Below are 143,788 nucleotides of genomic sequence, written 5' to 3' on the forward strand. Positions count from 1 at the left end.
TGGATGGGAGAACACCAAGGAATACCAGAATTGCTAGATGCAGCCAGCCAATGGCAAATCACCTCTTAGGCCCTTTCCGCACAGGTGGAATAGAGCATCACAGGGACAGCAAAAACGCTGTCCCTGGGGAGGTGCCCCCGATGCCCAGGCTGCATGGAAATGCCCCTTTTGAACCTCACTCCACAAGCAAGGTTTTTCAAAAGGGGCGCCTTCCAGCCACTGCCGTGCGAATGGCAGCGGCTGGAAGGCGGAGTTTACCTCCCGCCTCCCACAACCGGCTTACCTTCTCCTGCTGGCTCCCGTCATACTGTGGAGGCCAGGAGATATGCCCCCTGGCCTTCATCTTCAGATCCATCATTCTGGCCAGGGGTGTGTGTCCCCTGGCCTTCACAATGCGACAGGAGCCAGCAGGAGCAGGTAAGCCGGTTGGGGAAGGCGCAGCCTGTGTGAAGGCTACGCCTTCCCCTGTGCCCCTACCGGGACCGTCTGTGCAAACGCCTCCCATAATTTATGGCGATGCACCCCCACTCAGTGCCCATGCGGACAGGGCCAATGTGTCTCTGGCCTTGGAAACTCTATGTAGTCACCATAATTTGGCTGCCCTTGACAGCAAAAAAAAAAGGGGGGGGGAATTTTTACCCTATTCCCCTTGGAAAATGCTCATAGACTTGTACATGGTCCTGCATTCCCCACAGTACTCTTACACCAACCCCATGAAGTAGGTTAGGTTGTCATTAGATTCATGACTGCATGGGGATCTGGACCTGGCTCTCCCAGGCCCTAGGCCTGCAGGTTAATCCTTAAACCATACTGGCTGTCTCTAATATATGCCAAAGACACTGGTATGTAGGTATGTATTGACCAGTACATGTAGTTATTTCTAGTCAGACTGTCTTGTGAGGAGACATACACTTAGGTGACCTCAAGAAAAGTTCTACAATCATCCCAGCCCTTTTGCATGCCTGGTGCTTCCCTAAAATACAAAGAAATGAAAAGAGGCAAGAAGCAGAACCCCATACTCCCTTCATGTTTGGATTTGTCTGTATAATCCTTTCAAACCAGTATACTCCTACTCTAGGCATTCTTTTTAAGGCATTCATTCTTTGTTGAAAACCATATTGAAAACCATGTCTTTCACATTATTTCATAATTCATGTATGTTTTTTGCTGTGTTTTCCCATTTCATTGTTAAACTGAAATACGCTGGCATACTCAAGGCTTCTCAGGGGCATTCAAGTCCATATTACTTTGGACTTGGGTTTTTCACATTCAAACCCAATTTTGTCCATGGCATCATAAGCACACCGTGAACTGTAAAAACTGAAGGAACGAACTGAAAGAAAGAAACAGGACTCATTTTGAGCATACCAACCATTTTTCACCCAACAATTCCATATCCAACTTTTCTACTACGTTATTTAGAGCAATTCATTGTCTAGTCTTTGAGACCAACCTACTTCTACAATTTCTTTCACATATGACCTTCTGAAAGAACTACACATAATACTAAGAATTACTGACTGTTTTAGAGAATTCAGCTCTCAAGTTATCACCAAGCACTTAGAAGGCCACAGAGCATGACTGTGGGCTGTTATTTGTTAGTGGATCCCAAGTTGCACACATCCATAGTATGCACTCTAAATCCAACAACACCTAATCCATTTGTTCTGTTCCTACACTGGTATCTTCCACATGAGTCATTCTTATAATAATCTGTTCATCTCACCTGTGAAGAGGCTTCTAAAAATTCTGCTTGGATACTATACAAACAGTGCATTCCCACAGTGTTTTATTTGTTCAAAAACCTCATGGGATTAAGTCACTGAAGACTTTCAGAACTTCATTTCTCATCACAGCTCTTCAGAAAAAATTAATAATTATATGCATAAGTGCTTTGATTTATCTATATAATTACCTGGTATATAGCTTCAATATTTGCAGTGCTAACATAATACATTCTGAAGTTGATACAGTTTGTTGATTTTTAAGATGACATTTACTAGACCATTTATTAATAACAGCAGAAGTATCTGACAAAATTTATCAATATGGTAAAGAAAGGTTTTCTTTAGATAAGGATAGATTTATAGAAATATATCCCGGGAAACTGCTGTGATTTAACTAAAAAGCCCATTGATTATTTCAGACATTTGGAAGGTATGTACATCACAGGAGGTTAGCCCCATTTCCCCAAGCCTCTAAAAGCAAGGGAGCACGATATTCTGAGGCTGGAGTTACTGATTTATGGAGGATAGATCTGTCATTGGCTATTAATCATTGTAGCCAAATTGGGCCACAGGCATTCTGCCTCTGTTAGTCAAATGTAGAAGATCAGTCAGCAGGTGAATGTTATTGTCTAAAAACCCTGCTTGTGGTCTACTAAACGGGCTTCCCCGTGATATCCAAATGGTCACTATATAAAATAGCATACAGCCATAGATAGGCCACCAATCTGATTCAGCATGGCTAGTTTTAAGTTCTCCATCAGATAAGCAAATACTTATAATAGTGTTGGAAATACATTGAAGTTCAGCATATTCTCAGTAGATTTGTTGCTGTTAAAAATGAAATGCCCTTGAATGCAAACAGAGTTTGTACCCACAACCTTTGCCTTTGAGTGTCTGAATCTATAGCTGAGCTTCTGCAGAAATCACTGTTGTGTGTGTTAAGTGCTATCAACTCACTTTTGACTCATGCTGGTCCTGTGAAATAATATCCTCCGCAATGTCCTATCATTAACAGCCTTGCTCAGGTATTGCAAACTGAGGCCCATGGCTTCCTTTATAGAGTCATTACATCTCACATTGGGTCTTCCTCTTTTCCTGCTGTCTTCAATTTTTCCTAGCATTATTGTCTTTTCTACTTTTCCTAGCATTATTGTCCTGTCTTCTCATTATGTGACCAAAGTACAATAGCCGCAGTTTAGTCATTTTAAGTTCCTCAGGTAAGATAAGAAGATAAGATAAGAAGCATTTGTTGTCATTGTGCACACACAACGAAATTTACAAGCATTCCCCGATGCACACTATTTCAGACCTCACACCCCATCCTCACATTATTTATTAAACTTGCTATTCCGCCCACCCCCGAAGGGCTCTGGGAGGTTTACATTCAGATGGTTTCAACTTAGTGCATTGGATCTTTTCATGTACTGATGACAAAAGGAATCCCACCTATAGTTTCATTAACATTCTCCTGTTCTTCCCAATACAAGATTTACACTGAAAGAAAGGGAGGGGAAGGAGAGGGTGGATTTGGGAGGCAAGTGATGCTGGACAAAACCCGTAGCTGCCTCAGCCAAAGACTTGATGCGAGAAGCACAGATGGTGAAGCACAGAATGAATATGTGCTGTTACCGGGGTTCTGTAAAGACTCTCCCCACCACGTTTGGAACCAGCTGTAACTTTCAGAGCCGTATCAAGGGCAGGCCAGCATAGTGTGAGTTACAGTAATCCAACCTGGAGTTGACCTTTGCATGGCTCACTGTGGCTAGGTCCAAATGAGACAGAGAAGGGACCAACTGCCTAGCCTGGTGAAGATGGAAAAAAGCTACCTTGGTTGTATGTGTGACCTGGACCTCCAATGACAAGAAGGGCTCCAAGAACACATCCAGTTTTTTTGATGGAAGGAGCACGTGATAATGTCACTTTATCCAAATTCTGCAGTTGGAAACTCCCAACTAGCCTTCCTCAGCCCAGTCACAGAACCTCCATCTTCAATGGATTCAATTTCAGTTTGCTCTTTTTCAACCATTCTACCATGCCCTCCAGACATCCAGCCAGTAAATCAGGGGCAGTGGCTAGTTGGCCCTCCATCAGCAAATAGAGCTGGGGGTCATTGGCTTAATGGTGGCAACCCAGTCCAAAGCTTTGGACCAGCTGAGTCAGGGGTGATATATTTGTATTGGATAATGGTGAGGGGATCGCTCCCTGTGGACCCCCACAAAGCATGGCATGTTGCTGGGATATCCTCTCCCCTCATAATCATAATGGTCATAATCAGTTGTGTCAAATGCTGCTGTAAGCTCCAGTAACAACAGTAATGCTGACCTGCTGAAGTGGGAGTGCATGGTCTCCATCCCACAGCCAGGCCAGGAACTAGACTGAAATGGATCCAAAGCCAAGATATCATCCAAGAACACCTGGAGCTGCTCAGTTACCATTCGGTTACCTTATCCAGGAATGGTAAATTCAATATTGACTAAATCAAGTAGCTCCAATGATTTCTTTAAAGGGCAGTCTTAACACTGCCTCTTGTAGCCTCATTTCCAAAAGGGGATGCCACACTCTGTCACCACTGGCTTTAACCAACTGCAATAAGCATGGATGAAGAAGAGAAGTGGTAGGCTTATTCTGTCCACATTGGCTTGGGATCGAAATGGTCCAATGTAGGACCAGAAGATGGCCAAGGGGCCTCCAGTTCCTTTACTGTATCAACGTTTTCCAGGAGGTCATGGCAGAGTGGCAACACTTTATTCACAACAAAAGCTTGCAAAAGCCTCACAGCTAATGGCTGAATCACCAATCTTTTTAGACCCTTCTGTGAGGGATGTAATTACCCTGAATAATTGTACTATGCATGAGCTAGCAGAAGCAATGGAGGCAACACAGAATTTCTTGTTAGCAACCTTCATTTCTATCTCATAGGATTTCATGAATGACCTATAAAATACTCTTGCAGCTTAGTCATGGATTTGCCACCAAACTTGCTTTAGTTGTCCATTTCATGAGCCACTGTTCCCCAGAAAGCCAGGTTGGCACAAGGACAAAGAGAACATCAGGAAGCAATCTCATCTGTGGCTTCAGAGAGCTGGACATGCCAGTCAAGAAAATTGCTGGGGGCATTGGATCCCACATAGCATTCTGGAAACTAATAGGATGCATAGATCTCCAAGGGCAGGCATAAAAGGGAGGTGTATTGAAACTCAGCTGGGCCTGCAGGGCAAAGTGATCCGCCCATTGCAGTCTATGTATAGTTATCAGATCTACATTCATATTAAAAAAAATGGGCCATTTTTTCATGTGATGCATTTATAAATAGATAAGGAAATGTTAGATTTTTGGAAAGACCCTTCGAAATACTAAGGATTAAATAGTTACCAAATTTATTGGTGTTACGGTACAATTATGTTGCTAGATACTTTTTATAGGAATTAGTAAAGCAAACAATTTTAAGAGTGTCTACTGAGACATTAATAATAACCTGGTTTACTTTTTATATATGAAATGTATTTGAGAAATATATATATATATGAAAAATTGATTTATTTCTTCATAATTATTGGATTTGCAAAAAGACAACAAAATTGTGGATATTAATTTATACTGAGACTCCAAAAACACTAATGATCCATTATAACCAGGTCTTAAAAGCAAAGATGTTAGGGAACAATGATCTTACAAGATACGTTTTCATAACAGTTAACAGTAATAAAAAATACAGGGGTACTTGCTGAGAGAGCTAAGAAAAACTTGACTCATTTTTATATATATGATGGATATATTAAAAGACAACATTTTTATTATTAATTTATGCTAAAACCTTCAGAATTATCAAAGATTAATCTTCAGGTGGGTCTTAAAAACAAAGGCTTTATGATACAAATATTCTGTTAAGTATCTTTCGGTTAAATTTATTGGAACAACAGTAAGAACTAATTTTACATTTACTAGTTGTAGAAAGAGTTTTGTTGCCTTTACTTTGGGAATATGAAAGAAGAATTGTAAAGATAATGTGAGGGAATATATATGACTAAAACAGACTAATTTAATGAATAGAAGATCTGAACATAATCCAAAAGTAGAATGGGAATCTTATATTAATAATTTCTTAATGCATACTAATATTAAGCTTATGTTCTGCTAATATAGTTGTGAAATATATGAACACAAATTATTGTTTCTTTAGTATATGTAGCTTTCTATTATATATAGATGATCATAAATAATTCTAGATGAATTAGTTACATGAATATGACAATATGTAGCAGTTAGTAAACTAATGTATTAAGATACACTTTTCTATTTTGAATGTAATTGATGTTCTTTCAGTTTTACAAGCTATTAACACAGATCCTCCTATTGTTCTTACTGTATCCCCCCTTTCCCCTCTCTTTTTAATATATAGAAAAATAAACAAAATTAAAAATATATCTAGTTTCAACCCATAGTTCTTTTGGTCACATCCACTTGAATTAATGCAAATTTGTTCTTTATGTGGTCTTTAAACTCTTAAGGAAAGTTGCTTTCATTATATTTTGGCAGTATGTATGTGTTAGTACATTTCTTCATCTTTATTCTGTACCACAGTTGACTCCTGATCTTGTTTTAGCAGAGAGAATAGAGCTTCTCCATTTTCTAGTTGTAATTATGCAACCTATAAGAAATTATGCAATCTACTCACAAGAAACTTGCAAGAGCAGCTATTCCATTCTACCACCACCACCACCCTAACCTTGCTTTCTCTCCTTTCCTCTGTGCCTATCATTTCCTGTCTATTTCTGCCCCACCCCATCACACTCTCTTTCTGTCCCCATTACCCTCCTTGGCTTCCACCTGTTTCCTCTCCCTCTCCCACGACAGCAGTGGTTGCAGCAGCACTCCCAGCCACCCACCTGCTTCCTCTCCTCGCACAACAACAGTGATGGTATCAGCTTTCCCAGAATCAAAATGGATCACTCGGCCAAAGAGATCAGTTTCCTAAGGGTTGCCAGCTCTGGACTGGGAAATCCCTGGAGATTTGGGGATGGAGCATTAGGAGGAGAAAGGAGAGAGAATCAACCTCAGCAGAGTATAATGCCATACAGTCTCCAAAGCCATTTTCTTCAGGGGAAATTATATGTGTCATCTGGAAACCAGTTGGAAATCTGGGTGATCTCCAGCCATCATCTGGAGGTTTTGACAAAATAATGGGGAGTTAGAACAACTACAGTAAAAAGAAGTAAAATTGCACACTGAAAAACTTGCAGTCACACGACTGAATACCTTAAAAATGACTAAAAATAATTTAATACTATAAACATAAAGATAAAGTGCTATTTACAACAAGGGTTTTTTCCTCCAGCTTTAAATCAGCCACATCCACAAACATAGCAGTATGTGAATTCAAGTCAATTCACTGAGAGTCCATTAAATCACTCTAAAAGAGCCAAGGTGTCCTCAAACAGCATGCAATTAGTATACTTTTCAAATGCTGTGGATTCTCTAATTTAACATTACAACCATTCAGATAACTCCTAAAAAAGTGGAAGATTTTTATAAACTACCTTCCTGATTCTCTAAGAAAGATTCCGAATGGGCCAAAAACATGCTGTGTGAAAGCGGTGTGGAAATGGTGTAAACCCTTTTACACCATTTTAAACCCTTTTACACCGTTTTCACTCTGCTGTTTTTGGCCCATGTGGAATCCGCCAAAGTTTCCAGTCCATTTATTCAGAATGAGAGCTTTTTCTGATAGCGATTGGATAAAACTGTGAATGATGCATTTCTACTGTTCCTATCTATCTAGGAAACTCTGGGAACTATACATTTCTAAGCTAGAAATGTATGCTACTGAACTTTCAGCACTCACACAATTGTACGATTTCAAGGATTTGTCCAGACATTATGAACTTATCACAAAGCAATATCAGTTTGCAAAACAGATATGTCCATTTGTGCCATGAACTGAAGTCAAACAATCTTTTCATTATTTTCTACACGTAGCTACATTTAGACAGAAAAAATAAAATGCACAGAAATAGGATGGGTGACACCTGGCTTGACAACAGTACATGTAAAAGGGATTTGAGAGTCATAGTAGACCACAAACTGAACAGGAGTCAGCAGTGTGATGCGGAAGCCAAGAAAGCCATGCAATTCTGGGGTGAATCCATAAGAGTATAGTGTCTAGATCAAGAGAAGTAATTGTACCACTCTACTCTGCATTGGTCAGACCTCACTTAGAGTACTGTGTTCAGTTCTGGACACCACAATTTATGAAGGAAATTGACAAATTGGAACAAGTCCTGAGGAGGTCAAATGGCCCTAGGAGGAGTGGCTTAGGGAGTTAGGTATGTTTAGTCTGGAGAAGAGAAGGTTTAGGAGTGTCATGGTAGCCATGTTTAGATATTTGAAGGGATGTCATGTTGAAGGTGCAGGAAAAAAGATTCCACCTAAACATTAGGAAGAACTTCCTGACAGTAAGGGCTGCACAACAGTGGAAAACGCTGCCTCATAGGGTGGTGTAATCTCCTTCTTTGGAGGGTTTCACACTGAGGTTGGATGACCATATGTCAAGAGTCCTTTGTGTATTCCTGTATGGCAGGGGGGTGGCCCTCGTAGTCTTTTCCAACTCTATGATTCTTTGATCTGTGTTACTATGTCAAATCTGTACCTTAATAATTACAAGGTTTTCTTCAGAACTCTCATAAAAGCCTCCTTTACATGCTTATTCCTCAGGCTGTAGATCAAGGGGTTAAGCATGGGGATGACCACCGTGTAGAACAAGGAGGCCACTTTGTCTTGTTCCAATGCATACTTGGAGCTAGGTCGCAAATACATAAAGAAAATTGTCCCATAAAATAAGCTAACAACCATCAGGTGGGAAGTACAAGTTGAAAAGGCCTTATGTCTGCTTTCAGTGGAACGAATTTTCAACACAGTGGCCAAAATACAGACATAGGAAATTACAATAATCACTGTAGTGCCTATACAATTTATACTAACTTGAGTAAATATTACTATTTCATTAATGTGAGTATCAGAGCAAGAAAGTTGTAGGAGTGGGGGAATATCACAGTAATAATGATTGATCACATTTGGCCCACAAAAGGTCAAAGTAAAGGTGAACAGAGTATGTAAAACTGCATAGAAAATCCCCAGGACAAATGAACCAGATATTAGCCTAAAACACATTTTCCTTGACATTAGGACAGCATAATGCAGAGGCTTACAAATAGCCACATATCGGTCATATGCCATCACAGCCAATAGGATGCATTCACTACTACCACATATAACAAACATAAACATTTGAGTTGCGCAGTCAGAAACCCCAATAGTTTTCTTCTCTACAGAGAGATCCATCAATATTCTGGGAGTAATAGTAGAGGAATAATTAACATCCACAAAAGCCAAACTACTAAGAAAGAAATACATGGGAGTGTGTAACTGTGAGTCTGCCTTGATTAAAATGATCAAACCCAGATTTCCCACCAGGGTGGTAACATAGATAAGTAGAAACAAGATGAACAAAGGCAGCCTTAACTCAGGTCGATTTGTGATTCCTAATAGAACAAACTCAGTGATGGCAGTGTGATTGAAAATTGGTGTTTCCATCTATCTGACCTACCTGCTGGGAACAAAAGACATAAACAAAAGAACAAATAAATAAAACATTCGAAAAGATGTGTAACTTTTCTGTTTCATATCCATATACTCCACTTAGGCATGTGAATATGTACAACACACTTAAAAGTCCAAACTGAAACTTGATGATAGTAGTACATAGATTAAGTATGGTTGGCAGTTGGACTTTGGATCCATTTTAAGTGATAAATAGAATTCAACTATGGAATTTCAAGGGGCTCTGAAAAGGATTTTTTAAAAGTAACAGTCCAGCAAACAATTTGCTAATTTTAAAAACTATATCCACTGCTTCATTTGTTTCACTGCCTGCCTATATGCCTGCTGTACTAAGCTTGTATCCTGCTGTGCATAAACCAGTATAAATTATGTCTATTTCATCAGTGATTTGAGACTGTGCCCTCAGACAAACACAAATATTATGGGAAGCAGATCTGACTTTTCATTAACTCTCATCCCTGCATACCAACAGAGATTCCATTTCAGTTCATTACAATGCCACAGACTAAAGGAAACCATTCTCAATGTATAACCCTTGTGTTCCTCCTAAGGGGAGTATCTGCTACATGACTGTGGAATCTCCTATCACAACAAATTCATCCATGCAGTAAAAATGTCACAAGAAGTAGAACTGGCATATTGCAGTGTTCAAACAAGATATTGTTTTTCAGCTTGAAATGTTCTGATGAAAACATATTATTTAAAAAATCATGACATTCTTCTGTCTAGGATGTTCTTGCTATGAATGTTTAAGGAAATGAACTGCAAAGGCTATATTCAGCCCTGTGTCTGTAAGATCTCATAATCATTTTCCTAGTATTATTACCTACTTGTTATATTGATCTTAAGCAATAAATATAGGTAAATGAAATACCATTGGTTTCTACTAGTTGGCTCTGCAGCACCAAAATCAGTGAATGTACCAGTCAAATGAAGCATCAGATACTTCTGAAGAATATAATACCAGTGAAGTATTCATAGTGTATTTATTCATGCTATTCTCTCTTCTGGGATCTTCAAAATGCTTTTCTGCTATTGGAAGGATTAAATCTGGTGAGGATAAACTTCTTTAAATAGTTGCATAACGTTGGCATACATTTAGACACAGTTTATCATTTACAAAAATGTACATCCAGGCAATCTTTAATAATGCCCCAAGAAACTATGAAACATTCAAGCTGTAATTATTCATAAAGCATTGAGAAACCATAACTAAGCTAAAGCCCACTGGAACCTAAGACCATTTGTTTGATTGTTTGTTTCTGGAACTGCTGTAGAAGTTCGTTAAATGACTATGGATCAGTTTCTCTCAGCTTAACCTATCTCACAGGAAATAAAATGCCCTCCAAGCCCTAGTGGAAACAACGGGCTGCTCCAGGTGTCTAGAAACTGCCTTCAGAACCATCTCCACCCTCTTAAGACATTGCTGAAGCCAGGACACAGCATTCCCTCCACTCAGGATGGTTCTCCAACTGCTTCCTCTTGATCACCACACATATAGAAGTGGCAGTGGGAGGATGTGCTGTGTCAGCCATGGGCCCTGTGCCTGGGGTCTGACAGCAGCTCCAAGTTTCCAAAGCCCTGGGGACTCCCACAGTTGCAGCAGTTGGGGTCAGGATATAGGGTTTTACAACCTCATCAGCTTCTTGGTTATCCCACTGCCCCACCCCACATCTACCTGAGGATGTGTAGTCTTTTCACTCTGACACTTTGTCAACATCCACCAGCCCAAAGAAGTCTGAACTGTCCAGTGGCTGGGGCATTACTGTCCTGGCTCCCAGAACCAGTCTTGATGGATCAGGGCATGAAGGTGCTCTACAACTCAGGCAGCAAACATCAAGGCTGATGAGCATGTGGAAGAGGGACAGAGAGTACTGTATCAGCCAATGGGACCTGGCCTTGCCTGTGGGTCCATATGCATACACCATGCCAACATCTACCTCACCTCCATCCATCCTTGTCACTACATACACTATGTTGGGGGGCTCCATCACTGAACTCCATCCCTTCATGGCTCTCTACTGCAGAGATGGTGAAGCCTACTGGGGCTTGAGATAACATTCCCACAGAGCAGTCAGGGGACCAGTGATGGTTCCAGTGGCCACATCCAGATCCATGAACAGTGTCCCAGCAGAGTGACTGAAATGTGAGGGAGCAAGACAGGTGTGAGTGGGCAGCAAGAGGGCTGGATACACCATGGCTATGAAGCCACATAACAAGAACTCAGTACTGTAGCCCACTATAATGAACAGGATCATCACATGAATGACAGCCTTACCAACTGGCACAGCCATAATCCACTCATATGGAATGCCCTGGGACATTCCCCAGATTTCCTACCAGGGTAACTTCATAGACAAGTAGAAACAGGATGAATAAAGGCAGCCTTAACTCAGATCGGTTTGTGATTCCTAGGAGAATGAACTCAGTGACCCTGCTATGATTGCAGAAAGATGTTTCCATCAAATTGATCTTCCTGTCAGGAACAAAGAGTAAAAATAAAAATACTGTCAATAAATAAAACATGCTGAGAAGGGTCTGACTTGACTGTGTCATGTTCAACACCCCATTACTCAGATAATTCATCTGAGACACGAGAGTCCTCAACCAAAAACTTTATTTTCCAGTTTGAAATACCCCCTTGAAAAATTGCATTAAAAAATGCCAGTTCCCTATGAAAGCTTTGCAAATATCCAACATGTGAAGAACTAAATGTATGTTCAGCCATGTATCTATAATGATCAGTTCTCATCATCATTTCTCCAGAATTAATATTTCATTTATTTGGCCTATAATGACAGATATAGCTTAAGGAATTATTCTTAAAAATATAAATTGTAATAACAAAAATGAACATAAAAATGATAAATACATGAAACATACATTGCAAAAGCCGGAACTGGGGGGATTTACCAATAGAATAAACAGAAAATCAGAAGAATCTTTTTCAGATTAGGCATCAACAGTATATTTATTTATGATTCCACCTCTTCTGGGATCTTTTCTCTCAATGTTCTCTTAATGTTCGCATACTCTTGTTGTGTATGCTGCTACAGAGATGTTAAATCCCACAAGAATAGGCACCATTAAGTAGTCCCATGGTCATACAATTGTTTTTATCTTAAGCTCAAAGAGACACATAGGGAACCTCCAGGGGGCTTTTGGGTAGCATGGAGTGGCAGCAAACTCCAGAAACTCCTCAGCTGCCTCAAAGCCCTCAAGTTTAGTACTTTACTAGCCCCATAATTCAGGTACTCACAACACTCCATAATTGAAGGTAGTGGCAATCCTTGTGTTAATTCTCTCTTCTAATTATGCAACCAGTGTTCCTCAAATCTAGTATCCTCTCCAAGTTGCTCTGAAATTTTCTTTCTGGTTCAGCTGGTCTTGATAACTAATGTGACTGCCTTATTGATTGATTGATTGATTGATTGATTGATTGATTGATTGTTTCAATTTCTATACCGCCCGATCCCCGAAGGGCTCTGGGCGGTGAACAACATATTATCAACATAAGACAGGAGCAGGTCCAGTATAACACAATACATAGGCTCCATCAATAAAACATCTTAATATACATAAATACATAAAACAGCGGCTAATAATTAATGTTTAAACAGAAGGCGTCCAGGCCTCAATTTCAACCCACCCCAAGAGGGGGACGGCAGGCTCCTCAATATGAGGGCTCTGATGTATCAGTGCCAAGGCAAGGAACAATAGGAGCAGTAGGGGGCACCATATCAGCGGCTGGGCACTCCAAAGGCCCGGTGGAACAACACAGTCTTACAGGCCCTGCGGGGAGATCCTCACCAAGGTCCGCGCAGGTTCCAGGACGAGTTGGAGGGGAAGGGGGTGTTCCCACCTCAGGCCGGGGCTGAAAGCGCTATAAAAGTCCTGGCAGCAGTGTGGGAGCTGGCCAGCTGCATCATTGAGGGGCAGGGGACCACCAGCAAATTGACCTCTGCTGAGCGCAGAGGCCGAGTAGGGACAGTAGCTTATGGGTACCTTGGCTTCTGAGGACAGAAACACCTTCCTTGTCAAGTCTGCAGTCTGAAAACAATGGAACTGGTGCAGCAAGACACTGGCTGTGAGCAGGCTGGTGGGGCCTTCCCTAGCCTAATCATTATCAACTACTGTACATTAAAAAACTGAGTGTTATATGTTGTTTATCATGTAATAACTGAAATTTGGAAAAGAAAGACTAACACCCACATGGAGATTCATTACATAAGCTTATTTGATTACATAACCATATTTGAATGCAACTTCTCTTGCATTATATATGAGTAATATTTATGCAACCTAGGAGGAGATCGCCCAGTCACACAACACTGGGCTTGTTTTCACTTGAATTCATTATGATGGGCAGTCCCAGTGCTGACACTACAGGGCCACCTTAACTGATATTGCAGGTAATGCATTTCTCTAACAACATTTGCATGTATTCAAACAATTTGGGGATAAGCATTTCCCAACTAGATACTTGTCTTATGCATTATGACAAACTTGCCACCCTGAGCCCTGTAGGGAATTGGGACTAAAATGTGAAAATAAAAAAGTAATAAAAATAAATTAATGACAAGCATCTTCAGCTTGTGACACATAGGCTATCTGGTAAATGTACACCGATATTTAATTCTACTAAATAATTGATAACACCAGTGTTGAACTGTTTTATATCTATTGAAATTATTCATAAATTGTTGCTATTAACTACGAGCCAGACCTGGAACGCCCCAGGCTACCCTGATCTCACCAGATCTTAGAAGCCAAACAGGGTTGACCCTGGTCAGTACGGATGACCTCCAAGTTATACCAGGATCCTGATGTGAAGGCAGGCAATGGCAAACCACCCCTGAATGTCTTTTGCCTTAAAATCCTATGGGGTCACAAGTCAGCTGTGATGTGATGGTACATGCACACACAAAAACCCTAAGAGAGTCAAGACCTAGGTTGCAGGTTTAAAAAGCAGGACAGTGGCAAGAGTAGTAGTACAATTTCATGAATAATATCTACATGGAAGTAAATTAATGAATGTAAATTCCTACTATTTTAACTAAAATAATATGTATTTCGAACTGAAAAGTGAGTAGTATATTGATGGATGCATACTAATGTCCTTTCATATAGTTATTTAATCCAACTAAAAATTGTCAGGCACTAATCAGTTTTTGACGCACAGCTTCCTCTGAGTAGCACTCCAGGCATCCTTCACCTCCTTGTTTCTGAGACTATAAATCAGTGGGTTCAACAATGGGGTTACAGTAGTGTAGAATACAGCAAGAATTTTGTCACTCACATCTTGGATGGAAGATCCATTGCTAGACTTGGGTCGGAAATGCAAGATGAGAATTGACCCATGGAAGATGGTGACAGCAGTCAGGTGAGAGGTGCATGTAGAGAAGGCTTTGAGTCTTCCTGCGGCTGAGCTGATCTTCACAATGTTGGCCAAAATATATGCATATGAAATGAAGACACTCAAAGCAGTGATTGTTTCCACTGAGCCAGCAACACAAAAAATCAGTAGTTCATTGAGATAGGTATCAGAACAGGAGAGTAATAGAAGTGCACTGATATCACAATATAAATGACTGATTTTATTAGATCCACAGAAGGATAGTCTGAAGGTAAAGACTGTTTGAACAAGAGAATGCAAAAGCCCAAGTATATATGATCCAATCACCAAAAGAATACAAATTCGAGGGGACATAATGCTTGGGTACAGCAGTGGTTTACAAATAGCTACATATCGATCATATGCCATAGCCCCAAGTAAAAAGCACTCAGTGCTTGCCAGACCTATTACAAAGTACATTTGAATAGCACATCCAGTCAGAGATATGGATTTCTCTACCAGAATGTTCACTAATGTCCTAGGGGTTACCACAGATGAGAAGCACACATCCAGGAAAGAAAGATTGCTGAGAAAGAAGTACATTGGTGTGTGAAGTTGGGGACTAGATCTTATTAAGGCAATAATTCCCAGATTTCCAAGCAAGGTTGCTGTATAAATAAGCAGGAGCAGAAAGAAGAGAATAATCTGGAATTTAGGGTTGCTTATTAAATCTACAAATACAAATGTGTTGACCACTGTGGTAATGTTGTCTTCAGACATTGTATTCCTGTTTCTCTTCAGAGCTGCAAAACAGAAGAACATGGCATAGGTAGACATACAGTTTCTTCGTACTACATATGTCTAAGCTATGAAATGTATAGCCACTGGCTTGGGAAAGTTCAAAAGACAAATCCATTAATATGTCTATCAAATGCTAGTTTGTGAAAGAGAAACCCTCCCTTCCAGATATAGTATAATATTAGCTACCAAAAGCTGATGGTAAGCATCTGGCAGTGGCCGGGTGCACTATCATGCATTCTTTGTAGAGCTCCTCAGGGACATGAGTTTGATCAATATGAGTGATTAGACAAGGGTATTTGCTAGCTTGCTGAAACCCAGTAAGGAGGATGCACCTCACAAACAAAGTGTGCACACCACAAAATTCTGCAAAAACACATAATTCTGCAAAAACACAAAATTCTGCAAAAACACTGCCCCTAGGGCAGTTACATCAGGGTCCCCTCATATTGAGGGGTCCTGCCATCCCCCCCCCATGGGGGTAGGTTTTAAATTGGGGTCGGACGCCTTTTATTATGTATTATGGTTTTTTGCTGTTTTATGAGTTTTAAGCTATTTTATGGGATGGAGCCTATGTGTTTATATTTGTACGACCGCTCCTGTTGATGTTGTAGTGAATGTTGTTCACCGCCCGGAGCCCTTCGGGGATCGGGCGGTATACAAATTAAATAATAATAATAATAATAATAATAATAATAATAATAATAATAATAATAATCTTTTTTTATGAACTGGTCATAATTTACAAGGGGAATCGGAGAACAATTGAAGTAAGGTTTGAATTGCAAGTCACTTTTAATAGGGAGTGACTCGGAACATAAGAAAAAGCCTGCTGGATTAGATTAGTCATCCATCTAGTCCAACATACAGATTCACACAGTGGCCAACCAGTTATTCCTGAGTGCAACAGCAGGGCATTGAGGCAAAAGAGTTACTGTGATGCTACCTCCTAGTATTGACTGCCTATGATCTTCTCTGCTCCAAACAGTCTTCCTACAGCTATTACACTCCCAGTTAATTCAGAAAGTTGGAAGCACCAAAGGCCTTTTGAGAGCCCAGAGTGATGTTTTGTTTCAGGCACAGAAAGTAAACCCTGATTTATGCAGTGGCCATCATTCTTTAAAAAGAAAAGATCCATATTTGGGGATTTTGGAGAAAAAATGTTGATAATATAAATTAGAATTTTTTCCAAGCAAATTTAAATGAAAATAATTTACCTAAAGTTCTTGTCAGACATCTATTTCTTCTCTAGCACACATAATTTATTACTTAAACTAGTGTCTGACAACTTGATTATCTAGCCCTTTCCACCCAACCAAAATAAAATGTTTTGAGGCAGGAAATAAAACATTTTCTCTGAAGAGTTCGGAATACTTATTAGCTCAAAATGTTTTATTTCCAGCCTCAAAATGTTTTATATGCATCTTCTATTTTAGTGATTCTTTTTATAAAAATGTTTCCAAAAAGTCCATGGACTTCCACCACAATACCATTTTCTGAGCTCACTCTGCTGTCTCATCTGTTTACCTCTGCCATTAAAAAAAAGGGGGGGGTGATATCTTTGAAGCGTTGAAGACAACCCATGAAGAATTGCAGTGTAAGGCTTTGAGGCATCGAAGCTACGAATCCATGGAGACATTAAAATAAAACAGGAGAATCATAGAATTGTGGCCAGGAAGCATTTTTGAGGGGCTGAGTGCAGACAAATGGGGAGGATTGAAAATGTTTTGCAGACATTTTCAGTGACTTGTGCAGAAATGGTCACTTACTGGTGCCATTGCCTTCACCCAGGCTAGGCATCTCTATAACCAGGGAGTCTATAAGGGCATCTCCACGAAACAAACTGGAATAAAGCCAAGATGTTCAGGGCACAGAGAGAGCCATAGTTAAGATCAACCAGAGGCGTATTTACCTAGGGACATGGGGTACCCAATGTCCCTGGGCGCCACCATTCCAGTCACGTGGGGGCACCAAAACATCCCCCCACGGACTGAATCATTAGCCCAGCAAGCCTCAACTAACATGCGGAACTCAGCTGCCTCATGCTGCCAGTGCCTGGTCATCTCATCCCTGCCCACTCTGGATCAACTGTGAATTAACCAACTTTAAACCAATCTCAGATCCTGCTTTGACAGACCGTAACTAGCCATAATTATTAAAGTGGCCCATATTCAGATAACAACAATCATTATAGCATAGTTAAGCCAAGGTTTTACATTATGGCTGAACTTCAGAATTAAAAAACAGAGATTTCAAGAAGCCATTCCCCTGTCGTAATATTTTGTTCTCAGATCTACGTAACCCTTTTGTTCTTTTAACCCATGGATCTGTTTATTATTGCTGATCAGATATTGGGGTTTTTTTTTGTAGTATGTATGTTTTATGTGTCAAACAGATATTGTTTTTTGTTGTACGTATGTTTTTCAGGTCAATTGATCGCAACAATAAATAAATGAAAATTATGGCTGAACTTAGCCTATATGATCAAACCTCATGAATAAAATTAAGATACGTTACTATCTATGTTCATAATATTTAATTAAAAATGCTATAAACTGACAAAAATGCAATCATTTTAGGCTTACCTTGTATAATAATTTTCTGCTTCAGCATAAGCAGCTGCCTTAATTAGATATGAGTGTGTGTTAGTGTGAGTGAGAGTGAGAAAGAGAGAGCATGCTCCAAGTCCACCTAATTATGGCTTCAGATTTAATAGGAAAGAGCCTACTTGGTAGATGTACAATGGAGGAGATTTTGTGTAATGTGTAACAAATGTCAGAAAATCTAACTTGTAACAGCATCCTTAGACAGTAATTTTCCCCTCAATTACTGAAAAACAGTGTTTTGGGTTCCTTTAAGACAGCCATAGGGAACTTCATGGTGCAGAGTGATAAGCTGCAGTACTGCAGTTAAAGCCCTACTCACGACCTGAGTTCAGTCCCAGTGGAAGTCAGTTTCAGGTAGCCAGGTTGACTCAGCCTTCCATCCTTCTGAGGTCAGTAAAATGAGTACCCAGCTTGCTTAATGTTTCAGACCATTTGTACTCATTTTCCCCTTGGCAATAAGTGTAATCATCATTCTGATCTGAAAATGTCATTCTACCTTACTCTTCTCTCTGAAGCTGTGTTGCCTATGATACCTGATGTTGAATAAGCAGTCTATAAGTTCCAAATGCTTTTCTTCATGCTATCCTATCCTGTCTATATTCCTCTAAAAACTAAAATGATTCACAAGCTGCTGGTCTGGTATCTGTCACAGCTATGAACAGTTCCCAGTAGCGAGGGAAAGGGTACTAACCGTTTTGAGGCAGTAATCCATATGTAAATAAATGCCACTGATATAGCTGAATTCCAGATAGGGGACTATGGTGGCTTATTTTGCTTTTAACTACAAAGATAATTTTGCCACCTCAAGAACTAACATTTAGTAGGTTTGCTTGAACTAGATGCTTAAAATGGTATTCTAAATTGGCAGGTATATATAGTCGGAGCAGAGTTTGTACAAACTGCAGCTCTCAAAACTCTGTGTCTCTAGAGGAATCCTCAAAATCCAGCATAAACACTTGTGGAAGAAATGAAGATGTGTCTTAAAGTCCCAAAAGTATTAATGTGCAGCATCTGTTCTTTGTTTTTAATTAGAAAAACATGTATTCCATAGGAGAGAGCAAAGTGAAGAAGGGATAGGAAAAAGGCAATCTGCCCTCTGGAATAATATATTTTATTATTTTATTTATTTCTTTACTTGCATTATTCATACTCCTCCCCACTGTGAACCCAAAGTATCTTACATCACTCTCCTCCATTTTATCCCCACAACAGCCCTGTGAGGTAGGTTAAGCTGTGTGACTGGCCCAAGCAAGCAGCCATGCCACAAGTAGATGCCAAGCCTGCCAATGTAGGGATGGATATGCAGTAACAGCCTGGTCAGTGGCACTTAAATGCTGATGCCAATAGCAGCAAGGAATGAGAAAATGGGAGGAGATTCTCTTCCTGTGCAGTCTAGGGGAAAAGGATCTTCAGAAGTCCTAGTTGGGAGACCATGAGTTATTCAGTCATATTCCTACAGAATAATTCATTGCTCGAGGACACCTATAAGGATCCCTTCCTCACCAACAATTTCCAATGGCATGAGTGGCATGGGTACAAGACCATGGGTATAAGACTTTTAAAGAAGACACCTGTTCTGGATGGGGCTGCATTCCTCTTGGATAAACAGCTTCATAATTTGGATGTGCTCTTGGATCCAGTCCAACTGCTGGATAAGCAAGTGACAATTGTGCCCAGGAGTGCCTTTCCTTCTCAGAAAACATCTGACCACTGTAACGCTTACCCTGGTTACATCAACACTAGATTACATATGGCTCCCTCCAGTAAAGAACTACAGCAGAGTCTTACTCTCTGTTAGAGTGCCTAGATGTTCAGCCTTGAGTCAACCTGAATGGGGCCTCTACGCTGTTGCTTTTTTCCCCTGTCTGCTTAGATAAAAGAGGCATCTCTGGCCTTCTCGGCCAGATGGCTTCCTATCTCCCACCTAGCCTTGTGGAAGACTGTAGCTTTCACACACTTTTCCCGCCTTCATGTTATGTGGGAAGGGGCAGGATGGAGGATGGTATCATTGGTATTATTATGTGAGGAGTTGGGGATTGGGGAAGAACTGGCTTTTGCAAAGCTGGGGTTCAGATGTCCATTACAATAAACACTACTGATTGATGAAATCCAGAGTGGTCATCGTGTGGAACCCTAGACCTGGCATTAAGCCAGTTCTTCACAACGACCCGCATCCAACTCTGTACGTGTGTATATGGATGGAGCACTGGGCGGGTTCAGTGGTTTGGGGGTCCAGATCAACTAAAATTTGCAATCTCAGATCAAGGAGGATCAAGATTGGTAGCCATTGATCGACTTCTCCTCCATAAATCTGTCCAAGCCCCTTTTAAAGCTATCCAGGTTAGTGCCCATCACCACCTCCTGTGGCAGCATATTCCAAACACCAATCACGCATTGCATGAAGAAATGTTTCCTTTTATTAGTTCAAACTCTTACCCCCAGCATTTTCAATGTATGCCCCCTGGTTCTAGTATTGTGAGAAAGAGAGAAACATTTCTTGTTCTCTTCAGCCCAGTCATTTAATGTATCAAGGAGGAAGCATGTGTAAAGTTTATAGGACTTGTTTAATAGATTTATAGGTTTATAGTTTGTTGGGCTAGATTTCTCTTCTTTCTTGAAGATGGGAACGGTTATACTCTGGTTCCAGTTTTCTGGGATCTTACATTGAGCATTTATATTTAAAAAAACTTTTGCAAGAATTGGAGCCAACCAAGATATGTTGGATTTAAAGACCTCTGGAGGAATTACATCCACTCTGGGTACCTTACTATTGGAAAGGGACTGTATTATTTTTACACATTCCTCTGAAGTTACATGCTCCCATAAAAGGAAAGAATCTATTTCCTTGGGGATATTATTTAATGGGCATTTTTTTCTTATTTGGATCTGAACAGTTCATTAATAAACTGTTTATTTGTATCCATTCCCAAATAACTCCTCCTCATTAGGGTTGGTCAATACTAAAAAAATTCGGTAAAATTCGGATTTGGGTATTTTGGGGCATAAAATGATTTGTATGCCCGAATCCGAATCATAGCCAATTCGGATATACCCGAAAATTCGGGTAAATCCGAAAAATTCGGGTCCGTTTTATTATTTTTTTGAATTTTGGGTGTTTTTACACGTTTTGGCCTGCAGGGGGCGCAATTTTAAAGCTAGCGGCACCAAAGTTTCAGGATATCATCTGGAGACTGTCCTGATGATTCTCCCCAAGTTTGGTGCAGTTTGGTTCAGGGGGGGCAAGGTTATTGACACTCAAAAGGGGTGCCCCATCCCCCATTGTTTCCAATGGAAGCTAACAGGAGATGGGGGCTACACTTTTGAAGGTCCATAACGTTGGACCCCTGAACCAAACTTCACCAAACTTGGGGAGTATCATAGGGACAGTACTTGTATGATACCCCGAAATTTTGGTGACAGTAGCTCTAAAACTGCACCCCTCACAGTCACCCAAAGAAATTTCCCCAGATTCTGTGCTCTGTAGTGGCTGGCTGGCTCCATTGCAGCCAATAGGAAATTTCTGTGGGAGGGCTGTGGAGTGCACATTTCTCATGGTAAACCCACAAAACTTTCAGGGTGTCTTCAGGAGAGTCTCTTCATGACACCATCCAGGTTTGGTGACCGTTGCTTCAAGGGGTTCAATGTTATGGGTAGGGTCCATCTCCCACTGCCCCCATAAGCAAAGTTCTTCTATACCTTGATAAATGTGCACCCCACAGCCCTCCACCAGAAATTCCACATTGACAGCAATGCAGAAGTCACTGCAGAAAAAAGAATCTTGGGCAAATTTTTGGGGGTGCCTGCAGGGGCACATTTTGTGACATATCAGCACCAAAATATCAGGGTATCATCAGGAGACTGTCCTGATGACACACCCTGGTGCAGTTTGGTTCAGGGGCCAAAGTTATGGACCCTCAAAATGGTAGCCACCATCTCCTTAGCTGTCATTGGAAACAATGGGGATAGAGGCCCCTTTGAGGGTCCATAATCCAGCCCTGAACCAAACTGCACCAAACTTAGTGTCATCAGGGCCACTTAGCTTTAAAAATTCCGGTTTTCATGTTTCACCGCTCCTGCACATGAAGCCTGCTGGAGTGCAGGAGCGGTGAAACACGCAAACCAGCATTTTTAAAGCTAGTGACACCAAACTTTCAGGGTAACATCAGGAGACTGTCCTGATGATACCCCCAAAGTTTGGTGCAGTTTGGTTCAGGGGAGCCAAAGTTATGGACTCTCAAAGGTGTAGCCCCCATCCCCTATCAGCTCCCATTGGAAACAATGGGGGATAGAGGCCCCCCTTTGAGGGTCCATACCTGAACCAAACTGCACCAAACTTGGTGGGCAACATCAGGACAGTCACCTGATGATACTCTGATAATTTGGTGCCGATACATCTCAGGGCACAGAAATTTGCCCAAGATTCTTTGTCCTTCAGTTACTTAGCTGTATTGCTGTCAATGGGGAATTTCTTGGGAGGGCTGTGAGGTGCACATTTCTGGATGACACCATCCAGGTTTGGGGAATTTTGCTTCAGGGGGTTTAATTCTATGGGACCCAAAAAGGGTAGGGCCCATCTCCCACTTCCACCTGAAGTAAAGTTCCCCAAACCTGGATGGTGTCATCCAGAGACTCTCCTGAAGATACCCTGAAAGTTTTGTGGGTTTACCATGAAAAATGTGCACTCCACAGCCCCTCAGAAATTCCCTATTGACAGCAATGCAGCTAAGTCACTGCAGAACAAAGAATCTTGTGCAAATTTCAGTGCCTGCAGGCATTTGTAGATGTATCGGTACCAATATTTCAGTGAGACTGTCCTGATGATACCCTCCAAGTTTAGTGCAGTTTGGTTCAGGGGCCAAAGTTATGGACCCTGAAAAGGGTAGCCCTCATCTCCTTAGTTCCCATTGGAAAGAATGGGGGATAGGGACACCACTTTGGGGTCCATAACTTTGGCCCCTAAACCAAAATGCACCAAACTTGGAGGGTATCATCAGGACAGTCTCCCACCCTGAAAATTTGGTGCTGATATGTTTAAAAATGTCTCCCCTGCAGGCCAAAATGTGAAAAAAAACACCAAAAATAAAACGCATTCGTTGGTAATCCGAATCCCATGGATTCGGATCTGTTAGGATTCGGACAGCTCAGATTCGGCTCCTGCTCGTCCGAATCCGTCCGAATCCGTGCAGATTCGGTAAAAATTCGGATTTGGACTGTCCGAATCTCCAACCCTACTCCTCATATTTTTAAATAAAAAAGAATTACAATCATATGTTTTTGTAAGATTTATGGAAGTTATAACCAATTATTAATACAATATTATTCACATATTACTAGTTTCAATTCACTGATGTTCTATCTAGGTATGTTGTATATGATAATATATACAATATTTCTTACAGTACTTTATAAAAATCATTTTGGACTCAGATAAGATTTCCATCCTCTAAACATAATAGAAAAAAAACCTGGAAAATAATTCTTCTATGAATGTACATTTTTCCAAGTGCTTTTTTTCTTTTTTCTTCACTTTTTTACAATACATATTACTCTAACCTACTCATAAATTCTTCATTTTTATCTACATATTTTAGAAATGTAAAATCATCTTTTCAAGTAGATGATTTCATTCTTGACCAGCAGTTCTTATGATTTCTTCCAGATGTTATCAATCATGCTAACAAGTACATGTACAGAAAGGTTCTTTTTAAGAAAGTAATTCAAAGCTTCTTTCACATCTTTGTTCCTCAGGCTATATATCAAGGGATTAAGCAAGGGGATTGCCATTGTATAGAATACAGCAAGAATTTTGTCAGAATCCAAAGAGTAGCTAGAGGTTGGTCTCAAATACATGAAGAGAATTGTCCCATGGTAAATTGTGACACCTGTAAAATGAGAGACACAGGTAGAAAATGCCTTCTGTCTCCCTTGGACTGAGTGAATTCTGAGAATGGTGGCAAGAATGTAGGTGTATGAGATCACAACAGCCAGGATGGTGATAATTTCAATGCCTCCTACAAGACTAAATAAAAGAACTTCACTAACATATGTATCAGAACAAGAGATGGATAACAGTGGTGTAATATCACAATAAAAATGGTTTATCTTGTTAGATCCGCAGAAAGACAATTTAAATGTGAAGGTCGTATGAACAAGAGAATGAAAAATCCCAAGAGTGTATGATCCAATTACCAGAGGGATACAGACCTTAGGTGACATGAGGACTGGATACAACAGAGGGCTACAGATGGCCACATACCGGTCATATGCCATCACAGCTAGAAGACAACATTCTGTGGTCCCCAAAGCGATGAAAAAATACAATTGTGTTGCACATCTAGCGAGAGAAATTGATTTTTTATCTGCTATAGAATTGACTAGTGTTTGGGGAGCAACCACTGAGGAATAACAGATATCCAAAAAAGATAAATTGCTGAGGAAGAAGTACATTGGAGTGTGAAGCTGAGAACTGGCACTAATTAATATAATCAGTGAAAGATTCCCCATCAAGCTGATGATGTAGATAATGAGGAATATCATAAAGAGAATCCGTTGCAGTACAGGATCTTGTGTTAATCCCACAAATATGAACTCAGTGATCACTGTTTGATTTTCTTCAGACATTTCATCCAAAGTGTGTTACCTGCATGGAATAGAGTTCTTTGAGAAGGAGAGACTGTTTTATAATGGATGAAGTTATAGATTTCCTTGTCACACTTGCAACCACTTTGAGCCTTCTTGGATGGAGAAAAAGGCAGCATATAAATGTTTTAATAAATGCTTAAATGCAAAGGTTATAGTTCAGACAATGCATATGGACCAATGTGAATGCCTTTCCTTCTGACAGATCCTTACCTTCTCAAGATACTGAGTTTATTTTTGTAACAGCCATGTCTGCTTTGTTTTCTGAATTTGTGTATTAGCTGCAGCCTTATATTATTGTTTGTCATTTGTGAAACCATTTATTTCATTTAAAATACATTCTAATTTAATTTAAAACAATAATACTAACATTTTTGCATTTATGACATTCAGTATTACTGCCTTGTTACCATTCATCTCAGTAGGATAACAGTATTGGACTTAAAGAGATTTTGAAAAAAGAATGCATATCTATTTTTTAAATCCATGGCATGTAATAAATGTTGCTCTGATCTGGCTAGTCCAGGCAAGCTCAATCTCTTGGAAGCTAGGCTGGTTTGGTCCTGATCAGTATTTGGATGGGAGAACACCAAGGGATACCAAGTCTACTATGCAGAGGCAGGAAATGGCTAATCACTTCTGAAGGTCTCTTGTCTTGAATGGTCCTCACAATTTGGGTGTGACTTGACAGCAAAAAAAAAGGGTGGGGGTAAGTTAGCCTGAGAGACAGACCCAAATATCAGCCATTCGATTCATGACAATGTAGGGATCTGAATCTGGCTCTCCCAGATCCTAGGCTGGCAGATTAATCCTTGCACCATACTGGCTGTATCTAATATATGCAAAAAATACAGATATGTAGTTATACATTGTCTTTACAAGTACATGCATTTATTTCTGTTTAGAATGTCTTGTGATAAGACCTACACTTAGGTGACCTCAGGAAAAGATCTACAATCTTCCCAGACCTTTTCAGCTCCTGGTGCTTACAAATAAATGAAATGAGGCAAGAAGGAGGGCCATGTACTCCATGTTTGGACAATTGTTTACTTAACCCTTTCAAACCAGTATGTTCCTAGTGAGAATAATCAAGGACCCAAATATTGTATTTTATCTAGGCATTGTTCTGTTTTTCCTCTCATTGAAAAACCATGTCTTTCACATTGCTTTATAATACCTAGCATGTTTTTTGCTAAGTGCTTTCCCATTTTGTTAAATTAGGCTGAAAGATGCTGACTTGTTACCCAAGGCTTCTCAAGGCATTCATAACTAAACATTTCTTGGAATATGGGCTTTCATATCAAAGCCCAATATTGCCCAAGTCATTATGTGTGCATAGTGAACAGTAAAAACTAAAGAAATGAAATGAAAGAAAGAATCTAAGGCGCATTTTGACCATTCAGTGTGAGATTAACCAGCAAATTTCTGCCCATCAACTCCACACCCAACTCTACTTTTCTCCTAAATTAGAGCCATTCATTGTCTGGTCTTTGCGACCAACTTCACGTAACCTACCTACTTGTACAATTTCTTTCATGGAAGACCTTATTAAATAACTACACATAATACTAAGTATTATTGACTGTGTTGAAGAAACCAGCCCACAAGTTATCATCATGCTGCTAGAAGGCATGGCTGTGGACTGTATTTATTAGTGGGTCCCTAGTTGCACACATCCATAGCATAAATTCTAAATCCAGCAACACCCATCCATTTGTTTGGTTCCTACATAGGTATTTTCCCCATGATTCATTTCTTTTCCTTATGCTCTCATAATAATTGGTTCATCTCACCTGTGAGGAGACTACTGAAAGTTCTGCTTGGATACTATGCAAGCAAATTGTGTTTCCACAGTATTTTATTTGTTCTGAAACCTACTGGGATTAAGCCACTGAAGTATTTCAGAACTTCATTTCTCAACAAAGCTCTTCAGAGAAAATTATTCTGTGCATGAGTGCTATGATTTATGTATATAAAATTATCTATATAATTACCTAGTATATTGCTTCTGAGAGGGGGAAGGTAGCATGATATAGCCCGGTCTTGTCAGACTGGTAGTTGGAAAGGTGACTTTTAAAAGGAGACCTCCAAGGACATTTCTGCAAAAGGCAGTAATGGCAAACCACCTCAGCTTATCACTTGCCTTGGAAGTCTCTTGCTGAGATTTCTGTATGTCGGCTGCGACTTGACAGCACCTTACACATGTACACATACAATTTTTGTATTTGTTCTGAGGTTTATTCAGTTTTTTTATTTTTAAGATAGCCTTTGCTAAAATCTTTATTAATATTAGCAGAAGTGTCTGGCAAATTTATCAATCTGGTCAAGAAGCTTTCTTTTAAATAGGGGAGGGTGTGGCAAAATTAATAGAGTTATGTTCAAAGAGAATGCAGTGATCTAATTAATGGGCTCATTGATTCCTTCAGACATATAGAAGGTGTATACATGAATGGAGGTCAGTCCCACTGTCCCAGACCTCCAAAAAGTAAGGGACAGGAGATACTGAGGTTAGAGTTACTGATTTGCAGAGGATAGATCTGTAGTTGACTATTAACCATTGTTGTCACATTGGACCATGGGTTCAGAGGCAGAATGCCTCAGTCAAATGCAGATCAGTCAACAGTGAATGCTGTTGTCTGATGACCTTGCTTGTGGCCTACTAAATGGGCTTCCCTCGGGCATGTAGTTGGCCACAGTACGAAATAGCATATTTGCCTAGATAGAATATTGATCTGATCCAGTCTACTCTTATGTTCTCCATAATCTCTGATAAATATATACTGATTATTTAATAGTGATAGAAATACATTGAAGCTCTGCATATACTCAGTAGATTTATTCCTAAGATAAAGGAACTTGTGTGTTTGTGGTCCTCTATGTTGTCCACCATGCAACACCTTGAACCAAATCTGCTCCTAACTGCACTGGATGTTACAGAGTGACACATATAAGTAGAGTTGTTTTGCTCCCATTTCAGACATTTAAACTTTCACAAAGCTTTGGCACATTATTCATCCAAACATGGAATTATCCCCCTTCTTTTTTTCACCAGGTTTGTGTGTGGTATGATTATATAATCTTGTGGAAAATATTATTCTTCATAGGAAAACTCTGTAGGCATTAATAGAAAGTTCATAGCAGAACATATATAGTGACAATGTCATTAAAATATAAGGCACAAAATTATCTCAGTCCTAATCTCTTTTGACATGTAGCCTTAATGTGAAGGAATAAAGACATTTTACCTATTAAAACCTAAAACTGCAAGGTAATAATTGCCAGAACCAGACATTTCATCAAGTAGCACTTGTTCTCCAGAATTATGTGGTACAGTTTTTCATGAACTGAACAACCTCAAACAGAAAGTAAGTCACATCTTATCTAAATCCTCCCCCATTAAAAGAGCTCACTTAAAAATGAGTATATAAGAGAGAAAGAGTAGACTAGGCTAGATTTTTCCTCTCAAAGAGGCTAGTTTTCTATGGATAAAACTTTTAAACATCACCACTGCTCTGCAACCAGAGGGTAGTAGATTCTGCTGACTGTGTTGCTCAGGTCAGGGAGAATGTTTTAACATTATTATTATCATTAAAATTGTCACTAAAATATAATGTTTTATAATATACAATATTGTGATTATAATAAAGAATGAAAATGGATCTTTCCATTATTTTGCAGCTTATTATTTCATAATTTGACTTATAATTATAATGAATCGAACCCTTCCATTTCATTCCACTTGTGGTGGCATGTTTCTCACACAACAATCTCTCCATCTACACTGGTTTTGTCATGGGTGGAACAACCCAGAAGCAGATTTATCACACTCCAAGAACACACTGCTACCAATGGAATAGTGTGGTAGAATCCAACTAAATGTCTCCTCAAACATTCTCTAAACATCCCTAGCCTCAAGCTATAGCATAAGGTTAGTGCTGACCTTGGTAAATTAATTTCAACTTCAGTGAAACCTCATACTGCCACTCACAGTCATTGGAAACAATCCCAAACAGATATATTCAGAAGTAAGTCCTATTTTATTGGGGGGGGGGGGCCTGGCTTACTCCCAGAAAAAAAGTCCTTAGTATTGCAGCCATTCTCTGGAAATTATGAAGAAACTCTAGAAATAGCATTTTAAGTGGAAAAAAATGTTGAACTCCCAACAATTCCCAGGATTCTTTGAAGAAATGTTGAAAGTAAAACTAGAAAAAACAGTGTCAAGTTGTAGACAACATCTGAATCAAACATTCTACTCATTATGTGTAACTGCTTTCATCATAACCATATTTTCAAATGAAAATGTCTTCTAAAAGCCTCTTGCACATCTTTGTTCCTCAGGCTGTAGATCAAGGGGTTCAGCATGGGAATGACCACCGTGTAGAACAAGGAGGCCACTTTGTCTTGTTCCAGTGCGTACTTGGAGCTAGGTCGCAAATACATAAAGAAAGCTGTCCCATAAAATAAACTAACAACAGTCAGGTGGGAAGCACAGGTGGAAAAAGCCTTACGTCTACTCTCAGCAGAACGTATCTTCAAGACTGTGGCCAAGATACAAACATAGGAGATTAAGATGACCATTGTAGTACCTACACAATTAATACTAACTTGTACAAATATTACTATCTCATTAGTATGGGTGTCAGAAGAAGAAAGTTGTAGGAGTGGGGGAATATCACAGAAATAATGATTGATCACATTAGGTCCACAAAAGGATAAAGTAAAGATGAACATAGTATGTAAAAATGAATACAAAATTCCAAGGACATATGAACCATCAACTAGGCAAACACATAATTTCCCTGACATTATTGTAGAGTAATGCAGAGGGTTACAGACAGCCACATACCGGTCATAGGCCATCACAGCCAATAGGAGGCATTCAGTACTCCCACATATAATACATATAAATAGTTGGATTGCACAGCCAAAATACCCAATGCTTTTTCTTTCAGCTAAGAGATCCACTAATATTTTGGGGGTTAGAGCTGAGGAATAGTTAATGTCCACAAAAGCCAAACTACTGAGAAAGAAATACATGGGAGTGTGAAGTCGTGAGTCTCTCTTGATTAAAATGATCAACCCCAGATTTCCTACCAGGGTAACTTCATAGACAAGTAGAAACAGGATGAATAAAGGCAGCCTTAACTCAGATCGATTTGTGATTCCTAGGAGAATGAACTCAGTGACCCTGCTATGATTACACAGAAACGTTTCCATCAATATGATCTACCTGTCAGGAGCAAAAGAATAGAAATAAAAATATCATCAGTAAATAAAACATACAGAGAAGGGTCAAATTTGTGAAGTGGCCAATTTGTCCTGCTGCAGGCTTATACAGCTTTCTACTGCAGCCCACAAATATTACAATGTCCTGTTCCTCAGATAATCCGTATCAGAAATGAAAATCCTCAACCCAAAATTTTCTTTCCCAGTTTGAAATGCCCTTCTGAAAAATCTCATTAAGTAAATGCCAGTTCCCTTTGAAAGCTCTGCATGGTTAGAGCAAATATCCAACATCTAAAGAGCTAAAAGTGTTCAGCAAGCAGTGCTTATCGTTATTTGTCCAGAATTATTTTATTTATTTGATCTATATTAACTAAGGACAGATATATCTTAATGAATGATTCTTAAAATAGATAAATCGCAAAAAATGAATTCATAAATGACAAAAGCATGAAACATCCTTTTTAAAAGTCAGAATACCAGAACTGGGGAATTTACCGATAGAATGGAGTAATAGATAAATCAGAAGAAACTTTCTCAGATTAGGCATCCACAGTCTATTTATTCATGATTCCACTTCTTCTGGGATCTTTTCTCTTATTGTTCTTAGGCTCCTGGTGTGTGCTGCTATAGAGATATTAAATCCCACAAGAATAGGCACCATTAAGTAGTCCCACAGTCATTCAATTGTTTATATCTTAAAATCGAGCATTTGGGGAATCTAACAAAAAAAACCCCTCTATCAAACATCCCTTTGTAAACATTTACTATAATCCACAGCATCCAGAAATTAGTAGCTTTCTGTACAGTATAAAAAGGGTCAGTTATTTCTGTGGTAATCAAATGAAATGCCTTTTTGAAAAGTCACATTTTAAAAAAACCCTCCCAAAATATTTCTCACCAAATGGTAGCAAGTAATACCATAAAAGTCTACAGTGACCTTTACTTAGCAGTCCCATGGATCAAAGGCAGGAGTGAGGGCAAAGAGGAAAAGGCACCAGGCAGACAAGACCATGAAAAAAATAGGCCACAGCTTTTATCAAATTTAGCAAAAAAAAATGTATTAGTGCAGCATGAGGATGGGACCAGCACTGGGCAACCCACCTGCTGCCTGATATAACCCCATCCTCCCAGTTCACCTGCTGAGGGGTAAAACCAAAGAGTGGCATGCCCCAGGACACCTCTTAAGCAAAAGACACCATGTGATTCCCTTGCCACATGGTGGTGAGAGTCAGTTTGCAGCTGGCAGTCCTTGAGCTGGGGCATTTTTGTATATCCTGACTCTATTGCCCATCAAAATCACTGGATGCTCTGGTCTCCTTGCTAAATTTTAAAAAAGTGCCAAACTACGTCCACAAAAGATCTTTCCACATAGGAAAGGTGCCTCGACCTCTTAAGCATCCTGGTTGCCCTTTTATGCACTTTTTCCATCACTGCAATGTGTGACCAAAACTTCACACATTATTCCAAATGAGACTGGACTATAGATCTATAAAGAGGCATTAAAATATTGGCTGTTTTATTTTCAGTCCTTTTCCTAATAATCCCTAGAATAGAGTTGGCCTTTTCACTGGTACAGCAACATTCACAGAAATTTTTCATTGAACTATTCACTACTACCCCAATATTCTCTTTCCCTCTCAGGTTGAGCAAGTTCAGACCCTGTTAGCATAAACCTGAAGTTGGGATTTATTGTTCATCCCTTTAATTACATTGTACATAATCTGCCACATAATTTCTTGCCCTCTCGCTCAATTTGCAGAGATCCTTATGGAGTTTTTTTATGGCAGGGCTTGGTTTTCACAACCCTGAATAATTCAGTGTTATCTGTAAACCTGGACATTATAAATAAATAATTAAACAAAAACACAATAAATGAATGAATGAATGAATGAATGAATGAATGAATGAATGAATGAATGAATGAATGAATGAATGAATGAATGAATGTGCTCCCCATTTCCAGATCATTTATGAACAAATAAAATAGCACTGGCCCTGTGACCATTCCTTGTGGGACATCACTGTTGGCCTAGTGCACAGCGGAAGGACTAGGTGCCAACTCACCCTTGCTAGAACAGGAGGTAACTGCTTGCAGTATAAGAAAAAGAAACACTCAGACAGTAGATTTAGTTCCAACAGGAATACTTTATCTCTTGTTTCTCAAAGGAACAAAAATAACAATAACTATCCACTCTCTACTCTGACAACAATCTGAGCCCGAACCTGAAGGTGAAGGAGAGGTACTGAATTGGGTATGCAGTCTTCTTATATAGTTTTGTCCAGCAAATCATTAGCTAGATGATCTAATCATCCTGGCCTGTGACCTTTACAATTCTGCTGACTGTTACATGCCAATCACTGCAGACCCAGACAGAGAGGCTCCGACCTTTACAATTCTGCTGACTGTTACATTCCAGTCATTCTAGACCAGCATATGACCACCTTGCAATTTTCAATATCCTGACACCCCTTCTCATATCTGGTTGGAATGTTGCCTCATTACATAATATTTACAAACAAAATAATTACAAACAAAAGTCATTCACATTATTTACACTCATTACATAGTTAGTACATAGTCAGTACACAGAGTTACTTATTTCACTCACTTTGTACAGAGTCCTTGCCAAATTGTACATCTGCTAAACCCAAACCAAACACCAAGTCATTATGTTTTTGTATTGGTAATGGCTTTGTTAAGATGTCGGCTATGTTTGCAGATGATTCACAGTACTGCAACTTAATCATATTTGACTGTATCAGTTGTTTTACATTTTGGAATTTCACAGCTACATGTTTAGTACGACTTTTAAGGTTTTCGTTCTCTGCCATGGCTATACATGTCTGTGAGTCTTCAAAAACTGTTATAGGTTGTTCACATTTCTCACCCAGGTCTTTTAGCAACTGCATAACCCATTGTAGCTCATTGCATGCCTCATTAAGAGCCGCAGATTCTGTCTGAGCAGTTGAAGTGGTAAGCGTTGGTTGTTCTCGAGATCTCCAACAAATCGGATGGCTGCCATATCGCATATAATAATCACCCACTCACTTACATCCTGAGTCCTCTGCAAATGAGCTGTCCGCATACACCACTAAGTCCTTGTTGTTTTGGTTAGAAAAGTGTAAACCATAGTTAGCAGTTCCCTTCAAGTAACGAATTACTCTTTTAGCCCCTGCCAGTCTTTCTCAGTAGGTTTTGCAACTGTTCTACTTAATAAACCTACAGCAAAAGCTATGTCTGGTCTTGTCCAGTTAGCAATGTGCAGCAGGCTGCCAATTAAGGAACGATATAGGTCTTGCCTTTCAAATGCTTTGCTGTTATCTTGCTTACAAAATCAGCCACCATTGGGGTTTGTGCCACTTTGGCATCTTGCAGACCAGCTTTTTGTATGACACCCTCTATCTTTTGTTTTTGTGTCAGAAACACATCCCCTTCTTCAGATTTACTGACTTGAATACCCAGGTATTGCTTTAGATACCCCAAGTCTTTCAGCTTAAAGTGTTTACTCAACTCAGTGTAAAGTTGTTTGATTTGGTTGTCTGTTTTTGCAACCAAACAGAGAACATCAACATAAATCATCAAAATGATACATTCATCACCAGTACCTCTGGTATATATAAAGGCATCGGCCACACTTTGGTCAAAATTCATTTCACATAATGCTTTGTGTATGCACCTGTTCCAACATCTGGCTGACTGTTTCAGCCCGTACAAAGCTTTGTTGAGCTTATAAACTTTATCAACTTGTTCATGCTCATAACCTGGTGCTTGCTTCATGTATATGGTCTCTTGCAAATCTGCATTTAAATAAGCTGTTTCAAAATCAAAGTGCCTCATTTTAAAGTCTCTTTGCTCAGCCAGAGCAATCACTAATCTCATGGATTCTGCCTTTGCAGTGGGCAGTGGCGTTCCTGCCTAGGGACAGGGGGTACCCTCTGTCCCCGGGCGCCCCCCATTTGGTCACGTGGGGGGGCACCAACATTTCAGGGTCGTTTGTGTGTTTTTAAAGTTTTAAAGTGTTTTTCACGTTTCGGCCTACAGGGGGCGCATTTTTAAGGCTAGCGGCACCAAAATTTCAGGGTACCATCCAGAGACTGTCCTGATTATACTACCCAAATTTGGTGATGTTTGGTTCAGGGGAAGCAAAGTTATGGACCCCCAAAGGGGGTGCCCCATCCCCATTTTTTTTCATGGGAGCCACCCTGAGATGGGGGCTACCCTTTTGAGGGACAATAACTTCGCTCCTCCTGAACATAACTTCCCCAATCTTGGGTAGCACCCTAAGAATAGTTAATAGATGATATCTCTGAAAATCTGGTGCCACTAGCTTTAAAAATACATCCCTTCCAGGCACCCCAAGAAATTTGTCTAAGATTCTTTGTTTTGCAGTGACTTTGTTGCATTGTAGCCAATGGGGAATTTCTGAGTGTAGGGAGGCTGCACATTTTTGAAGATAGAGGCACCAGACTTTCAGGGTGGCTCCAGGAGGGCCTCCTGGTAATAGCATCCAGGTTTGGAGACCTTTGCTTCTGGGGGGTTCCAATTTGCTATGGGCCCCTAAAAGAGCTTATTTTGTTTCCCCGCTCCCTTGCACATGAAAGCTCCTTGTGGGCTAAGTTCTCTCAGGACTCTCTCTCAACTCCCCACCCAATCCAGGAAAGTAAAGCTCACCAAGCTTGGATGCTATTAAGGCCTCTTTGGAGCCATCTTGAGAAAGTCTGGTGCCTCTATCTTCAAAAAATGTGCAGCCAGCTACACACTCAGACATTCCCCCAGAATCTGCCAGGCTCTTCAGCAAGTTCTGTGGTGGGAAAAATTACTTTTCCCACCACTTGCAGACTCTTCAAATGGGAGGCTTTCTGTTATGCCCAGATGGCTCTGTGGTAGAGGTTTCAACAGGAGGCACTGTGCTAAGGACCTTCCCCTGGGTGGAGGCATTTCCCGTAGCTGCTGGGTGTGAGTCTCCTGAAAGGAACCAGCCAAAATTTGCTAAAATGTGTGTGTGGAAGAGGGGAAAATGCTGTGGCCACCGAGGTTGGAAGGTGAACCTGAATTACCCCACAGAATTCGGCCATCATAGGCAAACTTTAGCAAAGTTGGCTGGTTCCCTTTCAGGAGACCCACACTGCTAGGCTTCCTGCAGGGGGCCTTGAGTAATAAAGCATCCAAGCTTGGTGAGCTTTGCTTTTGGGGGTGGGTGGGGGCACTGAGAAGTTCTGAGAGAACTCAGCCAGCAGGCTTCATGTGCAGGAGCAGGGAAACAAAATAAGCCTTTTAGGGGCCCATAAAATTGGACCCTCAGAGCAAAGGTCTCTCCTAAGCCTGGGATTGCTATTACCAGGAGGGCACCTGGAGCCACCTTGCCAAAGTCTGGTGCCTCTATCTTCAAAAAAAAATGTGCAGCCTGCTTCAGAAATTCCTCATTTAGCTACAATGGAGCAAAAGTCACTGCAAAACAAAAGAATCTTGGGGCGTTCTTTGGGGTTCCTGGAAGGGATGTATTTTTTTAAAGCTAGTGACACCAAAATTTCCGGGTATCATCCTGTTAACTATTCTTATGATTACCCACCCAAGTTTTCTGAAGTTAGGTTCAGGAGGGACCAAAGTTATGGTCCTCAAATGGGTAGCCCCTATCTCAGGTTAGCTCCCATTGAAAACAATGGGGATAAGGGCAGGCATTCCATTTGGGCATCCCTAACTTTGCTTCCCCTGAACCAAACATCGCCATGAAACTGGAATTGGTATCATCAGGAGCAGTCTCTGGATGATGTCTCTGAAATCATGGCAGTGCCTCTAGCTTTAAAATGCGCTCCCTGTGAGGCTGAAAAAACACCCAAAATACTTTCCCCCAAAAGCCCAAATACCCTTGCATTCAGCATTTGTTCATATTTGGGCAGGACATAATCAGACAATTTTGTTTTGTCCGAAGGTGCCCAAATTTGCCCAGATTCCAGCCGAATCTGCTATTTGTTTGGCATCTGAATCTCCAACCCTCAAAAGTAATGCTGTTTTAGGGTGGGGAGAATCCACCCTAAAACAGCATCGAACACTTTTGTTTTATTAGGGGAGACCCCAGATTCTCCCTTTAAGGTAGATTTTAAAAGAAGAATCTGAGCTCCCTAGTTTAAAACACCATTGAAAGTGATGCTGTTTGGGGGTGGGGATTCCACTGGGAGAAGTGTTTTTGAGGAGATGATGCTGACATGTTTGTTTTGGTAAATGTTTTTGCTGGGGGGTGATTTGTTGAGGAGATTTACATGCTTAATACCCACTTGCACTGGCTTGGAGCTGTTTCTCAGGGCTAACAACTCTACCTCTATAGGGTTGTTGTGATTAGGAAATTAGGGAAAAGAGTTGGTGGGGAGAGAGCCATGTATGTTTTACTGGGGAGTGGAGAGGCATTTTGTGAGCTGGTACATAAAAATCATTGTTTGGTCATGGTGGGGGAGGGTGGTCACTGATACGCCGGGCCGGAAGGCCAAACTCAGGTTTTGTCCCCGGGCGCCAGTTTGCCTAGGTACGCCCCTGGCAGTGGGTGCATAAGTCTGATCATAACTGTCAAACTTTGTTTGAGAGAAGCCTTGTCAGCGACTAATCTTGCTTTTATATTTACCAAAGTCCCATCGAGACCCTTAGGTTTACGCTACTGTATACTCCATCTTGCACCTATGATCGGCTTTATCAGTAGGTTTATCAACAATGTTAAACACTTTTAAGTTCACCAAGTGATTCAAACCTTCATTGTCCATAGCCTGATTCCATTTTTTTTTCCCTGTTCCTCAGGTGGACATTTCAACATATCATGGGAAACCTTCGTGGTTTCTGTCCCTAATTGGCACACTCTCACTTCCTTTGTACCATAAACCTTTTGGTTGGTGGTATGCCTTTATTTTGCTCCTTTTCTGATCCTGCGTTGGTATAGCCTATTTCTCCAGTTTGCTCAGCCCCTCTCCCTCTCCCTGGCTTCCTTCCTGATCACTATCACTGTTCTGTTGTTGCTTAAAGGACTCGGAGACAGATGTGTGACCTTTGCAGACAGGGAGTGGGGTTGTGTGCTGTCACTAGGTACTGTGTCATGGCTTACTGAGTGAGTAAGAACACTTCATGAGTTTTTGATGCACATGTTCCCCAACCTGTATGCTTTTTCAAAGTTGGCACTATGCGTTGAGATAGCAATTCTTCCATGACCCAATGAAAATCTATAGCCTTTGGTATGGCTCTGCGCATATCCTACAAAAAACGTAGTCTCTGCCATGTTTCTTTTGTCCTTTTTTCCGTTAAGCTGTCTGGGAATGAGGGACGTTAGCAAAACTTTCCCAAATATTCTAAGGTTGTTTCAGGGAAGGCCTTTTTGCCAAACATTCTGAAATATGTTATGACATTGATACTTGAAAGACACAAACTGTTTATTACATGGGTGGCAGCTAAGACAGCCTCTCCCAAGAAATGAAATGGAACCTTGGAATCATTTATCATGCAATCCCGCATTGTTTGAAGAAGAATGCCTAGTCTCCTCTCAGCCACGCCATTTTCAGCGCCCGGGCTGAACGGATTTGTTCTACTGTGGCTAATACCTTTCTGTGTCAGCCATGTTTGGAATTTGTTCCCCCATGAACTCACACCGCCTCTGTCAGATTGCAGGTACGAAGCCACCTTGTGAGGAACCTCCGTTCAATCATTGAGACTCCATTCCTTAAACCTTGTAAAGGCTTCATCCTTAGATTTCCAACAGCAAGCAGTAAAGAATATCTGCTATAATCATCAATCAGCAGAAATATATATACGTGGCACCCCCCCTTCCGGCTTGATTGGAAAGGGACCAGCTAAGTCTGCATGGACTAGTTCAAATGGATGCTTTCCATTTGTCTGTAGCTCTTTTTTTGGGGATTGGATAGGATTTTTCACCTTAACCCCACTACAGACTGAACAGTCTAGGAATGCTTTGCAAGGCTTCTTTTTACACTCAAATCACATACTTTTGCCAACTGCTTGATGGTGGCAAAACTTCTGCATGTCCTGTAGGACTCTGTGAAGATAGTGCACACAATCATCATGCATAGGCTTATTAGCTAGACTTGAAACATTCATTACATTTTTTCATTTTGCCCTTTAATCAGTCATAACATACATTTTGTCGCAGGAGTGTACTCTTTTGCACACTCTATGTCATTCTCGCCATACTGTAGCAACCCCTGTCTATCAAATATAGTTTCTTGTACCCTTGTTCAGCTAGAGAAGCTTGGGACGCTCAACAAACAGTAAAAAAATCCAGTCCAGGAACACACAACACATTTTTGCAACTTTTTACACCTAGGCATGGTACATGCTTAGTGGCAGTTCCTTGTGGCTAGTAACAGCAGCTGGTGATCCATCGGCCAAGCTGAGCATGCTTAACACTTGCCTTGGACTCCTCAGTCAATAGGTGATGAGCATTTACACGACATGCTCTGAGGCAGCAGGCCAGAGTCCAAGAGCCAGATGGGTTAGTTTCTCTGGACATCCGGTTCCTCAGTAATGCCGTCTAAGTAGTGCTCCTTCTTTCCTCTTCCCCGTTGTCCCTTTTTTTAGCTGGCTCCCTTCTTCTCCCCTTCTGTGGGCATTCTCGGAGAAGATGATTGAGTAAGAGCCTACCAAGCGGAAACAACGGCCGAACTGCATATGACCTTGGACAGTTCAGGGAAAGCTGGGTTCTTCTACTTTCTTGCCCTCTGGAAACAGCAGGCTTCTCTCTCTGGCACTGTGGCTTCAAGGCAAAACTCTCTGCTTTTGTTTCCTGGAGCTCCAAGAAGCCGTGCAGTCCACATAGTCTAGAAGTCAAATCATCTTCCTTTATGCTCTGCATACTATAGACAAAATTGTCCCAGCTGTCATCTAGGGGAAGATAGGTACAATATAGGCCCTATGCTGTTCAGGGTGAAAGTCATGCCTCTGTCTCTCCAGCTCGACGAATAGTGTAATGCAGCTGTTGGACATGGTTGGCCATTTTATTTTCACCTCCTTTCAGCTTCAAATTGTATAAACGTCTGGTCAAGATTACACCTTTGGAACCAGCAGGTCTGCGTCTGGTACAGGTCCTTCCAACACCTTCCAGGCAGTCAGAAGCCTTCTCAGCAGCCAACCAATGGAGAATAGAATGAGCTGGGAGTTTTCCACAGCCAACATTATGGACTTGCTGGCTCTGGCATCTGCCCTGCTGCTGCTGCTGCTGTGCCTGGGTTCCGGTGGGGGTCTCGACTTACAGCCCATAAATCTTCTCATCGTATGTAAGAGAAGCTCTGCATTTTCACACTCCATGCTGAGTAGTTCCCTGCAGTCAGCCGTTCAAAAGGCAAACTGCGCACATGGTGGATGTCATCGTGTCACACTGCCTTTCACCGACACTACCGCTAGCTTCAGTGAAGGTTAGGATACTGGGCTCGCCATAACCAAATTGTTGGCCCTGAGTGCACAATGAGGAAGGACTAGGTGCCAACTCACCCTTGCTAGAACAGGAGGTAACTGCTTGCAGTATAAGAGAAAAGAAACACTCAGACAGTAAGATTTAGTTCCAACAGGAATACTTTATCTCTTGTTTCTCAAAGGAACAAAAAATAACAATAACTATCCACTCTCTACTCTGACAACAATCTGAGCCCGAACCTGAAGGTGAAGGAGAGGTACTGAATTGGGTATGCAGTCTTCTTATATAGTTTTGTCCAGCAAATCATTAGCTAGATGATCTAATCATCCTGGCCTGTGACCTTTACAATTCTGCTGACTGTTACATGCCAATCACTGCAGACCCAGACAGAGAGGCTCCGACCTTTACAATTCTGCTGACTGTTACATTCCAGTCATTCTAGACCAGCATATGACCACCTTGCAATTTTCAATATCCTGACAATCACTGCTTACCTTCTTTCCTCTTTGCTTCCTGCTATTTAACAAATATTTAATCCATAAGAGAACCCATCCTCTTATCTCATTACTGCTAAGCTTACTCAGAAGTCTTTTGCAAGGTACCTTGTCAAAAGCCTTTTGAAAGTCCAAGTATGTAAAATCTACTGGGTCACCATAATCTACATGTTTGTTCACTTTCTCAAAATACTCCAAAAGGTTGTGAAGCATGACTTTCCTTTGCAGAAGCCATGCAAAGCAGCCATGTTGGTCTGGTTGGAGGTCAGCTACATCATAGAGGGGCCAGGGACCACCAGTAAATTGGCCTCTGCAGAACGCAGAGGCCGTGTGGGGACATAGGGGGAAAGACGGACCTTGAGGTATGAGGGCCCCAGGCCACAGAGAGCCTTAAAGGTAAATACCTTGAAGGTGACCTGGTATTCAATTGGGAGCCAGTGCAAGCCGTGAAGAACGGGGCAGATATGGTCCCGCATAGAACCCCCCACAAGTTGCCGCACCACTGCATGCTGGACCAATTTCAGTTTCTGGATCAGCCGCAAGGCCAACTTAGAGCAAGTTACAATAGTCTAGCCTAGAGGTGACCATGGCATGGATCACTGGGGTTAGGTCAGTCTGGGAGAGATAGTTAGCCAGCCGCCATGCTTGGCACAGATGGTAAAATGCCACCCAAACTGTGTGAGCCACCTGGGTCTCCATAGACAGAGACAAATCCATGTGGACCCCCAGGCTTCAGGCAGAGGAAGTCACTGCAAGGGGGGATGCCCTCCAGCAATGGTGCCTGAAATCCCTCAGCTCCCCCTTCATGACCCACCCAAAGGACCTCCGTCTTTGATGGATTTATTTTTAACCTGCTTAGCATCAACCAACTAGCTACTGCTTCTAAACAGTGCTGGAGAGCCTCAGGGGCAGAAGCCAGCCTGCCCTCCATCAACAGAATGAGCCCAAAACTCCACACCAGCTGACAGGGGCGTAACAAGACAGCCCTGGGCAAACTGTAGCCCTAGGCAAAACCTGAGTTGGATGCCCCCCCCCCATGGGCGGCCACTCAATCACGACCAATTTTTTTTGCACCAGGACATTGATGCCTGCAGGGGGGGCACTTTTAGACATATCAGCACCAAAATTTCAGCATATCATCAGGAGACTGTCCTTATGCTACTCCCCATGTTTGGTGAGGTTTGGTTCAAGGGGTCCAAAGTTATGGACTCCCAAAGGGGGTGCCCCATCCCCCATTGTTTCCAATGGGAGCTAATAGGAGATGGGGGCTACAGTTTTGAGGGTCCATAGCCCCCCTGAACCAAACTGCACGCTTAAACCATCAGGGAAGTATCCTGATGAGACCCTGAAAGTTTTGAGACTGTGCCTTCAGAAATGTGCCCCCCCAGCCTGCAACCCCCATTGACAGCAATACAGAAAACTCAATGGCTACAGAACAAAGATTATTGGGCAAAATTTCTGGGATGTTTCCTGAAGGGGGTGCATTTTTTTGGATGTATCAGCACCAAAATGTCAGGGTCATCATCCTGGAAGAACTTGTCACTGATAAGGACCCCCCCCCCCCCCAGGATTTGAAATTTGCAGTTTGGTTTTAGGGGTCCAAAGTTTATGGACCCTCAAATGGGGTACTCCATCCCACATTCTTTGCACTTCAAGGAGGCGAGGGCTACCGCTTTTGAAGGTCCATAACTTTTGGACCCCCTGAACCAAACTTCACTAAACAGAGGGGTGCCATCATAGACGGTCTCAGATGATACCCTGAACGATTTTGCCCCAGTGCTGATCACGTCAAGAATACAGCTTCCCTGCAAGAACATCCTGAGAATTTGCCCAAGAATCTTTGTTCTGCATTGAGTTTACTGCATTGATATCAATGGGAGATTACAGGCTGGGGGGGGGCACGATTTACTGAAGGCATGAGTCTCAAAACTGTCAGAAGTCTCATCCAGGGGAACTGCCCTAATGATACCCAGGTTTTGAGATTGCGAAGTTTAGTTCAGGGGGGCCAAAGTTATGGACCCTCAAACTGTAGCCCCCATCTCCTATTAGCTCCCATTGGAAACAATGGGGGATAGGGGCACCCCCTTTGGGAGTCCATAACTTTGGAATCCTTGAACCAAACCTCACCAAACTTGGGGGGTAGCATAAGGACAGTCTCCTGATGATACACTGAAATTTTGGTGCTGATATGTCTAAAAACTGCGCCCCCTGCAGGCCAAAAATGGAAAACCACTAAAATACCCAAAAACGAACCCAGCATTTTGATGCCCCCCACAAGTTGATGCCCTGGGCAGCTGCCCACCTTGCCCAATGGGCATTATGCCAGTGCCAGCTGAGCAAGGGGGCGCATGTAGAGACAGGAGACAGGAGCACCTCCTGTGGCACCCTGCATTGAAGCAGGCAGCGCTGGGAGACCCTGTCCCCACACCTCACTTGCTGACTCTGGCCCCTAAGGAATGAGGCGAACCATTGTAAGGCCATGCCCAGCACCCCTGAGGCGGTGGGTCAAAAGGTCATGTGGTGGGTCAAAAGGTCATGATTGACCATATCAAATGCTGTGGTAAGATCTAAAAGTCAGATGGTGGGTCAAAAGGTCATGATCGACCATATCAAATGCTCCGGTAAGATCTAATAGTACCAGCAGCACCAATCTGCCTCGGTCAAGCAGGGCACGGAGTGTATTTGTGATGGCAGTAAGGAAGCTGGACTGGAAGGCTGGAAGACTTATGTGTGTGATAGACATCAAAAGCATAAACATTTACCATAAAAGAGAGCGAGTGATTAAATCCTTAATTAAAATCCTAAAAACATGTGTTTTTTCTCACTTAGACACAGTGTGAAACAGACTTTTCTCTGTGATACACCTCTGAAGATGCCAGCCACAGATGCAGGCGAAACATTAGGAACAAAATCCACCAGACCATGGCCACATAGCTCAGAAAACCCACCAGAACTAGTTGAATCCAGCCGTGAAAGCCTTCGACAATACATGTGTTTTTTTGTTTTGCACTTAAGTGAAAGCAAAGTAGGTCCCAGGCAAGCGTCAAAGGGAAAGGCATTCCAAAGGTGACGCACCACCACAGATAATGCCCTGTCTCTAGTCACCATTGGCCTAACCTCTGAAGACAGGGACACAGAAAAAAGTAACTGAGGGGTAGATTTTAATTGACAGGCTGGAAAGTATGGAAGATGTTCCCTCAGTTACCCCAAGCCACTAAGGACCTTAAAGGTAAAAAATAAAGTGCTTTGAATTATGTCCCAAAATAGATGGGTAGTCAGAGCAGACCTTTTCAGCTAACTGTGTTCTCTCTCTCAGAGGAGCAGAATTATTCTAGATTCCTTTGGGGGAAGGAGTGATCCTAATGAATATATGTCTGTGAGGGGCAATTGTTCAAACGAACTTGGAGACAAAGGAAGTTAATATACAGGTAAACTAGACAACTGACAACTTTTTCAAAGGTGAGTTCAAACGAGATTTTTTATTCTTCCCTGTCTATATTTTTTTCAACATGATTTTCCCACATGCATAGAGAGAGGATGTAGAAAATCTATAAACTAACATATATCACATATGAGGAACACAGCCATGAAACTTGCCACAAAGATATGGTTGGAAGACAAGTTATGTCTCAGTATGGGTACTTATTGTAGAATGTATGGGGACACAACCACAGATTCTTCATCCATAGAAATTACTTCTTTATAGATAAAGGGTATCTTTCAGGATATCCTTCAGAACTAAATTACCACATTTCTTTGGGCAACCTGAACATAAGTGTGTTTGTCTGAAATATATCCAAATATCCAACATAGTGTGAGTTACACCTGATGCATGGTCTGCTCTGTCCACCAGTATTTAGAAAACGTTATCTGGGCTCCAAATGAATCCAGTTCTGCTTCTTCATTTATCCTAGCATGACCAGGATAGTATGCCAAGAAACATTAAATGTCATCCCAGGAGAAGACTTGGAAGTGAAAACAGATCTAAAATAAGCTGAGCTGAATGACACCTAAACCATTAAGTGTCTGGGGGCATTTTGCCCTGACTGAATTGCTGAAGCTTGACTTTGCTTGCTTCTAGCCACCACCAGGCCACTGCAATGGTCCACCCGGAAATTGTTCTGTAAGTTAAATCACCAGACAGACCCTTTCTCCTCTCTTGTCTTATGTGACACATTCATAACTAAGGATTTGGCTGTGTTGCTCAGCACCAAGAGAATCCCCTCTCAGACAGCCGCCAGTTTGTACTCAGAATAATTTTGTGGAGCATAATGCAGTTGGCCCCAGTAAGGGAGAAAGAAAACACAGAGGTGTAGAAAAGGGAAAAGAAGCACTTTTTAAGACCTCCAGCTTGAACTGTTCTGAGTGTATCAATCCACCTGGCTTCTATTTGTAAAAGATGCTTCCTGGTATCTATGACTAAAACCATATATTTGTACAAATCATAGAAATGCATATCGTTCTACAGTGTGCCCTTTTTCAATGAAGTGCTGTACTAGTAGAGCATCCAGATATCTGATTTTGAGTGATATTCAATAATACTTGTGCATATGCACCTGCTAGACATTTCTATATACAATGATGAACATGGGTATTGAATCACAAAAAGGCAGTTCTTGGACTGGCATGTGGTAAATTCCTTACAAACCCATGTAAAATTAATGGGTGGGTATGCAAATTCCATAATATTCATTTAAGGGTCACACAGTGTGCAGTGCCCACAACTGAAATGCCCACTAGTCACTTCCATCATTGCAGGTCTATATGAAAAGTCCAATTTTACTAATTTTTGTGTAAGGTTACTAGTATGCCTAAATGACACACAGCTAGTCCTTACAATGGTTGGCTGGCCGGACTCAGTCCCTGAGGCTCTCCAGCGGTGTTTGGAGGCTGTGGCTGGGTGGTTTAGAGCTAGCAGGTTGAAATTGAATCCAGCAAAGATGGAGGTCCTGTGGGTAGGCAACGGTGAGATGCCAGCTGATTTTGTTTTGTCTGTGCTGGATGGTGAGGCCCTACACCTGACCTTGTTGGTTACCAGTCTGGAGGTGATTCTGGACTCCAGGGTTTCTTTGGAGACCCAGGTCACCAGAACGGCCCAGACTGCATTCTACCTCTCTGCCAGGCAAGACAGTTGGCACCATATCTCTGCTGTGTTGGATCTAGTCAGTGATCCATACAATGGTCACTTCTAGGTTAGATTATTGTAGCTCGCTTTATACTGGCCTGCCCTTGAACCTAATCCTGAAATTAAAACTTGTGCAGCATGCGACTGCAAGGTTCCTGGTAGGAGCCTCAGGCAGGGACCATATTACATTGGTCCTTTTCTATCTACATTGGTTGCCCATCGAGTACCAGGTTATCTTCAAGGTTTTGGTCCTAACCTTTAAAGTCTTGAGCAGTCCTGGACCTGTGTACCTTGGGGACCGCCTCTCCCCATATTGCCCAAGCAGGCCCCTCTGCTCCTCGGATGGGAATCTTCTGGTAGTCCCTGGCCCAAAAACCATCCAGCTGGCCTTGACCCTGAGCCCTTCGGGGATAGGGCGGGGTATAAATCTAAGTAATAAATAGATAAATAAATAAAGCCTATGTGAGAGCATGAAGCACAACCAGAAATATCCTCAATAATGTGCCAGTTTTTTAAGATCAATTTTTTTTATTTTGCTAGCCATGGAAGTGAAATTAAAAGCACAAGTAATTTCTAGGCCCGATTCTTAGATTTAGGTGTTAAGAAATCTTGTGAATCCTTTTCTTGAACTCTGTCTCATGCTTTATCTACAGTATATTCAGGTGCATAAGCTGGTGAATAAGCATTTTCCTTTCCCTTTCAAAATGTTGAGGTTCTGAGGAGTTTTTCCTAATTCTTAAAATTAAGAGAAAGGACTTGCAATGAAGTGCAGTATTTTTATCTGTTATTGCTCACCTAATCTATCTTATAATGTTCTTTAGTTTTTAAAAAGGATATCTCTCTCTCACTCAAAAGTATAGTTATTGATCCCAAGAATTCTTTAGTTTTGCAGGAATTCATGAAAAGATTGAATGAAGATTATTCTCTCATGAAAATCAAGAAGATGACTATTTTATTTCATTTACAAGGCATAAACAAGATTCTTGAATGGTGCCCAGCAGAATTTATCACCCCAAAATATGACCACATCATACCTAATTATCAAGAAGAGCATATGCCCACTTTTTGTATTTTCAGGGTCTTAAGTAAATTGCCTTGCTAATAAAATCATGCCTTCATCAACTAGATAATTGAAATTGAATAAATGGCAGATGCCAATCACACCAAGACCACCGTCAAGGACTTCATTCTCTCCTGATGCTATCACCCACATTTGGTTCAGGGAGTCCAAAGTTATGGAGTCCCAAACGGGGTGCCCCATCCCCCATTGTTTCCAATGGGAGCTAATAGGAGATGGTCGATAACTTTGGACCCCCTGAACCAAACTTCACCAAACCTGGGAGGTATCACCAGGAGAGTCTCTTACTGACACCACCAAGGTTTTATGAAGTTTTGTCCAGGGGGACCAAAGCTATGGACTCCCAAAGGGGGTGCCCCCATCGCACATTGTTTCCAATGGAAGCTAATAGAAGATGGGGGCTACACCTTTCAGGGTCCATAACTTTGGACCCCCTGAACCAAACTTCACCAAACCTGGGTGGTATCATTAGGAGAGTCTCCTAAATATACCCTGAAAGTTTGGTGCTGCTAGCTTAACAATTGCACCCCTGACAGCAGGCACCCCCCCAAATTTCCCCAGATTTTCCTTTTAAATCCCCCCTTTTGGCATGGGTTTAAAGGGAGAATCTGAGGTCCCCAGTTTAAACATTGAAAGGGATGCTGTTTCGTGGTGGGGGAGAATCAACCCCCAAATAGCATCACTTTCAATGTTGTTTAAACTGGGAACCCCAGATTCTCCCTTTAATGTGGATTTAAAAGGAGAATCTGGGCTCCCTAGTTTAAACACCATTGAAAACGATGCTGTTTGGGGGTGGATTCCATCATCACTTGGTTAAGCTAGGGAGGCCAGATTCTCCTTTTAAATCCACCTCAAAGGGAGAACCTGGTGATTCCCAGTTTAAATAACATTGAAAGTGATGCTGTTTCCCCCAGTTGGGGGGGGGGGGACTGGATACAACACCATAAAATGTTTTCATAGCAGTAATAAAACATTTTGAAAGCATTTTGAAAATGTTTTCCCAAAAAATTATTTCTGCTGTGTGGCATGGCCTATTGCTGTGCTCAGATTTGTGAGTTGGGGGATGTTCTATAATGTGATGGTGACTTTGAAATGACCTAGTATAAAAAAATCATTGCTTGGTCATGGTTGGGAAGGGCACCAATGAGGGGTGGCGCCAAACTCCAGTTTGCCTAGATACACCACTGAGCGTAGCTACAAGGGGGACGGGGTGTGTGCATTGCATCGGGCATGCGCCTGGGGGGGCATCAAACCCAGTTTTTGCCCAGGGCTCCAGTTTGCCTAGTTACACCACTGCTCCCCACCAATCCAGACATGCCCCAAAGGAGAAGAACACAATGCCAACTATGAGTGCAACCAATCACCTCCCTGCCTTATATCAGCCAAACCCCTCCTTAAGCACCCAGTTGAGTTCACCCCAGCCCTACACAAAATCTATCCAAAACATCCCAGAATTCAGTAGGTAGGCTGGGCAGCATGGGACTCTTTCTTAGAGAGAGCCATATGGTACTTTCGTGGCAGGAAAAGCCCTTAACACTAATACCCAAGGGGGAGAGCAAAGACCATATGTATTTCCATACTTGTTCACATTCAGTGTTGCCTCTGGCATCTTGCCTTGCTACTTCCTCCACCTGCCATCCTTGTCATCCTGTTTCCCAATTTAGGGGCCCTCTGACAACTCCCTTGGCAGACATTCCTGGATGGCCATCTTGTTGAGTGTTAAAGCCTAAAATAAACCCTTAATTAAAATCTTGGTAAAAATATGTGTTTTAGCTTGGCACCTAAATGAAAGCAAAGTAGGTGCTAAGGAAGTGTGAAGGTTAAAGGCATTCCAACTACAGATTGATACCTTGTTTCTAGTCAACACTCACCTTATCTTTGAAGACAGGGGCAGAGAAAACAGAGATTGAGAGGTATGTTTTAAATGGCAGACTGAACCATATGAGAGGAGATGTTCCTTCAGATACCCTGATCCCAAGCCTCTAAGGGCCTTAAAGACTAAAACAAAACTTTGAATTATGTCCCAAAACAGATGAGTAATCAGAGCAGATCCTGTCAGCTAATTGCGCGCTCTCTCTCTCAGAGGAGAAGAATTGTTATAGAGTTCTTTGGGGGAAGGGGTGATCCTAATGTATATATAAATATCTGTCTATCTGGAAAAGTTGTTCAGAAGAACTGGGAGATGGAGAAGAATCTACAAGTAATCTAGACTGCTGAGGTCTTTTTCAAGGTTAGCTCAAATAAGATTTTTATTCTTCCCTGTGTGTATTTTTCAAAATGATTGTCCCATGTATATAGAGAGATGGTAGTACAAAAAACCCCCTATAAATATCATGTATGAGGAATATAGCCATGAAACTTGCCATGAAGACATGGTTGGAAGTCAATTTATGGCTCAGTATGGGTATTTACTGTAAATGTATGGGAACACAACCATAGTGTACTTGATTCTTCATCCATAGAAAAGACTTTTTATAAAGAGTCAAGGATATGGTATCTCTCAGAAGACTTGAGGACCTTTCCCTTCTATAACTAAAAATTATGTCTGTTGTGAGTTCTACAACTGATTCCTACAACTAATATCCCATGGAAATGAGGAATGTTTTACATCTCTTGAATGTGTTCATCTGAATACATATTAGCAATTTGTTTCTCTTAAGACAGAATGGATTGCCTGCACATATTGGAATGAAGACTGGAATAGAAGTGTTCATGATTAAATTCCGAAGCTGAAGATATACATAGAAGTTGCTGATTCAGAGTGATGCACTGATTTCCTACAATGGGAATACAAATGGAAGATTCTGGGAAATTTCTCCCACCCCCCCTTCAAAAAAAATCATTTTTTCCATGTTTGGATGCTTCTGATTTCCTGGGCCATGACATTTTTTGGTTTCAAGTAGATCCATGCAAGGAAGAAGTGCAGCATGTTTCCAGATCATCATGTTTGGAGGCAAGCCACAGAGAGCTGCAATTCTCCTTCTCTCCTTCCTTTGTGAGGAGTGGAGCTCTTTTTTTTCTTTGCAAGAACAATTGCTGGAAACACCTTGTTCAGAGTTGGTGTGTGCAGTTCAAATATTTTCATAATACATTTGCATCTGGATTTTTGGGTACAGCACTCTTGATTATCTCTATTTTTTTTGAAAGTATTGTCATGGGTGTAGAAGTGGGACTTTAGTCTTGAAAATTTGTTGGCATTATTTTTGTCATTTCCCCTGAGGCAGCAGAAGTGGGAAGGGAGAGATGGAAAGAGTAGAAACCGGTCCCAGAGTTATCATGCTGCCATTGTTCCTGATGGAGGTTTTCCCCAGCTGCTAGCATCAGAGATGGCAGAGTTCACCCCACAGCTATAAAATGATGAGTGGACTTCTAGACCACCACCAATTCTTTTTTTAAAAAGTATTTAGCTTCTTTCATTATGAAGTTATGACTTTCATTTAGATATCTGCAAAGGAAGATCTAAAAACATTCTTTTTTGTGAAAGATGGGAATTTAGAGAACCTGATCCTCATATTGTTACATAAATAAAGCACTATTTAAATTATTATTTTTTTAATGCTACAATGAGACATTTGTGGAGAGGAGCCTTCAGTGAGGATAATTCTGTTATGGTAAGTCTAGGCTATGCTCAGCGCTTTCCCTTTTTAAACATAATGGTCCATGGTTGAAGGCAAGATCTACCTGACCATCAACTGTTAGCTGGCATCTCTTGTCTCAAGGGGAAAGAGATGCTAACAGCTCTTTCCCGAGCCAGCTTTTTCTCTTTCCCTCCCCACTCCTGCACCTCCTGCTGACCCCAAAACACTGCTGAAATTCCCAGAGATACATTTTCATTACCCCTAGGGTTTTAGGACTATTGAAGACATTTCAGGTGCTCATGCAAAATGACTGATTTAAGGCATAATTTTGGCTTGGGTATACACAAATGCACACCTCTAATGTGAGCTACACTTAATGCACAGTCTGCTGTGTCTACTAGTACCTTGACACCTTCATCCTGCCTAAAGTGTTACTTGGTTCCTAATGCCTCAAGTTTGGCCTCTTCCACAGATGCAGAATAATACACATTCAATCCACTTTATCTCTCACAAAAGCATAGTTCTTGATCCTTTGCATGAATGGTAAATAGTATTTCCTAATTTATATTTGCAGGAATTCATGCAAGGATTGAATGAAGATTATTATCTCATAGACATCAAGAAGATGACTACTGTATTTCATTTACAAGGCCTAAACAAGATTCTTGAAATGGTGCCCAGGAGAATTTATCTCCCCAAAATGTGACTGTATCATACCTAACCATCAAGAAGAGCATATGTTCACTTTTCTTATCTTCAGGATCTTAAGCAAATGCCCTCACTAATAAAATCATCAACTAGATAATTGAAATGGAATAAATGGCAGATGCCAATCACACCAAGACCACCGTCAAGGAGTTCATTCTCTTGGGGATCACTGATCGTCCAGACCTACAGAACCCTCTCTTTGTTGTGTTCCTTCTGAACTATATTATCACTGTGATGGGAAATTTGGGGATAATTCTCTTAATCAGGATGGATCCTCATCTCCACACTCCCATGTACTTCTTCCTCTGCCACCTGGCTTTTGTTGACCTTTGCTATTCCTCTGTCATTGCTCCTAAAATGCTGACAAACTTTTTAGCAGCTAAAAAAACAATTTCATACAATGCATGTGCAGCACAGCTGGGCTGCTTCCTAACATTTATGATCACAGAATGTTTCCTCCTGGCAGTGATGGCATACGACCGCTATGTAGCCATCTGTAACCCACTGCTTTATCAAACCATCATGTCTCAGAGAGTGTGTATCCAATTGGTAGCTGTCCCTTATATATACAGCTTTGGCGTGGCTCTGTTCCACACCATAGTGACATTCCGTTTGTCCTTCTGCTCTGCAAACGTGATCAATCATTTCTACTGTGATGACCTCCCACTGTTAGCCCTTTCTTGCTCTGACACCAGCACCAAACAGATCCTGATCTATGTGTTTGCTGGGTTTGACATGATATGCTCACTTCTCATTGTATTAATCTCTTATTCTTTTATTCTTTCTAATATCCTCAGAATACGTTCTGCTCAAAGTCGACAAAAAGCTTTTTCTACCTGTTCCTCCCATCTGACAGCTGTTACCATCTTCTATGGAACACTGATGTTTATGTATTTGCAACCTAGTACTAACCATTCTCTAGCAACAGATAAAATTGCTTCTGTTTTCTACACTCTGGTGATTCCCATGTTGAATCCTTTGATCTACAGTCTGAGAAATAAGGAAGTTAAGGCTGCTCTGAAGAGATCAATCGAAAGATTTGTGCTTGTTCTCAGATGAAGATATAGAAGCTCATTGTTTCCAATGAATATTATGCAGAGCAATTAAAAGTAATATGGAGGGCTCAGTCTCCAGCATCTCCAGTTAGATGATACTACGGGGTACAAAATACATTTACACAAAATCGTGGATAGCCATTACCAACCTTAGGAGATTACTCACTTTGCTGGACCAATGGTAAAATCAACATTTATTAACTCTTTATTACAAACTGATGGTATGTACATACATATATGATGTGTTCAATGCAATATTTGAACAGGGCAAGTATAAGGAATAAATTCTCTTTAGTGTGTTCCCACTGAATTCCTTTGATATCTTCACCATCAGTTCACACCCTATATTACTGATTTCTAACCCCTAATATTCTTAATATTCTTTATTACAGGTTGGTAATTTCTTACAACTTCATGACTGTGACTCCACACTACCTGGAATAAGAATAAGAATGAAATGGGTCCATATCACACAGCCTAAATAAGATGTCCTGGGGACACTTAAAAAAGGCATCCTGGGGAGGCACTCCACACTGCTCTTTTCCCAAGACATCCTTAGGATGCCTTATTTCAGGTCAATGTGTCTTTTTTGAGGAACACTTCAACGTGCCTCTTTTCTCCCTAAGTCACCTGCAAGATATCTCCTGCCCGACTGTATGGAATGCAGAGCTCAGGAGGCATCTTATTTTTCCTGCCCGACCATTTTGCTCTCTGGTCAGTTTCATTCTCAGCTTGTGCCCAGCATTTTGTGTGCTGGTGAAGGGATTCTCCCTGTCACCATTTGCTGAAGGTTCCCCCCAGGACTTTTGCTCTGCAGGCACCAATCCTGGACACCTTTTCAATCCAAAAAGTACATAGTTGTACTCACCTGGTCCTGTCGGTTCTGACAATATATATAGTTTTTCCCTCTTTTTATTTTGGAGGAGTATCAATGCTTCTCAATGGGCAGTAGACCACTGTCCCAATACTTTTCAATGGGAGTCCTCCAAGTGGCTAAGATTCTCTTATGTGTGTCTGTGTATCTTTGAAGATAACTCCTCCAAAATAAAAAAAATAGGAAAACTATATATGGTCAGAATTGGCAGGACCATGTTGAGTTGGACACAAAACTGGAAGTGTCAAAGAATGTGGAAGCAGTTTAGAAACAAAGGCCCCTTCCACACATGCAGAATAATGCACTTTCAATCCACTTTCAATGGTGAGTGGGATTTGAATGACTGAAACATTGCAGCATTATCATAAATAGTGGGAAGAACCAGCCCTTTCCTGAGAAGGTAGCCATGTAAGAACGCATCTCCCAGTTCCAAACAAGAGGCCATTTCATCTCTAAATACACAGCTCATCTCTGCTGCTTTCTAACAGCCTTAGAAGAATCATCTTGATCAACTGCATTCATCTAAATCTTTAGAATGGACCTTCTTGCCCTTCACAACAGACATCATTCAAGCCTCCACCCTTCTAAATGCAGATTTTTTTCTCCAAGGGGGAGTGTCTCCAAAGGGGAAGTTATTTGATAAAATTACAGCTGTAAAACAGTGACAATGTAAATGAGGTGGTCATTAAAGGTATTAGAGGAAGAAACATTTGGTTAGTACAACATTGGTCAGGCAAGCACATTAACAAATCTATTGTCTTCACCAGAGTGTACGGTCCAGGGCTGGAAATGGGAACTCTCTCCATGTCAAGGTTGGGTGGAGGACCATTTACATTTGTTCAATGAAATAAAAAATCACTCCAGAGAACAAGGAGCTGCTAGGGGATTGCACTGCTTCATCTCAGAAGGGGCACCCAAGCAAGAAAAAAGAATAACCAGGATGTGGTCATGGGCTTGAGAATAAGCAGATCCAAGGAGCTTTGTTCTTTCTTTCCTTCCAGGAGAACTCAGTTTTAGCTATGCGACTGAAGTTTAGTGCTGTGACTGAAGATTTAAAAAGCATCATTGTCTCTGTTGCTGGCAAGACAACCATGGCTGGGTAACTTGAAGGATACCTGAAAAGATCAACTTAGCCCCAGCTTTATATAAATGCCACTCAACTCTTTGTTCTTGCATTGCCAGACCAATCTCATTCCTCTTCTCATTTCAATTCTTTTCTCCTCTACACCCCTTTCTTTGTGTGTCTTTTTTCACTCAGCAAGGTTTATGGCAGGGCCTACATATTGTTTTATCTACAGCACCTGCCAGTGTGTGTAGCACAAAACGTTGTAATAGGTGTGAGCCTGGACAAAACACAATTTTGATCTGGGAAGCAGGAGGAAAAAAAGTATATTTGTATCTAACCCTTCTGCCGCCCCCCGCCCCCCCTGGCCACTTTTCTTTACATCATGTTGGCTATCTGCCAGCATTTCTACCTTTACATTATGCAAAATCACAGTAACATGGAAAATTCAAACACAATAATATTTTTGACATATAGCAGTCTCATGAGGCTGACCCACACACAAAAAATGGCAAGATATTGGTTTCAGGCCCTAACCCGCATTTACAGGCAAAGTGTGTGTGGTACTGAGACTCAACAGAAAAGAAAGGCAATCCTTTCTAATGAAGATGAGGTAGCAATTAACTATACTCTGACTAAAAGAAAAACCCAAAATTGTACCTTCATTCGCCAAACACTGGACTGTCTTTGTTTTAGAATGCTGTGTTTGGGTCCTAGTCCCAACCTGGTTCTGTTAGGTAGGCACTAGGACCAAAATGGAGCATTCTAAAACAAAGAAAGTCCAGCATGTGGCGAATGAAGTTACAAATTTGGGTTTTTCTTTTGGTCAGAAAGAGTTTGTGCATAGTATAATTATATTCTGCTTTGAGCAAAAGTCCTTTTCTATACTGATTTAGACCTCCAAGAGCTCCAAGCACAAGCAAGATATGAGCTCCTAGCACAAGCAGTACTGTGTATTGTGACAATAATCAGGATATTGAAATCTACAAATACAGCAAACTGACTGACTATATTTGTGACCATTGTTAAGAACAACCCCCGCCCCCAATCTGCAGGCCATTTTTAGGAACTGTGATCAAGAAACAGTTCCAATTCTAATTAGCAACTTCTTCAATGGCCTAGTGAGATTTTATTAAAATAAGTGTGTGACTGCATCTACATAGTACCCAAGAGAAGGGAAACAAATGAGTAATTGTGTACAGAGGACATTGTTAGCATTATTTTGGGACTCTCTGTTTACAAAGTCCTATTATTTTTAATTGCAACAAATGTAACTCTGCAACATACTTTATAATTGTTCCCCAAGCAGTCTGTTTACTACTGTTTAACTAGTTAATCCCAAAAGTGTTTTTCTCCCCAAATGGAATGATGATGTAAAATGCACTTTAATCGTATATATGTATGTGAAGTTTGGATCAGTGCCAGATTTTAACTCATGTCAGGAATTGTTTGTAGGAACCATGTGTATACAGAGGTAAAACAATTCTTAGTATCAGCATTTTGATCAATTGCCAGCCTCAGCCATTTGCTTGCTATCTTTTAATGTTGCCATTTAACACATACTCATGTCATGGAGTCAAGGATAATGTTATATATAATATTAGAAGGAATATATATGTATAACATTATCCTTGACTCCATGCCATGAGTATGTGTGTGTGTGTGTGTGTTTGTGCGTGTGCACACATACATATATATACAAACAAATTATATATGGGCATCTTCCTACAAACAAATATATATGTGGGCATCTGTGCTTTTCTTAGTGGTAACAAATTCATTTTGGTTCATGGCAGCAGTTGCTGTCCAGTCAGCACCCACCCATAACCATGAACCAAAATGAATTTGTTACCACTATGAAAAGCACAGATGCCCATGAGATGCTCTGGCATCATCTGAGATGGCAAACAGGACCCTGAAAGTGTGCATGTACTGGCCTGGCTGCTTCAAGGTCCTGACCGTCATGATAAGAATAACACCCGCCCCCAACCCAGCAACTAAGCATCAATGCATCAATAGGTTCAGCGCAGTGTGCCAAAGGAATGGACAGCACACTAGAAGTGGCTTAGTAAACAAGTTGTGCAAGCCTCGAAAAGTTTCCCACATTTGCTTTGAAAAGTCCATTTTTGTGGTTTTCTGTCTGTTTTATTCTCCAAGCCATCTTCTTTACAGATCTTTTCTTTTAGCAAGCAAGGAGTAGCAGAAGGGGCCTCGTGTCTCTTTCTCTTGGAATTAGAAATATTAAAAAGTTACGTCAAGACCAAAGAAGTGAAGTCTGGTGCTTATTCCTTCTCTCCAGCTTGTCTGCAAAGGGGAATGACTGGGGGTGCTAGACCCTTGCCAGGATCTGATTAGAAGGAATGATGCCATTGTTTTCCACGGGAAAAAATGCAATCCAAGGAACAACAACATGGGCGTGCTCCAGCTAGGTAATAGTGAGTACCTAAAGTCAAAACAGCATGGATCTTCAGGGAGGCTGATTTCATTCCAGTAAAAACAGCTGACTCCTTTAGGAATCAGAATACATCTACCATTCATGCTTTACATGGTGTTAACACTGGTGAACCCATAGCAAACTCAAGTCTGTCACATAATGTGTGGAGCCTCTTTTAATTAGAGGGAAACCCTAGTATGTGAGTGGTCAACAGCAAGAAAAAGCAGGAACTCCAAAAATTACTAAGATGAGTCAGCTGAAGGCTCTGCAAGGAAAGATACCAAATATTTACTTTTAAAAATACTCTGACTTCAGAGAAGGTGACAGTAGAACATTAGAATGTAAGCTGGCATTGCATAACCCAATAGCAATTACTGATTTTTTTTTAACAAAATTCAAAACTCCCTCTGGTGGTTCAGTTAGGGAAACACTGGCCACAGCTGCATGAAAAGTCAATTGCAATGCATTAATGTTAGCAAGTAATTTATTGAAACAAACTGCTAATTAGCCACAGACATTAAATGGTCAGAACACTATCTGTCAAAATAAAAATGTCACCCTATTACTCTTGCCAAACAGCATGTGTGTCAAACTGGCTGGTGTTCATGCATCCCTAATTTTGACAGATTTGATAGGTATTTTTCACATAATATCACTTGCATCTCACCTGACTTTGACTATGCCTTAGTTATAATTATGATGAACAAATAGAGAGCAACAATCCTATTCCCTCCATCTTTGATTGGTCCCCTCTCCCCCTACTTCTTTCAGTCTCTCACTTTTTCCCCTTCCTGCCACCCTTTTCTAACTCTCTCTCCTCCATGCCTGTCACTCTGGCCCACTCCGCACTGGTCAATAAAGCCAGATTGGGGGCGGTATAAACACCATTTTGGGCAAGAACTTTGCATGGTTCCCGCCCTGAACATGACTCTAAACTGCCCCCAACCTGCAACATCGGCCTCAGAACGTCTTATACGAGAATGGCTCAATGAGTGAGTCTTTTGTTTTATTGGGGAGCACAGCTGGACCAAGTGAATGGCTGCAGCTGTCAGCCACTTTAAACAGACAAATTGCGCATGGAGTGAATCTCGTATTACCCCCTCCCCAGCTCCCATTCACAGAGCCACTGGGGAAAAAGGGGCCGTCCCACAGCCCAGTTCGCAGGCAAGCAAGGACAAGGCGGGAGGCAGTGGGGAAGGGAACCATGAATGCGCCTCCATGCAAAGGCATGTCCGTGGTCCCTGGCAGCTGTGAGGCCACTCGCACGAGCGTGTGTGAATGGTCCCGGGACTCCACTGGAGTCAAGTACCCTGGTGTGACCCTGCCTCCCCAGCCTGTGTGGAAGAGGCCTCTCTCTTTTGCTGCTTGTACTTTCCAAAGCAGCCATTTTCTCTAGGGAAACTGATTCCTATTATATGGATATAATTTGTAATTTGCAGTTATCTCCTGCCCCAACTTGGAGGTTGGCAACCCTGGTTTCCCTGGCACAAATGGCTGCTTATGCAAGAGAACTCTATGGCATTATAAACTTCCTAAACTGGAGTTGGCAACTCTATCTTCTTACCACCCTACAAACTACCTTTATCTGACTTTCTGTCTCCACAATAGTAGCCCAGTTGTGTGGTGCCAGTCACAGGGCCAAGCCTATTTGCAAGTTGGGAACCCTTCAGGGATTATACCCAGTGGTGGGATTCAGCAGGTTCGCACCACTTCGGCAGAACCGGTTGTTAAAATGTGTCTTGTAAACAACTGCTTGTTACATTAATTAAAACCCACCACCAGAACCAGTTGTTATATTATTTGAATCCCACCACTGCTTGTACCTCATGTTTCTCTTAATCCCCCTCTCTGGACTATTTCCTATTTCCTTTCCTCCTGGCAACCTCCATATCTCTCCCTTTTCCATGCTTAATTCTCTCCTTCTCAGCCATTCACAAACCTTTTATCCCACTTCCAACATCAGCTATATTCATTATTTATGTGTTTCATTTATATCCACCCCCATTCTTTACAGTGGATCTCTGAAGTTTGCTTGTTAAAAGGTGAAAACATCTTTCTGTGTGGCATGGTAAATGTTCTCCAGGTTACCAGAAAGGGGTGTCTGGGTGTTTGGAGAAGCGTTTCTGTACCCCAATGAATGATATAGACTATGGTTTAAAATGCAACCCAAATGTCAAAATTAGGCTATTTCTGAGGTTGTTTCAACCCCCAGGTATTTATTTTCTCTACAGAAAGAAAACTATACATGGCTGTTTGCTATTGTACATGTGACAGTGTCCTAAGAGGGGGAAAATCCCTGTAGAGCCAGTTCTGGATGTATTCTGCACAAAACAGTGCAACCAGGAAATTCACCATTCGGGCTATCTCAGTAACTGATGACATTGTTTAAGATTACATTGCACAAAATATAGCATTTTAAAAGTACTTATGTTTCCATCTGATTCTCAAAACATTCTGAGGGATGCAACAGTTTACTCTAGCTGGCCTGAGTTTATTGGAAACTAAGGCCTGGTTAATAACCTTTAAATTTTGGCTGAGACCCTGCTTTAACATGTAAGAGAACAGTTTAATTCAATCTGCGATGTCTGATCTGATGATCTCTAAATGGTGTTCCAATATTATCAAGAAGATTAAATCTGTAGGTTTTTCATTGGAAGCATCTCATAAGCTTCATTTGAATGAGATCTTCAATATACTTAAAAGAAGATTACTGGATCAGGAACAACAGCTACTTTTAACATCAGCAAACAAGTGCTCTCCTCTATATTACAATATAGTACCAACGTATTGGCATTTCTTTGATCTAGTATTTTTTTGATCTAGTATTGGACTCTAGGCAAAGATGGGTTCTAACTCGAGCTAGGTGCAACGTGTTTCCATCAGCAGTAGAGGAGGGACAACTACTTTCTATACCATTCAGTGAAAGATTCTGTTCATACTGTTTAAATCAAGAAGAGACTCTTACTCATATGATCTTCTGCACTAAATATGCAAGCATCAGATATTTGTTACCACAGGCTACATTTAATAAAGCATTAATTTGCTCAGCCAATTCAGGAATTGCCCTACTTCTAAACAGTAAAAAACCCAGAGATACTGGAAAAGACTGCAAAATTTCTTCTGCAAGTGATTGATACATGTACTGAAGAACAACAGAAGAGAACTTGATCTTGTTTTTAATATCCATTTATCTCTATATTCATCTTTATTTTTATGCCTAATAAAGATTGTTTGTATTATTGTGTAGTTTACTCTAGCATATAAAAATGGCTACAAAATTGTTTCGTTACTTGTTTGAACATCTTCTAATTGTCTTTGTGTAGCCCTGAATGGAGGGAGGGAGAAAAGGGTAGAAACTCTTTGGAGAAGATGTTTTACTTGTTATTAGTCCTCTGTGAATCAGGCAATCCTTGTATCTCTCAGTTGGGAATTTAAGCCCAGTAAATAAATATTACTTCATCTGACATTCCAAGCAACCATTTAAGATTCATCACAGAATGGACTAAACATCTGACAAATCCAGGGCAGAAAATGAAGATTCCTGCTATATCATGTTGCTATAGATTAATCATACTTGCTGCTACAGGGAGAAAAGGTATTTGCAGGACTTTGTACGCTGTCAGGTGCTCATAGAATCTGCCCCCAATATAGTTGGTGACCTGCACAGAATGGTGTGTGGATTCTCCCTGACAGTGGATGGCATAGAACCTAAAGTAAATGGGTGGAAGGGAGGAAAATAAAGCATCTCCTCCCTGTTGTGTTCATGTGAGAGTACCTCCAACCCTGGATTGTGAAAAAGGATCAACCCGAAAATCCCAGGTTGAGGGGAATAAAACGGGCCAAACTCATTTTGGGAACAGAACCTGTGCAAAGTCTCCCTCCACATGATTTATATAACATTCTACGCTGATTATATTTGGTCTGTACGGAATCCATCTCTGATTCTAAATAAGTTCCATTTCATAAAATGAAGCATGATCCAAAAAACCCCAATGAAACTGGGAAATAAGCATAAAATATTTTATGGCAATTAGAAATTTAGGTGGCTTGGTTACTTTTGCAAATCTTAAATAATTAGTCACAAATTCCTATAACAGGCTCTAAGTTGGTAAATGCAATTTAGTAATATATAATCAAGAAAGATCAGGACTTGCAGGAGGCATCTCCTTTCCCCCTTCCCTATTACTGCCTCTTTCCCTTTCCTGAAAGCTTTCCCTCTTTTCCTACCTCCTCCTCCTCTTCCTACCCAACAGGCAGCCTACATTTTCCTTCTTCTCTGTCTTCTGACAGAATAAATTGCAATCGATTGTGCTTCTTTCTGAGTATGTATCAATTGATAGTATTTTGATAATAGACACATCTATAGAACGAATGCCTAATTTGTGTCTGTCACTGCTAATTATTTTTCCTTTTTTCTGTTCAAGATTGCAGGATATTTACTCCTAAGTGAAGCTTTCCCAACCAGATTCGTCCCATCCTTCCTTCTACTCTTTATCATCCCCATAACCTCTGAGATGGCTGAGGGTAATCACAGTACAGTTACCAAGTTCATTTTTGTAGGCTTCACAGATGATCCACAACTAGAGCTTGCCCTCTTTGTGGTGTTCTTGTTCATCTACCTAGCAAATGTAGTAGGGAACATGGGTATGATCCTCCTGATAATCTTGGATGGACAGCTCCACACTCCCATGTACATCTTTATCTGCCACCTCTCTATAATGGACCTGGGTTACTCCACTGCCATAGCTCCTCGTATGTTGGCTGATTTCCTACACCATCCCAAGATCATCTCTTTCTCCAGCTGTGTTCTTCAATTTGTGTTTTTTGTGGCCTTTGTGGATGCTGAATGTTACACATTAGCTGCCATGGCATATGATCGTTATGCGGCGATATGCCGTCCTCTCCATTATACCACAGTCATGTCAAAGAAAGTATGTGTGGTACTGGGGATTTTTTGTTACTTCGCAGGTCTGATGAGTATGGTAGCCCATACTAGCCTCACCTTCACTTTAGAATTCTGTGGCCCCAATATCATCAACCATTTCTTCTGTGAAATCCCTCCACTTATAGCATTATCTTGCTCTGACACTTCTATCAGTGAAATTCTCCTCTTTTTCTTCTGTGGAGTCAATGAGATCAGCACCATCACTGTCATTCTGATCTCCTACTTCTTCATCTTTGCTGCCATTTTGAGGATCCATTCTGCTGAGGGTCGACGCAAAGCCTTCTCCACCTGTGCTTCCCATCTGACTGGAGTCATACTTTTTTATGGGACAGTCATGTTTATGTATCTGAGACCACCTTCCAGCTATTCATTAGACCAGGACAAATGGGCCTCTGTGTTCTACACACTAGTGAATCCTGCACTGAACCCCCTAATCTACAGTCTGAGAAACAAAGACGTGAAGGAGGCTTTTCGAAGAGTCATCAGCAAAACTGTGTTTTCAAAATAATATGGGAGGGAAGGGGTCCCATCATCTGGTCACGACCCACACACCCTGGTAGGATGGATAGGGAGGGGGAAAGGGGAAGGGGGGGCATAATCTGGTTTTAACTATGTTAGTGGATATAGGTGTGCAAAAACGAACTCTTGTCTACAATGGCTCACAGATCATTGCTTCTGTTAAAACTTGTTTTTCTTTCTACATTCTAAGATAGTAATGGACAAAGGTCAAAGGTGACACACCACACCATTTTCAGTGACATATCAGCATTCACCAAAATCCAGAAACTATTCTCCCTGTTTGAGTCATTTTTGTAATTATTTGAAGTTTCTTTGTATAATATACAGCACCACACATGATTGGACTGTATTTTAAAAAAATAAATGAATAGGGATTCCTGAAAAATATTGTTTCTCTTTTGTTTGTTTTTTGGTTTTTTTGGGGTGGGGGGAGGAATTGACACACAAGCAGTGTCAAGTTAGTCATTTTCTGAATTTTTGACACTGAGACCAAAAGGTTTGCCATCACTTCTCTAAGGACAATAAATCTTTTAAATGGGAAAATGTATTGTGTATGATGTAATAATATAAGATGGCTAATGAAGAACCATTATTATGTGTTCAGCATGGAAAAATATGGTTTAAGTATGGAAAAATATGATTAGTATTAGCCATCATAATTAAATGAAACTACTAGCTGCAGGGGGAAAGTACTTCTGGAGAAAAACAGCATAGGAAACTTGTTTTCACAGTTTTGCCATTGTTCCATTAAGACTACAAGGAGCTTTGATTGTACTTAACAGGTCTCTGCTTACATTTTAAGATTTAAGCATATATCAGATATTTATCTTATGTGAGGTGAATTTCCCTCAAAATACATTAAACACCCCCCATATATATATTAAACACACACACCCATATATTTGGCTCTGTTACAACTATATATATATGGCTCTGTTACAACTATGGGAAAATGTCTCCCGCAATGATTCCATGTGCTTTGAAGGGATAATATACTACAATAGCTTCAGATATGGGAATAGACATGATTTGTTTGTTTTTTGGCTATCCTTTCATGGATGGGCTCGGTGTACAATGAAACAATTTCAATAATAAAATCAATAAAACCAATACATACATTCTCACAACATCATGGTGCCATTTATAATACCCTAAGGATAAACACAACAATTCCACCCTCTACAAAACCCAATACATTCATAAATCAATTCCAGGGGGGAGGATAACATATAATACCACCATTAAAGGTGCGCACTTCAAAATATTTCATATTTGTTTTGTTTCAGGATTTTGGAGAAAGCATATAAAGGGGAAACAGAGGGGGGCAGATAACTCAGACACCACTTTCAAGGGTCAGGTGGGGGTACATTAGACTGATCCCTCCTGCCCTCCCCCCAAGGTGTAAGCAGAACTTGGTGGGGCAGCAGTGACAGTTAGCACCTTCCCATGGTCCTGCCTTTGGGCTATCTTTTAAGTTATGGCGAGCATTTGTAAAATTTTGATTTTTAACTGTAATGTAGGTTTAACATGCTGTTACTGCCCTGAGCCCTTCTGGGATAGGCAGGATATAAAACTAAAACTAAAAATAAATTTTAATTTTTTAACAGCATACCCATGAGCCTTTGCTAAACATGCAAATTAATAATATGCAAAGGCTCATGGATATGCTGTTTAAAAAAATTAATTCATTACCTTTTTTTTAAACGCACAGAGCTAGTGGGGCTGTGTGCAGCCTGGGCATCTGAAGCACTCGTGTCTGGCCTGGCAGGGGAGCGTGGCTATGTGGGGGGCCATCTTGTGCCCCCCATGTGACCTACAATGTTAGCACCCAGGACAAATGTACCCAGACGTTCCCATTATAGCTACACCACTGGTGCCGACCCTCCAGAGCATTCATTTTCTCCAGGAGAACTGATTTCTATAGTCTGAAGATGAGTTGTAATTCTGAGGTATTCACAGTTCCCACCTAGAGGCTGGCATTCCTACACTGCACCTGTGCTTCCTACCCAGGCCTACAAAAAGAAACATGAGCACAGCAGCACCCAGCTTTGTCCTATGCAGCACCTTAATTGTCCTCCATTGTGCCCAGGCCAGCAATAAAGAGCACAGGCACAGTGTGGCTTAGTGGCTAAGAGTGGTGGAAAACCGAGTTTGATTCTCCACTCTTCCACATGAGCAGTGAACTCTAATCTGGTGAACCAGATTTGTTTCCTCACTCCTACACATGAAGTCTGCTAGGGGACCTTGGGTTAGTCACAGTTCTTTCAGAACTCTCTCAGCCCCACCAACCTCACAAAGTGCCTATTGTGAGGAGAGGACAGGAAGGAGTTTGGAAGCTGCTTTGAGACTCCTTTTGGTTAAGAAAAGCAGTGTATAAATTCAAACTCTTCTTTTTGCACAGTGGCACTTCATTCCCATCCCTACAACTGTGAGGCCAGTTAAGAGGAGCATGGGCACAGCAGTGCCCAGCTTCATCCTCTGGCAGAAGTGTCAGTGTTTCCTCTTACCATTCCCACCTTTCCCAGGAAAAAGCAGGAGTGCTGGCACAATACGACTGATGCGGAGAATAGGGACAGCAGTACCTGGCCTTGACTGCCAGTATGGGATTGATGTAACCCGTAAGGAAGAGCATGGCATAAGATTGTCAATCTCAAAATAGGAATCCCAGAATTATAGCTAATCTCCATACTACGGACATCAATTCCCCTGCAGAAAATGGCAGCTTCACAAAGTAGACTGTATAGCATTGCATCCTGGCTGAGCTTCCTCCCCTCTCCAAACTCTAGCCTCCCTAGTCTCTACCACTAAAATTCCAGAAATGTCTAATTCAGATTTGGCCACTCTATTTCCTGTATTCCTCTCCACTGACCCCACCTACCATTCCCAAGATGGTGAGGAGGAGCAAAAGACCAACAGCATGTGACTTCACCTGGGTCATCTGTGGCATAGTGTGTCTGGAGAGGAGAAAAATGGCAGTGCCTGTCTTTGCCATTCTGGATCATGCAAAGTGCAGCCAGCAAGGAATAATGCAGTGGTACCTCCTTTATCTCCAGCTGTTTTACCTGCCATAAGATGAGGGGGGCATGGCGCCAGTTGAGGCTAAGGCTGTGGGAAGGTGTGTGGCTTTTTTCTAGGGTTGGCAACTCCACATCAGGAAATTCCTGGATATTGGGGGGTGGGACCTGGTTGTGGAAAATAGAAATTATCAGCCAAAGCTTCTAGTACTAAAAGTGTGGGATAATGACCTAGAGGATCTGGGTTCAAATTGTCACTCTGCCATGAAGTTCACTGGATGACATTGGACCAATCATATCCTCTCTGTCCAATCTGACAGTGGAAAAAATGTACTAGACAGATAGTACCATGCAGTGGCCCTAATCCCATCTAACACCACAGTCACCAAAATAGCTGCAAAGCATTGTTGAAGGGAGTAAGGTTGTATAAAACTGATTTGTTTGTAATACAGATATGCCAAGACAACACATAGAAAGTGGTATCAGTTTTACACCAAATGAAATCTGGTGTAAATGGCTTTGAATGGAGTGCTTTTGAATCACAAGTAGAAACACAGAACATTTTCTAAGGAAGGACTGTATATTTGGCAAGGATAATCACTGGGCATTCTTTTGAGGATTGAGCCAGTGCCATGGATGACTTTCTGGTAGTAGTACGCAATGTTCTCGAATGGGAGGAGGGAGTTTCAGGAGAAACAGGACTTCAGAGAAACCTTTAATTAAGTCTGTAAGGATAAACAGGGCAGAACACTAGAACTGGAAATCCTTTGGGAAAGATTTCTTCTGTGAGTAGTGCAAACCTTGTCTCAGTCCACTGGGGCTCTGAACTGGATGAATAAATATCACCTCACAGATATGCCAAACAGGTCAAGTGAGTTCTCCAAACAACAGGATAAGCATCTGACAGACCCAGAGTAGGGAGTTAAGATTTCAGCCACAATTTTCAGGTAAGAATAGTTCCAAAGAAGCTAGACTTTAGAAAGTCACGATCACTGAGATTGTTCTGCAGAAATCTAGAAGAATGCAAGGCATTAAAGTATATTCTTAACAAGAAGTGAACTATGAAAAAAAGTTAAAACAAGACATCCTACTTTCCTAAGAATACCTGCCTAGTTCCCCCTTGAACATCAAGCAAGCATTTCTTTTCATTTTGACAAGCTATAGAGCAGTGTTCTTCCAAGGGCACTCTTGGAACTATGACCATCGAATGTTTAATATATTCTAAAGCAGGGAAGTCCTATATTAGTATATTTATTATCTCTTTATCAACTGGTAGAGTAAATAACACAGGGAGTCATCACAGAGTTTCTATGCCCTTATTTGTTGGCTTTTCAGGGCAAGTGTTTGGCTGCTGAGTGATACAGTATGCAGGATTAGATGGATCAGCAGAGCTAACACTGCTATCTGAATCAAATTGGTCCATGTTGCACCTGAAAAGTGTATAGCATGTAGGAAGTTGTTTACACAGGGCTCCAAATGCATATTAGTCTCTTTGCCTGCACATCCAACCCCAATTGTTTCCAGAATGCAGTGTGACAATCTATTCAGACAAAATATATGGGGAAGGAATTATTATCTTCAAGTTTTGGTGAGAAATGAAACAGTATTGCAGAGCGAGGAAAGTAGTAGACACTGAAAGCAGGACTCACCTTTGTGTATTTTTTAATGAACCATTCTTTGTTGACATGTAAGAATAATGCATAAAATGCTTACAAGGTATATTTACTTTAAATAAGTTTAATAATTGTTAACTTTCTATAGAGTCATCACATTTAGTATAAGAATTGCTTTCTTTTCTTTAGGAACAAGCACAGAATACAATGGTTTATGCTTCAATCTAATTATAAATCAGTGGACTGGAGATTTCTGGTGAAAAGAGGACACATTAAAAGAATAAATACTGTTGTGTCTGTCAAGCAGAGCAGCCTATCCTTGTCCTCTTCTGCATTACAAAGCATTACCTCTTGAGTGGTGATTTTTGTTTCTCGTCACACCTCAGTACTTTCACCTTTTAATCTTTTTCTCTAAGGATGGATAAGGCCAATCATACCACAGTAACAGAATTCATTTTCTTGGGCTTCACAGACAATCCACAATTGGAAGTTGCCCTCTTTGTGGTGTTTTTCTTCATCTACCTGGCAGATGTGTTGGGAAATGTGGGCATGATTCTCCTGATCATCATTGATGAGCAACTCCACACACCCATGTATTTTTTCCTTTGCCACCTCTCATTAGTGGATCTGGGGTACTCTACCGCCATTGCCCCACGTATGCTGGCAGACTTCCTGAATCAACACAAAGTCATATCCTTCTCCAGCTGTGCCACACAATTTGCATTTTTTGTGGGCTTTGTGGATGCTGAATGCTATGTCTTAGCTGCCATGGCATATGATCGCTATGTGGCCATCTGTCGTCCTCTCCATTATACCACAGTCATGTCAAAGCAAATCTGTCTGGTACTGGTGATTGGGTCCTATGTAATGGGTCTTATAAGCTTGGTATCCCATACCAGCTTGACTTTCAGCTTAAATTTCTGTGACTCCAACATCATCAACCACTTCTTCTGTGAGATCCCTCCACTCCTAGCATTGTCTTGCTCTGACACCTATGTGAGTGAGATCCTCCTCTTCAGCCTCTGTGGCTTCATTGAGTTCAGCACCATCCTCATTATCCTGATCTCTTACCTCTTCATTTTTGTTGCCATCTTGAGGATTCGTTCTGCTGAGGGTAGACACAAAGCCTTCTCCACCTGTGCTTCCCATCTCACAGGAGTCACTTTGTTTTATGGGACAGTTATGTTTATGTACTTGAGGCCAACATCCAGCTACTCATTAGACCAGGACAAATGGGCCTCTGTGTTCTACACCGTTGTGATCCCAATGCTGAATCCCCTAATCTACAGCCTGAGGAACAAAGATGTGAAGGAAGCTTTCAAAAGAGTTATCAGCAAGAAAGTTTTTTCTCAGTAACATTCCCTCTACATTATGAAAGATTTAAAGCACTGTGCAAAGAAATACAGTATATGTCTTTTGTTATATTATGGTACAAAAATGTTCTCATCTGTTGAAATCTATGTAAAATGTAATATATTAAAAATGATGCAGCTATTTCCTGGTAATATAAAACACAAAAAAGAGAGGGAAAAGTTTCATTCCCATGAAGGATAGTGTTCTGTGTTCCGATATATGAAGATTTTTAATTCATCCCAAATTTTAAAGCAAGTCAAATATTTACTGTTAAATACTTTTTCTTTAACATTACAAAGGTTCCGGGTTTTTTTAATTAAAAAAAATTAATGATTGATTAGAAGTGGCACATTGGTTGTGTTGGATGTGTGGGGAATATCCCTGAAGTTATCTGAAGCTTAACAGTGAGTCAGAAGCAACAGACAAGGAGGAAGAATGGGATAAGTAGGCATTTAACTGGGAGGAATGGGGTAAGCAGGTACCTAACAAAGAGATTTCTTCTGCTGGAAGAAGCAGTAACTAGACATTGTGGCCAGAGCTCCAGGTCTGCCTGCAAACCATCATGCTAGATTTCCCCCCACCCACCTCTTGGCATTGCATAAAAAATTGAAAAGAATATTAACCAAGGTTCTGAGGACTAAGCTAAATAAAACTAAGTATCCAGGGAGAGGCTGGACTAATCAATCCTCCAGTCCATATAATAAAATATAATGTATCAGAAAAGGTATACCAGGTTAGAAAAAGGTAGAAAAAATTCTATGCTGAGAACTACAGAGTGGACAGATTGGAAGGGGGACAATTGTAGCTTTATGGTTAGAGGGATCAGACGAAAATGGGAGATTCCTTCTCAGCCATGAAGCTAACTTGGTAGGTGACTGTCACATAAGAGGGAGAGGATTAGCTAAAAGCCCTCTTTTCTGGGCAGCAGTCAGATCTATCCCCTCACCCCCACCCCCACTACCTTTTGTCCATCTTAAGTCCTGGAGAGATGAAGTGTTTCCTTAAATGGTGGGAGTCTACCTTTTAGAGTGAGGAATTAGCAAGAGCAGACTCTTGACTTAGCAAAAGGTCAGGCAAGCTCGGGGACTTTGTTGCATATGTATATCAAGATCAACTTGTGCAAGAAATTCCTCAGGAGAGCAAAATAAACTTTAACAAATTTATTTAGTGATAATAGGGGTACACAAGCATACAATAGTCAAAGCAGCAGAACACACTGGGACCCAGAATATAAGCAGTGTTGAGCGGATAGGTCGGAAATAGTAGAGGAATTGGGGGGATTCTTGGAGATAATACTGTACCAGATCCTGAAGTGACTTTGAGTTCATGAATGAGAGGGTAGCAATCTGAACTGGGTTCCAAAGAATAGAAAGCAGGTGGCATGCAGCAGCAACTGAACACCAAAGGCAAGCTCAGAAGTACTGGACACTGGGTGCTGGGAGAGGGAGCTTCTTATAGGGAAAAGGAGACTCTCAGGGTTATGCAGAGTGGCCCTTAATCTCCCAGAACAAAGAGGAGACAAAGAAAGGAGGCAGACTTCAGTCTTAAATGTTGGGTCACTAATCTAATGAGTTGAGGCATTAGCCTGATGGGCCAAGATAGGGAGTGTCTGAAATGGGGGAATTAAAACAATAGTGTACTCCTTGGGAGTATGCTAGCCAATGGAGAGAATGGGCTCCCCCATTTTGGCACTGCACTGCTAGGCACCCCAGGGGTTGGTAGGATGAGTAGAGACACTGCTGTCTTAAAACCAGGATTCCCCCAATGCACCATGGGTTAGTCCGGTAACAGATGTATAGCAATCCACAGAAAAAGAAAAAGGTGCAAACAGTTGCTGATAACTTGTATTCTATAAAGGCAAGATCTGGAAAGAATGCATAGCATTTAAGTCAAGGCAATGTGACTAGAGTCAGTTTTCCCACCTCGGTGTGGGCCAAGAGGAGTTTCATGTTTTGCCATAAAAAGTACAACTCCTGCTGCATCTTATCCTGCTTCCATTGCCAGGCATCCGCCCCTCATTGGGGGCCCATGTTCCCACCCGAACCTGGGCTCTCCACCATTCTTGTGCTGCCAGGTCCCATTCCGGGTAGATGTACTGATCCATGGGGTGTGTGAGCCAGGTGGACTCATGCTGCCCTTTTGGCTTGGCCCCCCTGTAATCATGCAAAAGGGGGGATAGGTGGTATGGTGATTCCATACCCACATCCTCTCAGATGCCACACCCAAAACCCCGGTATGGATTGTGCAGGTGAGGAGCAAGAGTGTCCAACTCCTTGTCCTCCTAGTCTGGACCTCTCGTAGCCTCCTAGTCTGGATCTCTGGCCGCCCCTTCTCCTCTCTGGGAACCCTCTTCTTCCAAGGGTTACTCCGTTCCCTGGTTGGGATCGCCTGCAGTTTGATCAGGTTGCCCATTGCCATGGGTGTAGCTCCATCCATGTTGGACATGAAGCCTAGCACAGGCCATTGCTGCGAGATTCGTCTTATTGTCAAATCTTGGGTCCGGAAATAATAGAAACTGTAGATTTGTCCTAAAGTCTTTATATGAAAGGACAATATGAAGCAAAGACTAATTTGAGGTTCCCACTCAAATCTACTGCTTATATCCCTGCTGAGCTCCTCCCCCCCCCCCCACATAGCCAAACGGCTCCTACAATTCCCACTACAAAGCACTACAAGCCTGGGAACAGTTCACACTTCCCACATGATAAGATCAGTTCTTCCAGGGCTGTCAAGGCCACCTGCCAAAGGAGAAAGAGAGCGCTAATCACCCTCAGAGTACAAAGCAATACAGAGCAATACAATTCCCCCTTGCAATGCCCACCACCCATCAACTGACAGGCACAGGCCTGACACCCTGTCAGTCCCGAGGACAGCCCCCACGCTTGACAGGGAGGTTGAGGAGAGGAGGAGGCCTGCAGTTGTGGCAGGTGGCTCAGCTGGCGAGTCACGCCCTGGCATGCAGGAAGCTGCCGGGCGCCAGCCAGGTCCTTGAGCTTGGCCTCTCCTGCAACGCGGCACCCATACCAGAACCACGCTCACAGACTTCAGGCCCACCCGGCCCCACACTGCAGGAGAGGCCGGGCACAAGGACCTGACTGGCACCCACTGCCCCCCCCCACACGACTGGATGGTGTACACCCGGGGACATGTGACACCATCCAATTGCTGTCAAGTTTTGATGGCTACTCCTGGGGTTGTAAAGGCAAGAGATGAGCAGATGTGGCTTGCCATTGCTTACCTCTGCATAGCAGTCCATCAAAGTAGTAACCATGGCTGACCTTGATTAGCTTCCAAGATCTGATGAGATTGGACTAGCCTGGGTTATCCATGTCAGGGCAACAACCCAACAGCAGAAATCTGCAGTTTATTCACTGCAGTTTTTACTCAAATTTGCATGCCTGGTGCAGCTGTTTCCCTTGGGCAAGCAACCACACCAAAAGATTATTTTCCATATTCCTCAGCATACATTATATGCAGTGTAGTGAGTTGTAGACACAGCTTGAGCAATGGCTTGTATATAGATATTGATCTGATACAATTAGGTTTGGAAATAAATATCTCCATGCTTGCACTTGAGCCCAGAGTATTTCAATGCCCAAGAAACTTCAAAGTCTTGACAAGAGAGTAGATCTTAAAAGCAGAGGAATCAGAATCCACTTTGACCTCTTTACATGTCAAATTAAGTCTGATCCTTTGGAGACACCAAATTCCCAGGTGCTTCTCCAGCTTTTCTAAACTCTATTTTTCCTCCTCCTTGTTCTTGTGGATATAGGAGTAAGGAATTATTTGTGGCAGCAATGTTTCAGCTCCAGCAGCCAGATCTGATTTCATTTGTCTTTTGAATTATCAGATATTTGCAGAACTCCAGGTAAAAATAATGCCTCTTTTCCGCTGAATTAAGGCAATTGGGGGTGGGTGGGACTTTTTTTCAGCTCATTTTTTCTGAGAAAAAGGAGAAAGTTAAAATTGTAAAGTATTTCTCAGTTTGTATAATTCAAATACCAGTAAACAAATACTTTGCAGATCCAAAGCAGCACAAGAGGAACATCAGTGCAGTGGATTCATGCACAGAACTTTTCAGAATGTATTACAGTGTGTACTAGTGAGAAATGAATCCCTATTTGTTGTGCTGTGTTTACTGTGTCATTGCTCAGTTTATGCATCATTTAGCACACAAATGAATTTCTAGTAGAAGAGTTGATACAGGGTGTTCATGTTGGAAAACAGCTGACTGTACCAAATGCTCCTGCAAATGCCAAAGCAGTGATAGCAGAGAATGGCTGTTCATGCTGCCACTGCAATCTCTAAGAATCAGCTACAATGAACAATGTCATCGTGCCACTTTGCCACATCCCACATCAGACTAAGCATATTGATTGCTCCATCATTTTAAAGGCCTTTGCACATATACCTTTCATTTAGTCCTGCTCAGCAATCTCCATCTGTTATGGTTTCGTTGGCTTCTTTCCTCCAAAATGCAATCTTAGGTGGTCACGCAGCAAGTATCACCATTAGTTGGGACACACAGACATACCAGACAGAATTAACAGGAGTCTACAATACATTGGGGTGGGGGGACTTCTGCTTGTTTTTTTAGTAATATCAATGGAGTATGATTTAGAAAAGGGGAGCTAAGAACTCTTTCTGCAACTAAAGGAAATATCTAAATGAATGGTTTTTGTATAGAACTGGCCATCCCATTATATACAGTTGTCCAGAAACACAACTATATGGGGGTCCTCCCCAAGCAGCCTTTATCTCTGGGTCTGATCATGGGTAGTGTTCACATGTAGATGACTTCAGTATGTTAAAGTAAAGGAGTTATATCAATCTTACTGCACAAGTAAGGAATTACTCCGCAGAAGAGACTACACAATTTATTCAAACAATTGGGGCTTAATGCAGTCTCCCTAATTATAAAAATTGAATTAAAAACAATAACATTATAACCCACATCAATCTCTTCTTAGCAGAGATTCAGATGCTGTAAATGATGTTCTGTGACAATGCTGAACATCATACAATCATCTACCACTTGAATACTATCACAACTATGTATTACAGGGAGATGCATGGGTACCACCATTCCCTGTCTCTCCAGCAAGAAAAAAAATGAAGTGGAAGGTCAGTTTCTGCAGTTTCTGTGTCCTCTTCTCCTCTTGAGACATTGCTGCTCATGGAAAATACAGAAATGTCAAAGCATTTATAGTACAATGCATATTTTTTTCCAACATATTTCTTCAGAGAGATTTATCATGGTGGTGTTCATAAGATATTTGAAGAGAAGCTAAAATGCGAAATGATATTGAGAGCAATTCATTCCACATACAGTGGTATGTTCCATAGTGCTGTTACAGTTGCTATAGTACTCATAGATTACAACGTGATTGATCATTTTTGACAGCTTTCGTATTCAGAACAGAGCTAACTTAAATATATTCATTTATTTCTCTTTTTTTCCTAAACATCCACAAAATCAAAGGGGGAAAGAGTGAGAAAAACATCTTAGCCAGCTGTAGCATCTTTTTGAGTATCATCCAGATACCAGAGCTTTGTGTGGCCAGAGGTATGACCCTTTGGCTCTCAATCCCATGGATTGCAGCCAATGTCCTTGGTGAGTCAGCTACTGAATCCCAGACAAGTCTAAAGCATAGTTTATGTTGCTTAGTTGGGCTCTTTTAGGAAAAAAAGTGGGATGTGGTAGTGAAAAGTTCTATCAAGTCACTGCTAACTTATGGCAACACTGTGGGATTTTCAAAACAAGACACAGAGATGTTTTGCCATTGCCTTCCTCTGTGTAGCAACCCTGGACTTCCTTGGTTGTCTCTCATTCAAGTACTAACCAGGGCTGACCCTGCTCAGCTTCTGTGACTAGAGGAGAGATGAGGCTAACCTGGCCATTCAGGTCAGGGCAAAAAGGGATGCAATTATTTAAGTAAACACAAATTTTAAAATGGCAAAAAAATAGTCCATTACCTACAAGATTATTATGGTAGATAGGAGATCACACCAGCTGTGGCAGAAGCCTTTTGCCTGTATCCAACTTTGAGTATTAAATTCACCATTCCCTTTTGTGTTTTTATGTAAAGTGAGGCTTGTAAATCCTCCAGCTTTGATAAAGCCACAGTCTTTGCAATTAGAGTTGCTCCATTGGCTCTGAATGCCGTATTAGGTATTAATCTGTGCCCTTGAAATTTGTGTTCTGACAGGCATGGCATCCTCTTGGAGAGAGATTCCATTGCACTTGTAGCATTTAAAGACTGCAAAATGCAAGTCAAGATTTGTTACTAGTAAATCAGGTCAAGCTGAGTTTTTGTGCAAACTCCTCTCTGTAAAGCAGTACAAATTAAAGCTGAAAAGAGAGGGTCTTACAGTTCCAAGGACAGAAATACCCTCTGTGCTATTTAACAAGTGTGGTAGGAGACAAATAGACACTGTAGCTCTTCCTAATGGCTAAATCTTACCTTTGAATAAAATATGTCCCTGAACATGCAAGGATAAAAGAGTACACTGTTCATGAGGTGGTGCTAGCAAACAGTATCTACTTCCTTTAAAAACTGCCTTGCTTAATGACATTTTTAAAATTCTAGTAAGCCATTTTTGAGGGAAGCCTTGTGGGTCCTCACAGTCTTTGGCATGAAGCAGCCAGGCAGTCTCCCTTCTTGCCTTCATCCTGTTCGTCCTCTGATCATGAAGATTGCTTTTAGTCAACTTTTCTTACAACCAGTGAGATACCTTCATGAATTTTATTGATATCTATTTTATTTTAGAAATTTACCAGTAGCTGAAATTTACCAATACCTAAACTTAAACTTGAGTCAATAAGTTTCCCTGTTTTTTGTGGTAAAATTAGGTGCCTCGACTTATATTCGGGTCAACTTATACTCGAGTATATACAGTATGTTCTCTAGAGAGGAATAATAATCAAGTACAAGATTGTTAAAGATTGGAATGAAATTGGTCTTCCAACACCAATTAACTTAGGCTCATTCCGCACTTGCAGAATAATGCACTTTCAAACTGCTTTCAGTGCTCTTTAAAGCTGTGCTGAATAGCAAAATCCACTTGCAAACAGTTGTGAAAGTGGTTTGAAAACGCATTATTTTGCGTGTGCGGAAGGGGCCATAGATAATTCAAATATAGTAGATCATTAGTTACAGATTCTGTAGTTAAGTTAACCAGGCTTGTTTCCATTATCTTCACAGACTGAATAATGCAAATGGAAATGGTTCACAGAAATGAAACATTTGTGACTGAGTTCATATTTCTAGGCCTCTCCAGTCAACCGAGGATCCAGACAATTCTTTTTTTGGTATTTCTGGCTTTTTATTTGTTCACAGTGTTTGGAAATGTCATCATCATCTCTGTGGTTGGAGTTGACTCTCGACTTCATATACCCATGTACTTTTTCCTAATCAATTTGTCAATCTTAGACATTTCTTACATCTCAACCAATGTCCCACAGATGCTCACGAACCTTCTAACCAGAAGAAAAATGATCTCATTTTGGGGCTGTGCAACCCAGATGTATTTTTCTCTGGCTTTTGGAATGACAGAGTGCTTTCTGCTTGGAGTCATGGCTTATGACCGATATGTGGCTATCTGTAAGCCTTTGCATTACATAGTCATCATGAACTGGAAGATATGCATGCAGTTGGCTGCTTTCTGCTGGAGCAGCAGTTTAGTGAGCTCAATGATAATAAACATTTTCACATTACGTTTACCTTTCTGTGGTCCAAACATCTTGAACCATTACTTCTGTGAGGTGCCAGCTGTGCTGACCCTGGTTTGCACTGACACTTCATTTACTGAGATGGTTGTCTTTGTTTTCAGCATAATCATAGTCTTCTTCCCCTTCCTGCTAATCATTGTCTCTTATGCCTACATTTTCAGAGCTGTCCTTCAGGTACAAACTGCAAAAGGAAGGACTAAAACATTCTCTACCTGTGCATCCCATCTTACTGTAGTAGTCATATTTTATGGGACGTCAATTTTTACATATATGCGACCAACCTTAAAATCCTCACAAGACAGGGACAAAGTGATTGCAGTATTTTATACTATTATAATGCCCATGCTCAACCCCCTGATATATAGTCTGAGAAACAAGGATGTGAAGGATGGCCTAAGAAGATCATTCACATTATTAAGAGGTTCTGCTGTAAGCAAAGGAGTTCATGTGAGTTTGTGACCACATTCTTGTGAATAGATTTGCTCCATTGGGATTACACAAATCTGGTAGAGGAAGCACTTATTCCAAACTCATACATAGTAAGACTAACTGCAAAAGGTGCTGAAAATCCTATTTCTTGTGGCACCCTGAGAGATTCTTTATGACTGACCTTCACCGAGAAATATTTTATGCAGGTGACATGAAATGACCACAGACTCTGATGTTACTTCATTAATTTCATTAATTGTATTAAAACATTTATATCTCACCTTTCCTTGTGGTTCAAGGCGGCTTACAACAATAGTTAAAAACATCCCCAGCTAAATGCAAAAATAAGATGGCAAACTCTATATTCCTCCTACATCCTGTCCCCCAAAAGATGTCTGCCTTTTCAAACCTCTGCAAGAGCTCAGAGAAACAGGCAGAACTTGCAGCACCTCCTGAAGATGTCCAACGTTTCTCTTATAAAGCATATTTCATTAAAAATATATTACATTAGAAAAAACATGAGGTGCAATGAAATACTGTGAGTTCTTTGGTGAACTTGTTTGTTTCTGAAGTTCACTTTTCAGCAGATCTAGTCCTATGTCAGTATACAGTATGCAGTATACAGAACGTATGCTTCACTGTTGCTTCTCATGTGTCCCAGGACAATCAAATAAAACGAACACAGATTAAAATTAGTTTTAAAACAATGTTTCTGATATGGTTTTGAAGTTTATTAAATGTAAAATGGTTTTGTCTCAAGTTGTCTTTTGGATGTTTAGCAGGATGTTCTGCTAGTTGTTCTCTTTTTTCTTGTTCTCTCAACTCACCCCTGTCTGCTAAAAATTGATCAGTGTACCAAAGGAGCATTAAATGTTCATGAATCAGGCAGCCCATCTAAGAACCAGATTCACAATCCATAGTCTATTTATAGCGCAGTATGTTTTAAATAGGTAAAAAACCCATAGGTAAAAAACCCATTAAATGGTGTTCCCTTCCCATATGTATCTATTATATATATTGTGACTCTTACAGATTTCAATCCACCAGGTAACTTTTTAACATATAGGGAGGCAGAATAAAAGCGAATGGTGTTCCTATAGATATCTATGGTTTATATCATGAATCTCAAAAGTTTCTATTCACCAGGTCACCAGTTCACAGAACATCACTTGGCAGACCTGCCCTGGACTGTACTGAAATCAGCTATGTTGGTCAAGAATATATCAAAGGGGCAGCTCCTTTGATATATTCTTGACCACACATAGCTGTAAGCGTGGGTTGTTTTAATAACCTCTAAAAAAGATCCAATTAGATTGAAACGTGTCATGTCTTTTTAGGTCTGTTATGTGTTACATCCTGAAATACTGTGCATTTGATTATTAAAATTGAGGCTTTGTGGTTGTTTGTAACATATTTTACATTTTTGTATTGTATGTGTTTTCAGATATGAATGCATATTTTCTGTTGAGATCTTTATGTACAGTGTTTTATTATTTAGAATGTAGCAAAGTGCAGTAAAATATATATTTTATACATGTTAAGGACTAGTTTTGAGACTTCCCAACCTTTTTGGTTCTTAGCTTATAATGTTCTACTCACAAATAAAAAGATAAATGTAAACCTTTTATTAAGTGAGCAAGTCAACTGTCCAAAATAGTAGACATTTGTTGTAAGAATTTAACCAGCATTCTTTGTGGTATATTAAGAGGAAGTACTTAAAATAATGTATGTTTATATCTGTAGTTTCTGTTTAATCTTTAATATAATACTACTCTGAGACATTAAACTGCTAGCAGTCAGTGTGAACTTTGAGGAAATGTGCTAGCTTTACATGCCATGCACACAGTTGCATAGCTGCAACAGGATGAGGGGGGCGCCATGCTCCAGGTGCGTGCCATTGGGGTCATGTGGGGGTGGAAAATCACCTCCCACACCCCTCCTCCCCCACCCACTTACCTTAGTTCAGCTGACTGCAAAGAGCAGCCAGCTGAAAATGTATCCTAGTGAGAACGACACTTCCCAGGAGCCTTCTGCAGAAGTTGAGGCTCGCAAATGTCTCCTGGGAAGTGTAGTTCCCACCAGGCTTCTCTTTGCAGCTGGCTGAACTATGCTAACTGGGGAGGGCATTGGGGGGCAGGGCACCATTTTGCCCTGGGCACTATTCCCCACCACCACCATTGCATGCACACACCATTGCATGCACACACAAAAATTTTACTTTGTTGTTTAGTTGGACTTAGTAGACTAAAAATTATTCATGCTTAAGTTTCAAAGCACAACATTTTGGTGTCATGATCAGTATTATTCATTGCGCCCAGATGTGCAGAGGTTTTATCTGGTGAATAACAACAGGACACATCTGGGAATTAAAATGGACTTCAGCTCCTGCCACAGCTTCGCAAGCCTTCCAACCAGTCCAAGAGTGCCTGCCATTCAGCATGCAGCCAAATGTCCAGCCCCCATTCAGATAGGCGCACACCGTCTGAACAAAACAGCACATGCTCCAGGGTTGTTATCACAGGGGGCAGGATAATGCTACCACCGAGCTCCCAGACCTCCCGTGCTGCTGCCTTTCACATTTTGCGGCGTGCCACGTTCACTTTTTGCGACTCCCAGGCATCCTTCCACCGTAGCCTTGGGACAAGGCGGGACCAAAGCAGAGTAACATCCGGAATCAACTCCAGGACTTCATGGAGGCCCCTCAAAGCTGGGAGGTCATTCTCACCCAGGTGAATTACTAGCCCAAGAGGTACACCAAACCTCTGAAGCACCTCCCAAATAGCTGGCAACAAGGCTTCCCAGCGCATACCCCGCTGGCCAAGCCAAACAATGTCCAAACCCTTGCCAAGGTCCAGGTCTGTGCCCCAAGGAGTTGAGTGTGCGTAAGCACTGGCCCAGTGGACGTTACTATGGGTGGTGTGGACCAACAAAGGCTACTCCTCCGAGCCAAGACAGGTAAATCCGAATATAACTGAAATCCTCCAGGTACCCGACTGTGCAAAAAATGCGGACCACAGCTGTGCTTGCCCAAACCGTTCTTATAGTGGAAATAGCAGGAGACGGCAGGGAATGTGAAAAGACCCACCCCCTGCCAACTCTCCCGCTTGCCTGGGAGCTGGCATCCCCACATTGGGTGTGGCCCCAGGGAGGCCGGCAGCCAAATCAATCCCACCTAGCTGTGCTGACTCCAATAAGGGACTCGCCAGGCCGGGGAGTATGGATTCGGCGGGCGTTGCCATCCCAGAGCCTGAAGCCCCAGTCCAGGGGATAAAATAGGGGCAGAGGCCACCCAAGCAAGTGGGTTGGCCCCCAAAGGCTGGGCCCAGGCTGCTTGAATACTGCACCACATCCACGGGCATACCATAGTCCAGCCACGTCACTGCCAGAGGCGGGGCTATAAATCAAGGGGGCAACAGCACTGAGACCAGTGAGGGAGATGTAGAGGCCAAAGAGGGGGTCTCTTCTCTCAGTTCCTGGTCCTCCGCATCCTGATCTACTTCCCTGTGAACAGTGGAGGGGTCCAGCACAAGCAGTATTCCACGCTCTGAAACCTGCCCCCTAATCCTGGACTGGGATAACCCCCCAGCCTGCATGCCCAGGACTCCTCTCTCTGCTCCCACCCTGGCTAACTCACTAGCAACCTGGTGAGCCAAACAGCCCCCATTGTGTTTCCTCGCTACCATAGCTGAGCAAACTGCTCCCTGAATATAAAAAGAGGAGGGGAGGCGGATGCCATACTAATACTCCCAATGCCTTCCAAAACAACAAGATGGGAGGGGGGAGGTAAACCCATACCCCAGGGAAGCAACCGCTACCCAACTCTGTAAGCTCGCCCCTTTCCCGGCCTAAATTCTTGACTAGCAAACCAGGGCCGTTATTTTGAATGGTGCATCTCTACAGAGACTGAAAGACAAATGTTCATCAGTTCCACCTTCCAACCATTTGCCCTTCCAACACTTGAGCATACTAATCACTGTTTCCATGAACTTCATTGGTATTCCTGGGTTCTTCTATGGATCCCAACTGGAATCTAAATAAGGGAGTAGTAGGTCCTACATTCCCCCTGAAAAATGACTGAATGTCCTTGAATTAAAATGCTAATAAGGCGAGGGTGAAATGCTTTACACACCAACATTCATATCTAAGTATTGATAAGTGTATCTGTGTACTATATATGCCTAGTGCACGCCAGAATGGCTTTTACTGGCTTCTACTATCTAACACAGGGAAAGTAATTGAGGTTTTGGTCATCTTAGAGACACAGAGAAATCTGATGTCATACAAATGACAATGTTGCAAGCTGGGTAGATCAAAGAGATACTAGTATTTACCTCAGCTACAGAATCATAACTAGTAATAAAGAGTTTAAATGTTGAAAATGTATAGCGTATTCCATCTCTTTGAGCAGGAAGAGAAGTATAGCCCACATAGCAGTGGGCAAAGTGAGATATATTTTCCCACACCACTATGAAGAAGCAATGAGTTGCTCTTAGTCATTTTGTCTCAAACCATGAAGAATTCTGTCTTGACCACATGTTGAGAAACAATGGTTCATTATGCATGGAATGGTTACCTTGGGGCTCTTTGCTGCGCAGTGGGGTTCCAGTGAAGCCTCCTCACATTTCTTTGTTTAACCACAAGGAGACACTCCACTGCTACTGTGCAGCTTGCTTTCTGAAGTCTCCAGGCCTCCATTTTTCCTGGTTTTCTTAACTCCATCCATCAACTGACTCTTAAAGGCACACAGTCGAAAGATTGCTGGTTTTGTTTATGCCCTTTGAATTGCTGTGACATAAATATTGCTGTTATTGCAACTAAATTGGTGTTATAGCCCCTTTCCAAAAATACCCCCCCAACTGAGCAGAAGAGCAGCTCCACCAACCAGCTGCACATAGGGACATCAACACAACGTAATATAATTTCAGAGGGTTGCCATGTTGCTCTACAGTAGAACAGTTAGATTCCAGTCAAGTAGTACCTTAGAGACCAATAATATAGCTATCAGTATCCATGGGTATGCATTTTCATGCTTATGTATATTCTGTCTTACTTAATCACTAGTCAAATGAGTATTGCAAGTGTTCTCATCTCTACAAAAATGCATAAAAAATTTCAGCATGCACTAGAAATAGGGAATAGTATAAAAACAGCTAAATGTTTACTAGTTCAGTGGAAATCCATGCCTCAGATAGAGATGAGTCAAAAAACTATTTTTGTCTTCATAATCTTTTTGAAAGCATCTTTTACTTCCTTGTTCCTTACACTGTAGATCAAAGGATTCATCATTGGTATTATCAGTGTGTAGAAGATAGAGGCCCATTTGTCTTTATCCAGGGCATATGCAGATGAAGGACGCAAGTACATGAATATAATTGTCCCATAGAAGAAAGTGATTACAGTCAAGTGGGAGGCACATGTAGAGAAGGCTTTGCACCTGCCCTCAGCAGAGTTTATCTTTAGGATGGTGGAGATGATGGAGATGTATGACATTAGGACAACAGTGAGAGAACCGAACTCAATGAAACTGGTACAAGCAAATAGCAACATCTCATTGATATGGATGTCTGAACAGGAGAGGGCAAAGAGAGGGGGCACATCACAGAAGAAATGATTGATAACATTGGAACTACAGTAATCTAAAGTAAAGAGAGATATAAACTGTACTACTGTATCACCAACACTAGCTGTGTATGAACCTATAATGAGATAGATATAAACTTTTCTGGACATAATAATGGAATATTGTAGTGGACGACAGATGGCTACATAACGGTCATAAGCCATAGCTGCCAACAGAAAACATTCGGTGTCCCCAAAGATACAAAAAACAACTAACTGTGCAAAGCAGCCAGCAAAGGAAATTACTTTTCTTTCCGTCAGCAAGTCAACAAGCATCTTGGGACCAATGGCCGAAGAGTAACACAGGTCTAGGAATGACAACTGACTGAGAAAAATGTACATGGGACTCTGCAGATGAGGACAGAGTACAATCAGGAAAATCATGCCCATGTTGCCTGCTAGGTTGATCAGATAGATGATGAGGAAAACTACAAAGAGAACAACTTGGATCTGTGGATCTTCAACAATTCCCAGGAGAACAAATTCTGTAACTTCAGTGTGGTTCTCTGCAGGCATTTGTTTTATTTTTGTGATTTGCAGATGACCACAGAGGTACTTACAGCTGAGAAGTTATGAAACACTGGACTATCTTCCGTGTTTCTGCTTGCTGTAATGCCTACAGCAGAAAGAATGAGAGAGTCAATACGATGCATAGTTCACTTAACCTTCAAGCACTGCTCCTTTAGTGCAGTCATCACTCTAAGTACATCTAAGTACAGTATCTGCCAAAAAAGAAATTCAACTTGATTACGTAAAGTAACCATAGTCTGAAATATTACACGATGTCATGTTTAACACAGACCGAAGTTCATTTTTTTCAGGTGGCAATTTAGAGCAGAGTGCGTGCATGAACATCTTCCACTTTTCCATTCCAAATAATCCACTCTGAGCATGTTTCCATTCTCCTCACACTGTTCCAAATTTTTCTGAGACTTTGTGGGTGAAATTGAATTATCACCAGGTATTAAAAGCAAATCCTTCTGTAATACACACTGTATTTTTCTGTTGTTTAAATTGAAAAGAGTCTTACTGTGATGGGCTGTTTCATTGCAACAGGGAGACATGGTATAGGTAGGGTGAGTCTCAGAGCCCGCTGGTCTTGGGGTGGGGTTCCAACATAACAAAGAAGTATGTTCCCAAACTTTTGTTAGCAAGTCCAGTTATACAGCACTGGTTCCCCAGGATGCAGGCAGAGTTTGTATTACTAGATAGGAATGGAATGAGCCAGGAAGGAGTGGAGCCTCTAGAGGCAGAGGGGTGCAGAATGTGTGGAAAGCAGAAAAGGGAAGCCAGGCTGCTTGGCTGAGAGCTTGAAATTTGATTGAAGATTCTTAACACTTTGTTGTGATAGGGAACTTGTAAGGGAGGGAGACTTTTGTTCTGAATTGTGAATTTTAGAATTGATTGTTTCAGGGCTGTGAGACCCTCAACTTTGAAGCCAGTGCACAGAGTGTTCAGCTGGAGACTTACTGGGTCACCAAAAAGTGGAAATGGATTTTAGGGATGGCAAGCTGTGATAGAGGGAAAAGTTAACTGCTAAACTTTAAAAGATTATGGTTCTCTTGTGTTACTAAGTTCTGTGTTGCTACATAATACATTAAGAGATAAGTAACAAGAAAAAAGTTTTATTGCAAGATGCACTCTAAGTTCTGTCTCAGAAAACCCGCAAACTGAAGTTACATTTGCAGATGTTTAAAATAGAAACCTTTTCTAGCTGCTACTCTTAGCAAGCAGAGGACTATTTCTTCCCCGTGTACTTTCTTATCATGGGTCAATTCTGCACAGCAAATGTATAACGGGTTGCAATCATTATAAAGAAACCTGTTTTCGTTTTTCCTGTTCACATGCATGCCATGCAGGTTGCAATTGGAGCCCATAAAAACAATCTGGATTACTTTCTTGCCTTTGCATAGAGAAGCTACTCTTTTAAAAAAAAATTCCAGGAACACATGCATAGCTACACAGGCACGTAGAAATAAACCCCCACAGCCGTGCCAATTGTCCCATGATATGGCTGCACCTGCACAGCTGCACACATGCAACACACACAATTTTTTTTAAAAAAGGGACCTCCCTATAATGGCAGGGCAATGGCAGGCGGATTTTCCCTGACCATGGATGGGAGGGAAATAAAGCACCTCCTGTCTGGCCATTTGCTCACGAGCGCCTCTAAGCCAGGATTTTGCAAAAGGATAGCTGGTTTAGGGATTTTTGAAAATAACAGGTTGAGGGAAGTAAAACGAGATAGACTAATTTTGGGGATGGGACCTGTTCGAAGTCCCCCCCCCCAACAGTTTATACAGTGTCCTGCACTTGTTGTATTTGCCATGGTTACATATAAGATTCAGCATACAGGATTGCACAGTCTCAGCCTTACCTGCTGTCAGTTTCATTCATGTTGTGCACTGATCCGAGAGGCTGAAAGCATTTGTATTCTTCTTTAGAGAAACTGGGTGGTGTCTACTGAGCAGCAAAATGTCTTCCCTTGGTGGCACCTCCCATGACACTTAGCCTAGACAAATTGCACAGTGATTATTATTGCTATCAAAATAGTTGTATAGAAGAGTTATGATGTTGTGGGAACCTCTGGGACATTATCCATTTTCCATTGCCCCTCCATGGCTTCCGTGATAGTTTCAGCACCCCCCATGGATTGCACTGTTAATAATCTGAATTAATATGGTCAATAGCAACCATGTCACTGTGACTGAATTCATATTCCTGAGACTCATCAACCAATCAAAACACTTCTTTGTGGTATTCCTGTTTTTTTGTATGTATTCACAATATTTTAAACCTTATTATCATGGTTATAACTTATTATTGGCTCCATACATCCTTGTGCTTTTTCCTCATCAATTTTTCTTTTCTAGACATCTTTTTATGCTAGCCCTGATGTATGTCAGATATTGATGAACCTTGTGATCAGAAAAGCAACTATAGTCTTTTCTGGGCTGTGTAACCCAGATGTATTTTTACTTGATGTCTGGCATGACGTGTGTGTATATATATATCTATATATCCATATGTAATAGCTTATGATTGATACATAGAAATCTGTCATCTACTGAATTATTGGTCATCATGACCTAGAACTTACAGGTCTAGCTGGTGGCCTTTACCTGGAAAGTTGCTTTTCTGTGGTTGTAATAGCTTGGGCCATTGTCTCTGTAAAATGTCTGCAGTGGGACAATTCACTGAAAATCTTGTGGAGACAAAGTATGAATTGCTTTGTACTGTCAACTCTATTGCATAGTGGAGCAACAATAAATATTCAGTTTCCTTTAATTTAATGTTTTATTATTTAACACTGAAACTTCAGACCAGATACTTTGACTTGAAAAGAATACAACACTAACTGCAATAATAACAATACAAATAAGTAGTTTCTTGTCTATTAAATCCAGCAATCCTGTAGTTTATCAGCAGGAAAATGAAACTGTGTTCATGAGCCACCTTGAGCCACCATGTTTGGTGGGAAAGGTGGACTATTTCAATAAATGGAGAGACTGAAGAATATTTCTGTTCAGTTAGGAAGTCAGTGAGCATCTTGGGATGGCATCTCTTAGCCTTTGTCAAATATGCCTTGACCAGTCTGGCTCAAGAATAGCCCTCAGCCCATCTCCTGGCCATTGTCAGGAGGTATGTGTCATGCCTCCCACCTGTCTCAAATCAATCACCTGCAACCAGGCCCAACTCCATTCCCCATTATATTACCCTGGGTGCTTCTTAATCTAATGTTTCAAGGCAGAAAAGGAAAGTCATTTCTGTTGGATAATCTCCTCACAGAGATTATACCTTTGCATTACAAGCAGAGTGCACGGAGGCTGGAGCACAGCAGAAGCATCTCCCAAACATGTGTGAGCTTTGGCACAAAGAAAAGGTCAGAGTCATTTGTAGTTTCTAATCTAATAAAAAGAGTATTTATTAGTGGACTCCCTTCCACTGGCGTAATGCCCATTGGGCAAGGTGAGCAGCTGCCCAGGGCATCACCTTGTGGGGGGCATCAAAATGCTGGGTTCGTTTTTGGGTATTTTTAGTGGTTTTCCATTTTTGGCCAGCAGGGGGTGCAGTTTTTAGGCTAGCAGCACCAAAATTTCAGCGTATCATCAGGAGACTGTCCTTATGCTACCCCCCAAGATTGGTGAGGTTTGGTTCAGGGAATCCAAAGTTATGGACTCCCAAAGGGGGTGCCCCTATCCCCCATTGTTTCCAATGGGAGCTAATAGGAGATGGGGGCTACAGTTTTGAAGGTCCATAACTTTGGGCCCCCTGAACCAAACTGCACCAAACTTGTGGGGAATCATTAGGGCAGTCTCCTGATGAGACCCTGAAAGTTTTGAGACTGTGCCTTCAAAAATGTGCCCCCCAGCCTGCAACCCCCATTGATAGCAATGCAGAACAAAGATTCTTGGGCAAATTTCTGGGATGTTCCTGCAGGGGGCGCATTTTTGGATGTATTGGCACCAAAATTTCAGGGTATCATCTGGAGACTGTCATGATGGCACCCCCAAGGTTTGGTGCAGTTTGGTTTAGGGGGTCCAAAGTTATGGACCCTCAAAGGGGGTACCCCATCTCCTTAGCAAAGAATGTGGGATGGGGTATCCCTTTTGAGGGTCCATAACTGGACTAAACCAAACTGCACCAAACCTTGGGGAACATAAGGACAGTTTCCAGATTATACCCTGAAATTTTGGTGCCGATACATCAAAATGCGCCCCCTGCAGATCCCAGAAATTTGCCCAATAATCTTTGTTCTGCATTGAGTTTTCTGTGTTGCTGTCCATGGGGGTTGCAGGCTGGGGGGGGGAACATTTCTGAAGGCATAGTCTCAAAACTTTCAGGGTCTCATCAGGAGACTGCCCTGATAATACTCCCCAGGTTTGGTGCAGTTTGGTTCAGGGGGCCCAAAGTTATGGACCCTCAAAACTGTAGCCCCCATCTCCTATTAGCTCCCATTGGAAACAATGGGGGATGGGGCACCCCCTTTGGGAGTCCATAACTTTGGACTCCTTGAACCAAATCTCACCAGACTTGGGGAGTAGCATAAGGACAGTCTCCTGATGATATGCTGAAATTTTGGTGCTGATATGTCTAAAAACTTCACCCCCTGTAGGCACCAATGTCCTGGTGCAAAAAAATATTTGGTCGTGGTGGAGTGGCCGCCCATGGGGGGGGGGCATACAACTCAGGTTTTGCCCAGGGCTACAGTTTGCCCAGGGCTGCCTTGTTACGCCCCTGCTCCCTTCTGGATAGAAAGGTAGACAGACAGGTTCACTAATCTAATCTAATCCAGCTGGATGGGGATGGATGCACTCAGCATCCATTCTCTTTACTCACATGGTGCTGTAGAACAGTGGTTCTCGACCTGTGGGTCGGGACTCCTTTGGAGGTCGAACAACCCTTTTACAGGAGTCACCTAAGACTCTCTGCATCAGTGTTCTCCATCTGTAAAATGAATAAATGTTAGGGTTGGGGGTCACCACAACATGATGAACTGTATTAAAGGGTCGCGGCATTAGGAAGGTTGAGAACCACTACTGTAGAAGGTTAGAGAGCAAGAAGGAGAGCGAGAGAGTGAGAGTGAGAGGGAAGGAAGGAAGTCCCTGAGAGTATCAGTCTAACATCAAAGGGATAGTGCCAGCATGATAGACTAAAGGTGTCAATCCCTAGGTCCCTATCTAGCATCTGGCTTACTAGTAAACCCCCCTCTGTGATTGAGGCAGGAAATAGTGTAAAGTCCTTCTCTTCCAACAATTTCCACTAGAGATGTTATGTCTGTGAACAAAATGGCTGAAAACAACGGAATATTATTGCTATGGGAGACAAATGGTGTCAAGTGAGAGTGAAGTAAAAATGATTTTTGCTAAAAAAATTGACAAAAATGGGCAATGCACATTTCAATGTAACATTTTAAAAGCCCAACTAGCCAATGCATTTTTAGATTATAAAAACATTTAATATATAAGCTGACCTTTAAACACACTCAGCTGAGAGTGATACAGATAATGGTAGCAGAAGTGTGTTCTAAGCATGTAGTAAGGGAAAGAGCAGAAGGGAATTGGTTCCCAAGAGATGCTCCCTATGAAAGTCAAGTAGTAAACAAATCTTTGCACAGGAACAGACACCTGGTGTAGTTTTAATTGCAGTACAGATCTGAAGTGCAACCACAGTAAAAATGCTACAGGGATTAAGCCCTTCAGATGCCCTATAACGTTTTATATAAATAGACAACATCGGAACTTTCTCATCAGACTTCTTTGAAGAAATGGAAGAAGGAATGGATTCTTCCCATATTTACTGAAAATAGATTCTTATGAGAATAAAGAAAGCTAATGCTGCCATCTTATCTTATAATTCCAAATTCTTAGAATCCTTCAAAAAGACATTGTATATCTTAGATTACAAAGTCACAAAGGGGTCACACACCCTGTAATGTTGTCACAGTCTTAAAATGCCCTCCCTAACTCCTGTAGCTTTAAATAGTCTAGGAATAATAAGACTCTGTATACTTCTTACTCCAAGAATAATGACACGCTTTATATCTGTTAAGAACCGCATTGGATATTTGAGGTTTTAAAATTTAGTATTGTAATTTATCTTGACCATTTATTCCAAGCAACAGAACACATAAAGTACATCTTGAGGCAGCATCCAGTTTTCTTGAAATTTCATCTAACTGCTATTTCTTTTGTCTCTCAAAGATATGCAATATCTAGAATGAACAACTTCTGTTCTCTTTGACTGGGTTTGGCAAGGTAAGGCTTCTGAGGCTGACACGCTGAAAGTGAGTACAGAAGATAATGTCAGAGTAAAACTGAAGTCATGACTTCATTTTTTTCCCCAAAGACCTATAGCTACATGTGTATATGTTTTAGATTCCATATAATTGAATGATGATTACAGGATGTGGCAAAAAATAAATTAGAATCACAAAGGCATGAAGTTTCTGTTCTTTTCCTTATACGACTGTGCTGATTGACATGGTTGAAGTTTAACTGTTATATGTCATCATTTTTGTGCCATTTCTTCTTTTTATGCCAGATTTATCCTGTAATAATTAACATGTTTTAGTGTTGCCTTAATACATGTTATAGGTATATATATAAAAAGTGGGTTTAAATTATACAAATAGCAAGTACATTACATAAAAGAAAAACAAGATAAGCAGGAAAAGCAACAGAAACTATGTGAAACACATGAGTCTTTTCTGCACAACCAAAATAAGATGTCCTGGGGATGTCTTAAAAAAAAAACCAGTCTCCTTCTTTTTGGCCCAGACAGCACAAACACACAAAAAAGCATCCGGAAACAGCAGGTTTTTTCCTCTGCCCACTTCCAGTTTCTCTCTTTCTCACACCCACCATTTTCTGCCACTTGACTCCTCTGTTCTGCCCGCCATTCGCTAAAGTTGCCCCAGGATGCTTGCTCTGCAGGCATTGCTGCTGGCCTCCTTTTTAGCTTATAAAATACATAATTCAACTCAGTGTTTCCTGCCAATTCTGGCAATATGCCATTTTCCAAGGGGGGGAGGTTCTGTGTGTAATTTTCAATGAGGTGTCTTCAAAGGCACAAACACACAATATGAGAATCGAATGAAATTCTCATATCATTTGTTCATGTCTTTGAAGATACCTCATCAAAAAAAATTTAAACTGGAAATTTATTCTATAGAAACTGAAAGCCCAGGCAACTTTTGAAGGGCAGCTGCATATGCAACCAGAATGATAGATATTAATGAGAAACCTGTTAAAAACCAAGCCCAGTTAACTTCCAATTCATCTTTTTTTCTTTCCCTGTTTATTTTGCTTGTAAAATATGTGGATCAGAAAACATGTAGTGAAACATGGTGCTAACATCTGTTGTACATTTTTCCAGGTATTTCAGCACATGAGTACTAAGAGATTCATGGAAGGAAGCAATCATACTACAGTGACTGAGTTCATTCTTCTAGGATTCACAGCTAATCCAAAACTGCAGCTGAGCCTGTTTGTGGCATTTCTAATAATATATGTGGTTACCTTAGTTGGAAATGTTTCACTAATAGTTCTAATCTTCAGCAGTTCTCCCCTCCATACACCCATGTATTTCTTCATTGGGAATCTGTCTTTTTTGGATATTTGGTACTCCTCTGTCTATACTCCAAAGATCCTGGTGAACTGTATTTCAGAGGACAAAAGCATTTCCTTTGGAGGTTGTGCTGCCCAGTTCTTCTTCTCTGCTGGTCTTGCATATAGTGAGTGCTACCTCCTGGCAGCCATGGCTTATGATCGTTACATAGCAATAGCTACCCCACTGCTGTATGCTACTGCCATGTCCAGAAAGCTATGCTTAGGACTTGTGGCCCTCTCATATTTAGGTGGATTCATCAATGCCACAATTCTCACCAGTGAAACCTTCACACTGACCTTCTGTGATGGCAACATCATTGATGACTTCTTCTGTGATGTGCCACCTCTGGTAAAGCTCTCCTGTGATGTGACTGAGAGTTACCAATCTGTGCTATACTTCCTTCTCACTTATAACATCATTGCCCCCTCAGTTTTCATTCTTGCCACTTATTCTTTCATCCTAGCAGCCATTTTGCGGATCCGTTCCACTGAAGGCAGGCGCAAAGCCTTTTCAACGTGTGCTTCCCACCTGACAGCTGTCACTTTGTACTATGGTTCCATTCTCTTCATCTACTCACGCCCCAGCTCCAACTATACTTTGGAAAGGGACAAATGGACTTCCATGTTCTACACAGTGGTTTTCCCCATGCTGAATCCCATGATTTACAGTTTAAGGAACAAGGATGTCAAAAATGCTTTGAAGAAGATGATCAGAAGGACAGGTTTCTAAACTGAAGGCATAATAGAGTTGATAACGATGAAACCTTATTTTATGCTAAATATTTGTGTACTGTTGCTGTCACATCCACTAAAATATAAAATATCCAATATGATAAATTGCATAAAGAAATGCTACCTTTACAAGTTTATATGACGAAGCAGCCTTGAACTTTCTGTGTATCAGTTCTAGATAGTTGCATGTGTCCCAGAATAAATGTGAGCAATAAGATCAGAAATGGTGTGGCAGTTAAGACTCAGTTTTCACTTTCAGTCCTCCCAGTTTCTTCAGAGTTAAGTGTGCCAAACCATCTCTTGACTAAGCTATTCTCTTGACTAAGCTATTCTCTAAAATGAACACACACTTGCTCAGACAGCTGAATTAAGCAGTTCCAGCTCTTTACTGGACCTTACACTTCAGACTGTGAGTAGAAAGGCATACTTGAATGTTCTCCATTAGGGTTTTTTTTTAATACTCCTGTGTAGAAAAGGACAACATGATAGTGAGATTACTTGACTGATTTCCATGGGAGACTTTAAAAACTTGATCAAGCTAAAAGCTGATTGGGTAACTGTATTCAACATACAAGCACCAGCTGAAGTCTTTTTTCTAAAATAAGGTTTTCTGAGAATAATTTGTCAGGGGCTTTACCCAGGAAACAAGGAAGACTTCATTCCTCTTGTCTTTCCATAAGGGTTGTGGCACCAAATTTTTAAAGAGGACTGGGGAGATGCTACTTGGTGAGCAATATTCTGGTCCCAGCTCCCATCCCTGTTGGCAGTTCCTCTCTCCAATGGAAGCAAAAGAAATGAGGGGTGCGAAGAGACATTGCACAACATCACAATGTGACCTGAATTCACCTGCCAACCCTCCTCAGATGAGGAAGAGACAGAGGAAGCTGGACCCAGACCTTGGAGGCAGCAGAAGACCCACCAGACAAGGTAAAGACTCCATCTAGAGCAGAAGGGGAATTTCTGGCTGAAGGCAGCACGCCATACCCTCAGTCTCACAGATGGTTCTGAGGCTGAAACAAAAGCACTGCATCTCCAGAGTCACCAGAGCCTTTGGAACACCGCAGAAGGAGGTCTTGGATGGAGGCGCAGGAGTGGTGCCATAACATTGCCATCCTCTGTGAGCTTGAGTCACCACAGGATCAGGGTGGACACAAAGGCTGCTCAACCAGTGATGGGTGGTGCCTGTCCATTGCAGACTCAACAGGTTGAGGGATTTGCTCCTGATCAGGGTTCCCCTGATAAAAACAGTGATAGAAGGGTGAACCAGCATAGAAGCAACTTGATCACAACCCAGGTGTACCCACTGGTGCTGTGCATCTTAGACCTCAGTGTGTTTTGTTCTAGTCCTGGATTTGGACTATGTTTCTTGAATTTACTGCTGACATTTCTCTGTGTCTTGACTTGTGCTTTCCAGATTTGCTCTTCTGTTTTGGTGCTTGGTCTTCTAGTTGTGTTTTGACCCTGAACTGTGCCTTAGCCTATTCTTGCAGGCTTTTGCCCCAGGCACCTGCCTAAACCTGGATACAATGTCACCTCTGGTTGAACCCACAAGTGGTGTCACAATACTCTAGGAATTCCCCTGATTGTTATAAGTTTTGCCATAGACATTGAGGGAGTCTGAGGATATCACAATGTCACATGACCTCCTGCTCCAACATGTTTGCCCCCATTGGAGTGAAGAGACCATCTTACAACCCTACTCTTAAATATCTTCTAAAACCAGGAGTCTAGAATTTTCCATGATGTAGAAGGGGTAGTACCTGATAGGAATGAAGGACAGATTAGTTATTTGGGATCCCCCCCCCTTTTTTTTTGTAATCAGAATCACAAGTCTGGTTAATTTTTTTATTTTTACAAAGTTGGTATCTTACTGTCAATCCTATGCATAGTTTGGATCTGGAACCCAAGGGAAGTAACAAACCACTTCAAAATCTCAAAACTTAAAATAATCAGACAATTAAAAGCAGCCAACAAATGTATAAATAGAGCCCATTTACAGATACCTGCCCCCATAGTCTTGTGTGTATGTAAAGTGCTGTCAAGTCACAGTTTAAGAACATAAGAACATAAGAACATAAGTTTGGCATAAGAACATAAGAACATAAGTTTGACTTATCATGATCCCAGCAAGGGACTTTCAAGGCAAGCGATTAAGCAGAAGTAGGTTGTCAAGTGCATTCCTCTACAAAGACTTGCTTGGTGATCTCCCATTCAAGTTCCAACACTGCTCAACTTCTAAGATCTGCTGAAATCAGGTTATACTTTAGCGTTCAACTCCCTCCTCCAAGTCTTAACAGACTGTAAAATGTACAACAGAATTGTTCAAGGTTGCATTTTTATAAAGGGGATGTAGTTTTAATATCTACGAATGTTTCAGGCAGTTTTCATTGTTTTGTGAATTGAATATATTACACTGTTTTTATTCCATAGTACTTGAATTTTGTATTCTATCTTTATTGTGCTGTTCATTTATTGTGTTGTTCATATATATTTTACTATTTTCTGCATCATGCTCCAATTTAGTAATCTTGTATTGTATGTATTTTACCATTTTAGCATGTTGTTCTTTAACTTTGTAAAACAGTTTAAATGCATTGTTTGCTGCATGCATAACATCGTTCCTACTTCATTGATTTTAATCTTGTAATCAGCCTTGAATTCCTTCCAGAAAAAACAGACTATAAATGGGGTAAATAAATAAATAATGTGTATGGTTTTACACTGTAGTGTACTTTGCCCATTGATCAACCTGACCCTGCCTGGAAGGTAATAAACAGTTACAATATGGAAGCATTCCAAACATACTGCAATGAGAGAATTGGTATTCAGCTAGAAAAAATATTTCCTGGAGTATGAGTAAATTTCAGATTAGATTGATTTAGCATAAAGTGATGTTGATCTTTTTTGGATATAATGTTAACAAAAACAACAAAGGTTGTTATTTGATTAATAATGGCTCTACAATCATCTAGGCCAGGGGTCGGGAACCTTTTCCCCGCAAAGAGCCATTTGGCTCACCCACCCCCCACTCGCTGGCACGCCCCCCCCTCCGCTCCCCCGCCCACTTGCTCGCTCGCGCCCCCCCTCCGCCCGCTCACACACACACACCCGCCTGCAGGGCAGGCGTAGATAGGCCCGGCGGCTCGGCCTTGCCGGCTGCCGGGCGAGTGATGCGCCCGCCCTGCTCCTTACAGGGCGGGTGAAGAGGTGCCCGGCGGCTCGGCCGGGCCGGCCACCGGGGGAACGATGCTCCCGCCCTGCTCCTCGCAGGGCAGGAGAAGAGGTGCCCGGCGGCTCGGCCGGGCCGGCCGCCGGGGGAACAATGCTCCCGCCCTGCGAGGGGAGAAGAGGTGCCCGGCGGCTCGGCCGGGCCGGCCGCCGGGGAAACGATGCTCCCGCCCTGCTCCTCGCAGGGCGGGAGAAGAGGGGCCCCGCGGCTCGGCTGATGGAGCCGCAGAACAGCGGCGGAAGAGCCGCATGCGGCTCGCGAGCCGCGGGTTCCCGACCCCTGATCTAGGCCGTAATTGCGACAGGGGGCAAGGCACATTGTGAGCTCTGGTGGGTGAGCATGCATGCCCTGGGCCGGCTGGGCAGCTGAGCCAGCCCCAGCCCTGATTGCATTATATGCACATGCTGGAAGGGTGGAGGACGCTCCCTATGTATTAGGCAGCATGCGATTGCTCCAGCCTCTTTGACACCTGGAGCAAAGTTGACCCACCCACCCTCCCTATTTTAGGGTTGGGTTGGGCTGCTCTGTTCGTCAGTTTAGGCAGAGCAGCACATCCTTGTGGGGAGACCGGGCTCGTGCCTGGACCTCCTCGCGTTTGGGGGCCTCCTTAAGAGGTTTGGGGTGGGGCAGGCTCATGGGCATGCCACAGAGGCTTCTGCAAATTTGAGCCTGACACCCCAGCAGTTAGGGGACCACAAAGGGCGGACGCACCAGTGGCCCTGACCTTTCTGTCCTCCCCAAGATGGATTGGGTGGTCCCGGGATCAGCCAGGGGTGCTGACCAGCCGGTGAACGGATGTGCTCCTCTTGCATGCCCAGCTTCCACCTTAAATGATGTAAATATAATAAAAGGGCTGTGGCCCAATTTCATTCCAAGAACTTGTCCTGTGGTTATTCACCAGACAGTATCTGCACATCTGGACGCAATATTTTCATTGATGTTCTGTGAGGAGACACCTGCATGCAAAAAAAGAAAACTTATGCCAAAACAATGAATCTACATCTCTACATTTCAAAACTCTACTCCATTGAGAGAACAGGTGTTCCTCTGAGAGATGGAGTAGCTTGACTACAATGTATCTCGGGGAGTTGACAATGACCTTATCAAAAGTACTGGAAAAATCCAAATGCTTTAATATTGTATATTAGCTTAATGTGGCATTTTCTTTCCATGCAAGTAGCCAACACAAGCAGATGTAGAGTGGGAAAAGTGGTAGTTTAAGAATCAGATCTAGTTGAGCAATTCTGATACTCCAGCTAGTTTGTTTATACTTTCCTTGTGGTTGCCTATTTCTATTCCAGCGCTACTAAATAATACTTAAATTATGAACACAGAGAAATCTCCACTACAGAGCTGTGGGAAATATGTTAAAAAAATCTATTCCCTCAATGAGAAAGCTTATGCATGAATCTAGTTTTAAACCTGTTTACCTGTAGAGCAGCTTTTGATAGCTGTACTAAGAAAACGGAACCGTGAAAGACACTACTGGGACGAAATCCTTAAGAGACCTCAGAATGAATGATCTGCATAAATACCCACCAGCATTTTCTCAACAACTGCTGATACGATGTGATATCATGTGAGTAAATAGCTATTTCTTGCATGTAGTTAAAAAAGAGATACAATGAGATAGGGTTTTTTTGCTGTTGTTGTTCTGAAGTTGTATAATTTTAACGTGAAGAGATTTCATTAATATAATATGGTATAATGACTACTGGTGACAACCCATTCTTAAAACTAGTAATTTTTCCAAGCAGTATCCCAGAAAAGATCCTGCAGGTACTTTTCTTTAAGATAGCCAGCAAGAAACCTCCTTCCAGTTCTCCTTTCACAGACACTAGCATATTCACTGTTATTCAAAGCGAGCAGAATCAGTCAACAGACTAAAGCGCTATCTCTCAGGGGGATGCTATCTATGTCAGGGGGATGTTATCTAGTTGATAACATCCCCCTTGGTGGACATTATCAATCTGTTCCTGAACTCAGCAATTTTCCCAGGAAGGTTGAAGGTGGCAGTGCTATGACTGATCTTGAAAAAAAAACCATCCCTGGATCCTTGTAATCTGTCTAATTAATACCCAGTATTGAATCTTTCATTCCTGGGCAAGGTAGTTGTCACTGCCCATTCCTGGGCAAGGTAGCTATCACTGAAGCAGAGCAGCTCTATGTTTTTTTAGAGGATACCTTAGCCATAGATCCATCCAAGCTTGCTTCCTCTGAAGCCATGGGATGGAGACCATGTTGTTTGCCCTCACAGACAATCTCTGTAGGCAACTAGATTGGGACAGGTTGACAGTGCTATTATTACTCAGTATTGCAGCAGTGTTTGATACAGTTGGCCATTTGACCCACCCACCTTCGGGGATGGGGCGGTATAAAAATCTAATAAAATAAATAAAAATAAATAAATTCTGGGTTGCAAGGGACAGTTTTACAGTGGCTGCTCTCCTTTCTCCAGGATCAGGGACAGAGAGTCGTAACAGGGGAGAAAGTATCATGATGACACCCTCAGGGGGCAATCCTCTCCCCAATGCTATTTAATATCTATATGTGACCCCCCCTCACCATCAGTATACAGATGACAGCCAGCTGTACCTGTTGATGGAAAGCTTGCCAGGTGTCATCCCAGTTACACTGGCCAGGTGTTTGGAGGCAGTAGTGGGATGGTTGAAGCAGAGTTAGTTGAAACTTAATCCATCAAACATGGAGGTTCTGTGGCTGAGCCGTGGAGATTCAGAACTGGGGAACCAGCAGCTGAAACTGGATGGGGGGGGGGGGGAATTAACACCTACACCTACTGTCAAAAGTCCAGGGGTGACTCTGGATGCCTCCCTTTCTATGGAGACTCAGGTTACCAGTACAACCAGAATGATATTTTTTCATCTTCAACAAAGTAAGCAGTTGACCACCAGGAGATACTGTTTTAATGTAATTTTTACTGAATAATAATTTTTGACTGAATTAATCATTTTAAGTGTGAGCTGCCCTGAGCAACTCTTTGATGGGGATGTGGGGGTGGGTAATAAAAAATAAACAAAAACGTAATTGCTGAAAATGGTAGGGATTCCAGGTGAAGAGAAACCTCCAGGATATATAAAAATTTACAGGCTGAGAAAAAATGCAACTAGAGGCTGGGAAAGGGAAGTGATCAACAAGACTGAACAGTAGAAATCATACTTTATCGCTCCCCATAGTGTTAAAGTAGATCAAACACATGTGATATTCGCACAAATTAAACTGCTGACATGCTTTTTTCTTCTTATAAAGTATTGACTAACAATTATCAGAATACAATCCCCATTATTCTGTATACAAAGAAAAACTTTTCTCTATGTTGCTCTGTTATTAAGATGAAAGAACTAGTATTTTATGTATATTTGATGATGATGATGATGATGATGATGATGATGATGATGATGATGATGATGATGATGATGATGATGATGATGATGATGTTATCCATTCAGTCATTCTCGACCCTTGGCAACCCAATATGCAAGCTCTTTCCACGTTTTTCGATTAAGTACTGCTTCCTTCAGCTGGTTGATGCTCATGCCTGTATCAGCTTTTATGGTATCCAGCCATCGTATTCTTTGGCGTCCAGGTCTTTTCCTGCCATTGACAAGATTGAGCATCATAGATTTTTCTAGCAAATTTGATCGCATCACATGACCCAAGTATGTAAGTCTGAGCCTGGTTATTTTCCCTTCTAGTGAAGTATCTGGTTTTATGCGGCTCAAGACTTCTGCATTTGTCATCCTAGCTGTCCATGGTATGTGCAGTAGTTTTCGCCAACACCACAACTCAAAAGCGTCTATTCTTCTTCTGTTGGCTTTCTTTATAGTCCAGCTTTCACACCCATAAATGGTTATGGGGAAGATGATGGCTTGGACTAGCCTGTGCTTGGTTTTGATGCTGATGTCTCTGCTTCTCCACATTTTATCCATGCTCAGCATTGCGCTACGTCCTAATGCTATTTATGTATATTTAGGACACCTCAAAAAAACAGAATATCAAAAAATAATGAAACAACCATGCTTATCTCCTTTTTTTCCTCTAGTGATCGATCGTATCCAGGCTAAGGCTGATGGAAGAAACAAACCAAACCACACTGACAAAGTTTATCCTTCTAGGCTTTACAACAGACCCCAAATTGCAGTTGATCCTCTTTGTGGCATTTCTAGTAATATATATTGTTAGCCTGGCTGGAAACCTCACACTCATTGCTCTAATCTGCAGTACCTCCCGTCTTCATACACCCATGTATTTCTTCATTGGGAACCTATCTTTCTTGGACCTCTGGTATTCCTCTGTTTACACTCCAAAGATCCTGGTGAACTGTGTCTCAGATGACAAAAGCATTTCCTTCAGAGGTTGTGCTGCCCAGTTCTTCTTCTCTGCAGGCCTTGCGTACAGTGAGTGCTACCTCCTGGCAGCAATGGCTTATGATCGATATGTGGCCATTGCTACTCCCCTACGATATGCCACTGCCATGTCCAGAAAGCTATGTACAGGACTGGTGACCTTCTCATATCTAAGTGGTTTTATCAATGCCACAGTCATCACCAGTGAAACTTTCACACTGAATTTTTGTGACAACAACATCATTGATGACTTCTTCTGTGATCTACCCCCACTGATAAAGCTCTCCTGTGCTGTCCCCAAAAGCTACCAGTCTGTGCTGTACTTTATTCTGGCCTCTAATGTTATTACACCTTCAGCACTCATCCTTGCCTCATATACCTTTATTCTGGCAGCCATTTTGAGGATCCGCTCCACTGAAGGGAAGCTGAAAGCCTTCTCTACATGTGCCTCCCATCTGACAGCTGTCACTTTGTACTACGGTTCAATCCTCTTCATCTACTCACGCCCTAGCTCCAGTTATGCCTTGGAGAGGGATAAAGTAGTATCTGTTTTCTACACAGTAGTGATCCCTATGCTGAATCCCTTAATCTACAGCTTGAGGAACAAAGAAGTGAAGAATGCTCTGAAGAAACTAATAATGAAATGGATGGCAATCTAAATGAATATTTCAGGGAAGATTTATTCTAGATTTTTTTAATTGTTTAAAATTATTAGAAGGATTTTTTCGCAACATTTCTGTATAGATTCCTTACAGTGTTAGCCTAAGCATTTCCATTGTATGTTGTTGTACTATTTGTGTCATTGTGTTAATATCTGGAATTTTCATTTCAATTATGAATTGGAGGTATTAATTCCAGATTATTTTATTTAATCTTTCTGTCTATGTCACACATTATGTATGCCAGTAGTAAAAAAACAGTATACAAATTTGAGCAGCAGCTGCATTTTTGGAACCTCATTGACCTTCAGATATACAAATAAACTTATCAATGGTCGATTCCCCACTCACAATTAGATGAGTGCTCATCACTCCAAATATCCAGGTTTCCAGCAGAACTCCCCACTGCACCAGCGCCAAACACACATTCATCCCGTTTCTGGCACACACACACACACACACACACACACACACACACACACACACACACACACACACACACACACACACACACACACACACACACACACACACACACCCAGCACGTGTTATTTTAGAACCTGGAAGAAAGTAGACCTTTTCAAAAAACGTGCGGGCAATCTGGAGCGGTGAGGAAGTGGGGGGGGGGGTGAAATCAGATTCGAACTACCCGCCCTTGTGAGTGACGTGGAGCCTCCCATCCAATCAGGATGCAATGGGCTGTGTGCGTTGCGCGCGTGGCCCCTTTTTTTAAAAAATTGCGGACCAGAGATCCACGTGGATCTGAGGCTATGTGGGGCTGGTTTTCTGACTAAAGAAATACTCCAAATATCCCATCCAATCAGGATGCAATGGGCTGTGTGCGTTGCGCGCGTGGCCCCTTTTTTAAAAAAATTGCGGATCAGAGATCCACGTGGATCTGAGGCTATGTGGGGCTGGTTTTCTGACTAAAGAAATACGTAGCAGCACAAGGCAGCAGTAAACCTTGCATTCACTTAAAGACGAATACATGAGGGCACATTTCCCTGTTTCTACTTGTGCAGGGAGACTTAAGTTGCATTTCCCCCAACATTAAGCCAGCAGTGTCTCTATGGTACAGTTGATTAAGTGTTGGGCTGCTGGACAAGAGGTTGCTAGTTTGAGCCCACCCAGGGACAAGTTGTTTTCATTTTATTTTAGCCCCTTAAAATGCTGGAGCAAGTCCAGTCCCTACTGTGCCACATTCATGATTTCAGGCATAAATCCCCACCTCTGGACACTTTAACCTTTTTGTAGTTGTGGAGAGGGGGGTGAGAGAGTGTATTTGTGTCTACCTTGCATTCGCTTGAAAACTACTACACGAAGATATGTGGAAACGGGGCTTTGTTTTAATCGCCCGTTTCCCCGTTCCCACATAGGGTCATTCTGCGCATGCTCGCAGACATGTGGATCTGTCAGTTTCAAAAAAAATTCCCACCCCAGCACAACGCAGCAGCCAATCAGGATAGCCCCTGAGCGGATCATGTGTTTGATCCGCCAACAGTGGGGACTCCTGCGTGGCTGCTGCATTTTCGGGAACAAGAGGGCAGAAGCTGCAATGGGGACCATAAAACAGTGCTCAAAAGGTCTCGAATTTTACCAAACCGGTTTGTATTACTTTCATTTTTGCAGTGGGGAATCGACCTGCAACAAGCTGTTATCCATTTTTAGTTTCAGGGGGAAGGAATAGGCAAGATTTTGACTACAGGCCGACAAGCCTCATTCTAAAGCAGACATATAGTCTTCAATATTGATTCTTCAAGTTGAATATTTTGAAGACTGGCAACTTTCAATAAAATTTGAATACATTTAATTCTGCCCCCCTTAGATTAGCTGTCATAGTAATACCATTGAGGTGGGGTTTTTTTGTGTTATCAGTTTATTGCACACAGTATTCTGCTTTCACTTAATTGTTTTTACTGATATAACACCTTTTTTTCATATCCACACTCTGACCCGTTCTGCATGGGCCTTGCAAGTGGGGTTGTATCAGCATACTTGCTGCAGGGCTGCATTAGCTCAGGCATGCCAGCACAGATCCCTCTTACCTTGTCTCTAGGCTGCCGTCACACTGGAGAGGCCAGAGGACATGCCCCCATGGCCATGGCAGTGCCTCCAGGGCCGGAGGTCAGGAGATGTGTCTCCTGGCCTCTCCAGAGTGACAGTGGTTGGGAGACAAGCATGCATGTAGGTAAGGGGGGTTCTCGGGTTTGAACCCCCCCATTCATGTCCGAAGCTCCGCCCACCCGTTTGTGGGTTTTAAAAACATTTTAGTGGTTTTTAGGTTTTTGGCCTGCAGGGGGCGCATTGTTTGGGCTAGCAGCACCAAACTTTCAGGGATTGTTTGGGGGACTCTCCTGATGATACTGTCTGGGTTTGGTGAGGTTTGGTTCAGGGGGTCCAAAGTTATGGACTCCCAAAGGGGGTGCCCCATCCTCCATTGTTTCCAATGGGAGCTAATAGAAGATGGGGGCTACACCTTTGATGGTCCATAACTTTGGACCCCCTCAACCAAACTTTACCAAACCTGGGATGTATTATCAGGAGAGTCTCTTATTGATACCACCCAGGGTTTGTGAAGTTTGGTCCAGGGGGTCCAAAGCTATGGACTCCCAAAGGGAGTGCCCCATCCTCCATTGTTTTCAATGGGAGCTAATAGAAGATGGGGGCTACACCTTTGAGGGTCCATAACTTTGGACCCCCTGAACCAAACTTCACCAAACCTGGGTGGTATCATTAGGAGAGACTCCTAAAGATACCCTGAAAGTTTGGTGCTTCTAGCTTAACAATTGCACCCCTGACAGCAGGCACCCCCCAAATTTTTCCAGATTCTCGTTTTAAATCCACCCTCTTCGGCATGGATTTAAAGGGAGAATCTGAGGTCCTCAGTTTAGAAGAAGAAGAAGAAGAGTTTGGATTTATATCCTCCCTTTCTCTCCTGTAGGAGACTCAAAGGGGCTTACAATCTCCTTGCCCTTGCTCCCTCACAACAAACACCCTGTGAGGTGGGTGGGGCTGAGAGAGCTCCAAAAAGCTGTGACTAGCCCAAGGTCACCCAGCTGGCATGTGTGGGAGTGCACAGGCTAATCTGAATTCCCCAGATAAGCCTCCACAGCTCAAGTGACAGAGCAGGGAAACCCGGTTCCTCCAGATTAGAATGCACCTGCTCTTAACCACTATGCCACATTGAAAGTGATGCTGTTTCAGGGTGGGGGATAATCCACCCCAAAACAGCATCACTTTCAATGTTGTTTAACTAGGGGCCCCAGATTCTCCCTTTAAGGTGGATTTAAAAGGAGAATTTGGGCTCTCTAGTTTAAATGCCATTGAAAGTGATGCTGTTTGGGGGTGGATTCCAGCATCACAGTGGCTGCCCGGCGGGGGGGGGGGGGCGCAAAACTCAGATTTTGCACCAGGTTCCATCTTCCCTCTATGCCTCTGCCCAGAGGGAAGGGGCAGGGGAGGGCAGGGCAGGGCAGGGGAGTCTGCCATCCCCGACCTCGGAGAGCTGCTTTTATAAGCGCTAGGTCAGGGGCAGGGCATGGGAAGGCATGGCCATGCGCTAGGGGCGGGTGGGGGTGTGGCCCCACCCCCGACCCCCCCCCCTAAAAAATCTATACCTACGTCCCTGGAGACAAGGTAAGAGGAACCTGTGCCGGAGCGGGAAAAATGCGAGCATCCACCTGGTGCCATTTGCTCAGCACCAGGTGGATGCCGGCGTTTTCCAAAAGATTCACTCATTGAGTGAGTCCGAAAAACACCGTTATGGGGGAATGCACCCCCAATCAATCAATGCCTGTTAGTCATGATGGATACTCCCTGCAGTACCAGAGGCAGTATACCTCTTTATATCACTGTCCCACCTGGAGCATTAGTATACACATCTAAATATTTTCCAAAATCAGACTTTTTCATTTATAACATTATTGTATGCATTTATAGAATGTGTTCAGTACCAACAAAAGAAATGGAAAGGGGTGGGATTTCTTTCTGGGCATGATAGGGCATAATCAAGTCTGCAGATTGTAGATCTACTTTGTATTGTTTACTTTCTTGCACATAATAAGAACTGCCAAAGTGTAAAATAAAACATAAAGAATAATATTACAGGGGGGTTGTGTGGTTTCCGGGCTGTATGGCCATGTTCTAGTAGCATTTTCTCCTGACGTTTTGCCTGCATCTGTGGCTGGCACAACACCCCAGTGATTCCCGCCGTGAAAGCCTTCAATAATATTACAGAAAATACTTCCTTACGTATATTTTTGGTAATTCTGTTTGGTAATTCTATTATAACTCAAAACTGGGCAAATAACATTTCTGCTTGAAAAGAAAATGATACAATTCATTCCTCAAACTTGGAAAAATGTTAACCACATGGCCCCATCCAAAGGGTGGGGCGATTCTGCCACTGAGAGCGGTGTGGGCAAATTTGCCAGCAAATTTGCCATCCCTGGGACATTTGCCCCAGCAGAGAGGCGAAAAGTCACCAGTTTCTTCAGTAAAGACTGTTCTCTTTTTTTCCTTTAATCAGAAAAGCCAACATAACATATACAGGAACCATTGACCCCCAGCAAATTCTCTCAATCACTGTGCTATTTCCCAGAGAAGAATGCAAGCAGGGCCCAAGCACAGAGGGGAAGGATATGCTTTACCAGGATCCTGAGCTTGTAAACCATTGCCATCATGTGGCTATTAATGTCACTTCAAGAAATAAAATCTAGATTTCATAAGCGTGAATGTTTCTGTTGATGTGTTGAGATCCTGTAAGGAGGTCCAAGTTTCAACTTTAATGGTTGTCTGAAAGAGATGGAGCTATTTCTTTTATGAGGATTAATGAGGGAAATCTCACTCCCTACATATGTATCTATTTGTCTGATCTTAAAGGTCCAGAAGACTTACAAAGAAGAGTTGGTATCAATCAAATAAACAGATGTCATTTTTGTGGGTATGTGTGTGTGCCCAATAATGATTGTCAAAATTTGACATTCCAGTAAGGGGGGAAAACTCCATCCAGCAGAACTGGAGGGCAAATTATGTAAGATAAATGTACATTTGAAAGCTTTGTATGCAGGAATATGAGTCCCCTGATAAGGGACTTGGAGATCACAAATCTTTTGAGAATAAGCTTCTAATCTTGGCATTCCTAATTCAGAAATCATTACTTCACTTCCTGAGGTAGGAAATCCAGCACAATAAATAATGCCTGGACAGCTAGGGAAATGGGACTTCTTTGGAATAAGCAGAAGAATACTTATTGGTCAAATATTGGAGTGGAAGGAAGCTTGAAAGAGAAAAGGCGCTCAGAAATTTTGAAACTTCTAAAACATCTTGGCCAGGTAACTGGGTAAAACCAATCACATCACAAGCTGTCAAAACAATTGTAGATCAAGTTAGACTCTTGACTGATTAAACCATGTAGTTGTCTCATATTATATAGATATATGGCACTGTAATGACATTAACACAGTACTATATGAGGCTGATTAGTACAAGGTCAGAAACTTGGTCTATCAAGATCAGTATTGTCTAGTCTGACAGGTGGGTAGGGATTCTTCTCATCAACAAGACTTTAACCTGGGGACTGAATCTGGAACCTTTTTCATGCAAATCAGATGTCCTACCATTAAGCCACAGCCCCATCCCATTTACTTAGAGACATAGCTATTTTACCCCTAGTCAACGTATACTATCTAATATTGATGTTGCAGCAATCCCATGGCTTTTTTGCTACTAAAATTGCTAATCACAGTATCTAAGCAACATCATCATGCTGTGACTGATATAGTTCATTTGCCAGTTATTTTTATAATTTGGAAATGCCTTGATTATGCTTCTGGAATGATCAGGATCAGGAAATACTAAATTGGACTACATGGGAAGGAAACTACAATTCTAGCTGAACAGAGTGATTTCCCAGACCTTCAGAGCTGACTGTTGTTGGAGATGAAGACTTCTACTGCAAAGAGGAAGGCTCTACTTAGTTCCTGTTCATGGTGCTGTTGTGCTGTTGCTAGTGTTCCTGCCTTTATTCTTCCTGACACACAGCAGTCAGCACTAAGAGATCAGGTAGAAAGAAAAATAGAGCACCTATACTTTTCCTAGCTTTGGAGAAACAATAACTGGCAGGTGCATTTTGTCTTGCAGGAGGGAGAAAACAGTACCAGGCAAACAAATCCACTGTCAGAATATTAAAGGTAAATGAGCCCTGCTTCTCCTGGTCACCTCAGCCAAGATTCAATGAGATTTTATACAGCAGATTTCCTTAAAAATTTGAGGTCTATAAAATCTGAATCCCAAAAATACAAAAAAAAATGATGCACACTCCTAAAGGGGATAGCCAAAAGAAGCCCTCCCCCACCTTTGCCTAAAAATGTTAGATACCTACAAAATGAAAACAGACTGTCAGATGGGGTTTTTTAGCTAACTCATTTTACAATAAAATATTTTAAACAAATATGCTAATTTGAAAAGGCATCCCATTGAACAGAGTTTCTGCTTGAAATAGTTAAGCACTCCCGTCTGTACCTCATGTGGCATCCCTTTTGTGGTTGTGGACACCATCCTGTGAGAAAATTCCAAAGGTTCCCACAGGCTCAAAAATTTGGGGACCCCTTTACTACATTTTTCAGCCAAATATATTAAACATCATCTCCTTAAAGCCAGTTAACTTAGGGAATTCCCTTCCCAGTGATATTTGTTTCATACCAGCAGGTGAAGATGTTTCTGTTTTGTTTGGCAATCCCGCACTGACCCTAACTAACACTCCTTTAACTGCCCTATGAGGATCAATTGAAAAGCTTAGAGCTGTTCAGCTTAGAAAAAAATGCAAGTCAGGGAATATATAGTAGAACTCTATAAAATTATGCATGGGGTGAACAGAGTGGGCAGGGGGGAGGGGTAACTGTGTGAGTTGGCTGAGATTACGTTTGCCTTCTGCTTTTGTATAATTTTGCAGTGTATGGTATTATCAGAGTTTATTGTACTATTGTTTTAATTTTTGTTTGGTTTTATTTTAACATGTTTTTATGGATTGTATTTATTGAAACTTGTGACCCACCCTGAGCCCTGTGGGGATAGGGCAGGATATAAATTCTAAATAAATAAATAATACTAGAACTCAGGGTCAACCACTGGGTTTCAGGATAGCCACAAGGACATACTTCTTCACATAGTTAAATTGTTAGACTTGCTGTGACAGAATGTGGTGTTGATTGCCAGCCTGGAAGGCTTTAAAATGGGAATGGATAAATTCATGAAGATGGGATAATCAGTGGCTGTTAGTCATGATGGGTATCTACTCCCTGCAGTACCAGAGGCAGTATACCTCTTTATATCAGTTGCTGGGAACCACAGGCAGGAGGATCCTGTCATAGTATTCCTAACTGGTCAGTCCAATGCAGCTGGTCAGTCCGTTCAAACACTGAACAGAATGTTGGACCTGATAAACCTTTGGTTAGATCAAGCATGTTTTTGTGTTTATATTTATGTGGTTCTGTATATAATTGTGTTTCATTGATTTTTTTCTAACTGATATGTGTGTGTGTTCTATTGTTTTTGATTGTACACTGCCTTGGGGACCAATACATTGAGTGTTAATGCAGCATGGAAATGTTTTCAATAAATAATAATGATAACATGAATAATAACTTAATATTTGTATACTCAACTATTTTTTTCCTGTCTTGCATAACAGGTTGGGACTGGGAGAAGGCAGATGGAACTCCAGAGTCAGGAATAGTTCGTCAGAATCTGGATGGCAAGTAGGAACAAATTCCTGTGCTTTCCCTTGCCAGTTTTTCCAAATATAATACCATTATCCAGCAATATACAAACTGAGTTGACATTGCACAAAGCAAGGATTCCTGAAGGTATGTATGGACCTAATCATGTATTGCTGGACAGTAAATAACAGTTAACTGCTCTGTGACAGAATGTAGAGCAGCAGTGGCGTAGTGGTTAAGAGCAGGTGCACTCTAATCTGGAGAAGCAGGTTTGATTCCCTGCTCTGCCACTTGAGCTGTGGAGGCTTATTTGGGGAACTAAGATTAGCCTGTGCACTCCAACACATGCCAGCTGGGTGACCTCAGGCTAGTCATAGCTCTATGAAGCTCTCTCAGCCCCACCCACTTCACAGGGTGTTTGTTGTGGGGGGGGGGAAGGGAAAGGAGATTGTAAGCCACTTTGTGTCTCCTATGGAAGAGAAAAGGGGGGGGTATAAATCCAAACTTCTCCTCCTTCTCCTCCTCTCTTCCTCTTCTTCTTCTTCTTCTTCTGCTGCTGCTGTGTGGACAATAAAAACTGTACCGCAAAACCAGATGTAAACAAGGTGTGGGTTGTGGTGAAATAACCTTTCCCTTGCAGGTATTTGCAAAAAAGTGTAACTTAGCAAAGTTAATGTTGAATTTGCAGTTTGATAGTTCAGGTAATTTTAGAATTATCCCACCTGCCTCTTAATTCACCATCATGGGGAGTAATTCTCAATAAAAGAACCGAGGGTGCAGTCATTGTTCATTTTATTTTCCTTCTGTTCATCAATTAGAAATACTTGCGTGTGTGTGTGTGTGTGTGTGTGTGTGTGTGTGTGTGTGTGTGTGTGTGTGTGTGTGTGTGTGTGTGTGTGTAATCAATGATTGCATGCATTCTCAAGTAAGTCTTTAATCAATTCTATAGTACCAGGGATTAAAGAAAAAATAATAGCTACTGGAGAAGAACATTTGAGCAAGACCTGAAGGCATTGAATATTGCATGGAAAAAGACTGAAACACTTGCCCAAGCCTGGAAATGCTGGAGTGTACTTCTTGCCCAATATGCTACTTAGCATGGGAGGATCTAACTAAGAGACTATATGCAAAGGGACATCACTAATTTTAAGGACACTTTACTAACTCATACTTTTCCATTCTTTGTAGGAAGCCACTAAGGACATCATAGATTGTGTAGATCCTTTCTTTTTCTTTTTGGTATATCCTCTCCACTAGCACCACTGGTTTATTTTTTCATTTGCGTAACAATGAACTCTCAGTTATAACAAAAGCAGATGACACTTTAAAAATACTTCTACTTGAGTCCTGTCATAATTTCCTAATGTGATAGTTGGAAGCAGCTTCAAGTAGAAACAATAATGTATCAAAAATAATTTTGCACTATTTTCCAGTGCTGAGAAGGAAACACCAGAGTTTGTGTCTGACACTAAGGTCTTGAAAGACACAAATGCAAGCTCCTTGAAAAAGACCCTGCCATCAAGCTCTACCAAGGACTATATACATTTTAACAGAACATCTCATCCTTCCATGAAAAATGGCTGTAGGAAATAGTACTACTGTCACTGAATTCATCCTCCTGGGCCTCTCAGATGATCCACAGATGCAACCAATATTCTTTGTGGTATTTCTGATCATCTATCTGGTCAATGTTGTGGGTAATGTAGGCATGATCATTCTGATCTCGTTTGATTCCCAACTTCACAACCCTATGTACTTCTTCCTGTGGCACCTCTCCTTCTGTGACATTTGCTACTCAACTGCTATTGCCCCCAGAATGCTGTCTGATTTATTATCTGAAAGCAGAATAATCTCCTTCACTAGCTGCACAGCTCAGTTCTATTTCTTTGCAGTCTTTGTAGATGCTGAATGCTACATTTTAGCAGCGATGGCCTATGACCGCTATGTGGCTATCTGTAACCCATTGCTCTACTCTTCTGCCATGTCCAAAGGTCTCTGCGTCCAGCTCTTAATAGGATCGTATATTGCTGGTACGACTAATGCCATAATACATACAACAGCCACTTTCAGTCTTAGCTTCTGCAGCTCCAACCTTATTAACCATTTTCTCTGTGATGTTCCTCCACTTCTGGAAATCTCCTGCTCTGACACCCACATCAATGAGATTCTGCTCTTCACTTTTGCTGGTTTTGTTGAGATGAGTTCTCTCTCTGTCATCCTTGTCTCTTATCTCCTCATCTTGGCTGCCATCCTGAGAATGCACTCGGCTGCAGGGAGGTTCAAAGCCTTTTCTACCTGTGGATCTCACTTCACTGGAGTAACTTTGTTTTATGGGACTGTGATTTTTATGTATCTACGTCCAACTTCTGTCTATGCCATGGACCAAGACAAATGGGCATCTGTGTTCTACACTGTGGTGATTCCCATGCTCAACCCTCTGATCTACAGCCTGAGGAACAAAGATGTTAAAGAAGCATTTAAAAAACTCATCAACAAGAAGTTAAATTCTGCCTTAATCTGAGGCGCGATATTAATGCTGAGCAGCTTTCTGAATATAATATTTAAGTGAAATTACTGGTTTAGTTTTCAGGACTGTTTATTTTTCATGTATAACATGTATAAATTGTTTGTTGGAAAATGAGTAAACTAAAGCATTTATTCAGCCTGTGAAGATAAATGAGAGAACCATGTAAGCCACCATGAGCTTCTCCAAGACAGGTAGAATAAAAAACGAGACAGAAATTGGGACAGGCTGAAAAGCTAAAATGGGCCTGGGAAAAAAGCACCTAAATGTCCTCTCCCTGCATGCTATCTAATACTAGATTCAGGAAGCTCCACTTACTTGGAAGAAAGCTTCTTTGGGATAGATCTTACTCCTATCCTACCACTCCACTGAACAAAGTTTTATATCATCCTCCAGCTTAAGGAATCTTCTGTGTACTTAAGAAGAAGAAAAATATCCTTGGAAGATGCTTGGATCCACAGTGAAGTTACTTCTAAGCCTATATAAAATTATGGTATTATACAGTTACTTCTCCAGAACTGCTCCCTCTGCGTCCAATCTTATGCATTATTACACAGAAGTAAATCCTACTGAATGCAATAGATTCAGAGTTAGGAATGTGTACCATGTTTCCCTGAAAATAAGACAGGGATTTCTATTAATTTTTGCTCTAAAAGATGCAGTAGGGCTTATTTTCAGGGAATGTCTTATTCTTTGCACTCCAGGGATGGGGACAGTCCATAGCATGGCATGTACAAGTGCCTCAAATACCCAGGCCAGCTGGTTCTATAGGTTGCATGGGGGAGGTGCAATATGGCCTTACTACAAGGCCACACCCCCCTTGCTAAGCCAGGTATAAGTGCCTCAGATGCCAAGGCTACATGCAGGGCTGCTGGCTCTGTGCATTTAAAAAGGCTGTCTTTTAGCAGGCTTGGTCCTGCCTTTGGGCTATCTTTCAAGTTATGGCAAGCATTTTAAAAATTATTATTTCTAATTGTAACGTAGGTTTAACATGTTGTTGCCACCCTGAGCCTTTCTGGGATGGGCAGGATATGAAACTAAAAGTAAAAATGAATTTTAAATTTTTAACAGCATACCCATGAGCCTTTGCTAAACATAGTGTGTAACAGACTTCCCTCTGTGATACACCTCTGAAGATGCCATCCACAGATGCAGGTGAAATGTTAGGAACAAGATCGACCAGACCACAGCCACACAGCCCGGAAAGCCCACACAACAACCAGTTGAATCCGGCCGTGAAAGCCTTCGACAATAGAAGGAATAGAGCAATTTGATAAAATATAGATTTAAAAAGCATGACTACTAGAGCCCATAGAGTGTGTTCTGCATTTACTATTGGCATTCCCCCTGTCTGATAACAATGCCAAGGGTTTTTTTCTGCAGACTTCCGGTATAGAAATAGCTTTGGGTCATCTTGTCTGAACTCACTCCAGATAACAAAGCTCGAGTGTGCAGTCCTGAGGGCTGCATAAGCCTCTCCAGATAACAGAAAGAGAGCAAAATGCTCTGGAGGTGAGCTCCTCTGGGTGAGATCACACAGAAAATACTCATGGAAGTGATCCTCTAGACTCGAGAAGCCAGAGATTAGTAGCATTGCCGTCTGGTCCAGCTTGAGCCACCAGTCTTCCTATGGAGGAAACACCCAAGTTGTGTGCCTCTGAGGAATGGAATGATGATATAAAAAATCAACGAGAGAAGTCCAAGCTTGATCCAAAAATCAGATCTTATTAAAAGGTATGCAATGATGAAAACATGAAGAATATAAGACAGAATTAAAATAAAGTAAAACTAAAAGGAAGGCAGTTTCCTCACGGCCAAACAACAGTGTCCTAGGGACGAAAAAACGCCATCGCTAGAGTGCTGTTCGCATAGGAGGCGCTGCTGCTATGCTGGCTGCCCCTGAGTGGCACAAAGACGCTGTTTTCAAGGCGCTTTTTTGAAAAGCGGCGTCTTCCCACCAGCACAGTGTGAACAACAACACCAGGAAGACATCGCTTTTCCTGTCCCCTCCACTGACCTTCTTGTCCAGTGCTGCTCTGGAGGGCTGGAGGGACACGCCCATGCCCTGGAGGTCGGAGGGCAGTGTAACCCTGCCCTGTATACCCTACCTTATGAATTATTGGATTTCATATTGTTTCTCATACTGTGTGCTGCAAAATGCCAGTTTCCATGTTTGTATGGGTGGATAGCAGAGTGTCCAAGCTGAAAGCCAGCCTAAGGCAAAACAATCTGCAAATTGTGCAAATCTATGAGTTACTCCAGGCAATACTATCTGGACATCTCAATTCAAGGACATGCATCTTTGATTATCTCACCCTGCCAGAGTACTCTGTTAGCATAATGGAGTCTGCAGAACTCCTGAGCACCACACCTCGTTAAGCTGTTTCTTTGGAAGCTCCTGATACTGTGCCTTTGAGAAAACATTTTCCAAACAATTGCTTCTTCCCTGTATTTCCCCCACCTCTCAGATACAATCTACCTAACAACAAGACCCTTTTCTAAATCACTCAAGCCTCAGCTAAATTTGAATACCTTTCATAAAATTAATTATGTGCAGTTGACTGAAGGCAGAATAAATAAACGATAAAGACTCCAGCTGAGAAGCCTAGGATAATTCTGGTATCACATTGATTGCACTGCAATAAGTTTCCATTGTCAGTTTAGATAATATAAAACTTCAATCATATGTCTTTAGTGTATTCTTGAAGGCTTTCATGGTCGGATTCAACTGGTTGTGAATTTTCCAGACCACAGCCACACAGCCCGGAAAACTCACAACAACCATATGTCTTATAGTCTTCTTTAGAAGAATCATAGGGTCTCATGCACATTCTATACCTAATTTAAGAGCAGGAAGATACCAAAGATTTCACCAAAGAAAATGTTGAAGGTTTTTTTCTACTTCAGTTCTACATCTGAGTTCTCTTCAGAGTCCCAATATTACCACTGTCATTAGCTGTCAGCAAATAGTAAGTCATAGGCAGTAGCCCATCCATTGTCTTCCCTGTCTAACACGCTCATGTTTTCTTCCCCAAAAGGATGGAATAAAATAGGTCAACAAAGACTAATGAGTAAAGAAGTATCCTGTTATCTCACCGGGAAAACTAGACAGAGAGATCAAGGGATAAAGCAAGCATGCCAAGGGTTTTGAAACAAGTGGAACCATTCCTTCGCCCCTCTCAGATACTTCTTATCCATGTTCAAATATAATGTGATTGAATGCTTTGACTGACATCCAACAAGATTTGCTTTCATGTGAAGTTGTATGTGTTTACTTTTAATTCAAGTTAAGTATAACAGCTAATGAAAATACAAGGAACAAAGATATAATAAAACCATTATATTCACAGGTTCTAGAAAATTGATCTCCCCAGAAATTTTCTGAAGGCATTCCTTACCTCATTGTTTCTCAGACTGTATATCATTGGGTTCACCATGGGAGTAACCACTATATACAACACAGAGACTATTTTGTCAAGGTTGTGACTTTGCCTAGAGCTAGGACGTGCATACATGACACTTAAACCACCAAAGAAAATGATAATGACAATAAGGTGGGATGTGCAAGTGGAAAAGGTTTTCTGCCGGCTTTTGGAAGAGCTGATCTTTAAAATGGTGGTCAGGATGCAGGTGTAAGAGACAAGTATTGTAACAACGGTTGTTATCAGATTGAACCCAACACACACAAACATCAACAGTTCATTGAAACTGACATCAGAACATGAAATTGCAAACAGTGGAGGGCCCTCACAATAAAAATGATTAAGGGTATTTAGTCCACAAAATGATAGTCTAGAAGCAGCAACTGTATGGACTAAGGCATTTACAATCCCAGCAGCATAGGCAACAGCTATTAGGTACACACGCTTTCTTAAAGACATGGTGACTAAATAGAGTAGTGGGCTACAAATAGCCACATAGCGATCATAAGCCATCACAGCCAGAAGATAGCATTCAGTGGTTGCAAACGCAGCATAAAAGTAAAGCTGAATGAAACAACCAGCAGAAGAAATTAGCTTCTTTTCTCTTAAGAGATCAGCTAGCAGCTTGGGGGTAACAGATGATGAATAACAAACATCGAGGAAAGACAAGTGGCTGAGGAAAAAGTACATAGGAGTGTGGAGCTGAGGAGACAACCTAATTAAGGCAATCACGCCCAGATTACCCACCAAGGTGAAGGCATAAACAGCAGTGAACATCATAAATAGAAGGATCTGCAGCTCTGGAATATCTGTCAGCCCTGTGAGCATGAATTCAGTTACAAGTGTCTTGTTTCTCATTTGCATTGCTAGCACAGGGTAAATCAAAATTAATTAACAGTTAGTATTGTTTTTTTCTTTAACAACTTGAAAAGTCACAGTGCAAGGTCTGTCTATTGTTGCTTCTTTCAGTTGAAGTTGAAGTCAAATTTTAATCCCCATGCTTTGCTCCCTCTGATTTTGGGTTGACATCTGTTCATAGTAAACTTGAGAGTTTAGAACCCACACCCCCAGCTCTGTTGCAGCTCAGTTTTGACCAAGCAAAGAAAATTCTAAACCAAAGACTTAAGGATACTGAATGCCAACTTCACCCTTCTAGATCGCCTGCTTTCCTGTTACTGTCCAGAAGTAGGCACATTCTTGTCCAGACAGCCAACTATTCCTCCTTAGAAATATGTCCACTCAGGGGAATAGAAACATCAGGACATGTTTTCTTTCAGTGCTCTTTTTACAATGACATTCATTTTAGGCTTATCCTTTCCTTGTTAGGGAGGACCCTAGGATTTTCTGAAAGAAATCAAATAAATGAGTTTGGCTCTGATTAAAGTTCTTGTTTTGCAAGTCAAGTAACCAAGTTTTGTGCATCAGCATATAAACTTTGTCACTGTCATAATATTAATTAAATTGGTTTACGTGAAAATGTTTTAAATGTTCCCTGTTCATTTTCTTTTATTCTATTGTATTATTAATTATATTCCTTTTTAATTATGTTTTGTTCATTGCTGTTTCTAAACAATTTCCCTTTAAAAGGTTTTATGAATGTATTTTATTTTTACCCTGTATGCTTATTTATATTGGCTTAAAGCAGTAAATAAAAGTAAAGTGAAATAAAGTACTGCAATAAAGACATAAAGGTCTTATATATTTGCAAATAATGTTTCTGAAAGAAAGAAAAAGATATAAGGGCCCAAGTCCAAGAGCATTGTGGGGAGATTCATGGATGATTGCTCAACAAAAAATGTTACTTCTTGCAGTAGGAAATACAGTCTCCACAATTAGAGATTTTATAGCAACGCTGCATCTAACAATATTATTTTCTAACTATACCACAGATGTATTCATAAGGCAAAGAAAGACTTCTTGCAGAAAACTAAGGCTTTAAGTAAATTATTTTAAATTGACTTAAACATACTGCTCTGGAAGGTACTGCATGGTTTTGGTGAGGGTTATTACAGGAGAATAGGAGTGCTGTACAGTGACATATGTAGAGTCACAGAATCACCTGAGGGTGTGTCTGGAGAAGAGATTCTACAAGGGAGGTACATCAAAGCAAACAGATAGGGAGCCAAAAAGACCAAGGAGTCTCACAGCTTATGGTACCAGTAGTCTGCAAGCTTTGGGAAAAAATGAACTCACCAAACTGAGAATAAAGGTCATTCTCGGTCAAGCACAACCTTCTCAACTGGACTGCTTGGAAACTTTAGTGAAGGAAAACCACCATGATTTCCTCCAGGCAGGAAAGAAGAATCAGAGCAAACTCAGCAAATCCATACATCACCTGCAAACAATACATGGCTGTGTGAAAAACAGTGCAGTCCTTTATTTATGACACATTTTGTGATACATTCTTTGTAAAGAGATATGTTCTGTACATTTGCTATAAGATAGTTGTTCTGCTCTTCCTCTCAGAAACGATGGCCAATATGTTAATACAGGTCAGGCAGCAGAGCTACTCAAACGCATGGGAATAATGGGTTTTTAGCACATTGTGCTGACTTCCACTCCTAAAGCTGATCCAGTCAAATGCATGCCTGTCAGTTCCCAATGAAGCCTGACTCTTTACGAATGATAAGGCTGACTAGATGGCAAAAAAAGATCTGTGCTGTCTTCAACAGCATGCATATGTTTATCTCAGCTTCTGGGCAAAGTGAATACTAGTCATCTGGCTAAACCAAGGGATTGAGAGAACTGAACTCTGACCTAAAAGGAGTCTCTTTCCCCTCAAATTCACTTAAAATAAGCAGCAACATATAGACTTACATTTCATGATTGCAGGCATTCATCACCAGTTCTATTGCATAACTTCTCCCTTTTCTTATACTATCACTACCTATTCAATTCTTCTTGGTTCATTAAAATAATTTGATGACTAATGCTGCAATCCTTTTCATTTTGAAGCAAATCCTACCACAGATAAAACTAGTTCAAAGCAAACATTTTATTTTCTGATTTTTGCATAATTATACTTGCCAGCATAACTACCACAGCAAAATAAGCAAAACATTCACACAAATTCATCTTATCCTAGGTTTTGTGTCCTCTATTTAGATCAACGTTCTCCCAGCTGTATTCCAGGCAACCTTGAAGGTCCTCAAGGAGGAAATCAGTAACATCAGACAAGCTGCTCTCCAAAACACCTTTTCTACCACTACCTACCTTCTTCTGCATTGAGAAGCCACAGGCAATTATTGGATATATTCAATGGTACACAGGTGACATTAGTGAAGCTCAACCATCCAGGCTAGTGTCTAGCATGAATTGAATCCCAGAAGGTGCCGAGGGATGCACCTCAGCCACTAAAGATTGTATGCCAAATATACATGTCAGGCAAATAGACATACCAGCCAAGCAGTGCAGAAAGATGGCCTTAAATGTAAAATATTTCAAAACAATTTCCTTTATATTTTGCTTGCCTGTAATTAACTCCAGATTCTATTCTGCTCTTTCTGCTGAGCTTCTGTGACTTCCTTTCTGAATAGTTCTTATTCCATAAAATTTTAAAATAATGCTTTGCCACACAACTTCAGCTTGGAGGTTTGAAACTGTAAGCAACAACATGACCTACTAGTGATATCTTAGCTATAACCACAGTGTTTCTCTCACATGTAGATTGAAAATGACTCCTTAATCTTTTAGTTCAATAGCATTAGCAAGATTTCAGAAGTATTATGTACTTTTCAAACTGATAAATAATGACTGTTTTCATGAGAAACAAAGAGAGAAATCCTCCTAGCACTATTAGGAAATCCAAGTGTATTCCGGTGGCCGGGGAACATGCTTCATTCAGAGCAAACCACGAATACACATGTCTTTTGCGATTTCTGGAACTATTTTAAAAAGGGAAATCTTGTGGGGGGGGGGAGCATATGAGTTTTGGTCTACTCTCTGGAGTACCTCAGATAATCACCCACTCCCAGGTGCACTGACTTCTATTAATGATGAACTGAGGACAAAGCAGTCAACTTACAATCCTCAGAGTAGTTAACATAATTCATTAATATAATGCACAAAGATTTACTTTTTCTCATATCTAAAACTTAAACTTACTGAATGATCATTTTTTAGAGCTGATAGGCTTTTATAATACAAGAGTATTCTTAGGTGTATTTTTGTCATAATAGATGGTAAGCCTACTTCAGTGGCATAATGCACACCCCGGGGCAGGGGCTGAGGCATTCTGGGGGTGGGGCAGGGGCATTCCAGGGCATTCTGGGGGTGTTCCGGGACAGGGTGGGCGGTAGGGCCGCCATGGCAGGGCCGCAGGTCACACACACGGGCACAGTTCCCCCTCACTATACTTCTGGTCTACTTCCATACGAAGTAGAGAAGCAGGTGTAGAAGGTGGAAGGCCAAGAATCTTCCTCAGAAAAACATTTTGAATCATTTCTAATTTTCCTACTAAACCAATCTTCCAACCCCAAATTTCTGCTTCATACAGTAGTTGAGAAAGAACTTTACTTTGGAACACTTTAGGGATTGGCAAAATCAATAGGCCTCCTTTGCCTCAAAAGAATTTTAATAATACATTTGTGAATAGTCTTGCACTGGAATTTTTTTCTTTTACTTGGGCCCTCCATGATAAAGTTTCCTGAAATATTATGCCTAAATCTATCTATCTATCTATCTATCTATCTATCTATCTATCTATCTATCTATCTATCTATCTATCTATCTATCTATCTATCTATCTATCTATCTATCTATCTATCTATCTATCTATCTATCTATCTATCTATCTATCTATCTATCTATCTATCTATCTATCCATCCATCCATCCATCCATCCATCCATCCATCTATCTCTCTCTCTCTCTCTCTCTCTCTCTCTATATATATATATATATATATATATATATATATATATATATATATATATATATATATATATATATATATATATATATATATATAAAGCAAACCATCCGTTTGTGAGTCATGCTCTAACTCCAAAACCACTGGACGGATTGCTTTCAAATTTTCACTCAATGTGCCTTTCCAACACGGGCAGGTTTTCGAATATTGACATTGCTGAAATTCAATACCTGAGCTTGGCTGGCCAAAAGGCCGTAATAATAAATATCATATCAATACCTGAGCCAGGTAAAACATCTTTTTCCTGGTGCACCAGGCCATGAAGCTGGTTGTGCTTTACTGTCATCCTTAAAATGTTTGTGCAGCATGTCTGTGGCCTGAGGGGTTGGTATGCCCTTACAATGTTCATGCAGATGGCCAGAGATGAGCTGTCAAAATAGGTAAATAGGTAAAACTGGTAGGTAATATAAGTGGAAGTGAAACACATACACACTTTGCCATGGGAGACGTCAGGTGGGGTTCCCCCCCCCCTCACTTGCAAGTAACTTTCACTCTCTGTGGCTCACCCACTGCTACCACACAACACACATACTCTCATACACATCCAGCTCATCCTCACACACCTCACTCTGCCCTCCCTCACATCCAACCACCACTTACCCACTTCCTCACCCATATTCGCCACAGCTCTCTTTTACTAAAAGCAAGCTGAAGTTTGCCTTTTTCTTCTAAGAAAATCCGCAGGGGTGGGGGCAAACCAACACTACCATCTCCACTTCTTTTGCACGTGGCCCATTAAGAACCCAGGGAGCTGGCCTCGATCTGAGCTCCTCACCACCCTGCCTCTGCTGCCTGACTAGAATAGCCTGCTTGCCCCAGTTCTGCCTTACCCAAGCCAGGACTGTGCGTGTCAACCAGCCTCATGGACAGCGGGATTCGCACTCTGGACAGTTCCGTTGTGGAATGGAAAGGGTTACCTTACACTAAAAAAACAAGACACCACCATATAACAATATGAATTGAAAAGGGAAAGAGGGATTCCATTTGACCACCCCAAAAGGCTATGCTGGGGATCATTGGACCTGGATGGACATCTGCATGGGTTGCGGACTGTGATGAGAAGGACAGCTGTTACAGCAACATGTGGCCAGGCCTGCTAGTATTTATATAAGGAGGTTTGCTCAATAGGCTGATCTGCTATTTGCCAATTATGTTTCTTTCTCCTACTGCCAAAGACAACAATTTTTGTTTTGCTGCAGCTCATGTTTCATTTGTTGGTCTGACAGTACTCTGCTAAACTAGATGCTATGGCACACCTACTTCTTTTAAAACTAACCATAGCTTGACATGTTCAACTCAATCAAAAGGTTTGCTGTAATATATGAAACATAAGCTGATTTTCTTCAACAACCAATACAATTGTTAACAGAGACTTAGCAGAATGCCTATTAAGAGATGACGTTATGCCCAAAAAACACAGCATCAGTATCCATTTCTACTCATCAAGCCTCTATTAAAATAGCAGGACTTTTTTTAAAAAAACCTGTTGGAAATCCTATGAGAAATGGTAAATGAACATAAAAAAGCCCAAATGGAATGGAAACTAAATTGTTATATTTAAATATAACAAAAGAAATGATGTTTGTCCTGGGAAATGATGTTTGTCCTGGAAAAACAGGAACAGACCAATTTGATAAAATGTGGGTTTAAGAAGAGCCTATAGAGCGTGTTCAATTTTTATTATTGGTATTCCCCTTCTGACTAAAATGCCAAGACGTTTTTTCTGCAGATAATATCTTGGTATAGAAGGGCACTTATGTTACCAATGTCAAATGTGTTGCCCATGGCAGTATAATAAGAGGGTACTAGGGTACATGATTCTCTGACATATGATGTACCTGCATTTCAAATCAAATAGATTCCATTGACCATATAGTTTTAGATGGTCCTGTGTTTTCAGACTTAAGATCAAAATTAATTCTCCCATGACTTGGAGCTGGCTCTGATTTCACCAGTTGAGAAATTTTGTTGGTTAATGAGATGCAGAAAACTGAGTTATTGTACAGGCGGCCAAATATTAGGTAGTATCTTTAAACCTTCCTGGTTTGTTTTACCTGATTGTAATCTCCTCTTCATGAGAATGGTTGAAGGAGGAGTGATTGGACTAGATTGAATTATCTCTGGCTGGATGATTCAAAAGATTTTTACTGTCTCAAAAAACTGGAGGATTTTTGGTATCATTGGAACAATTAAGGTGTTCTATTCAAGTAGTAACAGCTGTGATGTAATGAAATGCTTCATACTCTGCTGGGGCCCAGCCCTCCCCCCTATGGCCCTGCTTCCACCCCACCCCCCACTTACCTTTTTCTGCCAGCTGAAAACAGGCCAGGCCTAGCGAGGCGAGGGGGGAATCTTTGTTCTATAGGCTCCTTGATGTATTTTGGTCATTTGTGTGTATTGTTTATTTGGTCAATTACCATAATAATAAATTGAAATGAATTGATAGTATGATATATATTTTGGAAGAAATATATTTAGAAATTAAAAATAGTAATCACGTACAAATGTTCTTTTTAATTAATATAATTTGCCTACTATAATTTGATTACAATTTTAAAGAATATCTTTGTATAATCATTGACTCTCTAAAGTGTACAACCGTACTTAATAAAATACGTTTTCTTATCAATTACTCTTATAGCAGTTCCTTTATCAATTACTCTTATAGCAGTTCCTTTATCTTTCTGTCAATAATGAAAAATAAAAAATAATAAAAAGGTTTACCAACATGTATGTAAGTCATTTTTGGAGGTAATGTCTTTCTGGTAAAATGTGTGTGTAAACTGGGGTCTACACACAGCTAACTAATGAGGGAGTAAACAAGTGTAAAGAAATAGATCAAGAGACAAAGCAAGCATGCCAGGGGTTTTAAAACAAGTGGAATTACTCATGCACTCCTCATCCATGTTCACATATTATGTGATTGAATGCTTTGGTATCCAACAAGAAAAGTATTATCTGAAGTTGTGTGTGTTTTCTTTTTACCTTGGTAAAGTATAACTGCTAAAGAAAATACAAGGGAAAAATACATCATAAAACAGGTAAGGTCAAACATGCTGGAAAACAGATCTTGCCAGAAATTTTCTGAAGGCATTTCTTACCTCAGTGTTCCTCAGACTATATATCATGGGGTTTGCCATGGGAGTAACCACTACATACAACACAGAGACTATTTTGTCGAGGTTGTGACTTTGCCTAGCACTAGGACGTGCATACATGATGCCAAAGCCTCCATAGAAAATGATAATGACAACAAGGTGAGATGTGCAAGTGGAAAAGGTTTTCTGTCGGTTCTTGGAAGAACTAATCTTTAAAATGGTGGTCAGGATGCAGGTGTAAGAGATGAGTATTGTAAGAACGGTTGCTATCAAATTGAACCCAACGCACACAAATATCAACAGTTCATTGAGACTCACGTCAGAGCATGAAATTGCGAACAGTGGAGGGCCCTCACAATAAAAGTGATTGATGGTACTTAGGCCACAGAAGGATAGTCTAGAAGCAGCAACTGTATGGATTAAAGCATTTACAATCCCAGCAGCATAGGCAACAGCTATTAGGTACACACGCTTTCTTAGAGACATGGTGACTAAATAGAGTAGTGGGCTACAAATAGCCACATAGCGATCATAAGCCATTACAGCCAGAAGATAGCATTCAGTGGTTGCAAATGCACCATAAAAGTAAAGCTGAATGAAACAACCTGCTGAAGAAATTACCTTCTTATCCTTTAAGAGATCAGTTAGCAACTTGGGGGTTACAGATGATGAATAACAAACATCGAGGAAAGACAAGTGGCTGAGGAAAAAGTACATAGGAGTGTGGAGCTGAGGAGACAACTTGATTAAGGCAATCACGCCCAGATTACCCATCAGGGTGAGGACATAAACAATAACAAACATCACAAACAGGAAGCTCTGCAGCTCTGGAATATCTGTCAGCCCTGTGAGAATGAATTCAGTCACGAGTGTCTTGTTTCTCATTTCCATCACCAACACTGAGAAAATCAAAATTAAATAGCAGTTAGTGTTGTTTTTCCCTTTAACAACTTGAATAGTAGTGGTGCAATAAAGTCATAAGACTCTTGAATATTCCATCAATAAGCATTGTGAAGGGATTCATAGATGATTCCTCAGCAGATGCTACTTCTTGGAGTAATAAATGCTGCCTTCCAAATTAGAGATGCTGATTTTATATCATTGTTTCTAACAAAATTACTTCCTAATGATGCCATAGATGCAGGGGCGTAACGAGGCAGCCCTGGGCAAACTGTAGCCCTGGGCAAAACCTGAGTTGGATGCCCCCGCCCCCCCCCCCCCATGGGCAGCCACTCCACCACGACCAAATTTTTTTGCACCAGGACATTGGTGCCTGCAGGAGGTGCATTTTTAGACATATCAGCACCAAAATTTCAGCATATCATCAGGAGACTGTCCTTATGCTACTCCCCAGAAATGTCCCCCCCAGCCTGCAACCCCCATGGACAACCCCACAGAAAACTCAATGCAGAACAAAGATTCTTGGGCAAATTTCTGGAATGTTCCTGCAGGGGCGCATTTTTGGATGTATCGGCACCAAAATGTCAGGGTATCATCTGGAAACTGTCCTTATGGTACCCCCAAAGTTTGGTGCAGTTTGGTTTAGGGGGTCCAAAGTTATGGACCCTCAAAGGGGGTACCCCATCCCACATTCTTTGCTAAGGAGATGGGAACACCTTTTGAGGAGTCCATAACTTTGGACCCCTGAACCAAACTGCACCAAACAGAAGTGCCATCACTCTGACAGTCTCAGATGATACCCTGAGGCTGTGCTGATACATCCAATAATTCCCTCCTGCAAGAACATCCTGAAATTGCCAAAGAATCTTGTTCTACTGATGAATTCTACATTACCTGTCAATGGGGGTTGCAGGCTAGAAACATTTTGAAGGCACAGTCTCAAAACGTTCAGGGTCTCATAAGGATACTGCCCTAATGATCCCCCCCAGGTTTGGTGCAGTTTGGCTGAGGGGGGCCAAAGTTATGGACCCTCAAAACTGTAGCCCCCATCTCCTATTAGCTCCCATTGGAAACAATGGGGGATAGGGGCACCCCCTTTGGGAGTCCATAACTTTGGACTCCCTGAACCAAATCTCACCAAACCTGGGGGGTAGCATAAGGACAGTCTCCTGATGATACGCTGAAAATTCAGTGCCGCTAGCCTAAAAACTGCGCTCCCTACAGGCCAAAAACGGAAAACCACTAAAATACCCAAAAACGAACCCAGCATTGTGATGCCCCCCACAAGGTGATGCCCTGGGCAGCTGCCCACCTTGCCCAATGGGCATTACGCCAGCGCGTAGATGTGTTCAGAAGGCAAAGAAAGACTGCAGCAAACTAAGGCCTTAAGCAAATTATTTTAAATTAACCTAAACTTTGGAAGGTACTGCATGGTTCTGGTGAAGTTTATTGTAATTTCATGCTCTGGTGAAGTTTAGAAAGAGTGGGAGTGCTGTACAAGGAAGACACAACTAGTCACAGAATCATCAGAGGGTGTGTCGGGAGAAGAGATTCTTCAAGGGAGGTGCATCAAAACAAACAGATAGGGTTCCTGAAGGACCAAGGAGTCTGGCAGCTTGTGATACCAGTAGTCTGCAACCTTGGGGTGGGGGGGGGGGAGGAACTCACCAAACTAAGAGAGAAGGTCATTCTGGGTCAAGCACAAACTTCTCAACTGGACTGCTTGGAAACTTTAGTGAAGGAAAACCACCATGATTTCCTGCAGGCAGGAAGGGTCAGAGCAGACTCAGCAAATCCATACATCACCTGCAAACAATAACTGCTTGAGGGAGAAACAACACAATCCTTTATTTATGACACATTTTGTGATACATTCTTTGTAAAGAGATATGTTCTGTACATTTGCTATAAGATAGTTGTTCTGCTCTTCCTCTCAGAAAAATGATGGCCAATATGTTAATACAGGTCAGGCAGCAGAGCTACTCAAACGCATGGGAATAATGGGTTTTTAGCACATTGTGCTGACTTCCACTCCTAAAGCTGATCCAGTCAAATGCATGCCTGTCAGTTCCCAATGAAGCCTGACTCTTTACGAATGATAAGGCTGACTAGATGGCAAAAAAAGATCTGTGCTGTCTTCAACAGCATGCATATGTTTATCTCAGCTTCTGGGCAAAGTGAATACTAGTCATCTGGCTAAACCAAGGGATTGAGAGAACTGAACTCTGGCCTAAAAGGAGTCTCTTTCCCCTTCACATAAAATAAGCAGCCACAGACAGACTTGCATTTCATTATTGCAGGCATTCATCACCAGTTCTATTGCATAACTTCTCCCTTTTCTTATACTATCACTACCTATTCAATTCTTCTTGGTTCATTAAAATAATTTGATGACTAATGCTGCAATCCTTTTCATTTTGAAGCAAATCCTTTATTTTCTGATTTTTGCATAATCATACTTGCCAGCATAACTACCACAGCAAAATAAGCAAAACATCCACACAAATTCATCTTATCCTAGGTTTTGTGTCCTCTATTTAGATCAACGTTCTCCCAGCTGTATTCCAGGCAACCTTGAAGGTCCTCAAGGAGGAAATCAGTAACATCAGACAAGCTGCTCTCCAAAACACCTTTTCTACCACTACCTACCTTCTTCTGCATTGAGAAGCCACAGGCAATTATTGGATATATTCAATGGTACACAGGTGACATTAGTGAAGCTCAACCATCCAGGCTAGTGTCTAGCATGAATTGAATCCCAGAAGGTGCCGAGGGACCTCAGCCGGCAAAGATTGTATGCCAAATATACATGTCAGGCAAATAGACATACCAGCCAAGCAGTGCAGAAAGATGGCCTTAAATGTAAAATATTTCAAAACAATTTCCTTTATATTTTGCTTGCCTGTAATTAACTCCAGATTCTATTCTGCTCTTTCTGCATTAACAAGATTTTAGAAGTATTATGTACTTTTCAAACTGATAAATAATGACTGTTTTCATGAGAAACAAAGAGAGAAATCCTCCTAGCACTATTAGGAAATCCAAGTGTATTCCGATGGCCCGGGAACATGCTTCATTCAGAGCAAACCACGAATACACATGTCTTTTGCGATTTCTGGAACTATTTTAAAAAGGGAAATCTTGTGGGGGGGGGGAGCATATGAGTTTTGGTCTACTCTCTGGAGTACCTCAGATAATCACCCACTCCCAGGTGCACTGACTTCTATTAATGATGAACTGAGGACAAAGCAGTCAACTTACAATCCTCAGAGTAGTTAACATAATTAATTAATATAATGCACAAAGATGCAATTGGGAGGTTTTCATATATTGAAATTTGAAATACATTGGCATTCATAAACATACAGCTGTTGTAGTACAAAAAGATGAAAAAGAAGAGTTTGAATTTATACCATGGTTTTCTCAACCATAAGGTGTCACGGGTTGACTGTCAAGGATGGACAGAAGACAGGGTGCAGCTGATAGATATTTACTGCAGGTTAAACACAGGTCAGAACTGTCTCTTAAGGCACCTGAAAAGGCACTGGTTAGAGTTCAGTCTGAGAACCAGTAAGCAAGCTCACCAGTCCACCAGGTCGTCACAATCCAAAACACAAATCCAAAAAGCAGGTCCAGGGGGCAAAGTCCAAGGGTCATTACCTAGCAAGTAGGCTTTTCTGAGCAATCCACGGAACCGGAGTAGCCGTCAAGGTGACGATTTGCCTTCTGCAAAAACGCACCAGCTGTGAGCTGACTCTTATCAGCGTGAGGGCAGAAATGCTGGAGGAATGTTGCTTCAGGGAGCTGGTTCTGCTAGTAACTTACAAATGACAAACAGCCAACCAAGCTGACCATCTACGCTCAGCTAATGCAAGGCGTAACCATTGGTGACGCTGCTCTAAAGGGGTGGGTGGACAGGGAGGACTGTTTGCTTGGGGTGCCGAGGGTGGACTCTGAGAAAGTCCTAACTTCGAGGGCCCCACAGAGGACTCTGGATCAACAGCTGGTTCATCCTCTTCTGATGAACAACTGCTCTCACGCCTCCACTTCTGGAACATTCCTTTGCTTTCAGTGGGGGGATTAACAGGGGTGTGTGGTAGGCTGTTTTTGTCTTTGCTGTTCAATACAGAGGGAGAACCGATCATGACATAAGGAGTCTCAAAGTGACTTATAAACTTTTTCCCTTCCTCTCCCCACAACAGACACCTTGTGAAGTAGGTGGGGCTGCGAGAGTTCTGAGAGAACTGTGACTAGCCTAAGGTCACCCAGCAGGCTTCATGTGTAGGAGTGAGGAAACAAACCTGGTTCACCAGATTACAGTCTGCCACATGTCATGTGGTGGAGTGCGGAATCAATGAGCACTACTTTTAGCTACTAAACCACACAGGTTCTCTCTCTCTCTCTATCAATCAATCAATCAATCAATCAATCAATCAATCAATCAATCAATCAATCAATCAATCAATCAATCAATCAATGTTTATTAGCCAAAGGCCATATATGCATACTTAACCATCATCCATCAATAACCCAAAGAAACATTTAGCCTAAAAAGTTTAAAATACTAAATACATAACCACGTGATAAAATCTGAATCGAATTGCAACTTTGCTTTTAAGATAGTGGTTCATTTAACAATAACTAGTTATAACAGCATTGAAAACATTGAAAACATTAAAACTAAAAATTAAAGAATAAAATTACATAAACGTGTCATAAAATCTGGTTATTCATAAAAAATGGGACTATAAATATCAGCCTTATTACACTTAACGTTTATTTATTTATTTATTTTTATTATTAATTTTATATACCGCCCCTCCCCCAAAGGGCTCTGGGCAATGCACAACATAATAACAAAAAAAGTAGAGCACTTAGGCAATTACAAATATAAATAATATAGGCTCCATTAACCATAAATTAAAACCCCATTAAAATACAGCGATACAAAATTAGTGGCATCCAACATTAAAACCCTCATAAAAACCCTCCCAAGAGGGGGAACAGTAGGCCCCATAGATGTTAAGGGACCCAAAGTGTAAAGGAGAATAAGGAGCACATCAGCGGCCAGCCCCCCCAAAGGCCTGGTGGAACACCTCAGTCTTACAGGCCCTGCAGAACTCACTGAGATCCCACAGGGCCCAGACAGCTGGAGGAATAGTGTTCCACCAGTCAGGGGCCAGGGCTGTAAAGGTCCTGGCCCAGGTGGAGGCCAGCTGCATCATCGAGGGGCCAGGAACCACCAGTAGATTGGCCTCTGCTGAACTCAGAGGTCATGTAGGGACATATGAGGTAAGACGGTCCCGCAGGTATGAAGGTCCCAGGCCACGTAAGGCCTTAAAGGTTAGCACCAATGCCTTGTGGATGATTCAGAACTCGACTGGGAGCCAATGCAACACAGGCTGAATATGGTCTCTAAAGGCACTCCCTGTGAGTAGATGGGTCGCTGCATATTGGACCAGCTTTAACCTCCGGATCAAACGCAAGGGTAGGCCCACATAGAGCAAGTTACAATAGTCTAACCTAGAGGTGACCGTTGCATGGATCACAGTGGCTAGTTCTGTATGGGAGTGGAAGGGGGCCAGCCGCCGGGCCTGTCGAAGATGGAAAAATGCAACCCAGGTTATATGTACCCCCTGGGTCTCCATTAAAAGAGACGAATCCAGGTGGACCCCCAGGCTGTGAACAAGATGCCAATGAGACCCCCTCCAACACTGGTGGATGAAAATCTCCCCCTTCACGTCCCAGCCAAAGGATCTCCGTCTTCGATGGATTCAGTTTTAACCTGCTCTGCTGCAACCAACCAGCCACTGCCTCCAAACAATGCTGTAGAACCGCAGGGGCGGCGACCGCTCCACCCTCCATCAACAGAATGAGCTGAGTATCATCAGCATACTGGTGACAGATCAGCCCAAAGCTCTGCACCAACTGAGCAAGGGCTTGCATATAGATGTTAAATAACAACGGGGATAACAGTGCCCCCTGAGGTACACTGCAATGAAGCGGGCACTTCTGGGAGGCTTGGTCCCCATACCACACTTGCTGACTCCGGTCTCAGAGAAACGAGACAATCCACTGAAGGACAATGCCCTGCACCCCAGAAGCGGCCAGGCAGTAGGCCGAAAGATTGTGGTCAACCACATCAAACGCTGTGGTAAGGTCTCCCTTGAGCAAGGAGTCTTTCCGGGTGGGTTGAAGGAGGCAGTGGTCCGCCCACTCTTGAAAAGACCATCGTTAGATCCAGCAGATCTGGCCAATTACTGACCCGTTTCGAATCTTTCGTTTCTGGGGAAGGTAATTGAGAGAGTGGTGTTGGAGCAGCTTCAGGGCTTTCTGGAGGACACACGGGCTTTCGATCCCTTCCAGTCCGGCTTCCGTGCTGGGAATGGGACGGAGACTGTCCTCGTTGCTGTCACAGATACGCTCCGCATACAACTTGACCGAGGCGGATCGGCGCTGCTGGTATTATTGGATCTTACCGCAGCATTTGATATGGTCGATCACGACCTTTTGGCCCACCGCCTGGTCGCTTCTGGGGTGCGGGGCACTGTCCTTCAGTGGATTGTCTTGTTTCTCCGGGACTGGAGTCAGCAAGTGTGGTGCGGGGATCAAGCCTCCCAGAAGTGCCCGCTTCATTGCGGTGTGCCTCAGGGAGCGCTGTTGTCCCCGCTGTTGTTTAACATCTACATGTGACCCCTTGCTCAGTTGGTGCGGAGCTTTGGGCTGATCTGTCACCAGTACGCTGATGACACTCAGCTCATTCTGTTGATGGAGGGGGGGCAGTCATCGCCCCAGCAGCTCTACAGCACTGTTTGGAGGCGGTTGCTGGATGGTTACAACAGAGCAGGTTAAAACTGAATCCATCAAAGACGGAGATCCTCTGGCTGGGCCGCAGGGGGGAGGTGGGGGATTTCCAACAGTCGGAGTGGGAGTGGGCTTTATTGGCACCGGCCTTCTCCGTTCGCAGCCTGGGGGTCCACCTGGATTCGTCTCTTTCAATGGAGACCCAGGTGGCCCATATGACCCGGGTTGCGTTTTTCCATCTTCGACAGGCCCGGCGGTTGGCCCCTTTCCTCTCCCAGGCAGATCTCGCCACTGTGATCCATGCAACGGTCACCTCTAGGTTAGACTATTGTAACTCGCTCTATGCAGGCCTCCCCTTACGTCTGCTTTGGAAGCTGAAGCTGGTCCAGCATGCGGCGGCGCATGTTCTCACAGGTGGTGCCTTTAGAGAACATATCCAACCTGTGCTGAGCTGCCTGCACTGGCTTCCAGTTGAGTTCCGAATCATTCATAAGGTATGGGTGCTTACCTTTAAGGCCTTACGCGGCCTGGGACCTTCGTACCTTCGGGACCGTCTTACCCCATATGTCCCTACACGGCCTCTACATTCATTAGAGGCCAATTTACTGGTGGTCCCTGGCCCCTCGATGATGCAGCTGGCCTCTACCCGGCCCAGGGCTTTTACAGCCCTGGCCCCTGCCTGGTGGGACACGCTACCACCAACTATCCGGGCCCTGCGGGATCTTGGAGAGTTCCGCAGGGCCTGTAAGACCGAATTATTCCACCGGGCGTTTGGAGGGGCCAGCCGCTGATGCCCCCTCCCCTTTCCCCCTCCTTTTCCTTACATTCTGGGTTCTCCGCTTCTCTGTTTTATTTTCCAGGGTATATCTATGAAGTTCTGTTTTTACGATTGGATGCCAATATAACATTATTGATTGTTGTTTTAATGGGGTTTTATTGTAACTATTGTTTTATTGTGTTGTTCACTGCCCACAGCCCTTCGGGGGAGGGGCAGTATATAAAACCAATTATAAAATAAAAAATAAAAAAATTGGCCAGATCTCCAGGATCTAATTATGGTCTTTTAAAGAGTGGGCGGACCACTGCCTCCTTCAACCCACCCAGGAAGACTTCTTGCTCAAGGGAGCCATTGATGATACTCAACAGGTGAGGTCGCAACTCCCCCTGGCAAGCTTTAATAAGCCAAGAGGGGCACAGATCCAGAGGACAAGTAGTAGGTCTAACAGCAGCCAGGACTCTGTCAACAGCAGCTTTGGAGAGCAGGGAAAACTGGGCCAAACAAGGGCCTGAAGATGGCAAGGGAGCCTCAAGTTCGCTAATTGTAGTCAAAGTGGCGGGAAGGTCCTGGCGGAGCGACGCAACTTTATCTGCAAAAAAGCTCATAAATGCCTCACAGCTAATAGCCAATTGGTGATTGGTGGAATCCTCAGATAATGAGGTCAAGGACCAAATTATATGAAATAATTGTGCTGAGCAAGAGCTAGCAGACATAAGAGAGGAGGAAAAGTAAACTCTCTTCGCCTCCGTCACCGTCTCATAGGCTTTCATAAATGTCCTATAGGATGCTCGTGTAGCCCCGTCACGAGATTTCTTCCACACTCGCTCTAGCCATCTGAGCTCCCGTTTCATATGGCGTAGCTCCTCAGTATACCATGGAGCTAGCCGAGAACGGGGGCGCAGAGGACGCCGGGGGGCAACAACCTCGATGGCATCGGAAAGCCGGACATTCCAGTCTTCCACTTTAATTTTAAGATAGTGGTTCATTTAACTATTACTAGTTATAACAACATATAACACATTGAAAACATTAAAACTAAAAATTAAGGAATAAAATTACATAAACGTGTCATAAAATCTGGTTATTCATAACAAAATGGGACTATAAATATCAGCCTTATTACAACAGCACCGATCTGCCTTGGTCAAGCTGCATACAGAGCATGTCTGTTATGGCGCCAAGAACAGTCTCCGTCCCATGCCCAGCACAAAAGCCGGACTGGAAGGGATCAAAAGCCAATGTGTCCTCCAGGAAGCCCTGAAGCTGCTCCAACACCACTCTCTCAATCACCTTCCGCAGAAACGAAAGATGAAAGATTCAAAACGGGTCGGTAATTGGTTCCCCAGACTTATTGTCTTGGGGGATTTCAACGTCCATGTCGACACCACCTCATGTACGGTGGCTGCAGACCTAGTGTCATCCATGGCGACGCTGGGCCTCTCCTTAATAAACTCCGGCCCCACTCATGAGGCTGGTCACACGCTGGACCTGGTCTTCGGGTCGGGAATCAATATGGTCGTATCCTCTATTGATAGAGTGCCATGGTCCGACCATTATGCCCTGAAGTTCCGGATGGACTTGTCATGCCTCCCCTGTCTAGGCGACGGACTGATTTATGTCTTTTGGACTTTTAACATATCTCCCCAATAAATATTCTGACTTAAATGATGGGAAGAGTAGGAACTCACTCCCCTGGTCTCCTCCTCCGAGTTAGAAGACACCACCAAAGCTTCCTTAGTCACCTGTGGGGAAACAATATCCCCTTGCCCCCTGGAGGACCCCACTCTTTCCTGTGAAGTTGACTCAGCCAAAGTTGATGCAAGAGCTATGGTGATGGCATCCCCAGAGTTGTTTTGTGAGAGCTGCTTGAGGGAATTTGCAATGCCCTGTCCAATCAAATTACCCAACTATGGCCCAGGGGATTCCTGGCACACTTGCAGGCGTTGTGGTAAGAGAAGCTGAATTGAAAACTCTGGCCAGGTCCACTGGAGAATTTGAATTGGCGACATTGTTCTCCATCGAGGTAGCCTAGTGGGAGTGACCAGAATCGGGTTGCCCCCCCCCCCCGCACCCAGACCTGCAAAGGCCTTTCAGCCCAAGGAACACCAGGCTTAGCCCCTACTGGCTGTTGCTCTTTAGAGCCCCAAATGTGCTTGGAAACAAGAAAGCCAGCCTCCTTTTGACCTCTTGCTGCTTTACCGCTTTGCTTGGGATGAGATTGGGAGCCCCGGGTGGCTGGGGCCTTTTTCTTTTTCTTTTTTAAAATGAAGTTTATTAGAAATTTCAAATTACAATTTTCAAAAAGAAAAAGAACATATGTAAAATACGGTACATTAAGAAATACATATACTAAAACAATTAATCAATTAGATAGGATTACTTTAACACAATATATCACAGTTTTTCTCTACTGCCTATCCTTTGTTTAAGATAACCAATTATGGTGAGTGTGAAAACTGTCACACCCCCGCATTTGTAAAATTTTCCAAAGCATAAAAGAAAAGAGAATTTGTTTTAAAACATATCTTACTTTGATCTACAAGCAACGTCAGTTACAGTATCATAGTCAGAAAAACTACTGATCCTCCCAGATTAATAGCAATTTGCTCCACTTAGCTAATTACATTATTCAAAAACATGGTATAACATACGCACAAAGATATTATATAAGATTGATTTAACTCTTATCCCTATAGCACTATATATACTATTTTAACAAAAAAAAATTTTTTAAAAAAATTACAGTTTGTAGAATTGTGCAAATGGTTCCCATACTTCTTCAAATCTTTCTGGATTATCTTTCAGCCTCCAGGTTAGTTAGTCAAGGTTCATTATTTCTTGCACTTTTTCTTCCCAATTTCTCACTGTGGGCACCTCTTTCTTTTTCCAGCATTTGACAATTTCAATTCTGGCAGCCGTTATCATGCAAAGAAAAAGATTTTCATTCCTTAATAATTTTCTATCTCTAGTCAGTCCCAACAAAAGGATCTCTGAATTTAGTTTCATTTTTGTTTTGAGTATCTTTCCTATTTGTATTGCTATCTGCCTCCAATATCTTTTAATTTTCTTGCAACTCCACCACATGTAGACAAAAGAACCTTGTTTTTTTTCTACACTTCCAACATAAGTCATCTTTTTTATTATCTATTCTTGCTAGCTGGACTGGTGTATAATACCATCTATTAAACACCTTTTATAAATTTTTCTTTCAGATTTGTAGATAGGGTGAATTAATTTTGCCTTCTCCAAAAATTCTTCCACTTTTCCAATCTTATATTTCTCTTTAAATCAAATCACATTTTATCATCACTTCCTTAACCTCATTTTATTCTGTTCTAAATTTTAGTAACAGCTTGTATATTCTATTAATTAATTTTTTGTTACCCTTTTTAATCAATTCATCAAATTTGTTCTGTTTTGTTTGGATACTGTACTTTTCTCTATTTTTTAAAAAATACTTCGTATAATTAGTGGTGCATAAACCAATGACATTATTTTCCCTTATTCAAAATTTCCTCTCTATTATTAAATTCATATCTATTGTTCATGGTTTTTAATGTATCCTCATACGTTGGCCAATTCCAGTCTAAATTAAATTCTTTTATCTGCAATGTTTCTGCCCTTGAAACCCACCTAGGAACTGATAAAATCTTTGTATTTCTGCCATATTTTCCATAGAATCTTCCTAACATAGTGGTTTTGGAAAGTCTTACTATTTTTTCCGGTTCCTAATGGCCATAGGTATCCATGCCATCCTTTTGTTAATCCATATCCTTCCAAAACTAAAAGTTTACGATTTTTAAAAAATATCCAATATATGATCCATGCTATCAGATTCACCTCGTAGTATAATTGTATATTCCATAGTTTCAAACCTCCCCTACTTTTCTCATCTATCAGTGTTAGGTAATTGATCTGTGATCTTTTCCTGTTCCAAATAAATTTTACTAATTTTTTCTTTCAATTTTCTATCATTTTTGATGAAAGCACTACTGGCACATTCTGTAAAAGGTACATTAACTTAGACATTATGTTATTCTTTATAACCGCTATTTTCCCCAAAAAAGATACGTTCAATTACTTCCATTTCTCCATATCTCTTTCAATTTCTTTCCACGTAGTTTTATAGTTATTATCATAGAGGGCATTGTTTTTATTTTCTAAAATTATGCCTAAATATTTCACTTTCTTTTCTACCCTATATCTGTGTACTTTTGAAGTAATTCTTTCTCTATATTAGTCAAAAATTTTGGTAGGATTTTAGTTTTTTCATTATTGATTTTGAACCCCGATATTTTCCCAAAATCATTTAACTTACTTTGTATTATTCCTATATTATCTAATGGGTCTTTGACAAAGAGAACTAGGTTATCCGCAAATGCAAATACTTATTATTAATTTTTAAATTTTTAATTCCCTTCCATGTATTATCATTATTTATTCTATTTCCTAATATTTCCAATTGCATAATAAATAATATCGGCGAAAGTGGGCAACCCTGTCTTGCACCTTTGTCAATTCTGAATCACTTTGTTGGATTGCCATTAATTAAGATAGATGCAAATTGGTTTTTATGAATTGACTCGATTGCATTGTTAAATTTCCCTCATATACCTGTTTTTTGGAAGACACTTTTCATGAATTGCCAGCTAACATTGTCGAAGGCCTTTTCTGTGTCAAGAAAAATTATTGCTGCTTTTTCCCCTGGATTAAAACCCAGGTATTCTATCATATCCAATACTACCCTTATATTCTCTTTACTATTCCTACCTGTCATAAACCCCACCTGGTCTTCTCCTACAAATTCCTTTATGAGATTTTTTAAAATCTTTCTGCTAAAATTTTTGCAAAGATCTTGTAATCCACATTAAGAAGAGATATAGGCCTATAATTGGATACCTCTAAAATTCTGTGTTAAAGTTGGGGTGTTCAGAATCATAAGGATGAGTAAGTTTCCAGCTGGTTCAATTCCATGTATCACCAATAAAGTTGATAAATTTTGTGCAGCAGTTTATAAGGTTCATAGCACAAAATGTGGAAAGGTTTAGACTGCAGTTGAAGGAACAGCATCAACTATTATTGTACTTCTTTTAATTATAAAAACCTGAAAATGTATAATTTTAAGTAAGTTTTGGATTGACATATTTTGCACTGAATCTTTGTTCTTATGGGACCTTTTATGTATTTTGGCCACATATGTGTGTATTATTTATTTGGTCAATTACCATAACAATGGATTTAATTGAATTGATAACATAGAATATTTTGAAGAAATGTATTTAGAAATTAATGATAGCAGTCACATACTGAAGTTCTTTTTAATTAATATAATTTGCCTATTAGAATTTGATTATGATTTCAAGAATATTTGTACATTCATTCATTCATTCATTCATTCATTCATTCATTCATTCATTTTATAGACCACCCTCCCCCAGAGGGCTCAGGATAGTGAACAGCCATATAATAAGCCAACCTCCATATAATAAAACCAACAACCCTCAGATAAAAAACAGCATTAAAAAACAGGAACCATATAAAAGCACAAACTTCCCTGCTTAGTATCTGTGTGTGGATTTATTGGGATTTTGCAAGTGTCTGTCACAACTCAATCATTAAAAGGTTAACTGTATGTATGTAAAAAAGTTGCTGTAGTCATTGTTTATGACCTGGTCTATTGATTAGCCATTGGTCAGTCTGACCCCACATGTCCCAAATCGGCCCCTGCTTTCGGCAGAGGCCAATCTCCTGGTGGTGCCTGGCCCTTCTATGATGCGGCTGGCCTCCACTAGGGCCAGGGCTTTTACGGTCCTGGCCCCTGCCTGGTGGAACAGTCTCCCTCCAGCTGTGTGCCCATTCTGTTACAGAAGGGACGCAGTAGAGATTCCTTTTCAATCTGACTCTCTGTCCCCTAAATCAGAGTGTCTTAAAACAACCAGAGAATGGAGCTCATTCCATACATCCATTCGCAAGTACACTGCATCTCCCTGCTCATGCACTTCTCATCAATATTCACATATTGTGTGATTGAATGGTTTGACCTGAAGTTGTGTGTGTTTTCACACAAGTAAAGTATAACTGCTGAAGAAAATACAAAGAAAAATATCATAAAACAGGTAAGATCACACATGCTGGAAAACGAATCTCCCCAGAAATTTTCTGAAGGCATTCCTTACCTCAGTGTTCCTCAGACTATATATCATGGGGTTTACCATGGGAGTAACCACTATATACAACACAGAGACTATTTTGTCAAGGTTGTGACTTTGCCTAGCACTAGGACGTGCATACATGATGCCAAAGCCTCCATAGAAAATGATAATGACAATAAGGTGAGATGTGCAAGTGGAAAAGGTTTTCTGCCGGCTCTTGGAAGAGCTGATCTTTAAAATGGTGAGCAGGATGCAGGTGTAAGAGATGAGTATTGTAAGAATGGTTGCTACCCAATTGAACCCAACGCACACAAACATCAACAGTTCATTGAGACTCACATCAGAACATGAAATTGCAAACAGTGGAGGGCCCTCACAATAAAAGTGATTGATGGTATTTAGGCCACAGAAGGATAGTCTAGAAGCAGCAACTGTATGGATTAAAGCATTTACAATCCCAGCAGCATAGGCAACAGCTATTAGGTACACACGCTTTCTCAGAGACATGGTGACTAAATAGAGTAGTGGGCTACAAATAGCCACATAGCGATCATAAGCCATCACAGCCAGAAGATAGCATTCAGTGGTTGCAAAAACAGCATAAAAGTAAAACTGAATTAAACAACCAGCAGAAGAAATTAGCTTCTTTTCTCTTAAGAGATCAGTTAGCAACTTGGGGGTTACAGATGATGAATAACAAACATCGAGGAAAGACAAGTGGCTGAGGAAAAAATACATAGGAGTGTGGAGCTGAGGAGACAACCTGATTAAAGCAATCATGCCCAGATTACCCACCAGGGTGATGGCATAAAATGCAACAAACATCACAAACAAAACGATCTGCAGCTCTGGAATATCTGTCAGCCCTGTGAACATGAATTCAGTCACGAGTGTCTTGTTTCTCATTTCCATCACAAACACTGAAGAAATCAAAATTAAATAACAGTTAATGTATTTTTTTTTCTTTTTAACAACTTGAATAGCAGTACTGCAATAAAAACATAAAGGTATATTTAAAAGTTTTTAGAAGAAATGAAAAAAACATGACAGTCCAAGTCCATTCCTGAGCATTGTGGGAGGATTCCTCAGCGTTAGTTCTTGTTGTAGTGAATGCTGTCTCCAAAATTAGAGATACTGATTTTATAGCAACATGGCTTCTAACAGTATTATTTCCTAACTATACAATAGATGTAGTCATCAGGCAAAGAAAGACTGCTTGCAGAAAACTAAGTAAATTAGTTTAAATTACCTAAAACATACTGCTCAAGAAGGTACTGCATGATTCTGGTGAATGTTAGATTGTTACAGGAGTGCTGTACAGGAGTGCTGTACAATGACAGATGTAGAGTTACAGAATCACCTGAAGGTGTGTCTGGAGAAGGGATTCTACAAGGGAGGCACATTAAAGCAAACAGGCTGAGATCCTGAAGGACCAAGAAGCCTCATAGCTTATGGTACCAGTAGTCTGGAAGCTCTAATCAAAGAGGAACTCACCAAACTGAAAACAAAGGTCATTCTGGGTCAAGCACAAGCTTCTCAACTGGACTGCTTGGAAATTTTAGTGAAGGGAAACCACCGTGATTTCCTCCAGGCAGGACAGAAGAATCAGAGCAGACTCAGCAGATCTATACATCACCTGCAAATAAGAAATGGTTGTGTGAGAAACACCACAATCTTTCATTCATTTTAAATTTTTTATTGAATACAGAAAAAAGAAAAATTAAAATAGCAAAAATAGTTCTGTCTTACAGAGTAGTTATTTAAAAAGAACATATTGCATAAGCCCTATATTCTTGTTGATTCTATATTCTATTTTCTTTATTGCCCTAAAGCCCCAGGAGCAATGGAGTTTTAGCGCGCTATGCTGACTTCCACTCATGTTGCTGATCCAGTCATATGCATGCCTGTCAGTTTCCACTGAAGGCTGACTAGATGGCAAAGCAAGAACTGTGATGTCTTCAACAATATGCATATGTTTGGCTCAGATTCCGGGCAAAATGAATACTAGTCAACTGGCTAAACCGAGGGATTGGGAGAACTGAACTCTGGCCTAAAAGGAGTCTTTTTTCCTGCAAATTCACTTAAAATGAGCAGCCACACGCAGACTCACATTTCATGAATACTGGCATTTATCAGTTCTGCTTCATAACTTCTCCCTTTTCTTATACTATCATTACCTATTCAACTGTTCTTGGTACATTAAAATAAATGGATGTCTAATGCTGCAATCCTTTTCATTTTGAAACAAATCCTACCACAGATAAAACTAGTTCAAAGCAAACATTTTATTTTCTGATTTTTGCATAATCAGACTTGCCAGCATAACTACCACAGCAAAATAAGCATAAAATTACCAATAATTCATTTGAATATTCTAGGTTTCCTATCCTCTATCTAGATCAGTGGTCTCCCAGCTGTGTTCCAGGTGACCTTGAGGCTCCTCAAGAGGAAATCAGAAATATGAGACAAGCTTTTCTACCACTACCTACCTTCTTCGGCATTGAGAAGCTACAGGCAATTATTGGATATATTCAATGGTACACAGGTGACAATGGAGCAGCCCAACCTTCTAGGCTAGTGTCTTGCATAAATTAGATCCCAGAAGGTGCCAAAGGATGTAAGATTGTATGACAAATAGACATAGCAGGCAAATAGACATTCCAGCCAAGCAGTGTGGAAAGGTGCCCTTAAATGATCTTTCAAAACAATTGTCTTTATATTTTGCTCGCCAGTGATTAGCTCCAGTTCTATTCAGTTCTTTCTGCTTAGCTTTAGTGACTGTTTTTCTGCATAATTCTTTGTATTTCCTTAAATTAAAAAAAAAGGTTGGTCACACAACTTCCACATGGAGGTTTACAGCTATGCTCCAGTAAGCACTAACATGAACTCTTCTCTATAACTGAAGTGTTTTTCTGACACACAGAGACTGAAAATGCCTCAGTTCAGTGCATAGACAAGATTTTAGAAGTATTATGCATTTTTCAAGCTGATAAAAGAATGGCTGTTTCCATGAGAAACAAATAGACAAGTCCTCCTAGTACTACAACCAGGGGGGATTCATTGAAAATGCTGGGGGGAAGAATTAGGACTAATACAAGGAAACACTTCTAAACACAACGTGTGATTGGTGTTTGGAATATGCTGCCACAGGAGGTGGTGATGGCCACTAACCTGGATAGCTTTAAAAAGGGCTTGGACAGATTTATGGAGGAGAAGTCGATCTATGGCTACCAATCTTGATCCTCCTTGATCTGAGATTGCAAATGCCTTAGCAGACCAGGTGCTCAGGAACAGCAGCAGCAGAAGGCCATTGCTTTCACATCCTGCACGTGAGCTCCCAAAGGCACCTGGTGGGCTACTGCGAGTAGCGGAGTGCTGGACTAGATGGACTCTGGTCTGATCCAGCTGGCTAGTTCTTATGTTCTTATGTGGAAATCCAAGTGTATTCAGATGACCCAGAAACATGCTTCATTCAGAGCAAACCATGAATACACATCTTTTGCTATCTCTGGAACTAAAAAAGCAAAGCCTGTAAGAAGAAGCATTTGTGCTTGGGTCTAGTCTCTGGAGTATCTCAAATAATCAACCACCCCCAGGTGTACTACTGACTTCTATTAATGATGAACTTAAGGGAACGTTGCAGACAGGCCCTCAGGAACCAAAGCTAGTCCGGATAGAGTTCTTAGCAGGTTCAGTGATTTAATGAGTGCACAGAGCCTGGAACCAAGACAAGGCTAGAAACAGTGACCTGTAAACTGAACCACAACAGTTGCTACCACAAGCCAGCTCAACTGCAACCTCTCTTTTATAGACAGCCTCCCATTCACTACTGCAATTACATCTTGCAGCTGGGTCACTTTAGTCAGGCTCCTGCAAAAACTTTGCATCTAATCCAGCTTGCCCCATAGCTGCTAACCTGCTGCTATATCTCCTTTGCTGTAAAATAGCACGCAGTCTCCTCCTGCATTGCCCCGGAGCTCTGGAGAAAGGAAGGGTGATGGGTCCCCTCTGGCAGGGTCCCCTCTGGCTTAGTATCAAGAGGCTGAAAAATCTCACAGCTGGACCCTGGGAGCTTGGACTTGGCTGTGGATCCCAGCCTGAATGCTCTGCCTGAGCCTCTGGATCTGGTCCTGCAGGAACTACTGACTGCTCAGGCTCTGCATTTACAGGCAGTGCCTGGGAATCTGGAACCGAAACTATCCCCTTTTCTCCATCTGAGTCTTCCTCCCAGGGGTTCCCAGCCAGACCAGACTGAGCCCCAACAGACAATAGCAGTCAACTTAAAATCCTCAGAGTAGTTAAAATAATTAATATAATGCACAAAGATGCAACTGGGTGGTTTTCACATATTGAAATTCAAAATACAGAGTGTGTGTGTGTGAGCGCGCGCGCGCGCGCGTGTGTGCCCAAAGCACACTTCAATAAAAATCAGTCTGTGACAGTAACATTGTCATCTTTATGTATTACATTTGCCCTAGATTACACCCCATCAACAGGTAACAATAAACAGCTTATTTGCAAATACAGGCACCTTATAGCAGATTTACCTGGATGCTCCATTCATTTCAAAATAGGTAGAGACATTCTAGAAACTTTAGACAGAAATTCCTCAGGTCAGATTTCTTGCTTATTCAATCTATTAGGTACTAGACTTATGGGCATTTCCATTGTGGTCATTGTGCTGCAGTCTTTCAATGAAAATTAAGGAATTTATCCATCCTACCAAAATTTTGCATGGAAACTGCAACATTTCAGTACCTGTCAGACTAAAAAGTATATTTATGTTTTTCAACGCACATGCAATTATCCTTATATTGGAATGTCAACCCAAAGTGTGCTGTAAGAATAATTCAGCACCAATCAAAGATCAAACGATTGTTATACGTTTTATTGGGGGGGGGGGGAATTATTGGAAAATGATTTTACATTCTGTGTGCTGTATACGTTTAAATCACCTTTAAATCACACCCATATAACTGAGTGGATGTTAAAAGACTTTTATTACAAACAAGGTAAATTGATTTTTAGATTTAAAAAGTGCCTTCTTGTGATTCACCTGGTTTTTAGGACATAAAAAGAACAATATTGTTTGTGTGTCCTGAAGCTTCATGATTCAATATTGAAATAAAAAGGAGAGACAGTTATCGGGTATCCTCAGACCTCTCCTGTTGGCATTGGAGAAGGAGGGGGGTCACCAAGATGGGGTGCCATGTAGTGGCTTCTTGTGCCACTAACATGTCCCCTCAACAGCAACAGCAAGGAGGAGGAGGAGGAGGAGGAGGAGGAGGAGGAGGAGGAGGAGGAGTCTGGATTTATATCCCAACTTTCTCCCCTGTAAGGAGACTCAAGGTGGCTCCTTTTCCTTTCTCCTCCCTACAACAGACACTTGTGAGGTAGGTGGGGCTGAGAGAGTTCCAAAGAACTGTGACTAGCCCAAGGTCACCCAGCAGAAATGTAGGAGTGCGGAAACACATCTGGTTAGCCTCTGCCACTCAGGTGGAGGAGTGGGGAATCAAACCCAGTTCTCCAGATTAGAATCCACCTGCTCTTAACCACCACACCATGCTGGCTCTCAACTAACCATTCCTGACATCCTTCTTGACAGCAGTCAGCCCATCCAGGTGCCCATCCAGCACCCTGTTAGGACTTGGAACTGGAGACAATAAGCAGACTCATGATAGTCAATCAGAAGTATTTATTGATCCCAGCAGAGTACCTGGCTTTTGCAAAGCCAGCTCTGCTGGGCCATGGAAGTACAGTAACTTTTATCCACTCTGGGTTCCCGCCGAGAATTTCCCCTCCCGAATACACATGGAATTCTCAGGGACTGTGAGAACAATAAACCAGACAGCAGTTTTGGGAGGAAAGCATTCCACGGACAGCCCCCACTAGTCTCCCCAGCAGGGGAGGCACCAGGGGTGCTTCCACTACAGTTACTGGCATCATAGGGAAAGCAAAGGGAAAGATCCATTAGCCCAACCAAAGGTGAGGACAACCGCCTTTTCCACCCCAGGTGTGAAATCCTGGCTCAGCCGGATCCCTTTGATGGCAGAGGACATCCTGACACACTCACTGTCACTGATGCTCCCAACCCTTCCATGCTCGGGTGATCCCTGGAAAAAGCACCCACCATTCCAGCCACTCCTGCTTGACCACCACCCCATGGAAGGGGCTGGGTTGAGTTGATCTGGTCATGGGTCCCATGACTGGGGCCCAGATATGGTGCCAGAGTCCCTTACATCACTAGGAGCACCAGCAGCCACACCACCCAGCTTCAGAGGCTGCTGTCCACCTCTTCCATCTCCATCCTTCTCATTTCCTGCTGCCCCCCTACTCCACCAAAGCTGCCCCCCTACTCTTCCAAAGACATTGAGTCCATTCATTGCTGCTCCCAGGGAGTCCAGTATCCACAGGATGACAGACATGGCTCCTGCTGTTTATCTCATGGGGGTCAAGACATTGAGGCAGTCTATGACATCAGCTGTGAACATCAGGCAGAAGAGTCCTGGGGTGGAAGGCTCTAGGGCCACCACCCAGGCTGACAGTCATGTCACCTCTCTCTCCCCCAGGCTCAGCAACCTGGGTGCTCTGATCTACCTCCCCATTGCTGAAATCTATCTCCTCCTGGCTCAGCACAAGGAGATGAAGGTCTGGGTTGTAGGTCTCCAGGGTCTCAGACAAGTATCCTGCGAGGGAGATGAAGTGTTCCGTCACCACCCTTGGGTATTTCTGTTGACAGCCTCATGATGGTGTCCCCATTTTGAGAGTCACCTGCTGGCAGAAGGGTAAATGTCAGCTAGTGTCAGGGGGTTGGGAAAGGTGGCAGCAGCAGAGGGAGTGATTCTGCCTTGCAGGAATGATGGTATGGCAGGTCCCACCACACTCACCTCACAACATCTCAGTCTATAGTTGCCTGCTACCATGGGTGGCATTAATGCTCACACAGTAACCTCAACTCCAGGCAGCCACTCCACCACTGCCCATTTTTAAGGGACACCCTGAGCCATGACAGCATACGCATGTTTCTGCATAGAGCTGAATGAATCATTCTAACACTTCAGGTTCACCAACTCCATCCATATGGCATGTCCCAGGGCAAGTCCCACTCCACCACCAGGCACCAGAAGGCACAGTGTGGTGTGGTGGCTAAGGTGGTCCTGGTGGTCACAAGGGCTATGCTTGTATGTGACATCACCAAGTTACACAGCAGGGTCTTCTCAACCTCTATCCAGTAAAGCTGGTGGTGGCAGCTGTTGCTGCAAGATGTTGGCATAGGCATGACCACACCAGGGGGATGCAGAGGCTTGGGAAGGCATGGTTGTCCGACCCCACCTCTCTCTGTTCCCATGCTGGACACTGGGCATCAGGGGAAAGCCATGCAGATAGGGCAGTCATCCATAGTGAAAGGGGGTTGGTAAAGGCAGGGTGTGAGGGAGGCTGGGCTCTGGGGACCCAAACTCCTTTGACCATTTAGAAAACAATGTCCTCTTTCCATAGGCCCATCCAGGCTGTCTTTGGATGGTATTTCCTTCTGTCTCTCTTGCTTCACCACCCAGAGCCCTTCACCACTCAGAGCCCTTTGGGGATTGGGCGGTATACCAAATCCATTAAATAAATAAAAAATAGATGGGTTGCTCATCCATCTACTACCCGAGAAGTATGTTTGGGTGGTACTGCAACAGCAGAGAAGGCACCATGCTCAGTGATACTATGCACACATCAGAGCACTGATAGTCAATCCACTGGTCCACTCATCCTCCCGTGGGATATTGCGGGATTAGTCAGCAACTTGTAAAGACCCACGCAGGAATTTTTTTTTTTTTTTTGGGGGGGGGGGTCCCAAAATGGTTGTTGGGAAGACTTTTTTCACCTGCTTCACAATGTCACTAAAAGGAGGTGTTAAAATTAAGTCTGTTCCCTGAACTAACAGACAGGAACAAAGTAGGTTGCTTGTAATAGATAGGGATAATTAAGAAGCATCTTGAGTAATCTGATGGAGGGTCATGTCCTGAATAGTCCATCACATGCTTTATGGCTGGGTGGGTTGGGATGCAGCAACCTCAGCTGAGCAGCATTGTTCCAAACTTCTTTCCCTACTTTGCAAAAAAATCTCATGGCATATTTTAGAAGGATATGGAATTCATGGAGGCACTTGCCAGGCCTGTTTGGCTACACCAGGACTGCAGAGAGCCACTGCAGATCCAGATCCCACCCAAACTTCATATGAAACAAGTCACATGACTTGCCCAGCCACATGAGCCTCCAGAGTTGATGAGGGCTCCATTTTCTGCATTTACTGATCTTCCTACCCCCAACAAGTATTCCGGGATCCTAGGCAACCTCAGAATGCCAATATGGAAACAAACCACTGGACCACCAACTTTTTGGCAGCCGTGACAAAAGCATAGCTTTCAAATTAGTCTGTTTTTACATGAGGCTGTCCTTTCCTCCAGGAGATCTGGGGAGGGGACGCCATCATCTCATTAGCAATCCTTTTCGCATTTTTTAAAGAAGAAACAGTCTCGTTCATTCTCACTCAGTTCCTTTAGTGCCCTCCTTCCACTCCTTGTTTACTTATTATTTGAGTTGTTACAACTTCTCTTCCTCATTTGTGCTGCTGACATCAAATAATCCTCAGAGAGCTGGTCCCAAAATCCCAGATTCTCAGTATAAGGATCACTCTCTGTGTGATGAAACTCAATAAGCAATAGGGCGATCTCAAACATCAGAAAATGAACAAGGCTAGAACAAAGTATACAGAAAGCAATGAAAGGAAAGCAGGATTTCCATAAAAGAAAAATATATATACTCAGTACCCAGGTACTGATACTGAGAAACATAGCCCTCAAGTGAAATAACAAGAAGCAGAAAAGGACCCAAACTGTGAGGCCAGTGGTAAGTATTAAGCCTTTGATCCTGGCTCTGAAGTAACAATCTAAATTAGAAATGTATAAAACTAATCATTTTCATTTAGCAAAACATTATAAAAGAGCAATTTTACTTTATTCGTAGGATCATGTGTTGTATATAATTGAATAAAAATTTAGCACATATTATGCTGAGTAAAATTTTACCATATATTAAAGGTAGGCTTATGATTGCATGAATGTTAAGTGCCATCAAGTAGCTTCTGACTTATGGTAACGGTATGAATGAATGACCTCCAAAATACTCTGTCATTTACAGCCTTGTTCAGGCCTTGCAAACTGAGGGCCATAGTTTCCTTTATAGAGTCAATGCATCTCATGTTGGATCTTTCTCTTCTCCTGTTCTCTTCGACTTTTCTTAGCATTATTATCTTTTCCAGTGACTTTTGTCTTCTCACAACTGACAATCTAGAATGTGTCCAGAGAAGGGTAACCAAAATGGTAAAAGATCTGGATTCC

At 41.7% G+C, this 143,788-nt stretch overlaps 13 protein-coding genes across 21 annotated transcripts; 5 read left to right on the forward strand and 8 right to left on the reverse strand.

The window, feature by feature from the left end:
- Window positions 1-8,381: 8,381 nt before the first annotated feature.
- On the reverse strand, window positions 8,382-10,879 carry LOC125427277 (olfactory receptor 1020-like). Of its 2 annotated transcripts, XM_048486476.1 has the most exons (2): window positions 10,835-10,879; window positions 8,382-9,278 (listed from the first exon to the last, which is right to left on the reverse strand). In XM_048486476.1, exons 1-2 carry the CDS (start codon window positions 10,877-10,879, stop codon window positions 8,382-8,384), a joined length of 942 nt encoding a protein of 313 aa, XP_048342433.1. The 2 variants fall into 2 exon arrangements, with proteins under 2 accessions (XP_048342433.1, XP_048342434.1); XM_048486477.1 differs by lacking the exon at window positions 10,835-10,879 and having other exon boundaries at window positions 8,382-9,317.
- A 3,629-nt stretch (window positions 10,880-14,508) lies between these two features.
- On the reverse strand, window positions 14,509-18,150 carry LOC125426274 (olfactory receptor 1019-like). Its single transcript, XM_048484535.1, has 2 exons — window positions 18,063-18,150; window positions 14,509-15,482 (listed from the first exon to the last, which is right to left on the reverse strand). Exons 1-2 carry the CDS (start codon window positions 18,088-18,090, stop codon window positions 14,509-14,511), a joined length of 1,002 nt encoding a protein of 333 aa, XP_048340492.1. The 5' UTR covers window positions 18,091-18,150.
- A 5,490-nt stretch (window positions 18,151-23,640) lies between these two features.
- On the reverse strand, window positions 23,641-24,704 carry LOC125426275 (olfactory receptor 1019-like). Its single transcript, XM_048484536.1, has 2 exons — window positions 23,769-24,704; window positions 23,641-23,661 (listed from the first exon to the last, which is right to left on the reverse strand). The coding sequence occupies exons 1-2, from the start codon at window positions 24,702-24,704 to the stop codon at window positions 23,641-23,643; spliced, it is 957 nt and encodes a 318-aa protein (XP_048340493.1).
- A 4,293-nt stretch (window positions 24,705-28,997) lies between these two features.
- LOC125427146 (olfactory receptor 1020-like) lies at window positions 28,998-31,666 on the reverse strand. Of its 2 annotated transcripts, none has more exons than XM_048486235.1 (2): window positions 31,634-31,666; window positions 28,998-29,921 (listed from the first exon to the last, which is right to left on the reverse strand). In XM_048486235.1, the coding sequence occupies exons 1-2, from the start codon at window positions 31,664-31,666 to the stop codon at window positions 28,998-29,000; spliced, it is 957 nt and encodes a 318-aa protein (XP_048342192.1). The 2 variants fall into 2 exon arrangements, with proteins under 2 accessions (XP_048342192.1, XP_048342193.1); XM_048486236.1 differs by lacking the exon at window positions 31,634-31,666 and adding an exon at window positions 31,143-31,165 and having other exon boundaries at window positions 28,998-29,910.
- A 10,365-nt stretch (window positions 31,667-42,031) lies between these two features.
- On the forward strand, window positions 42,032-51,391 carry LOC125427173 (olfactory receptor 1038-like). 6 transcript variants are annotated; one of them, XM_048486290.1, is made up of 2 exons: window positions 42,032-42,046; window positions 50,468-51,391. In XM_048486290.1, the coding sequence occupies exons 1-2, from the start codon at window positions 42,032-42,034 to the stop codon at window positions 51,389-51,391; spliced, it is 939 nt and encodes a 312-aa protein (XP_048342247.1). The 6 variants fall into 6 exon arrangements, with proteins under 6 accessions (XP_048342247.1, XP_048342250.1, XP_048342249.1 ...); XM_048486293.1 differs by lacking the exon at window positions 42,032-42,046 and adding an exon at window positions 42,671-42,679; XM_048486292.1 differs by lacking the exon at window positions 42,032-42,046 and adding an exon at window positions 43,051-43,079 and having other exon boundaries at window positions 50,464-51,391.
- Window positions 51,392-59,275: 7,884 nt separating this feature from the next.
- Window positions 59,276-61,211, forward strand: LOC125427324 (olfactory receptor 1019-like). The gene is made up of 2 exons (XM_048486581.1): window positions 59,276-59,353; window positions 60,183-61,211. The coding sequence occupies exon 2, from the start codon at window positions 60,273-60,275 to the stop codon at window positions 61,209-61,211; it is 939 nt and encodes a 312-aa protein (XP_048342538.1). The 5' UTR covers window positions 59,276-59,353; window positions 60,183-60,272.
- A 5,055-nt stretch (window positions 61,212-66,266) lies between these two features.
- On the forward strand, window positions 66,267-67,205 carry LOC125427094 (olfactory receptor 1019). Its single transcript, XM_048486128.1, has one exon. The coding sequence runs from the start codon at window positions 66,267-66,269 to the stop codon at window positions 67,203-67,205; it is 939 nt and encodes a 312-aa protein (XP_048342085.1).
- A 7,222-nt stretch (window positions 67,206-74,427) lies between these two features.
- Window positions 74,428-89,823, forward strand: LOC125427304 (olfactory receptor 1013-like). Of its 2 annotated transcripts, XM_048486530.1 has the most exons (3): window positions 74,428-75,021; window positions 78,236-78,239; window positions 88,898-89,823. In XM_048486530.1, exons 1-3 carry the CDS (start codon window positions 74,428-74,430, stop codon window positions 89,821-89,823), a joined length of 1,524 nt encoding a protein of 507 aa, XP_048342487.1. The 2 variants fall into 2 exon arrangements, with proteins under 2 accessions (XP_048342487.1, XP_048342488.1); XM_048486531.1 differs by lacking the exons at window positions 74,428-75,021; window positions 78,236-78,239 and having other exon boundaries at window positions 88,891-89,823.
- On the reverse strand, window positions 80,563-81,510 carry LOC125427305 (olfactory receptor 1019-like). The gene has a single exon (XM_048486532.1). It carries the CDS (start codon window positions 81,496-81,498, stop codon window positions 80,563-80,565), a length of 936 nt encoding a protein of 311 aa, XP_048342489.1. The 5' UTR covers window positions 81,499-81,510.
- A 7,318-nt stretch (window positions 89,824-97,141) lies between the features above and the next one.
- Window positions 97,142-108,316, forward strand: LOC125426276 (olfactory receptor 8G5-like). The gene is given in 3 exon segments (XM_048484537.1): window positions 97,142-98,068; window positions 106,436-106,496; window positions 107,349-108,316. Coding segments are annotated over 3 exon segments (1,956 nt in total).
- A 3,356-nt stretch (window positions 108,317-111,672) lies between these two features.
- LOC125427016 (olfactory receptor 1020-like) lies at window positions 111,673-112,605 on the reverse strand. The gene has a single exon (XM_048485968.1). It carries the CDS (start codon window positions 112,603-112,605, stop codon window positions 111,673-111,675), a length of 933 nt encoding a protein of 310 aa, XP_048341925.1.
- A 7,112-nt stretch (window positions 112,606-119,717) lies between these two features.
- Window positions 119,718-120,659, reverse strand: LOC125426277 (olfactory receptor 1020-like). The gene has a single exon (XM_048484538.1). It carries the CDS (start codon window positions 120,657-120,659, stop codon window positions 119,718-119,720), a length of 942 nt encoding a protein of 313 aa, XP_048340495.1.
- A 13,713-nt stretch (window positions 120,660-134,372) lies between these two features.
- Window positions 134,373-135,314, reverse strand: LOC125426701 (olfactory receptor 1020-like). The gene has a single exon (XM_048485336.1). It carries the CDS (start codon window positions 135,312-135,314, stop codon window positions 134,373-134,375), a length of 942 nt encoding a protein of 313 aa, XP_048341293.1.
- Between the last annotated feature and the right edge of the window lie 8,474 nt (window positions 135,315-143,788).

The sequence above is a fragment of the Sphaerodactylus townsendi genome, linkage group LG02, assembly GCF_021028975.2.
Source record: "Sphaerodactylus townsendi isolate TG3544 linkage group LG02, MPM_Stown_v2.3, whole genome shotgun sequence".
NCBI classification, from domain to species: Eukaryota; Metazoa; Chordata; class Lepidosauria; order Squamata; family Sphaerodactylidae; genus Sphaerodactylus; species Sphaerodactylus townsendi.

Coding starts and splice junctions, on each gene's coding strand:
- LOC125427324 (XM_048486581.1), top strand. CDS start 60,273: ATGGCTGAGGGTAATCACAGTACAGTTACCAAGTTCATTTTTGTAGGC.
- LOC125426277 (XM_048484538.1), bottom strand. CDS start 120,659: ATGGAAATGAGAAACAAGACACTCGTGACTGAATTCATTCTCACAGGG.
- LOC125427305 (XM_048486532.1), bottom strand. CDS start 81,498: ATGCCTGCAGAGAACCACACTGAAGTTACAGAATTTGTTCTCCTGGGA.
- LOC125426701 (XM_048485336.1), bottom strand. CDS start 135,314: ATGGAAATGAGAAACAAGACACTCGTGACTGAATTCATGTTCACAGGG.
- LOC125427277 (XM_048486476.1), bottom strand. CDS start 10,879: ATGGCTGACACAGCACATCCTCCCACTGCCACTTCTATATGTGTG. Junction 9,279..10,834: donor CTGCCACTTCTATATGTGTG/GTGATCAAGAGG, acceptor GCCATCACTGAG/TTTGTTCTATTAGGAATCAC.
- LOC125427173 (XM_048486288.1), top strand. CDS start 50,444: ATGGCAGATGCCAATCACACCAAGACCACCGTCAAGGAGTTCATTCTC.
- LOC125426275 (XM_048484536.1), bottom strand. CDS start 24,704: ATGTCTGAAGAAAATCAAACAGTGATCACTGAGTTCATATTTGTGGGA. Junction 23,662..23,768: donor AAAAGAACCTTTCTGTACAT/GTACTTGTTAGC, acceptor TAAAATATGTAG/ATAAAAATGAAGAATTTATG.
- LOC125426274 (XM_048484535.1), bottom strand. CDS start 18,090: ATGCTGAAGCAGAAAATTATTATACAAG. Junction 15,483..18,062: donor GCAGAAAATTATTATACAAG/GTAAGCCTAAAA, acceptor TCTGTTTTGCAG/CTCTGAAGAGAAACAGGAAT.
- LOC125427094 (XM_048486128.1), top strand. CDS start 66,267: ATGGATAAGGCCAATCATACCACAGTAACAGAATTCATTTTCTTGGGC.
- LOC125427304 (XM_048486530.1), top strand. CDS start 74,428: ATGGTTCACAGAAATGAAACATTTGTGACTGAGTTCATATTTCTAGGC.
- LOC125427016 (XM_048485968.1), bottom strand. CDS start 112,605: ATGCAAATGAGAAACAAGACACTTGTAACTGAATTCATGCTCACAGGG.
- LOC125427146 (XM_048486235.1), bottom strand. CDS start 31,666: ATGTACAATGTAATTAAAGGGATGAACAATAAA. Junction 29,922..31,633: donor TTAAAGGGATGAACAATAAA/TCCCAACTTCAG, acceptor ACGTTTCTGTGT/AATCATAGCAGGGTCACTGA.